Source organism: Danio aesculapii, chromosome 3 (assembly GCF_903798145.1).
Source record: "Danio aesculapii chromosome 3, fDanAes4.1, whole genome shotgun sequence".
Classification (NCBI taxonomy): Eukaryota; Metazoa; Chordata; class Actinopteri; order Cypriniformes; family Danionidae; genus Danio; species Danio aesculapii.
Window position 1 is genome coordinate 16,573,024 of NC_079437.1, and position 139,942 is coordinate 16,712,965.

Consider the following 139,942-nt stretch of genomic DNA (forward strand, 5'->3'; position numbering starts at 1 on the left):
GCCGTTTTTATCATTACTAATCAAACAACAAAAGACAAGGACCAAGTCCCTCATTTGACTGAAGGACTTTTGTAGCTATTCCTTTCAAATCAAGTTTTTTTTCTTACAGGGAAGATGCTTTAAGCAGTTTGTTTCATATGTTTATTCTATTGTATTTTTTTCACTTTCCATAATTGAGAACTTTTGTTAGTTCGTTTTTTTTACTCCTGTTTTGCTTCAGTATTAACATTCGCGAACTTTAACGATCTTTGAAAGTGTAATAGCAAACTTATTTACTAGGCGGAAAAACTTTATATTTACTTCATATGCATATGAAGAATATTAGGATCTGATTTTTTCTGAGGCAAGAAATTCGTCCAGATGTTACCCTAATAACACAATGATGGCACACAGCACTCTACCATGCATAAAGTTTGTCATCATCTTGTGACAAACAGCCACATGCCATAAAACAGGAATCTGCTGTATGTCCTCCATTGTTGTTTATAGGCCTGTTCACATGTTGTGTGTAAACTTCTGAATATTAAATGAAATTTAAATGCTTCCCCTCTCTTTTCTTTATTGCAAACATGCACTGTTTTAAACTTGTAAAAGTCATTCTTGAGCTGCAGCTGATCGCAGAGAGTTGAAACAGATCTTTTAATCCAAGTTTCAAAATCCTGTTCACTTCCTGCACATCTGCATTAAAAAAAAAGTCGAGATATGTGAACGACTTGTATGGTTTTCTCTTAGCTAGAATGGCTCTGATCGGAGCTTTGTAGCGTATGCCATGCCTACTAAGTAAGGGTCATGTGTTTTTTTTTTTTTCACAGACCGACACAGTGGTGCAAGCGCTGAGGTGCAGAAAGAGGAAGAGAAGAAGTTTAAGGAGGTCGGCGAGGCCTTCACTGTGCTCTCCGACCCCAAAAAGAAGACCCGTTATGACAGCGGCCACGACCTGGAGGACGATGACATGAACATGGGTCTGTCCCCTTCACACATCCATTCTCACACGCTTTCTTTTTCTGTCTGCACCATTTCAGTCTGGAAGATGATTTTCACTCAGTGTTTCATGTTTAAAGGGATGGTTCACCCAAAAATGAAAATGGTCCCATTTACTCAGCATCAGGTTGTTCCAGTCATGTATATATATTTTTTCCTGCTAAAAAACAGATTTTTTAATACTATTTGAAGATATTTAGAAGAATTTTAGAGACAAAACGGATCTTCTCACCCATTTACCCCAGTACTATTCATTTTTCCAGCTATGGCAGTAAATGGGTTAATAAATTAGTTTGATTACTGATTTTTATTTATAAAATATCTTCATTTGTGTTCAGGGTGAGTAAATAATGAGAGAATTTTTATTTTTGGGTGAACTGTCCCTTTGATACTACATACAATAGAAGTTGACCAATAAATTTTTGTTTTTATAACTGATACTGAAAGATTAGTTGCATGTTTTTTTTCCAAATAAGTAGTAAGCCGGTGTACTTAGGTTTTTTTATGTTGGTTTAATAATAAAACATTTGTTAATACTTTTTCACTTTGATCATTTTAGTCATTTGAAATTGTTTGCTAAATTTTACCTTTTAAATTGCAATAATAAAATCTTAGCGTATGTGTGTGTGTGTATGTATATATATATGTATGTATGTATGTATATATATATGTGTATATATATATATATATATATATATATGTATGTATGTATGTATGTATGTGTGTGTATATATATATATATATATATATATATATATATATATATATATATATATATATATATATATATATATATATATATATATATATATATATATATATATATATATAGCAACACCAATATTAACATACCAATAAATTAAGACTAATGTATTTAAACAGACAACAATGGCAGCTCATTTTGCTTGACAAATTTATTTATTTGCATATTGCTAATTTAAAAAAAGATATATTTATGCATCGTTGGATTGTCACTATACTGGAATTCGGTACCAATCGATAATGACATTTTAAAAACGTCCTTTTCCCACTAACATTTGGGCACTGTGGACCACGTTCTTAAACAGCGCTGATTTACCACTGTGTTTTTGTGCTCAACAGAAATTACTGTGAACTCGCCGCTGTTTACTGTGTGTAATCACAGATACAGGGACACTGGAGTGTTTTAAAGCTGCGATTCATCAGCGAATTGCTCGTATGTCAGCTTATAGACAAACCAGCTAATATGACTTTGAAATGGTCCAGTGTCCCTGTATCCTGTAGTTACACTCAGTAAACAGCAGTGAGTTTGGTGAACTGATGACCTTCACGGCCAATCACTTAATTTCTGTTGAGCATGTGAACACAATGGCAAATCAGCGGTGTTTAAGAACGTGCTCAACAGCGCTTAAATGTTTTCGGGAAATGGGTGTTTTTAAAATTTCAGTATCAATTAATACTGAATTCCAGTAACGCAACAACTCTAATGCGTTGTTTACTTTGCTGTAATTTACTTTTGTTATAGAGATATATGTAGTCACTGTTTTGTTTGGTATTTTCCGAATAGGCATGTCATCAGAAGTATTATTTGTTTTTGGACTCTCATTATAGTCACTTGCAGAGATAAAATAATCAGTTCCCCTCAGAATTGTCTTTTTTATGCTTATTAGTGCAGAAATTATGTTTCTATTGAAAGCGAATGTCATTTATGTTCTTTTAAAAGCCTAGATCTTCTTGAAAGTGTCATGCTATGGCTGTGCTGAATAATCCAAGTGTCAGCTCTTGAGTAAACAGAACTTTAAAAGACTAATGCTGAGTGCAGACAACAGAGGGAATTAAATTAAGCAGTTTCATTTCCAGCATTGACTCAATCAGGGCTGTTTTATTGAATTCACTTAAAGTTGCTCTTCAGGGCATGACTTGACTGATTTCTTGACTCCGTCAGTTTGTCTTCATTTCTGCGCACCAGGCTTTGGGGAAGTTTACTCAAAGTTAACTGTTTTTGGCTGAAAATGTGAAGTGTTTTGTTTTGAGATATGTATCGGACGTATAGATTATGGGGTAATATGGGTGAAAAATGGGGGGGGGGGGGGGGGGGGGTTCTCTGATAAATGAATGAATGAATAAGTAAGTTAAATCAGATTACAATATGCAATAAAGTGTTTACAGAAGCATTTCACCACAAAAAGTAAATAAGTATTGCAAACCAAATGTGTTAAACCAATTATCCTCAATCTAGACCTAGGAAATGTCTTCTAAGCATGTTAAATGATCACGATTAATTGTTTTATGTCGTTATTTTCTTCTCTTTCAGACTTTGATGCCAACAACATCTTCAAAGCATTCTTTGGTGGCCCTGGTGGGTTTAGTTTTGAAGGTAGTATTTCATGTACTTTGTCTTCATCGTCCATAATTCACTGGTTTAGACTGTAAACCACTGAACGCTAACAAGCAAAGGTTTGGGATCAGTATGCTTTCAAAATATTTCAGAAATACCAAAAAGTAATAATATTAAGAATCATTTACTCTTGTCTTCAGTGTTCCAGTATACTTCAGAAATCAGGCTAATACATTGATTTTATGTCCGTTATCAATGTTGTTTATTATTGTGTGAAAATAATTTTTTTTTAATGAATGAAAGATTACTTGTATTTACTTTATTTTTTTGTCAGTATAAATATCTTTACTGTTATTTAATACAACTAATTTTTATTGGAAAAACAATCTGAACCCAAACTTTTATTTGGACGGAAATATGTTTGAAGACTCTACAAGGGATGTGCGATATTGATCATCCACGATAGCACTGTTATGGGATGTTTGTGCTGATATTATCAAGTTTATTCTCACTTTTGCAAAATTAAAAAGTGTGTGTTGAGAGCACAAAAGCTTTACTGTAAGAATTTAGAATGGCCATATCATTTGAGTAAATTACTTGAAATTATCTAAAAAAAAATTCTTTGCGTCTTTTCCGTGACCGTGACTTTTCCAAACTACGGTAAACCTTGAAATTGCTTATCGTTCCATGCCTAGTCTGAATACTTTCGATACCCACTGTATATAATGTTATTATAAATTTTAATGGTCAATGCAGGACTGCAATAAAGCCATGCAGTTAAACACCAGCATGTTACTCTACCCTTAACTCTAAGCCCAAGTAAAAACAACAACACATACATCCACTTTTAATCCACACAGTGGCAAAAGTTTTGAAAATTGACCGTGCCACACGTCTGAGGAACAGCTGATGGTGGCCATGGCAGAGACAAATGGTAGAGGATCGTGAGTTCTGAAATGCATTTAAATCAGTAAAGGAAGAAGCACTCGTCACGTTTTCAACATGGTTTTGGAGGCACATACGTACAGATTTAACCTGAGAGATACTGTACAAACACTGATCTATAATAGATACGTGATTACAAGCCGCGCGGAGCGATTTACAAGATCCCTGTCAAAGTCTGACAAAGTCCCATACATAATAGTCTCTGCTGCTCCTTTAATAGCAAATGTCCAGCGAATCCCGCGTTGCAGCATAGATTATTGTATCAAATCAGAAAAATGACAGGAACAAACAAAACACACGGTTGGCTATACTGTGGTGTTGTTAGAAAAATGAACTTTAACCCTTTATTTCCCACAGCCGAATCTCCATCTGTCAATGATTGTCATCTTCGTGTCATGATCAGTCCCATGATCCCCTGCACTCCGCTAGTGTCTGAAGGGAAAGGCGCGTTCACGTTTTACAGGAATCAGTACTTCATATTTGGTGATGTACCTTGTCGACGCGTTCAAGCAAAAGATCCTAACCCAACTCGGTTCATTTATTCGACTGTGAGTCTAATTTTTTGTTAAAGAATCAATAGTTTTAAACACGGTGCACTTTCGGATTTAACCCTCAGCTGGATGTTTTCATTCACTTAGTGCTGTTACACACTGCATAGAAGGCCATTTTCAAAAACCCATGATAGGGGCACTTTAAATAATTTATTTTTTAATCAAACTCCCTTACAGTCTCTCTCTACAGTTACGAACTTTATTTTTTGTAATTTTTATTTATATTATTAGTTAGTCAGTTAATGATCAAAATCTTCCAAAAAAACAACACTGCTTTCTTTGGTCAATATAGCACACCCCGGCTGCTTTTAGTAGTTTTGTGTGAGGTTCACACATTCAATTCTTCACATAGTCACTTTTTTTTCCCCCTCATTATCTCCTTTTTTCTGCAGCATCTGGACCTGGAAACTTCTTTTTCCAGTTCGGTTAGCTTGGGCACCGTCCAGCACGTATGCAGTAGTTCCACAACCTCTGAATTCCCCCGAAACCGGACTGCTCTTCTCCATCCCTGCTCTCTTGACGAACGACACTCTGGTGAATCAGGCCTTCGGGCGCCACAGTTGGACCTGCATCTGTGCCATTGGCTTGTTTTTTTTCCTGCTCGCACACAAAAGACAACAACGGCAGGGGCAGACCATACTCTACCACCTCACACTACTCTCTCTCTCTCTCTCTCTCTCTCTCACTCCGATTCTCATAATCAAGCTCTACTTTTATCGTTTTGTTTTCTTAATCCACAGTATCGAATGTACCCCAGTGCATCATTTCCACATTTATTATTTTGAGAAAAAAAAAAATCAATTAACAGCTGATGTTTGGGGGGAACTTAAGAAGGTGCTACTTGCAAATCTCCTGTTTCTCCTTGACCAATCGCAGAATATCCACATCCAAAACAAGAAAGATTTAATCGAAAAAGCAAGGTTTATCACAGCAGTTCATTACTACAAGTGATGTATAGATTGTCTAAACCTGTACAAAGCCAGAATCCACACAGATTATATACATGCAGCATTGCAACCCATTTTAAAGACCTCAGCAAATGTGAATGCAGCGCCTCATGCCAAATCTCATCATATATATATATATATATATATATATATATATATATATATATATATATATATATATATATACAAACAAACAAATAAAACGCTAGTCGATTCCTGGATTGTTCGAATACTGCATACAGAGGTTAAGAGAGAGAGAGCTTGAGTCTGTCTTTCAGCACCTGTTGGCCACGTTCCCTCTCTGTAATGTTCATTTTTTTCGTCATACGTTGCCATTCAAGCCCTTGCTGCATTGTACATTTTACTGGAATGTAAAGTGTTTTTTTTTTTTTGTGTTGATAGTTTATGACTGTTTAATTTTTTTTTAACTCTGAAAGACACTCACATTTTTGATATGTATATTTATTGTAAATTCGCTGGACGTGAGCTTCGGACGGATGGATGGATGATCTTTGGATACACTAGGATCTGTATAGGTTAAACTGTATAGGGGAGAGAGTATTTTTAGCCAACACTCATAATAATAATAACAACTTCTGATTTAAAGAGGAAAAATGGAGATTATTGATCTGGTTATTTGTGGATTTGATTCCATTCACTCTGCTGTGTGTGCGTGCGCGCGTCTGTCTGTGTGTGTGGATGTAAGTAAACTGCAGGCATGATCAGTGAGCCATGTTTGGTGATCTCTACTGTTTTAACTAAGTGTTCCTCCACGTTGGATTTCTGCAGATTTGTCGCGCTCCAGCATTCTTTTGCTGTATTTGACCTGGCCGTGTAGTTCGTTCAGAAAACGTATATTCGTCTGGAATGTGTTCACGTTGCTCATCTTGAAAGATCTTCAGTGTATTCAAAAGATAATGTCCATGCTGACTTTGCTCACGCCGCTGGAACAGTCTCGACTATGGACCGTTTTTAAAGAAAAAAAAAAAAAGCCATGTAAATAAAGTAAGCCTCTTTCTGTTTTCCCCTTCACCACATGCTCAACTTTTATGTCTTCAATACATTTTTAAAAAGATATATAAATATTTTTTGTCTTCAATTTTGCTAGCTATAGCATAATTGCTATAGCATTGTTATCTGTACACATTTTAGCAAATAAATGTGCAGCTTGAGTTTTTTTATTGAATGTAGTTTCAAATTTAATGTATTCCTGTGGTTTAATGCTGAATTTTCATTATCATTACTTCAGAAATCATTATTTGCAGTTCTATTAGGATCAGATATTAGTACAAAATTACTCATTAAAGTATGTAATTGTAAAAAGAGAAAGACTTACTGTATGGGAGTTTTATAATCACAGATTAAAGTTTTTTTTTTTTTTTTTTAAATGGTAATTACACCATGTGTTTTTATTAATGTCTATTATATAAATTTATGTTTGTGCTAATACTTGTTTTAAACATCACGAATTAACATAATATGACCCTAAAACTGTCAGCCGTCTTATTAATTGATTCATTTAACCATTCAAATGATTCATACTAAAAGGCTGGTTCATTTAATAGAGACTGGCTGTGTGCTGAAAAACATTCATCTTGACACTGAAGACTTCTTACCATGCTTACACTTCAGCTTTTAAACCACAAGAATTTATTAAATCTTGAACTACATTTAATAAAATAACTTAATACAATTGAATTTTGCTGTATTTTTAAATAAATGCAGCCTTTTGTGAGCAGAATAAGCTCATTATAACACTTTTTAAAATATCGCTGACGCCAAATTGTTTTGTTGGTAGTGTATATTTGGGAAAATGTCCAAGACAAAGTGTGTGTGTGAAGAAACGTTGACATAACGAATGTCAATCATTTTGAAGATATTTTAAACAAAAAAACATCCTTCATAGTGATATTACATTGTAAAACCCAACAGTCAACTTCATCAAATGAAATGAGTGTAGTTAACTTAAAATTGACTGTTTATTCTACTCATTTGAAAAGTTTTGACTCCGTGTTGAAGGTAATGAGTTAAATACCTCATTACTTTAACTTAAATGGAGTAAGTTCACAGTTCTCATATAGATTCGTTTTTTTTTTTTTATTATTCAAATTATTTGTAGCAATCGGTTTCTTCAAACAGTTTGAGTTGGCTTCACTAATTGGGTTTTGCAGTACTCCATTGGTTTGAGTTCTCCATTTATTTATTTTTACTGGGCTCAAATTGCTTCGTTTACTCAAATGGATTAAGTTCACAGTACTCATTAGGATTAGTGTTTGAACTAAAATGGTTTGTTGCAATTGGTTTCCTCAAATGCTTTGAGTTATCCTAAAATAACAGTATATATGATTTGAAACAAGAGTAAGGTGAAAAAAATGGTCTAAAACAGTATTTAAAAAGTATAAATGAAACGTTTTCTGATGTAAATTTGCACATTTAGGATGAAATGGCGCAGAATGTGTTGGCATGTCAATCAAAGTTCCCCTCACAGTTCATTGGTCCCGGGGGGTTTTGTTAGTCGCGTTGCTAGGATACAGCTGGACAGTCCGGACTGCAGCTTCACGTTTTGATGTGTACTGAAACGTTTTGACATAAGTTTTCCTAAAATACGATTAAAATGTCCGATAACGAGGAAGCACAAGGGCCGAAAAGCACCTTCACCACCTACATGGCTGAAGGAGACCAGCTGTTTCAGAGGGGAGAGTATGTCAAAGCCGTCGAGAGCTTTACTACGGTAAGCCAACTTATGCAGCGTTTATACGAAACACGGTTCTGACAATATGGTGTAATTTAAATTTGTTTTAATCCACAATAAATACGTGCTCTCTGTTGTCCACCAGGCTTTAACTTTGCAGCCGGGGGATAAGAACTGTTTAGTTTCCAGATCCAGGTGTTATGTAAAACTCGGAGACGCAGAAAACGCGCTGAAAGACGCTGAGAGCTCCCTTAAAGACAACAAAAACTACTTCAAGGTGTGTTCATTTGCAGTACTGACTTATTTTCTTCTCGTTTTGCTCTAAAATGTCCTAGAAGTTGCAGTTTTCAGTTACCGGTAATGTGTATCTCTGCCAATAGTAAGACACTTGCCCTGAAGAGGGCGTACTTATATAATCTGATTCTGTCATTCTCTGGATCTCTGATAAACCCCTGGTAATCTGAGAGCCCCCAAATAAATATCTAGAAGTATGAATGATACCTATAAATTATTTATAACATTGTTTTCTGTCATATTTTGTAAGATGACGGTCCCCCACCTTCGGTCATTGAGCTTGATTCCCCCCCTGAAGGACATCAAAACAAGATGTGTGGGGGTCAGTAAAAAAGTAACTAGTTGCATTACTTAGCTACTTTATATGATAATGCGTTGCGTTACTTTTGAGTTACATTTAGAGGAGTTCTGCAAATAAAAACACATGGTATAACCTACACCTATATTTACCTTTAAAAAACACTATAGTTTTATCTTTACATTTCTTACCCTTAATACATTGAAGAGAGTCCAAATATATATGAAAATCAACTATAAAAACTTTCAAACAAGGTTTAGAATGTATTCCTTCAACAGTTATGAATATGAAATTTGCCAAACAAAATCATAAGATTCGATATACACTACCGGTCAAACGTTTGGGGTCAGTAGGATTTTTAAACGTTTTAAAATAAGCTTATTCTGCTCACCAAGGCTGCATTTCTTTAATCAAAAATACAGTACACATTGTACAATTGTGAAATGCTAATGCAGTATAAAACAACTGTTCAAAAGTAGTTTATCATTTCCTTTAATCATTTATTCCAGTGAATTTTTTTTTTTAAAGATGAATTTTCAGCTTCATTACTCCAGCCTTTAGAGTCACATGATCCTTCAGAAATCACTCTAATATTAATTATTGTTGTTATTATTATTATTATTATTATTATTATTATTATTATTATTATTATTAATGGTAATAGTAACAAAAGCAATAATGACTGGAGTAAGAATTTAATTTGAAACTACATACAATAAGTAATAAATATTTAATAAATAAAAAAGTATTCAACAATTTAATAATTTTATTTTACATTTAATAAATGCCGCCTTGATGAACAGAATAATTTTACTTAAATTATTAAATAAAATTAAAAATTAAAAAGTTTTTTGACCGGTAGTGTAAATTCCACAGACACAGTTTTTTTTTCTTTTGAGGTCAAAATACTATAGCCATTTTTTTAGACATACAAAGATAAATCTCCCCAAAACCTCTTTGAATGTTAACATATGAATGCATGTCAATGTCTCTGAATTATATTCAAAAAGAAATAGCATTTTCATCAATACATTTTGATAGTGTAATTATTAACATAAATATTATGAAGTATTTTAAAATGTTTTTCTTTAAGATTATTAGATATACAGAATAAAAAAAGGAAGAAGCCAAGCTTTTTTACACATATTATCAACAAAACAAGCATTCCAGAAAAAAAATGTCTTTACACTCAAAAAAAAAACTGTTTAGGTGTAAGTTAATTTAATTATGATACACGATTCAACACATTTGAATGGCATAATTACAACTCATATCAAATAACTTTGATTTGAATTACCCTTTGAAGATAGCTTACTCTTCAGAAGCCAATTCGTTTCAGTCAATTATTTTATTAAGTTATTTGTTGCAGTTCTGAATGCAGCTGCTTTAATAATGTATACAGTGACCTGATACTGATTTCAGAATTAGCTGTTTAGTTTTAGCTCAGTAACGGGTCACTGAGCAAAGCAACAAACAATACAATTGTCATTTAAGCACCCAAAGCGTGAGTGCTGCTCTTCTTCAAGGCGCTAACCTCTAAACTCAAAACATTACATGAAACTCTTCTAAATGTTCAAATGAATTGAAGATTAAACTCTTAACAAGTCTTTTCTTTCATTTAAAACAGGATTACTTTTATTGTTAACATTTCTTGCTTTTAATTCAATCCCACACAAAGCATGCTGGGAACTCCATATACACTAGACAGATAGTTGCACCAACACAATTCCTTCATGTTGTTCCAACACAAAACGGTGAATGATTTACAAACATAAGTGGATTGAACATCCTCAAATAAGTTGTCTAAAGAAATTACAAGAATTGTGTTTCGGCTCATTTTAAACAAGTCGTTTCAAGGAGCAGTAATATTGACCTTAAAATGACCTTTAAAAATTAAAAACTGCTTTTATTCTAGCCGAAATAAAACAAATATGATTTTTTACAGAAAAAAATATTATAGAAAATAATGTAAAAGATTCCTTGCTCTGTTAAACATAATTTGGGAAATATTAGATAATATTAGTTAATATTAGAATAATTACTGGAGGGCTAATCATTTTGAAACTGTATATATGCTCCATTTTTATATATAATCATTCTTTCAATAAAATTCTCAATACATCCACTTGTGATTCCATTTGGTACTTATATTTCTTGTATTATGTAAAGACTACAAGTGTGTGTAGAACTTTTGATTAACAGTGCGACAAACCTACAACTTATTAGTTTTATTTAGTGTGCATTAAGGGCACTCTGCCACCTTTTAGTCGCAGTCTTGCACATTTTCTGTCAAAGGATGCACCAGCTCTTGACCAAGTGGCCAAAACGGCAAGTTTGGTCTTAGATGTGGAAACTTGTAGCACACTGAAAACTCAATGAATGTCATTACATTAGATTTACAATATTAAACCAGTTGACATTTATTTTTGAATATAGTTAGGGACCACTATATATACCAATGTCTAGTCGCATCGCTAAAAGTACACTTGAATTATCAGTTGTTTAGTTCGCGAATTGAAGCTAAGCACTTTTTTTTTATTTACAGTATACGTTTTCAGCAATGATGCGTTCATTGATCAAAAATAGCAGTGAAGAGTTTACATTTGTAACAGACAATGAATAAATTATAAAAATTATGTTCTTTAAACTCTCAATTCCTCAAAGGCATCCGGTTTTTAGCAAAATATTAAGAGGGTTGTCATTAAAGCATAATTTATAATAATAAAAAGAGGAAGTGTTTCTTGAGCAACGAATCTAAATAATGATTTCTGAAGCATCATGTGACTATAGACTGGTGTGTTGATTCTGAAAATTCAGCTTTGAATGCTGTTTCAATGAGCCAATATATGTTAGCCGTCATTCATATTGAAATGATTAAAGCTGCTCTGTGTGTCTACAACTGTTGTTAAACCCATATCTGAAAATCTACACCAGTTGGAGTCAAAATGATTAGCTCTCCTGTGAAAATGTAATTCTTTTAAAAATATTTTCCAAGCGAAAGGCCTTTTTAAACATAATAGTTTTAATAAATAATTCAGAAAAAGCTCATTTCTTTTGTCTTTGTCAGTTCATAATGTTTTACTTGTTATTTTTTAACATCAGTATTCCTCTTAAAGTGCAATTTAAAGGCTTAACTAGGTACAAATATGTTACATAGGCAAGTTAGGATAATTAAGAATAATAGAAAAACACTGATTTGTTCTGTAGCCAATCGAAAGAAAGAAATCATTTTTTAAAGAATTATCAGATTTTTATGACAGTTAAACAAAAGTAAAAGAGAAGATAACAGTACAAATACACACACACACACAAATATATATATAAATTGTACACAATTGAAGTCAGAATTATTACCCCCCTGAATTATTACCCAACACCCCCCCCCCCCCCTCCCCCCAATTTCTTTTTAACGGAGGGAAGATTTCTTCAACACATTTCTAAACACAATAGTTTTAATAACTCTTTTCTAATAACTGATTTATTTTATCTTTGCCATGATGACAGAAAATAATATTTGACTAGATATTTTTCAAGACACTTCTATACAGCTTAAAGTGACATTTAAAGGCTTAACTAGGCTGGTTAGGGTAATTAGGCAATTAATTGTATAACGGTGGTTTGTTCTGTAGACTAAAAAAGTTAGCTCAAAGGGGGCTAATAATTTTGGTAAAATGGTTTTTAACAACTTTTTATTCTAGCCAAAATAAAACAAATAAGACTTTCTCCAGAGGAAAAAATATTATCAGACATACTGTGAAAATTTCCTTGCTCAAACATCATTTGAGAAATAAGGAATTAAAAAAAGGAATAAAAAGGAATAAAAAATTCAAAGGAGGGGACGGGGGTGGGGCTAATAATTCTGACTTCAACTGTATATTTGTGTTTATATATATATATATATATATATATATATATATATATATATATATATATATATATATATATACATACATACATACATACATACATACAGTACAAAATTAATTAAAAGAATAAAAATAAACCACACTATAACCCATTGCATTCATTTTACAAATTAAGCATATAAACAGGTCAGTACCGATAGTTGAGGTTGGCAGCATGATGTATTAGGTAAAATAAATAATGATAATAAAAGAAAAAAATAGATAAAAAGATAAAATGATATGAAATAATAAAAAAAAGAAAAAAGAGAGGGAAAAAGGAAAATATATTAACCGTCTATGGCATGAATTTTGTTTTAGGAGGAAAAAATAGTTCACCCTAATTTGTGGGTGCTTGGGGGTCGCTTAAAATAATCAATCATAAAATGTGTTCAAAAGTGTGTTGCTTCAGGGCAAAAATGTACAGTAAGGGCACTAAATCACCAAGGTTTTCTGTATATTATTATTTGTGAAATGAGGTACAAACAAGCCATAAATACATTGGAAAAAGTGTTAATTTAACATAAACAATATCAACAAGTAATATTTTATTAATAACTAGCCGTGTGACCATATGACCATTAAGTGGGCTGAATCCAGATGCACATCAACTCCACAGCAGCCCTGCAGAGTGTAGCTCCTACCCTGCTTCAACACACTTACCTGTAGGTTTCAAACAAGCCTACTGAATTAGTTTTTATCAGGTTTGTTTAATCGGGGTTAAAGATGCATTGTGCAGAACTGTGATTTATTTATTTTATTTTTTTTTGCAAGTTTAATTCGCATCTTTAAATGGAAACATAGCTAATGTGACTCTCCAAGCTCACTGTCAGAAGAAATTAGCCTAACTGCTCAATCTTGTTCTTTACCTCCATTAAATGTTTCAATATCCATTTCCTGTGAATAATAGTTTACTGTAATAAATAAATGTTACAGTAATAACTATACATTTCTGGACTTTTCCATCCGTAGGATGTTATTGTTTTTACATAAGTGGTCTAACTGCACAATGTTGCCCTGAGGCAAAAAATGAAAAACTACCATTTTAGTAAATAATAACAAAAGTGTCTTTTCTCAATCAAATATGCTTCTTCACATATCCCTGCACATCACACATATTTTTAAGATATTTAAATTTAACATGTTAAAAAGGTAAATCTATCTTACATTCTGCTAGCAGAGTGCTCAAGCAGGCTATGGTCCCCTAAATGGCTCTTTTGCCCCTAGTGGACACGTCAAGTCCACACCCACCTAAAATTTAATTGGTCACCAACTTATTATTAGCCTTTTTTTGTGATATTTTATTTGTAAAAATTAAAGGGGGGGGGGGGATGGGGGTGGATAAACTGGTTTGTTGCCTGAGGGCAACACCATGCCATAGAGGGTTAAACTAAATAGGCTGGGGGATGGCACGTTCTTGTGGTTTTATGTTAAGAAGAATTGTATGCTAGTGCTATATCAGCACTAGTATTCATCTGGAAGATACAGACTAAATATGCAAGATGGGCAACCATTCATTCTACAGTAACTGCTTGAAGTTTCAGAGATTTGACAGATTTTAAACCAAATGTTAGAAAATTTGATCACTGAACCTCGAAGACTATCTTCAATCCATTAATCTATTCTTTTGTAAAATTGTTGATCAAATATCTTCCATGTCCATGTTAAGATCCCTAGCCTAAATAAAGTGCAAACTTGCAGAGGTAGAGGGATGGGACATGAGCAAGGAGTTGTAAATCTTAGAGATGCTCTATTTTGACCTGGATTGATACTAGGGATGGTATCCATCAGGGTAGAGGGTGGTTTAGGAGGATATCCTGGAAAGTGTTTACGGACAAAATCACAAATTTGAAAATATCTGAAAAGTTGTGACTTCGGTAGACTAAACACTTGAGTTAGTTGTCCAAATGGGTTAAGTTAGTTGTTACTTTCATTCCAGATAAACTTGAAATCAGACTTTCTCTCAGATATTTGAAAAAGATTGTATGTAATATAAACTTAATTGTATATAAACACTAACCAGCATATTCTCATGTGTGATATTTTATTTCATTTTTGTGGGAGTTTAAATCTATGCAGTTTTTACAAGCAAAAGGTTTGCAGTGTTGTGGCATCTTGGGAAACATGTATATTTTTTCTTGTGTGACTGTGAGATGACACAGTAACTGTTCCAATATGGCAAACACACAAAACATGTCTGGAGCAGTTGAGTGTAGCATCGCATATAAATCTATGATCAGACCAAGAGATACTCTGCTAAGTGAGCATCATTTGATAGCGATAACACCTGGCTTGTTTTCAGCAGGCATGTGTTGTCATGCAGGAATTATGAAAGAACAATCAAGAATCAGAAACCTGTTTTGTGGCTTTGGGGGATCACCCTAGAATTTTGTCCCCTCTGTTAATGCAAACTGACACAAATATCTTCATAATGTATTGCAGGGTCTCTATCAGAAAGCTGAAGCCCTGTACACTATGGGCGATTTTGAGTTTGCATTGGTCTACTATCACAGAGGCCATAAGCTACGTCCAGAGCTACAGGAGTTCAGGCTGGGCATCCAGAAAGCTCAAGAGGCTATCGACAATTCAGTTGGCAGTAAGTCCTTAAAGGGTTTTTTCACCCAAAAACGAAAATTCTGTATTCACCCTCATGTCGTTCCAAACCTCTGAGACCTTTAGTCTTCTTCAGATCACAAATTAAGATATTTTAGATGAAATCCTGGAGCTCTTTCTTTCTTCATTGACAGCAGTATTCCAGAATCGTACAAAGTCCAAAATATATATATCATTTTAAAAAAATCTCCAAAACAGACCAGTAGTTCAATCGTAATATTTCCAAGCTTAGTAGATACAATAGATGCCTGTGCACATAAATCAAAAATAACAACTTTATTTGTTTCTTCTCCTCAGTGTCAATATAGGGTGCACATTCACAAGAGTCACGCTTCTGACGTATACCTTAGTTTCAAACAGAGGAAGTCGCACAGGACATCTGGGGTATACCAAGGACTCTAAAATACACAAGACATGTCACTCATAAAGTTTTGAATGGAGAAAAGTGTTACGGTCAATGTGGCGAATGAAGCCCCACCTACTAGTACAGGAGCAAATTATCGATCACTATAGACTGACGATTCTATGGGGGAGAAGCTCAGACCAGACGTGGGCTTTTACGACAGTTTATGTGGTCAACAAACACACTGGAATCTCAGCGAATACTTGCTTCACAGACGTAAGAAATATATCTACATAAAGCTAAAATCTCTACTTTTAAATGAATCGACAAACAAAAGTTTTCTAGTTTTATAATCTGTATGAAATGCACACAAGGAACGGTTTGTCCTGTCAAACACACATCACATGACAGCAGCAACTACCCAACGCCCACAAACTTGTCATTTGCCATTAAGACCAAGTTGTAAAGTACTTCAGAGGAGCAGCGCGGTCAGACGATCCTTATCCAGAGGATGATCATCTGTAGAACAGTCATAAATGAGGTTGGTGTCGTGAGCTCATTCCTTTGGAGTGCGCATTAGCTCAGGCAACCTGAAAAAATGTCGATTTTGTTTGATTCGAACGTTTAGAAAAGAAACTTATGAGACAGTTGTTGTTTAATTTTCTTGGTGATTCCAAATATGTAATCGTAAGCTTGGCAAACAGTGAATTTGATGTTTACCCATTCAGACAGAATGCCCGAGCATACTGCCCGAGAGTCGTTTCAAAGATGGCCAGCGAGTGAAATGACTTGCCTTAAAGGGACTTTGGTTATACATTGGAAAAAATCTTACTTTGCAATATTTAGATTTTCTGTGATTTTTATTGCAATATTTCACCACTTGAATAGCTCTGTTTGGAAAGAACTAATAATTTTAGATTGATTGGGTTGATTTTGTTGGGGAGTGCATCTGCATAAAATGTAAGAAACAAATTAGTATAGATGAATACGACAGAGCAAGAAATTAGAAGTAAAGATGAATGCGATTGAGCAAAGATACAAATGAGTCGAACAGTATTTAGAAACAGACTTAAAATAATCAAATGGTACAATAAAGCTGTATATATATATATATATATATATATATATATATATTTTTTTTTTTTTTTTTTTTTTGTAAAAACAATTAAATACATTTATTCTTTGTTAAAGCTACATACAAAATAATACTTTGTGCCCAAATGCTTTGAACTTGCTTAAAATACTCACACAGTCACAGGCCTTAAAAACACATGCAATTGAGAAACTTTCACTTTATTATGGTTAAACTGCAATAACTCCACAAATCTCACGTGTTCTGAACTTGTATCTGGTCAACTATATTGACTATTGCAGATTCACACATTGTGATATCGATGCTGAAACAATATATCGTGCAGCCCTACATCAGTGCACAGTGCTCATGAATGTGCACCCTATACTGACACTAAGAAGAAAAAGTTGTTATTCTTAAGTTGCCATCAAATCAAAATGTACTCTTCTTGTTATAAACGCTGTATCTGTGCACTTCATTAATTTGTAAAAAGTTCATTTGCCCTCATAAACTTTAATCAAATACCATGACCTTCCCTCCCCCTCGAAACAACTTGTCTTCATTTCCAGGTCACATGGAATTCCTTTAGGGCAGGCATGTCAGTGAGTGTGTTTTTTGCTCTGAATTTGTCCATTCATCAATCTTCCTTCATTTTGTTAGCAACTTCCTTTTTTCAATTGTTCTTGTAGCTTGATAATACTCTTAATTTCACGTTTTGAGAATGATTTTTTTTATTTCTGCCGTTGGAGTCCGCTCCATTGCTCAGAGGATGAGAGAGCTCTCGGATTTCATCCAAAATATCTTAATTTGTGTTCTGAAGATGAACAAAAAGACTCAGGGGATTGGAACGAACATGAGGGTGAGTAATCAGTAAGAGAATTTTGACCTAACCATTTAAACACAACCCGATAAGAAAGATGGAACTCATATTTTGGTCATATTTTAAAAGACATCTCAAAACCCACAGCAATATCTCTCCCTAAAGGTCCCTCCTCTGTGAAGCTGGTAAATAAAGGAGACCTGTCTTTCTTCCATAATGGGGTGAGGTTTTAATATTATCTCTTCTCACTTTCTTACATGGTTTTTTGAGTTTTTTGGCTTCTTTCTAGTAGAATATCTAAAAATTCTTAAATCAAGAAGCATTTTCTAGACAAAAAAATATTGTGTTGTTTTAAGAGATAATATGCCAAAATTAAGTGAGTTTTTCCTTAAAACAAGCAAAATAATCTGCCAATGGGGTATGCAAAATAGTTTTGTCAAATAGAAAAACAAGATTATTTTGTATTATATTTCCCACTGGCAGATTATTTTGCTTGTTTTAAAGCAAAACTTAATTTTGGCATATTATCTCTTAAAAAAAACACAATATTTTTTTGCTTGTCTAGAAAATGCTTCTTGATTTAACAATTTTAGCTATTTGGAGCATTTTTTGCAGTGTATGAATGCATATGTTTTTGTTTTATATATCATCCTGAAGGTTGTTCCCCGGAATTTAAATCCTTCTCATAAGAAAGAATCCAAAAAGCACAGCCAGACAACGCACAAAGGTGAAAAAACAGCCAAGCAGCTTCTAGGAGAGCTGTACAGTGATAGAGAATACTTGGAGAAACTTCTACAAGATGAAGGTGTTTTTTTGTTTCATTTCATAGACGATGTTTAATGTTAGTTTGTATCTGCGCCAATGCAAATTCTATATAAGGTACAATCTGTTCCCATGCAGATCTTGTCAAATGTAAGATACGAAGTGGAGAGCGTGTGCAGGATCTGATCGTAGGCTCTATCTCATATCTGGACACACGGATGGCATTCTGGCAGCAGCAGAAACCCATTTATGCTCGTCAGAGAGACAGAAAGCTAATGCAGCAGCAGTGGAGCAAAGTTCTGCACAAGCCTCCCTCAGATCCCACACGATACGTGCTCAGCAGTCTGGAGGAGATCGACACAGGTGAACATCTGCAGAGGCTTTAGGTTGCTAACAAGAAATCTAAAGGCTTAATTAGATTAATTAGGAAAGTTAGGGTAATTAGGAAAGTGATTTTATAACAATGGTTTGATCTGTTGACAATCGAAAAAATATATATTGCTAAAGGGGGCTAATAATTCTGACCTTAAAGTGGTTTTGAAAACATTAAAGACTGCTTTTATTCTTGCCTAAATAAAACAACTTTCTCCAGAAGAAAAAATATAATAGGAAATACTGTGAAAAATTCCTTGATCTGTTAAACATACTTTGGGAAATATTTGAAAAAGAAAAAAAATCATGAGGGCTAATAATTTTAACTTCAACTGTATATTTTTAATTCATGGGCTCGACAAGACTGCCTATTTTATGAAAAAAGACTCAAAAAAGAAAGTAAAAGTCTATTATTGTGAAAAAGGTTACAGTTTAAAATACAAGTTTTTATATGCTGTTTATTCCTGGGATCGCTGAATGTTTAGTGTTACAAGAAACATCTGTGGAAAAATGATGTGTTTATAATGTTATAAATGTTTTGAGGTACTTTTAAGTCATTTAATGTGCCCTTGCTGATTAAAAATATTTAATTGCTTTTAAAAAAGACTTATTGACCCCATAATATTGAATGGTGACTTGCATCACCATGCATATAGCACCATGTTTTATCAGCATTTTTGTGTAAAATCTAGTGATTTCAAATGTAATTAGCCAATTTTGAAATTTCACATGATTTCTCCAAAATTGTAAGTCTTAATCCTGCAATTTAAATCTTAATCTTGCAATTTAGTCACCTTGATTCACTGTTGATTACCAATGACATAATTTGTACATCATCTCCAGGCCCAGTTCCAGCTAAATATACAATATACAGTAAATGTTTTTCTAACTGGAGTATCTGTTTTATTATTTTGTAATAGGACTTACATTCAAAGAACTTTATACATATTAAGAATTCTGTATTTATTTGTCATGTTACTTGATTTTTTTCGTCCTTGTTATTTTTCTATAATAATTTTAAAAACTAAAGATGCAGAGTTTAATTAAATGTTCATATTATATAGTTGCATTTGTGAGTTAATAAATATGTTTCTATAAATTAGGCACATAAAATCGATATAGAGTTGAATCGAAATCACATCACTTGCTAAGAGTATCATATCGTATCGTACCACCATGATGACAAAAACACCCCTACTAAAAACACTGAATCAAATACTGGTTGCATTTACATGCACTCAAATAATCCATTTGAAATCATTAGGCTTCTTAATGAAGCACTTCGTTTCTTAAATGCATTTAGAAATAAATATAAATTATACCTATAAATAATATAATTAGAATAAAATAAATACAGTGGAAGTAAGATATTATAAATTATATCATAGAAAATAAATGAAACAAATAATATCTGGGAAGACATTATACTTTTCTTAGGCCAAAAAGAGACCGTGGATATCATGAAAACTTTATTTAATGAAAATGTTTTTCACACACTATAATGTGCAAAAATATAACATATTATCATAAATATAAATAAATATAATCGGAAATATGAATAAATATAATCATAAATAGAAAATACAATCATAAATATAAATAAAATCAGAAATATTAATAAATATAGTCATGAATATAAAATATAAACATAAATAATCATAAATATAATCATGAATATAAAAATAATCATAAATATAATCATAAATATGATTAAAAATTATTATAAATATAAAAGATAATCATAAATATAATCATAAATATAAAATATAATCATAAATATAAATAAATAAAATCAGAAATATTAATAAATATAGTCATGAATATAAAATATAAACATAAATAATCATAAATATAATCATGAATATAAAAAATAATCATAAATATTATCATAAATATGATTAAAAATTATTATAAATATAAAAGATAATCATAAATATAATCATAAATATAAAATATAATCATAAATATAAATAAATAAAATCAGAAATATGAATAAATATAGTCATGAATATAAAATATAAACATAAATAATCATAAATATAATCATGAATATAAAAAATAATCAGAAATATAATCATAAATATAATTAGAAAAATAAAAGATAATCATAAATATAAAATATAATCATAGATATAATCATAAATATGAATGCATATAATCATAAATATAAATAAGCATAAATATAATCATGAATATAAAAATAATCATAAATATAATCATAAATATAATCATAAATATGAATACATATAATCATAAATATAAATAAGCATAAATATAATCATGAATATAAAAATAATCATAAATATAATCATAAATATAATCATAAATATGAATACATATAATCATAAATATAAATAATCATAAATATAATCATGAATATAAAAAATAATCATAAATATAATCATAAATATGATTAATTATAAATATAAAAGATAATCATAAATATAATCATAAATATAAAATATAATCATAGATTTAATCATTAATATGAATAAGTATAATCATGAACATAAATAAGCATAAATATAATCATACAAAAATTATAATTAAAAACATCTGTGTTGAACCTAAACATTCTTAAGTGCAAAAGTTTTAATCGTAATGTATGTAAATCACATATAAACAGATTTCTGAATCAGATTACAATGTTTAGAGTACATGTAAACAGATTTACGATTGGATTAAATTAATTCAGATTGACGAAAATCAGTGCATGTAGTAAACTATTATGGCATCACATGAGTTGTTGATACATTTTGTATGTTATTGTATATTTGATTATTATTTGTTTAAATGACAGCTTTGAGTGCAGGCTATACAGAAAGTGGCCTGAACAAGGCCCGAGAGCTCATGAAGGTGGTGAAGGATTGGTCTGAGGATGTGCTGCCCAATAAAAATGAAGTGCTTGGGAACCTGCACAGCTACATTGGTAAAGTCTGATCTGTCTGTTATCAATAACAAAAGATTTAAACATACAAAACCCTTCATGCAAACAGTCGCTGTCCTCTATGCAGGTAATGCACTAATGGATCTCGGGAATATGGACAGAGCATTACATCATCATGAGAAAGATCTGGAGCTGGCCAAGAAATGGTGAGCAGGAAAATAATCTTTTAGTTTTTCCTGGTTGTTTAACAAACTGCAGTTCATCATCAGGTGTGTTTGGTTTGTGCTTTGTTTCATAGCGACCTGACAGACAGTAAATCCAGGGCTCTGGACAACATTGGCCGTGTTTACGCACGGATTGGCAAATTTCAGCAAGCTATAGAAGTGTAAGTGTGTTTGTCTTTCATTCATGTTTACTTTGGAAGAAACTGTTGTAATAGTCATTTACTTTGTGTGTTCATGAATGTGTTTGTGTAGTTGGGAGAAGAAGCTGCCTTTAGCATGTGGCGGGTTAGAGAAAGCCTGGTTGTTCCATGAAATCGGCCGCTGTTACCTTGAGCTGAAGCGCTACATCGAAGCTCGAGACTACGGCTCCCGCTCGCTCATGGCCGCTGATGACATCAGTGATGAGAAATGGCAGCTCAATGCCAGCGTTCTCATGGCGCAGGCAGAATGTGAGTCCAACTACACTCAGTAAATGATTATTGCTGCTTGTTCAAACTATTTATTTAAAATGAGCTGAAATAAAACAATTAAGTTGTCCCGAAAAATATCTTAAGAATTGTGTTATGTTCAATCTACTTAAATATGTAAAAACTAATAAGCTAACTTAATTATTCCGTGTTGTCCCAACACAAATTGATTTTGTGGAACCCCACATTTTTTACAGTGTACGCTCAAAATATCATTGGTGCTTGTTCAAACTACTTATTTAAAATGAGCTGAAATAACACAATTCTTAAGATTTTTGGGGGACAACTTAATTTTTTTATGTTCAATCCACTTAAATTTGTTAGTTAACTTAATCCATTTGTGTTGTAATAACAGGAATTGTGTGGAACCCTGTATTTTTTTTTTAACATTTTACATTACCCAAAATCCCAAGGAGACCGATTTCTTATTAGAGACAGTAATCTTATTGTTGTTTACACACGACTTGTTTACTGTGGAAGATAAAAGAGCTAAAGTGGTTTCCTTGATTGGATAAATTATCATTTCTATTATTCATACACTCAAAAAAATTTGTTTTTTTTTTTACTTGTTCAAATTACTTAATTAAAATGAGCTGAAACAACACAATTCTTGAGATTTCATTGGGACAACCTAATTTTTTTATGTTCAATCCACATAAGTTTGTTACAAGTGTTAAGTTAACTTAATCAAATTGTGTTGGGACAACATGAATGAATTGTGTGGAACCCTGCATCAAAAATGAAAACATCTTGTAATCACACCTTTACTGTTATTTAGCAGATTTTTTAGGTGGTAAATGCGAAGTGAGCCTTGTCAAGTATGCTTTTACCCATAGTCAAAATGGTTCCTCTGCTTTCGACCTATCCAAGTGCACACACACATTTTGCATAAACACATGCTAGCGCGGTTCATTCACTCCCCCTAACTTCAATTCCTGCTGGGACCAGGAATTGAAAAAAGCAACCTTTAGGTCTCAAGTCCAACTCACTAACTATTAGGCCACAACTGCCCGAGTAAAATTAAATGGAGTTAATTCAACAGGAAGCCATCTTACTGGTAAGAAAGAAAGAAATGAAATCCTCACACAGATTTTTGCATCATTCAATCATATAGTGTGATTAAATGTTAAACAGCTTTACTAAAATGATGCACAGTACTCCTCTTCTAGTTATTAATGCAGAAAAATGGCAGTTTAACCCTTTGACTGACAACTCTACTCTAATGGTTGACCAGGTTTTGACTGTTTTAAATGATGACTGTTAAAGTCATTTAAAGAATGACTGTTGTAAATCATTCTTTACACACACAGCATTGTTGGTATAAAAACAGTTGATGGAAATGTCAGAATGTACATAAATTTTGAAAATGCACTCAAAAACCGTATGCTCATAACTGAGTAGGATAAACTTTTTTTTTTAGTCGATAAAACGAGCATAAACTTCAATGGAAACACTTTTACTGAACAAATTCCAGTGTACGCATTAAAAAAAGTCTTGTGATTTTGTTATAAGTGATCATGTGATGATTAAAATGTGTGTGAATGGACAAACCTGCAAACCACCAGATTTTAAAACATCTGAAATGTGGTTTTGGTCATCCTTAAACACCCTAACCGTTTCAGTATTAGTGTTATTATATTATTAATTGCCTTCAGAACTGTTAAGAGCATCTGTGCTCCGCTGCTCATGCCACCACATATTCATTGTGTGTCGCCATTTGTTTTCTGAGGCGCAAGTGATTTATTAAATAAACAAAAGTTTCACTCAGCTTCTCCTTCCGCAGCAAATTCCATTTTTACTATTGATATTTGACGCCAATTAATCAGGAAGTGACGATTTTGTTCTCTTTGACTCATTAGATGGAAACACTGCTTTATTCGCACTTCGTTTATGGGATATTACAGTTTTGCGCGTAAATTTAATTTGCATCTTTGAATACAAACATAGCTAGTGTTTTATCTTTTGTTAATCAGTTAGAAAAAAATGTAAATCTAATAGGTTTTGGGGGTAACACATTACAAGTAACATGAGTTATCTAATCAGATTACTTTTTCATGTAACTAGTAAAGCAACAGATTACTTTAAGAGTTACTTTTTCAAAAAAAGTATCGGCAGTTACTTTTTGCTTTCCCATTTGTTGACTGTCAGCTCTCCTGTTGAGAGAAGAGTTTCAAACCTGTATGAGTTTCTTTCTTCTGTTAAACACAAAGGAAGATATTTCGAAAAATGTTGGAAACCTCTAACCATCGACCTATATTAGCATAGTATTTGTTATTTTGTTATACAAGTATTCAGTTACATCAGTTTATCAGTAAGAAACTCATAAAGGTTTGGAAGCACTTAAGGCAGAGTAAATAGTGAGTACATTTTCATTTTTGGATGAACTATCCCTTTAAATGTAAATGGCGCAGTGCGAACTACATTGCCCAGAATCCCGGTAAAACAGAGATTTAATGCAATTTGAGAGCATGAGTAATCTAATCACACACACTGCTCAGAATCAATAGGAGTTAATGTGGGTGTTATGTGTATTTGAGCTACCCCACGTTCTATGATTAGATCTTTTTTTTTTACATCCTCTTTCTCTCCTGCACAGTGAAGCTGGGCAACTACAAGGCCAGTGTGTTACACTTTGAGAGGGCACTGGAGCGGGCAAAACTGCTGCAGGACGACTCTGCCAGCGAAGCCATCCAGAAGGTCAACACAGACATTCCTGTCCCGCTGTCTCACTCTATCCCTCCAACCATTCATCTCACTTCTGGCCTTTTTTAGTGCCACTCAAACTACATTAAAACAAGTGGGATTCTGTGTCACGCTGAATACATAATATTGTTCCTGTATATGTCACAAAGGCCCAGTATGGGATTGTGTGGTAAAGGCATGGTCACAATTACACGGCACAACTGAAAGATACATTTACATGAGCATTTTGTGTTTTTATCTCCATCTTATTATCTCACTTTCACAGATCCATTTGAACATTGATCATTTTGTTATGCTGTCATCCTTAGCTAGATTAACCAGCGGGCTGATATCATCTCACAGCATCTTAAATGTTGTTTTAATAATCCTGCAAGCACCTGAGTGAAAGTCCATCTTTAAATGATTCAGTATAGAACTATTTTTCACAAACATCAGATAATTACCCGCCTCTAAATGTGAGATACCATTACTGAGTTCATTGTGTCATCTTCCACTCGCAACGCACAACTTACTTGCTATTGAGGAAAAAAGAGCTAATGTGGTTTCCTCGCTTCCATACGTTTTAATTTGCATTATTCATAAAATGGGGGAAATAAGTATTCAACACATCACCATTTTTCTCAGAAATCATGTTTCTAAAGGTGCTGTTGACTTGAAATTTCCACCAGATGTTGATAACAACCGAAGAAATACATATATGAAATGAAAACAAATCTAATTAGTTTACAAATGAAGTTGTGTGTAGAAAAATGACACAGGAAAAAAGTATTGAACACATGAAGAAAGGAGGGTGCAGAAAGTCATGGAAAGCCCAGACAGAAACTGAAATCTCTCAGTAGTTCTTCAGCAAACCTCTGCCCTTCCTCAGTGTAAATGAATATTAGCTGCTTCAATTCAACTTCTACGTTAGCAGGATGATGAAGATGAAACCATGGTGAATGTTTCAGCAAGACAATGATCCAAAACACAGCCAAGGAAACTCTCAAATGCTTTCAAAGAAAGAAAATCAAGCTGTGGAATGGCCTAGCCAATCACCTGACTTGAATTCAATATAAAGTAAACAATAGAGATCAGATTTGATAGACGAGACCCACAGAACAATCAATATTTTTACGCACTGTTGACGTCTGTGAAAAACGCACACCTGAGCAATTCATGTGACTTCATTTTCCATATGAGTGCCGTCTTTAACCTGCCATCACCAAAAAGGCCTAAACTTAGTCAAATACTCAACTTTACCTTTTTTCCTTAGCTATTAAAAATATATCGTGCTAATTTCTGATATGATTTTCCTTTCAATGAAAATATTCTAGTGTCCGTTTTGTGTGGCAAATAGAGTTAATTCAATAGGGATTTTGTTTGAGGATGAATAATTTTGCATCAAGTTTGTTAAGAAAATTTGCCACACCGAGTTTTGCCACATGAGAGAGTTTAACCCCTCTCATTTAAAATTATGCTAAATAATTAAAACATGCGCTAGCAAAATGAACACTGTAAATATAGATTTTACGTGAACAAATATGTAGCAACCAGTAACATTCAAAGAAATCTCCATCAGGCAACACTTCATTTACCTTTTATTTCTATGAAATCATCACACCAGGTAGCTTATGTATATGTAATATCTGACAGAAAAAAATAGATATACACTGCCTAATTTGTACAAATTATTACAATATTTGTCAAACGCTAGATAGAATTCACCCATCAGTTGCCCTGACTCTCCTATTCCTCTGATGTCATATTATTCACATTACTCTGGTGTTATTTCTTTCGTTTTGATCAATTCCTCGTTCTTTTTCACATCGCAGGCTCTTCGAGAAGCAAGACACAAAGTGACTCAATGAAACCAGAAATAAAGCCTTTAATAAAATGGCTGCAGTCGGCTTCATCATTCTCCAAGACAAGTCAGAACTAATGCATCCTTCCTAGTGGAATAAAGTCCGCCTGAGGAGCGCTGTGTTGGACTGCAGTCAGGTGTCTTTGGTTAAGGTTTACTTTATGACTGCCTTCTCTGTGCTGGTTTCCATATGGGCAAAAAGATGTTTCACATACTTTAACATAAATAAACTGTCACTGTTTCATAGATATAACAAATCATGTTTGATATTTGTGATGCAGTGTCCAAGCGATGTTGCCCAGATACTCCTGAATGTTTCATAATATACACACACACATGCCGTGACTTTGTGTTGAGTACTTTTTAGTTCATAGTCCAAACTTGTAGATTTGAATTGAAAATCAGAGTTTAGGTGGTTCATTCCGCTGTGGCGACCCCGGATTAATAAAGGGACTAAGCTGAAAATAAAATAAAAGAATGAATAAAATGAGTTTAGCATGGAGCTCTAATTAACTTTATACTCCTTTACAAGTCAATATAAACTATATGCTTAACAAAAATATCCCCAAATTATATATGGATATATATATACATACACACACACACGCACACTACCTGACAAATTACTTGTTGTTGATCCCAATTGTAAGAGCAACAAATAATAACTTCATGTTGATAATTTGGAAAAGTGTCAGAAGGTAGATTTTTCCAATAAATCATCTGTTGAACTGCATCACGATCACCACAAATACTTTAGAAAATGGACCCAAGATTCTCAGAGAAATCAGTCAAGTTTGGTGAAGGAAAAATCATGGTTTGGGGTTACATTCAGTATGGGGTGTGTAAGAGATCTGCAGAGTGGATGGCAACATCGACAGCCTGAGGACTTAAGACATTTGTGTTGCCCATTACATTACAAACCACAGGAGAGGGCAAATTCTTCAGCAGGATAGTGCTCCTACTCATACTTTAGCCTCTGCGTCAAAGTTCGTGAAAGCATATAAGGTCAAGGTCCTCCAGGATTGGCCAGCCCAGTCACCAAGCATGAACATTATTGAGCATGTCTGGGGTAAAATTAAGGAGGGGGGCATTGAAGATGAATCCAAAGAATCTTGATGAACTCTGGGAGTCCTGCAAGAACAGTTTCTTTGCTGTTCCAGATGACTTTATTAATAAGTTATTTGAGTCATTGCAGAGATGTATGGATGCAGTCCTCCAAGTTCATGGGAGTCATACACTATATTAAGTTTCCACTGCACCATGACTTTATATTCTATACTCTACATTATTTCGGTTAGTGACAAGACTTTTGTCTACGCAAAGTCAGACCTTAATGTCCTAATTAAAAATCAAGGCATGATCATATTTTATTTTCGTAAAAAAAGCGTAATCTAGAGGCCTTTCATACAAGCCACTACTGATACTAGAATAACTAGAATTCAAGTTATTATTTGCTGCTCCTAAAACTTGGATAGGCAGCAAGACTTTTATCAGGTAGTGTGTATATATATATATATATATAAGTGAAGTTGCGTTTTCACTGTCACACATGACAAAAATTTATGTCATTTAAAATGCAGTAAATTGTTGAACATGTCCATCTTCCATGGACCTCATCTTATAAAAACTGCTGTGTAATAAATTGTGAGATAAATCTCCAAACTGTCCTATGTTGTGACTTTCTCAAGCATAGTTCAATAAATTACAATCGAAAGTTGTACAATCATGAATGAATAACTCAGTTCTAATTTTTCAGGTGGTTATTTTAGCAAATGGCATATTTCTAAAAACTTAAAAGTTATACATTTTGTTCCTTAAAACCATGATCTTTGGTGTAACCTGCTAATTTTACCTTGGCAATTCCAAAAATATTAATTAAATTGGAATTTTTCACATTTAACTATTTTGGAACCACTATAAAAATAATAAAATATTACTCGTGTCCAACAACGGAGATAAATTGTGCTCAGTCATAGTATTTGTACATTATTAGGAGTGTTTTTCTTAATTGTCACACTATAGGACATTTTAACAGTACATTTCAGAATTTATTTTTTAAAGAAAGGACTGACCTCTTACATTTTCTCATACATCAGGCTTACAACTACTTAAATACAGTTGCAATCAGAACTAAACCCCCTGAAAACTTAGCCCTCGGTTTATTTTTCCCCCAATTTCTGTTTAACGGAGAGCAGATTATTTCAACACATTTCTAAACATAATAGTTTTAATAACTCATTTCTAATAGCTGATTTATTTTATCTTTGCCATGATGACAGTAAATAAATAAATAAATTTGTCTAGATATTTTTGAAGACAATCTATACAGCTAAAAGTGACCTTAAAATGGATTTAAAAAAAATTAAAACTTATATATATATATATATATATATATATATATATATATATATATATATATTAGCTGAAATAAAACAAATAAGACTTTCTCCGGAGGACAAAATATTATCAGGCATACTGTGAAAATTTCCTTGCTCTGTTAAACATCATTTGGGAGCTATTTAAAAAAAAAGAAAAAATAATTCAATGGGGGGCTAATAATTCTCACTTCAACTGTACATTTTAAAAATGCCGTATTTTTAATGCTTATTTGTCAACTACGGATATATATGCATATATGTGTGTGTGTGTGAGAATATATGTGTGTGGGTGTCATCTTTCTAATTTTGTGAACACACCACAGATACTTGTGAGAAAGCGGTAGAAAACCTATGGTAGTGCTGGACTCGGGTGATAAGCTGAAGCAGCGTTTCTATTACTCGCAAATCCTGTCAGAGCGATGTCAAAACGCATAACCATTCAGCAATCCTGCAGACACTTCACACAGATATCAACAAGACACGACACGCACAGTCCAGCTATTTGAATGTTTGCTAGGTGTTCTCCTGACTGTACAACAGGCCTGTAAAGCATGCGTTCAGAGAGTGCGGCTGCTTACAGTGCTGTTTATAATCTTTCCATTTCCTCTTTTTTTAAACACATACAATGGAAGTGAATGCTTTGAGGATTTTATTAGCATGCACTCATTATAATATGATCTAACAGTCTCAATGTTTACAGGGACCTCCACACAGTCTGATGGAAACAAGACCATACTGTTGCAAGGCCCAAAAAGACGCTTGTTGCTATATGTGTTTGTGTGTGTGTATATACATAGTTGTATACATGCACACACACACCCATCCATCTATCTATCTATCTATCTATCTATCTATCTATCTATCTATCTATCTATCTATCTATCTATCTATCTATCTATCTATCTATCTATCTATCTATCTATCTATCTATCTATCTATCTATCTATCTATCTATCTATCTATCTATCTATCTATCTGTCTGTCTATCTATCTATCTATCTATCTATCTATCTATCTATCTGTATCAAAAGGATCGCTTTAGGCAAGTAGCCTATTTCTTTAAAATATTCTGTATATTTTTCTCAAGTGACTGTTTGAAAATGAAAACACAGGATTACACTGATATATACAGTGAGTTTTAGGGAATTATTTCAAAGAAATGTTAAACATTACTTTTTAAAGTAATGTTTAACTCCTGACTAGTTTATTTAAATAAAATTAAATTCAATTAAATTAAAAAACTAAAGTGACAAATCTGTGACAGGCTCGTAGCCAGAGAAGGGGGTTCTGGTGGTTCGAAAGACGAAGGTCTAGAATATGTCCCATACATGAGCCAATACTATATGCCATCATAAATGGTGTAAATAACCCATCAACTTTAAGGCCAAGCGAAATCCTCTGTTGGCTGTCGCTTTGGCGTGACTTCAGCTAATCAGTTTTGGCCAGTGCAAACTATTATTTGTCAAGAGTCCAACATTTAGCTGTCCAAGAAAACATACAACATACATGTTTTTATTATGCAAATGGTCAAATTCTGTCTAGGAAAGGCAATGAGGTGCTGGCCAGTTTATTTGCCTAATAAACGATAATAGGCTACAGTTTTGCAGCTAATTTATTTATTTTTATTCTAATGATACATGATATAATACATTTGTATTTTAAAAACATGCATTTTTTCATATTTCTTTATTCTAAGTCATTAGGAAATGCTTTTGGTACATTAAAAAGTGTGGTTATGATGACCATTTGACAAGCTAAAAAAATAATGCTTAAATGTTACTTTGAAGGCAGCATTTAAACCTCATAACTCAATAGAAAATGAGGTGAATAACTGCACAAACGTCTAGTTTTTGAGACAAAAGAACCACTACTTTCACCCGGTTGGCTATGGGCCTGTGTGATATGTAAAATCTTTGATAATGAAAAATACAATGATAAAAGATTAGCAGTGTTAAGTTCAGATTAATTACTAACACATATAAACGTGTGACTAATTTATTAAATCTAAATAAATGCAATCAGGGACACAAACAAAGGTAGTCAAGTAGGCCATACTGTTAGCAATTAAAATGTATATTTTGACAAAAATAAAATGCTGTGATAAAGTTAGTCAATATCAGTAGCCTACTATGTTTGTCGACATTTTTACTGTGTAATCTAACTTTTATTACTGCATTGTCCATGTTATATTTTTACGTATATAATTGTATGACAAAAAGCCACTAAGACCCCGTATTGCCATCCTTTGTATCCCTTGTGTCTCCCGCCCAATAAATCACACTTAGAGTTCAGATTAGTTTACGTGAATTAAGCTGAATATAAAGCACTAACTGAAAATTGAACCCATCCGGAATGAGGCTCACGGGAGCGCGCTTAAAATTAGCCTCTGTTGAGAGCGTGTGTGTGTGATCTGCCTCTCCCTTCCGCGTCCGCGCTCTCGTGCACGCAGCAGCAGCTCAAGTGCCAGTTTCCGTTTTGTTTCCTGATTATTGCTAGTCCTCGGACCGGGCAGGCGGGGGTTTCTGCAGCGGAGAAACGTGGAATTTGGCCGAACGGCGCTTTTTGAGTCTTCAGCTCCGGGTAACAGTGACAGCTTTACTACATCTGCCAGCGTTATAATCCAGTGAGTAGCGTTTACGATGTTTTTAATCACATTTCGCAACCAAGTAACGTTAAGTTTGATTATATACATTTATATTGGTGTTTTGAAACAACGTTTTTAGGTGTAACACGCAAAATGGCCTGTGCTTTTTCTTTTTCCAGATGCGCGGGCACTGCCACGCTGATTTGTTTTGTCTGCATGCAGCGTGGTCTGGCACTGCCACTCCCCGAAACGCCTGGCTTTGCATTGTTACAGCTAATTAACGGAGTTCTCGTTTAAAACGTGTTCATTGTAGATTTAGACATTGAATTGTATTAAGTGCCGTGTGTGCTTATTTTGTAAACCCGCGCACAAATATTCCCTGAAGTTGTCTAATAATTGCGTTTTTGGATGGTTCAGTCCCGTTATATCCCGCGTGTAAGTGCTTGACCTCTGCTGAGTTTGGATGGTCACCACTGTGAGTCCGTCTGCTGGGCGTTCGGGCTTTTCTTTGTCTTCCACAGATTAGGTGGCGTGTCCGAATCTAATTTGCTCACACAAAGGGTGCTTATCAAAGCCCTACAAGCTGCCTACATAGACAGCATTTGGACTTCACGTTTGCTTTTCTGAAAGTGCTTAGCAGGCAGCACACTTAAAGGGATAGTTCACGCGCAAATGAAATTTTACTCTCCCTCGAGTGCTTGGAAAACCGTTTAGGGGTTTCGTTGTGAATATATCCTGAAGAAAGATGAAAACCTGTAACCATTGACTCATAGTAGGGAAAACGAATACTGTGGAAGTCAATGGTTACAGGCTTCCTGCTTTCTTCAGAATATCTTTTGTGTTTAACAGATGAAAGTCAGTCACGCAAGTTTGGACAAAACATTGGATGAGTAAAAGGGACAGTTCACCCAAAAATTAACTTTTATAGTAGCGTTTTTTTAAAATATGAAAGTCAATGGTTAACAGTTTGTAGCATTCTTCTAAATATTGTGCTCAACAGAATAAACTCAAACAGATTTGGAACAAATAAAGGGTGAGTGAGTGATGACAACTTTCAGTTTTGTGTGAATTATCACTTTAATGTTGGGCAAAATTCACTTATTTTTCTTTACCCTTGTTTCAAATGATTTTAGTTATGTTAGACACAAAAGATGATATTCTGAAGTAATGATGGAAGTCTGTAACTATTGACTTTCACACTGTTTGTTTTTCCTACTGTGGAAGTCAATGGTTACAGGATTCCGGCTTTCTTCAGATTATCTTCTGTGCCATAGGTTTGGAAGAAGTAATGAATGAGTTGATGTTAAAGGGACAATTGGGCCAAAAATGTACTTCTATAGTAGCCTGTTTGTTTTTACTAACAATGAAGTCGACGGTTACCGGCTTTAGCATTATTTATAATATCGTTTGTGTTCAACAGAGCAAAGTCAAACAGATTTGGAACTAGGATGAGTAAATAATGACAATTTATTTCATTTTTGGGTGAACTATCCTTTTAAAGGCAAAGTTTACTCAAAATTAATTTGATTTACTTGCCCTTAAAAACCTAACGCGTTTCGTTCTTCTGTTGAACACAAAAGAAGATATTCTGAAAATAAAAATGATGGAAATTTGTAACCATCAACTTCCATAGTGTTTGTTTTTCCTACTATGGAGGTCAGTGGTTACCGGTTTCCAACATTCTGCAGAGTATCTTTTTTTGTATTCAACCGAGGAAAGAAAATCTTAAAGGTTGGGTCCACTTGAATGAGAGTAAATAGGGGGTACACTTTCATTTTTGGGGGAAATATCCCTTTGATGTTAAAGGCACCCAAATGTATGTTCACCCAAAATTAATTTTATTTACTCGCCCTTCAAACCTTAATGTCTTTCGTTCTTCTGTTGAACATAAGATATCGTGACCAATTTTTTTTACGGAAATCTGTAACCCTTGACTTCCATGGTGTTTGTTTTTCCTACTACGGAGGCCAATGGTTACCGGTTTCCAACATTCTTCAGAGTATCTTTTGTATTCAACAGCATGTAGAAACACCTTAAGCTCTGGAAACACTTAAGGGAGAGTAAATAGTGAGTACACTTATTTTTGGGTGAACTATCCCTTTAAATGTTAAAGGCAAAGTTCACCCAAAATTAATTTGATTTACTCGCCCTTAAAACCCTAACGTGTTTCGTTCCTCTGAACACAAAAGAAGATATTCTGAAAATATTATGGAAATCTCTAACCATTGACTTCCATAGTGTTTGTTTCCTACTATGGAGGTTAATGGTTACCGGTTTCCAACATTCTTCAAAGTATCATCTTTTGTGTTCAACAGAGGAAAGAAACTCTTAAAGGTTTGGATCCACTTGAGGGAGAATAACTAGTGAGTACACTTTCATTTTTGGGTGAACTATCTCTTTAAGATAGTCACAAAGAAGTGTCCCAAATGATGTGCAGGTGTTGGAGTCTCACGCCTCTCTGCTGGACTCTTGTAAAACAGAGGCCCACTTCTGCTTTTCGCGCACTTTCATCACAATCTGGGCTGTGTCCAAGGTGAAATTTAAAAGCTTTGCTTGTCTTTGCAACTGCGTAGACGCGTTTTCTCATTTAGTAGCAGTAAGAGAGGTGACTTTGCAGCCTGTGAATGGTCTCGTCTGGCTGATATGAAGGTTTGTCATTTGATTAAGCTTTAATGATTTGCATAGTTCCATAAAAATGGGGAACAATTGCATTTTGGCCAGAAGGTGATTACAAGCGGTTTCACAACGCAAGCATGTCATTTGACATCTGATGACTTGAAAATGTAACGTAATATTTAGGCCTCGGCTGTACTTCTGCTTATTTCTCTGAAATCTAACAGTTAATATATTAGAAGGCGTTAAAGGGGTAGTTCACACAGCAATCAGTTTATGTCTGCCTTATTTGGCTTCAGCCCTTTTCCTGTTGAACAAAAATGAAAATATTCAGAAAAATGTTGGATACTATAACCATTGACTTCCATATCTGGAAAAACAAGCATAAGCATAAGATAATTCTGTTCATAAGACGTAAGAAACTGAAGTTTTGAGGTTTGTAAGTGACTGAACTTAGACTTTTCTGTGAACTATGCCTTCAAAATCTTAAAGTAACTTAAGACTTTCATAAGTTATGAGAAAAATGCATGAAAGGTAATGTGAAGGCCAGATAAAAAGCTGCTCTTGCATTGACAGTCTGATGGCTTCTCAGATTTCACTTGAAAAGCACAATAGTTTTTATTTCATGCGAGTTTGAATTGGTCTAAATGGAGCTTTGGTTTTCAGATTTGCTCAGAAGGGTGAGAGCTGGATGTTTTGCAGGACTGAAATATGCAATTGTAAAATGAAGAGGCTGCTTGCTGTACCTAAAAAAAAAGTGGTTATAACTGCCATAGTCAGGTGCATATTGGTTTGCATTTCAGGGGGAATTACTGAGAGATAGACTTGCAGTGAGATTCTGTTAATCTTTTACTAAGTGTTCCTGGATCTGCCTGTCATTTAACCCCATGCAAACTTTTGCATGTAGCTTTGATCATGCAATTCTTATTTGTGATTAACATGCTGCAATTTCCTGTGAAAATGCATTCACACTCTGTGTGTTTACTCCTTACATAATATATTAGAAATAGAGAAGCTTTTACATGGGTCTTATTTTAACAGAGTTGTGCATAGAGGCCACGCTGTTGAAATCTAGTAGTGCTGTATTGTGTATGCCGGCCAGTAGGTGGCGATCAATTTGTAAAAAAAAAAAAAACACTGCATGCCTGTGCATATACAGTACTTATACATTAGTGGTGTAACAAGCTCAAGGTTTGGATCTCTCTTTTTTTTTTTTTTTTTTTTTTTTTTTTTTTTTTTTTTTTTTTTTTTTTTTTGATCAGCCAAAAAAGGGAGGAGACAAATTTAATTTCCTTTCTATTATTTTCAAAAACAGTGCTTTAAGACACTTTTGCTTTTAACAAACAGAACTAAGAACCTGTAATTCAGTAAATGATTCAGCTATTCACACCTAAAACTAGTTTCATTGCTAGATGGATATTTTTTTTAATTTTTCAGTGCCATATTTTTGATTGCTGGTTGTCGCCACCTGTTGGTTAAATGTAATTGCTGCCTACAATTTTCATTTGAACGTCAAGTTAAATGCGTATGACGGTGATTTTAGTCTTTACCATAAACATCAGTGGTTTTATCTAAACCATAAACTGTTATCCCAGTACTTCTGTGTTGTTTGACTGTTTGTAACTTCATAACTCAAAAGACCAAAGACTGAATCTCTTTCTTGTTTTTTGCATTTTTCAAACACAATAAGAATGCAGCGATTCGAAGGATTGATAAACGTGCAAATCACCATCATAATTTGTTGTGGTGTTGCAATCCCGATCTTTTAATGATTAATGGTGCAGCTTACACTGAATGCTTTAATGCGTGCTAAACAAATAGTGACAGAAAACACCTTTTAATGACCTAAGAAACCCACCACATTTCGAATGACTTGTCATTATGTTTTACAGGAAAGCCTAAATGCTTTCATGTGATTTTAAATGACGCGAGAGTCTCTCTCTCTCTCTCTCTCTCTCTCTCTCTCTCTCTCTCTCTCTCTCTCTCTCTCTCTCTCTCTCTCTCTCTCTCTCTCTCTCTCTCTGTCTCTGTCTCTGTCTCTGTCTCTGTCTCTGTCTCTCTCTCTCTCTCTCTCTGTGTGTGTGTGATTGTTACAAATTTAAGATTAATCTACAAGCAAAAAAAGAAAAGTATTAATCTGCGGGTCACTTGTCTTCCGTACCATGGGTTGTGATCTGTGCGAATCATAACTCAACCGTGATCCGTTACACCCCTATTATGCATGTCTATAAATTATATATGTAATGCGCAAAACATCAGCACATATTCCTATTTTCTATAGCTTACACTAGTGATAATGGTATTTTTTTAAAAATGTGCACTTTGAAGTAGGTGTTTGCAATTAATCAGTTCCTTTTCAATTTTGGCCTCCAATAGTTGGAAAAAAAACAATCCAATCAAGATGTATGTATTATTGCACCTAATCCTATTGCACCTTCTTGAGCTGAGCATTTACTTTTCTGTCAGTGGAAGTGCCATCATGGATTTTTATGCTTCGTTGTGAGCGCTTTTATTATTATTATTATTATTATTATTATTATTATTATTATTATTATTATTTTTATTTATTTTTTTTTTTTTTTGAAGATTGGTGAGTTGGAAAATGAGCATAAGCATTTTGTTTTTGGTTATCTCTGGCATTTTCAGCACTTAAGACTAGTGCTCAAGCATACACAACTATATTCAGATCAATGAGGGTGGATCACTTCATTATGGGAGTAAGCTAAAAGAAATGAAGACTGGTCCTTTTTGCATGCAATCTGTTCTGCACTTTTTCTGATCATATTTCACTCCCAGGAGACCTAGAAGTCCCATAACTCATTCAGCACATGCGCTAGGGATACTCTTATGGTAATATACCCAAACTATGGATTGCTCTAAACTCGTCAATGGAGGGGCAGTGTTGTCTCTTTTAAATGATGAGATATCTTTTCAATGGTGAGTAAAGAGTTAAAGCGTTAAAGTGAACTTGTTCTGTACATTCCTTTAGGGAAAAGAACAAAGTCATCGTTTAGGTTAAAGTGTGCACCGAATTGGTCTAAAACGGTGTTTCTCAACCACATTCATGGAGGACCACCAGCTCTGCATGATTTGAATGTTTCCTTTGTCTGACACAGCCATTACAGGCGTTTCAGTCTCTGCTAATAAGCTGATGATCTGCGCTGCGTCATCACGGCGTGACGAAGGCTGTCTCATTTCAAAACAATTCGAAGGCTCCTTCAAACGCAGCCTAAATGCGTCCTTCCTTTCCCAGGTAATGAAGGATACAACAGGTGGATCCTAAGCGGCCTTGAACGTCCCAAGATTCGTTATGCGCTGATAAAAGAAAGGACGCTTTTAAAAAAAACTCTGGGTTAAATGTGTGAATTAGGTTTATTTAACTTGGGAAATCTAAACATGTTTAAAAAAAAATAAAGAGTATGACATGTCTGACTAAAGATTGATTTTATAGACTGTACATGTATGGATCAAAAGAAATATATTTTCAGCTTCTGTATAGCTTGTTTTGCCTTCAGATCACTCAATAGAAGTTTTAAAATCACTTTAAAAAAAAAAAAGATCATTACAAATTTTTCAGCCCCTATTAACAGCAGCTGTTACGGTTGTCTGGGGACGAGATCTGTCCTCTGTAGGCTAGATCGTCTTATTTCAAGACGCTCTGTTCAGCCTGTGTGGACTTCAAAGGATTTACCTTTGAAGTCTACATCCTTCGGAGGATGCAGCCTCTGAAATGAGACACAGCTATGGAAAATGTGGAGAACTGGTGGTCCACCAGGAACGTGGTTTGAGAAACGCTGGAAAAAGTACTTCAAAATAGGGCTGTTGGACTTTTTAAACCACAGTAAACATTTCCAAGCTCCCTCAATGCCATTGATAATGTATAAGAAGTTTTAGTTGAAAACAACGCCTGTTCCTTCATACTCTCTCAAATGTGTCTTGTTTGTCAGAAGCAGTGTAGCAATGGAAGCTGAACAGAATCAGGAAGTTCCAGAGACCGTTGCTGAGACGCAGGAAGTGGCAGCACAGCAAGAGGAGAAATCAGAGCCCAAGTCCGAAGAGGCGCCTCAGGCTCCTTCAGAAGCGGCAGCAGATCCTCCAGCAGCGACCCCCGAACCGGAGAAGCCCCAAGAGACGGCGCCTTCTGCTGAGGAACAGCAGAAAGCAACAGAATCTGAAGCGCCTCCAGCCAAACCCTCTGAACCCGAGGTAAAATCTCCCGAGGATTCCGCTGAAAAAAACCCTGAGCCTGAACAGCAGCAGAAGTCGTCCGAGGAGCCATCGCTTCAAGTCAATTCTGAGCCCGAGAAGCAGGAGGAGGAAGCTGTGAAAGAGGTGGAGTCTAAGAAAGAGGAGGAGCCTGTCAAAGAGGCGGAGTCCAAACCTGCTGCTGTGAATGAAGCAAAGCCAGAGGAGTCTGAGAAAAGTGAGGAGACGAAAACAGAAGGAGAAAAGGTACAAGCACCTGAGGCTGATGGAGTTCAAGCTGGGCCTCCAAAAGAGGCCGAACCTGAGGAGAAAAAGCCGGAGCTGCCACTCTTTTATGGCTGGTTCCTGCTTAAAGAGGAAGAGGAGCGAATTAAGTGTGCAACCATGGACTTCCTAAAGACGCTGGATACTTTGGAGGCCTTCAAAGAACACATAAGTGAATGTGAGTGACTCTGTAAAGGCATACTCAAAATGATCCCTTTTTTGTAGATATTATTTAATGATATTTATTTATATGGGCTGAACAATATATTGTTTGAGCATCGATTTCGCAATGTGTGTATTCACAATAGTCGCATCGCAGGAATAGATTATTTACTGAAGATTAAGATACTATTGCAATACAATGATGACCATGCTAGTTTACCTTTTGATGACTGTTCTATTCTGTATTTTAATACGGTTAGGTTCCCCAGAATGTCATAAAGCATTTGCTTTGGCTCTGTCATATATATGCTTCTAATTTATTATATTTATGCAGTAATTTTTTTTTTTTATCAACCCAGTCAATGTAAATTAATGAACTCTCCAAATAGGTTTATTCAAATCATCTGGTCAAATTATATTCATATTGCTATATCTTACAGCAAAACAAATTATATTGTTGTTTTTTCTCCCTCAGTTACCGGTGAGGCAAATAAAGAGGTGGATCTTGAGCAGTATTTCCAGAACTTGCTGCCGCTCCACTGCACTACAAAGTTCTGTGACTACGGCAAAGCAGAAGGGGCTAAAGAGTACGCAGAGTTGCAGGTTGGTTTCCCCCTTTTTTTTTTTTTTTTTTTTTTAAATACAAACATGTGTTTGTGGAAGAATTGCCTTCACCTGCTAAGTGATGTTTTATAAACAAATTTCGGTAGGAGCACCGAAAGTTTCAGTATCAAATACGTCATTGACAATTATTCTATTATCCAATCAGTTCTTGACCAAACCCCTATATATACACCAAAGCTGTTTTACCTGCAGCATCTCACGACTTTAGCATCCCTCCACCACCCCGTCACCTCACCTGTTAAGCATTACAATCCCAGGGGGAGCGTTCTGGGGCCGGGCTAGATCCCAATTCCTCTCTGTTTCCTGATAAGGGGAATAACTCGAGTTGGGGTGTCTCCCCGAGCTCAGAGCCCTCTCCCCGGACAGCACGCCAAATACACTTTATTCTGAAACGATTGCAAGTGTGAACTTGTGAAATAAAAAATGATTCCTTATTACTGTTGTTGCCATTAAACTAATATTCAAAACAAGTACATGCTACAAATATTTGGTCAACATATTACTTAAAGGCTGTATTTAATCTAGCTGTAACCTATAAGAAAAACGAGGTTATTGGATGTGCTGAGGGTGCAAAACCCCTTTAGGCAAGACACCTTTATATATAACACATTTCATATGCAAAGATGATTCCAAGTGCTTTGCATAGATTCCTAACTGGAATATTCGAAATAATAAAATGTTTATATGAAATGCTTATAAGAATGTTGCATTAAGAACTGTAATCAGATTTATATTATTGGCTTTGATTTAAGACACATGCTGGAAAATGATTACTAATATCTACCAGTATGAAATTTGATTTGCAGCATGGATTTGATTTAATTTGATATGTTTATAGAACTTTAATTAAACTCTTGAATTAACCAAAAGAATTTGACAAAATTGAACTAAAAAGGCGGCAAAATTAAATGACTGTCCGTTTCGATAGATAGTTGTTGGTTCACACAGCCTAAATCCTCATTCACAAAACAGGCAATGTTGTAGCTGGCTGTCACCCTGGGTGGTGACTGAAGTCACTGAGCATTCCCACCTTGAGGTTGCTTGGAAGATGTTTGCAAACATAGGTCTACAACATGGAGAACTGTCTCCAACCAACTTGAACAGGAGCTGGGAGCGCTACTGATGCTCATTGGCTGTCGCTCCCAAAAGTTGCTCTTCAACTTTGCGTCTGCCCACATCTGTCACCAATGGTCACTGTTGCTCACATAGCTAGTAGTTACTGGAAGTTGCTAGCTCTCCATGGAAATGTACAATCACTTGCTGCTGCTCATAGTGTGAAGTGGGACTTAATCCATTTAAAGGAACAGTTCAATCAACAATGTAATTTGTCATCATTAATTCACCCTTGTAATAAAACATAAGTTTCTTTATTCTCTTGAAAACAACACGTACATTCCGTCCCAAGTGGCGCACTAGTTTATGAATTGTCATCCCAAATGGAACACTGAAGTTTTTTACTATCTTGACTTTAATTCAAGCTGTTTCCCCAGATGTTTGATGGTTGCCAAATTAGTGAAATAAATGACCAAACTACCAAATGGTACCTGCCATAAGTAAAACCGATGTGGCATAATCACTTTTGTAGGAAAATTTGGCTTGCACAAAAAAAAAATCCAACATGAAAGCCATGACCAATGAGTGCGTGAAGTGTCTGACATTCCATTCTGATTTTTAATGGTTTAATAAGTGCATCATCTGGGTATTTAAAGTGTACTTATTTTTTTTTTTTTTGAGTAAATAGAATATTTCAGTGTGAATGCACTACTTGCAGTATACAGGGGTCCCTTGCTATAACGTGGTTCACATTTCGCGGCCTCACAGTTTCACGAATTTTTGATTTTGTGCGATTATTTTTATATACACAGTGCATTGTGTTCTTCGTTCTGATTGGCTGTAGACCATTGTAAATCAATCTCTTCCATATCTCCTGTACAGTACAGAATACATTCAGCCTGTCAAATTAACATAAATATTCAATTGCTAGCAGTGAGTTTCAACAAGGATGCAAAAAGTGTTGTAATTGTCCGCAGCAAGACCATCGTAAAGGAGCTATGCAGTCATAGGTTTACATCAGGGTACGCACCCCAGCGAGTCTGCAGTGGCCAGCTAGGACACTGAATAATTGATGATAATCTAAATAATTTCATTTTTAAATAATATACAAATGTGCACGTCCACTGTGCGTTACTTCCAACTGTCATGCGTGTGCCGCATCTACTGCTTTCTCTTTGTGGATCAGGGACTGCAGGATAAAGAACATTACGCTGGATGCCAACATTATCCACACAAAAGCTATAAAGCTTTATTTAACTCTTTGCTGACAGCGATGAATGTTTTGTGCCGACAACAGGTTTTGATCTTTGATTTCATTCTGTAATACTGGACTTGTTTTTCTACAAAAGTTTGAACTTTGAGTGTTTAAATAAGACAAAAGTGTGTAGTGAGGGGTTTTACAGCCTTAAAACATCTATAATAATTGCAAAAGATAAAGCGGACTACTTTGTGAATTTTGCCTATTGCAGGGTATTTTTTAGAACGTAACTCCTGCGATTTTTTTTTAAACGAGGGACCACTGTACTAAATGGTGTAGAAATGCCCCCCTCCCCCTCACACACACAATCCTGCGACCCCCGCCGAGAGGTCCCGAATAGTGCACAAGTATGCAGTTTGAGACACCCATATAAGTAGAAAGCTGTACGCATTTATTTCTATAATGTTGCTCCTGTTTTTTAAGCTTTCTCCAAAATATCTCGTTCATCAGAATAAAATCAAAGGTTTGGAACCACTTGAGGATGTGTACATGAGAGCTTTTGGATGAACTATCCATTTAACATGCAGTAAAGGTGAACTGGTTTGTTCATTTGTTCACAGGTGGTCAAGGAAGCGACTGGCAAGTCTGATGAGCTCTCGGTCACCGCTCTCATTGTGACCCCTCGTACATTCGGGGCGCGTGTGGCTCTGACCGAAACCCAGCTGAATCTGTGGCCTGAGGGAGAGGATAAAGTTGGGGTTCCTCCAACCCTCTTACCCGGTGTAGAGTCTCTACCGGCAGGCAATCGTGCCCACGTCACGTTAGGCTGCTCTGCTGGCGTGGAGGCGGTTCAGACCGGTCTGGATCTGCTGGAGATCCTGGTTCTTCAGAAGGAGGGTAAGGAGGGCACTCAGGTGGAGATGGAGATGGGCACTTTGTCCTACCTGAGCGAGGGCCGCTGGTACCTTACCTTGAGGGAAGCCATTACCGCAGACACCACCTTCTCTAGCTTCTCTGAAGACAAGCCCGTCAGCGACCAGGGCAAAAAGGATGGAGAGAAGAAAAAGAAAAAGTGTACCATTCTGTGAGCTGAAAGCACGAGGAGAAGAGAGGGTGAAGGAGACATTTTTTCCTAAGGGCTCCGGCCTGCGGTTGTCTGAGGCTGATGTTGTGTTTTTGCATGTGTGTAGGTGGATTTGCGTGTTTCGCAGCTTTAATGTGTGCACAGGGATGGATGGGGATGATTTGGCTGGCAGTGTGAAACCAAAGCGGCCTGCTGGCTTTCTCTTTAGCTGGTGCCTTTTTTTTTTTTTGGTTTGTTTTCTCCCCTTTTTGCCTGGCAACACAAGCCCAGAGGCCTTTGTATCTGCCTTAAGGTCATGGATCACTTTGCTGGAAAGTTCACTCTGCTATAGGTGCTAGTTCACACACACCACCATCCCTGTTCCCTTTACACAGGTGCGTTCACTGTCAGTCTTCCTCATTCATGTACAACACTTTTTAGCACAACTTTAACTGATTTGTACTCCGTGCCTGTTCGCTGCTTGTTGATGCAGGCTTTAAAGGGATAGTTCACCCAAAATTGAGAATTCTGCCATTTACTCATCCTTCAGTTAATTGACTTTTTTTTTTTTTTGTATGCAAAATCTTTCCAAAAAATGTTGAAAAACTCTAACCATCGCCTTTCATAGCATGTTTTTTCTGCACTGCTATAAAAGTGGATGGTTACAGGTTTCTAACATTTGTGTTTAACAGAAAAAGGAAATACGCAAAGGTTTGGAGCCATTCGATGGTGAGTAAATGTACGTTTTTTTGGCTGAACTTTTCATTTAACTTGCCACTGAGGGGAAAAATAAGCATTGGCAAGGCGGTTTGGTATGGAGTATGAATCTGTTAGACTAGTATGTGATTCTTCAGTGTCCCTCTCTTTCTCCAGCCATTGTGGAGCTGGTATTTTCCATGAATTTATGCTGCACCTTTGTTCAAGTCTCACCAATAGTGATCTGTTTAGTGTGTATGTGTGCATGACTGTTGGCAAAAAGAGAAAAATTCCAAAAAACAATTCTTACAATCACTCAATAGGTTTTCTTTTTTATTATTAAGACTACATAGCTACTCTGTGACATGTTTTTAGGCTGAAGCGTGTGTTTGTGTATGAAAGAGAATGATCTCTCGTCTGTCTTACCGTTTACAGTGTTGCTCAAACCATCTACAGTTCATTATCATATTAGCATAAAACATGCCTATTCTGCTCTTCATTACGTGTACGATCTGCTCTTTCAGAAATCCAGTATATTCACATGTGATAGTACATTTACTCTCTCTCCATGTCTGTCTCAATCATATCAGTTTTGAGAAAATGTGCACTCTAAATACTGTGACAAGCATCTGTCTGGTGCCTTCCTCTTCTGTAGGTTTCTAGATGGCCGAAGCCATGCTTCTCGTAGCTCTGACATCAAGGCACTAATTTTTTTGCACTTACCTTGTTTTTCATTTTGTTTTTGTACACTTAATAAAGAATGTGCTTGGCTCTGACGAACCCCTGGCCTTCTGGTTCTGAATCTATTCGTTAGCGCGTTCTAATTAAGAACGTGCGCGCGCTCATTTAATTCGAACGTGTTCTTGCATGTCACACGTCATAGCTTCAAAGGAATGTTCTCAATTGAGTAACTGCAGCAAACATCTGCGTCCTAACTCTCACCAAATTAATATAAAATGTAATTATCTCAAAATTCTAAGCATTTATGTGTAGTTTAATTACAGCAGAAGTGCGTCTTTCTGTTCTTGGTTCACTCAAAGTTGAGTCAGTGTTGTGTTTTTGCCAGCAGATGGCGGTTTGTCGCCATTAAAAGCTTTTAAAGCTGCTGAAGCTCACCAGTGACTAGACAAAACCAGAGGTGTGAATGAGCAGCTTTATATGGTGTAACTATATCTAACTTGCTATAAATACTTTACCTCAAGATGTTGTTGATCAGCTTGCTCCGTTTCACACATGCAATAATTTCCTATGCCTTGTCTGTAACTATGCATGATGTGAATAACAAAAAGCTGAATTTATATTTTTACCCCAAAATTTATTTTGTAATCATTTACCCAGACTTGATTTGTTTCAAACCAGTTTCTTTTTGTTTCTCTTAAAGTGCTAGATAATGACTTCCGTAGTAATAGTTTTTTCCAACAATGGTGGACATTCTACCAGAAATGTACATTTTCACTTCTAAAAATGTGACCTATAAGCTTGTCCTCCTTAATGGAAAATCATACAAAAACAACCATAATATTATACAATTCAATGATCAAACCTATTATTGATCACTGTCAGCTTTTTCTCCGTTAAATATCACTTCCTCAGAGTCAGCCTTAAAGGTGTATCGCACACATTTTATATTAATGCAAAAGTGACGGGACTGACTGAAACATGGGGACAATTGAAAAATAGTATTTATTTGTAGAATATGTTTATAATTTTGTTTTTAATCTATTGATGCGAAAGGTAACAACTTAAACTAGCTATTTCTGAAGCGAGTTTTTAGCATAAGAAGACTATTAAAGCTGTAGGTTCAATTGGACTGAGGATAAGAATATTGACAGGGTTTGTACATTTTGTGAAATGTTTTTAATGAAAGAAAGAACATTTCCTTTACAGAAATCAACCATCAGTCCATTTTGGACATGTTTGGGATGAATTACTTTGGCCACACTTTATTTTGATGGTCTGTTTGTTGAATTTAAGGTACATTGCAGCTAATACTCATTAGATAAGTAGACATGACATGTACTTGCAAAGTTTCTTAGTCAGTTAAATGTCTGTTGAAGAAACAGTATCAACTCTACTAATGGACCATCAAAATAAAGTGTTCCCAATACTTTTTATTCACTGTATTTAGGTTTTTATTTTAGGGACACACAATGTACGTTCTGGTAGAATGTCCCATGGGTTTCCAACATATTTAAAATTGTATTTTTATTTTATTATTTACAGAACAAATGGCTTTTTCTTACTATTGGTGTCAAAGAGTTTCCAGCATCTTTTATGTTCTATTATTTTTGTTATTTGCATATTTTAACAACACATTTCTAAAAACAAATTATATTTTTTACAGAACAAACAATAACTTGCACTGCTAAAATGAAGACTGAAGTTTCATTTTTGTGTGAACTATCTTTTTAAAGGCATATTAATCATTCATTTGTGGAAAACTACAATGTATCATTTTTCAATATATAACTTAATATTAAAAATTATACATTGTACAGTTTGTTTATATATATATATATATATATATATATATATATATATATATATATTTAATCATTCAAACACAATGACATACAAATTTGGTCCAACAAACATATACACAACAATTGGCAATACAAGATACAATACTCATAAAAGTAAAATAATAATAATAGATAAATACAATAAAATGAATACAAAAGTACACAAAAGAATAAATAAAAACAAAAATCTGACAGTCAGTTTTAATCTAAATTAGTCTAATCCTCTTCAATTTAAATATCTCCTGTAGAATTTGTCTTTAATTTATGAAAGGTTGCCAGATTTTATCGAATTTATTATCTTTCTTTTAGGGAGAATCCTATTTTCTCCAGTTCCTAATTGTATGCCCCATTAGATGTGTAGACTAAAGAATTATATGATAAATTAGTCAAGACAACACTTGTTTTTAGTTCATTGCAGTTTATTAAACTTAGTTAATCATGTTCTAACAAAATTTTATGATGTTAATATAATATGTTCAAATCACTCAAAGTTCATTTGATTCCGCTTAAAATTTTAAGGCAACTAGTGTTTTTTTATTTACAGTGTAGGAGCTGTTTTTTTTATTTCTAGTTTAAATATTAACCTTCATGCTAAAGTATACCGATATATGGAATTATATTTTGTTCTGTGCTGGTTTTAGCGATCTCAAAATCAGTAATGCACTGCAGTAAAGGGATCGGAATCTATTGGCTTGACTTTTGACATGTTCTTGAAAATGTTACAAAGATATTTTCCTAATACAATGATATTAACATGTTACTTTTATTATAGAGCCTGATCAGTATCAAAATGGACAAAATATTATTCATACATCCACAACACAAGTCACATTTACAAAAATCCAATTCATAAGTTTTAAACACAATTCGTAAATCCAAAACACGACTTTAAAAAAAACACATTCGATTTGTGAATTCAAAACATGATTCATAAATAAACAAATTCAATTCGTAGATTGAAAACACGATTCAAAAATGTTTAAATTCAATTCATAAGTTCAAAACACAATTCAAAAATACACAAATTAAATTCAAAACACGATTCGCAAATACACTAATTAAATAAAAAAAACACTATTTAAAAATACACATTCAATTCGTAAATTAAAAACACGATTCATAAATACACACACACACACACACACACACACACACACACACACACACACACACACACACATATATATATATATATATATTGCAAATTCAAAACATGATTCGTAAATACACAAATTCAATTTGTAAATTCAAAACACGATTTAAAAATATAAAAATACACAAATTCAATTCATAAATTGAATATACAATTCATAAATACACCGATATAATTAGCAAATTCAATACACGATTCATAATATACACAAATTCAATTTATTTGGTTAAAATATTTATGATTTTTACTTGTGAATTCTCAAATTGTGTGCTGTATTTATGAATTGTGTTTTGAATTTACAAATTGGATTTTGTAAAAGTGAATTGTGCTGTGCATCTATGAATTCAATTTTGTGAGTGTATTATTTTGAGACTGATCTGACTCCATATTTATTCATTAAGTACACATCAAGTTGATCTCAAGATATTGGACTTCATTATTTAATTCCAAAGCAGATTGATCATGACTGCAAAATCAAATCAAACTACATTTATAAGAACACTTAGTGATATTGATTGAGCATCATTTGTAACTGATCATAATAAAGCAAATCATCATAAAGTTAACCCTTATGTACTGTTGGGGATGATTTTGTCTTAATTTTGCCCTAACTCTTTCTGTGTTTCAGCTAGCAGAATGATTTTTGTGACAAATCTTATTATTATTATTATTATTATTTTATAATTATTAGAGGTTTTTCACCTTTAATTTGGATCAGATGGTGGAGGTTACAGACAGGAAAGTATTAGGAGGAGAGAGAGGGGAAGGGTCTGCAAAGGACCTCGAGCCAATAATCGAACTCGGGTCGCCGCGAGCATGATGGTGCTATATGTCGCCACACTTAACCACTAGGCAATTGGCGCAGACAACAAATCTTATTTTGACATGTATTTTGAGAAAATGCTTTTTTTTTTTAAAGCTCAGCGATACACTCATGGGGAAATTTACTACCGTTTTGTTAGGGATGAAAACCTAACCTGCTGTAAAAATGCATCAGATAAATATTTGATCTTTTTTTGCATAAGTCTGTTAATCCATCCTGATCAAAACTACTAAGTTGTTTAAAAAATGACAGGATTTTAACTCTTTAATTGCCAGATTCTTAAATGATGTCACTGATTTGGTGATGAACGCACAAAACGATGTATTTTTCAATATAAAAAGTAGTTGTGGACTGGATTTTCTTTTACCTTTTTATCACAGTCTTGGACATGTTATAGAATAGTAACACTGATGCCATTAATGCGTTTTTACAGCATGCAGTTACATTTAGTGGATGTTTTCATCCCTAACATAACAAAAGGTAGCACATTTGAACAGTGCACAAGGGTTAATTCTGAACAATCATTAAACGCAAGACTAGAAAACAGTGCTAGAAATTCAGTTTTGAATGATTAAGTATACATTCACCTCATTTTTATTTTAATTAGTTTAAAAGATCTGCTCTTAATGCAATCCTGATTAAATAGACATGCACATTAACAAACCTTAACATTTCCAAACTTTTGGCCAATATACCGAATAACATGTTTTCCTTGCAGCTCGGCACTGACCCCATGCCACGCTGTCAAACCGACTGGTCAGAGCGTTGCTTCTACAAACACTGTTGACGTCCAGTGATCAATGGCAGACTTTCTATTTAAAGTGTGTTTTGTAAATTCAGCTTGAGTCATGTCTCTTGGCTGGAGCGCTTAAAGCCCATTAACTGATGCTGCTGGGGACAGAGGAGCCAAACGGTGCATTAGCCACAGCCTGTGCTGCAATGCCCTTTCTAAAGGCCAATTCATTCACCTGAGTAGCTGCATTTTAATTATATCTGACGTCCAGCATCAGATATGAGGATAATTGAATTTTCAATGACTCTTGTGTAAAAGAAAGAACCTGGTTTTTAAAGACTTTAGAGATTTGTATATTGATAAATGAGTCAGGATTTGTTTAGCAAAGGTAAATATTATGTTGTAAAAAAAGAAAAAGAATAATGGTTGCCATTTTGGTTAATACAGCGATATAGATCACCTATAATGAAGATTCTGCCATCATTTACTGACCTTTTGAGTTCTTTTTTTCTAATGGAATGTATTTTGGTTACTCTATGGATGTCCGTGGTAACCAGTTTCCAACATTCTACAAAATATCTTCTTTAGTTTTAGGCGGAAAATGTATCTTATTACACTTTGGAACCATTTGAAAGTCAATAAATGGTCATTTGAGCAAAAAAAAAAAAAGAGAGAAAAGTGTGTCATTTATTAATGCTGCATTTTGTTGTACAAAAAAGAAGATATTTTGAAGAATGTTGGAAACTTGTAGCCACTGACTTCTATAGTATTTTTTCTAGTATGGAGGTACTATAAAAGTAATATACTAGAAATAATAAAAAATAGAAATAATTAAAAGTTCAGCACCACTTGAAGTTCAATAAAGGGTGAACAAATGTCAATTTTTTTGTGAATTATTCCTTGATATATCCCAGGATAGATATATATATATATATATATATATATATATATATATATATATATATATATATATATATATATATATATATATATAAATATATATATATATATATATATATATATATATATATATATATATATATATATATAGATAGATAGATATAAACACACACACACACACAATCACCGGCCACTTTATTAGGTACACCTGTCCAATTGCTTGTTAACTCAAATTTCTAATCAGCCAATCACATGGCAGCAACTCAACAAATGTAGACATGGTCAAGACGATCTGCTGCAGTTCAAACCGGTCGTCAGAATGGGGATGAAAGGTGATTTAAATGACTTTGAACATGGCATGATTGTTGGGGCCAGACGGGCTGGTCTGAGTATTTCAGAAACTGCTGATCCACTGGGATTATCTCAGAGAATGGTCCAAAAAAAGAGAAAATATCCAGTGAGCGGCAGTTCTGTGGGCGCAAACACTTTGTTGATGCCAGAGGTCAGAGGAGAATGGCCAGGCTGGTTCCAGCTGATAGAAAGACAACAGTAACTCACATATTCACTCGATACAACTGAGGTATGTGGAAGAGCATCTCTGAACACACAACATGCTTAACCTTGAGGCGGATGGGCTACAGCAGCAGAAGACCACACAGAATGCCACTGCTGTCAGCTAAGAACAGGAAACTGAGGCTACAATTCGCACAGGCTCACCAAAATTGGACAATAGAAGATTGGAAAAACGTTGCCTGGTCTGAGGAGTCTCGATTTCTGCTGCGACAATCGGATGGTAGGGTCAGAATTTGGAGTCAACAACATGAAAGCATTGATCCATCCTGCCTTGTATACGGTTAGGTTCAGGTTCATGGTAGGTTCAAGCTAGTGGTGGTGGTGTAATGGTGTGGGGGATATTTTCTTGGCACACTTTGGGCCCATTAGTACCAATTGAGCATTGTGTCAACGCCACAGCCTACCTGAGTACTGTTGCTGACCATGTTCATCTCTTTATGACCACGGTGTACCCATCTTCTGATGGCCACTTCCAGCAGGATAACATGCCAGATCTCAATCCAATAGAGCACCTTTGAGATATGGAGATTCGCATTATGGATGTGCTATTCCAATACCTTGATCCGATATCTATGCCATGAAGGATTAAGACTGTTTTAAGGCAAAAGGGGGTCCAACCCGGTACTAGTAAGGTGTATGTATGTATATATGTATATATATATATATATATATATATATATATATATATATATATATATATATATATATATATATATATATATATATATATATATATATATATATTGACTTCTGCCTAATTTCTCAGCTATGGATGTCAGTGGCTACAAGTTTCCCTTAATATTCTTCAAAATATTTGTGTATGTGTGTGTAATAAACAAATAATAATTTTATAAAGCTTTGAAACCCCTTAAAATTTTAATTTCTCTGTTAGTTTGATGCAATTCTAGCATTAAAAGTAAATGAAGTAAATATCTGGCCTACATGTTTGATGTGTACACATTATGACGCAATGTCTAGCAATATTTGTTTACTTGTCTGCCAAAACAGAAAGGATTGTGTCAGTCAATGTTAGAAATCGTCACTTTCAAAACTCGGTCCATATTGCGCTCAATCGGTTCATTTTCATCCGTCTTTCATCGAAGCGCCTTGCTAAACGCCCGACTGTGCGATTTGATTGGTCGCATGGTGCAGAATTAGCCAATCATACCCTGGTCCGATGAGTCGTTCACTATTCCGGAGGGCGTGGCCTCGAATCACAGCGGATGGCGAGAGCCAATCAGAAACGCTAAAAATCAGCCAAGGCCATCGTCAGATGTCGGCGCAGAGAAAACAGGAACGGCCGAGCGCGCAGTGAGGGAGGGAGAAGCCACGCTGTCTGGAGGAGGAAAAAGTGTCTCCTGCAACCCTATCTCGACTGTCAACACACTCACACACAACACTCCATACTGCGGGAACACCCTACAAGAAGGAAACCTGCTTTCTTAAATCGCACACACACCGGTAAGTGGCTTAAACCTTCTAGTATAAACAGCGAATAGTGAACGCGCTCTCTGGTTTGCGTGTAAATATAACAAACAAAGCGTGTAACGTTAAATGCTACAGTGACACAGCTCTTTTTGCTCAAAACACTGTAGAAACTAGGGCTGACTGTTCTGAGTGTACATATTTGTAGCTGATTTATCCGTGGTTATCAGTTACCCATGACAGACCCGTATGGGGACTGGTTTTACTGGTCCTTATACGTTACCTGTGATTTAAATGAATGAACGTCTCCTTTAACACCTTTCACGTATGCGGAAGTGTAAGGTGCATGTTATGTTGTGGAAATAAACCAAAATAAAGCGAAACACACTTCTGTAGCTTTATGCAAAGCAGTTGGATTCATTACATTTGCTGTAGGTAATCAAAACATGATATTGATCAAGTAAAACATGTCTGGTTATGGCAAGCTAGTTGAATTTACTTATTTTGCGTTGTTGTGTCTGTTTTTTTTATTATTAGCATGTAAGTAAATATTACTAACAAAAAAACATTTTACCTGAGAAATTAGATAAAATATTCTAGCTTCATTTAAAAATTACAAAAATTGTAAAGCTGTAAAGACCTTCAACCTGTTTGAAAAATATTCGATGTATTATATGTATATATTTTTCTAGTATTATACTTGTATATGCGCCTTATACTTTTATTTTCATGTTTTTGTTGTTGTTTTTTTATTATTATTTATGCCCCCAAACTTTCATTCATTTATTTTCATTTGGCTTAGTCTCTTTATTCATCTGGGGTTGCCTCAGCGGAATGAACCGCCAACTTACCCAGCATATGTTTTACACAGCAGGTGCCCTTCCAGCTGCAACCCAGTACTGGGAACACCTCCAAACATTACTTTGTAATTATTTATGAGCAATTCCATGCAAATGTCAACCTTGCCATGAAAAAAAAATCAAGTTTTCGCCAAAATATCAAAACCGTTTCTGCGTTTTTTGTGTGTGTGTGTGTGTGTGTGTGTGTGTGTAAGCAAGTATTTTACAGTGATTTTAAAAATACTCAAAAATGTCTCTGTCAATGTTTTCACGCTATTAAATTTGATTTCAAGAGTTCACATTTAATAATCAATAGAGCGTAATTGGCATGCTGTACCGGGAGAGAGCCCTGAGCTCGTATTATCCTCGAGCCCGGGGCTCCCTCCCGAAAGAAGGGCAAGAGGGGAGTTTGAGCTCAGGTAGGTCTCAAGAACTACCCTGCTTGTTGCCATGAGAGAAGTGTAAACTAAGGTTGTCTTGAGTAATAATTTGGTTTAGTCGATTGGCTATAGGTGTATGTTTTTGGATGGTGGGAGGTAACCAGGGAAAACCCAGGTGAACACTGGGAGAACATAGAAACGCCAACCGGCCGGATAGGAGGTTGGACCGGTGGTGTTCTTGCTGTGAGGCAACAGTGCTAGCCACTGGGCCGCCGTGTCGCCTTATCGGAAAAAAAAAGGTGGAAGTAGGGGTGGAAGGGGGGAAACTTCAAGACGACGATAACTGGAGTGAAAAACTCTGGTTATTTATAATGCTTCCGTAATCATCTAATAGAGCAGATTACAGAGCTAATGAGATGCCAGCCGTGCTGATCATAAGTTCGTGATCCCCTCGAAATTAGTTTATAAATAAACCCCACTTATCAAAGTCGCACAAGTGTCAATTTCACATAACGGAGAGATGTCACATCCATAACGCTAAATTGTCACATCCATAACGAAGCTTTTTCCTCATAAATGCAAAAAATGTCAAATCAAATAAAATCAACCATGTTTGTTCTTTAGTGAGCCAACTCTTATGCTTTTGATTAGCGTTATTTCATTAGGGTTGTGCAGTTTAATTGACTGAATTTCTACAAAGTATACTGTAAACTTGCAGACTTTTTTCGTCACCTCAATGACAAATGTTTATTTTCTCATTTAAAATATTAAAAAATGTTTACAGATTGATATTTTTCTGCTCCCACAACTCTGTGGTTGGTAGTTTTGAAGATATAAACCGATGTTTCAGTATAACCTTAAGATATACTTTCTCTGGGAATTTGTGTTGTGAGATTTTACTGCAAATATCACATCCATAACGCTGGAATTGCTCAGATGTATTCCCATTTAGAAAAGAGGGATGTAATTAAATGGAGACCAGAATGATTTTCCTCATTCTTCACTAGTTGCTATTAGATTTTGGTTCTCGTCTTTGCCACTAATCCCATTAGTGACGGGAATCTATTCACATCTGCCGTGATATGCATTTGTGACTAATCAATTAGTTACTAGTACTGGTTCCCTTGCTGCTAGTCATTTTCCCCGTAGTAACTGCATCATAATAGGACTAATTATTTCTGTTTATTGAATTGAAAATGGCCATTTGTATAACATTAAACTAGAAATACTAGATATACAGTAATACTAGAAAATGATAATAATAAATAAATACTTATTATATTATTAAAAATAAATAATAATAAGACGTCCATTTTCAAATTTAGGTGTAGATAGTTTTATGGATGTCAGTGGCTGCTGTTTTCCAACATTTTTCTAAAAAACTTCTTTTGTGTTCAGCAGAACCACTTTAGGCTGAGTAAATTTACATTTTTATTGAATCATCATATTGCATGAAGCATTATATAAGCTTGAGCTTAATTTATTTAAATAGATCCACAGACTACCGTTGCTTCTGATAATACTTGCTACAGTTACTCAAAACCTTCATATGTTGATGTGAGATATGTGGCTAGTCATTGTAAACTCAATCCTGGTGATTTGATGATAACTGTTGAGGAAATTAGGCCGTGTTAGGGTCAGAAATCAGTGTTTAGAGTCAATTTCACCATTATTTACTTCATTTTTTCCAAGTGCTGTTTTTCAGCACGTTTTTTTTCTAATAATCCTAATAATTTGTTAATAATAGGACTAATTATTTTTGTTTATTGAAAAGTTTCTAGATCAGGGGTGCCCATGCTTTTTCATATGAAGGACCAAAAGCCAAATATCACTGATAGCCGTGGGTCAAAGATATATATATATATACACCAAACTATTTTACATTAAAATTGCCATGGATAATTTCCTAATTCATTTCATAATATAAAAAAATAAATAGAAAGCATTACTTTAAATCATATTAACTAATGCAGTATAACTTTTATAACGTAACTTATTGCAATATAAACATAAACAACCACATAACACAGAGGAGTTCAATGCTGAATACACTAGTCAAGCAGAAGCTGCCTTTTACCTTGATTCACTCACCAAAGTCTCTGCATTGTCCTTTCTTCATTGTATGTACATTTTAAATCTGATTAATTTACACTATTTACATTAAAACATTAAATTTCTGAAAGCCTTTTTGTAGCTTAACAATAAAACATACAAATATAAGGTTACATTAAATTTGAAATGACAATCTCTAAACCATTCTCAGATGGCATGGTGGGCCAAATCAAAGGTTACCATGGGCCAACTTTGCCCTAGTTTGGGCTTCTCTGGGCTAGATAAACTAGTTATGATTGCATTTTCTGTAATAAATCCAATAAGGATGTAGTAACATGCCTAACATAAGATTAAATAATTGCTTTAGTCAGGCATTGGATTTAATAAATAGTTTGACGTTATTTTATCATTTTCTCCACTGGTTCCAAAATATTTTTCGTTTCTTTTCTACATTGAACACAAAAGAAGATATTTTGAAGAATGTTGGAATTAGGCATATTATTATTATTATTATTATTATTATTATTATTATTGTTATTGTTATTATTATTTATATTATTATTATTATTATTATTTTATTTGATTTATTTTTTATTAATTTTTATAACAGTAAAGACATGTCCATTTTCAAATTTAGGTGTAGATAGTTTTCCCCATATAATAGACGTCAGTGGCTGCTGCTTTCCAACATTCTTCGAAATATCATCTTTTGTGTTCAACACTTTCAACACTGTCCATTTAAATTGAAATATCAAGCTGAAATTGATCTATTAAATCTACACACGCGCGCACAAAACACATCTTTGCTATTCCATCTTCTAAAAATGAACCACAGATCACCGTTGCTTCTGATAATACTTGCTAGAGTTATTTTACTTTATCAAACCTTCATAAATTGATGCGAGATGTGTGGCTAGTCATTGTAAACTCTATTATTATTATTATTATTATTATTATTATTATTATTTTCTTCCTTTTATTTTCTTCCTTCGTTTATGTTTTAAAATCGCAATTTGTATAACAGTAAATGCGGAAATGATACCAGAAAATGATAATACTAATAATAATAATTACAATATTAATAAGACATGCCCATTTTCAAATTTAGGTGTAGTTTTCCCCATATAATGAATGTCAGTGGCTGCTGGTTTCCAACATTTTTCTAAAAATCTTCTCTTTTTCAACAGAACCACTTTTTGTGTGTCCCTTTATATTGAATCATCATATTGCATGAAGCATTATATAAGCTTAAGCTTAAATTATTTAAATAGATCCATGGAGGCTAATGAAGATAGAAATCTGATGTGATGTTGCAGTTTAAGCATCTTTAGTGCTGATCAGGTCTAATTCAGTCGTTGTTTTCAAATGTATGTGTAGTATGATCAACATCTTAATTTAAACCCTCCTCCCCGCATCCTTCCTATGTGATAAATGATACTGCTGCTGTTTTGTGAGTGAAGGGAAACGCAGTTATAATTCAGTTGCATCACTTCTGGTGTGATGCACAAGCTTGTAGCCAGTTTGAGCTTGGCTTGCACTTATAGTACACAAAAAGACCACAGCATCACCGTATGATGCCATCAATGTGGCTGGTGTAAGATCAGATCAGGGCAAATTTCTGCATGCAATAAGATCGGTATTACTAGAGGACTCTGCAGTGCTCTGGATAATGTAAGGAAGAAGTGTACATAGCAGATCAGCCGCTGGAGCTGAAATTGATCTACTGACTCTATACACACACACACACACAAACACATCTTAGCTACTCCATCTTACAAAAATGAACCACAGACCACCGTTGCTTCTGATAATACTTGCTATAGTTATTTTACCATATCAAAACCTTCATAAATTGATGTGAGATATAGGCATGGGACGATAACTGTTTTCAAGGTATATCACGGTTTAAAAAAAGTCAAGGTATTAATACCGTCAATTTTCTGCTATACCGTTTCTACTGTATTTTATAAGTTGTTGTTTTTTTTTCTGCAGCAGAAAACATATCCTAGATGCCATTTTAAATTGTAATGAAATCTGTGTTTTTTACGATGGGCGAGAGAGCTTAAAGTGCTGCGTTTAAGAAAACACATGCAATTACAAAAACACCTGCAAATTAAGAAACGCTCTTTATCTGTTCAACAGCAGGCGTGTTGCAAATTCTCACAACACAAACAACTGAAGCTTTTATTAAACACTCTTCATACTATTTAAACAACGTTTCACATTTAATCATCTGTTTATTTAGGCTAATAATTTACAAAAGACAATGGAATCGTGTAATCAGGATATTAAAATAAATAAACAAACAAAAAAACTCACCTTTAAAAGACCACCAACAACTTTACTGAGCAACAGTTATGGCATGATAACACATCCATATCTCAGCAGGGTCCGTCATGTTTTTTTGGTCCCCTTTTTTAATTTGCTGGTGTTTTTTGCAATTGCTTGTGTTTTCTTAAATTGCAGCACGTTAAGCTCTCTTGGCCACCGTAGGTTTTAGACCTAACGAAGACCGCAGAAGTCAATGATTAATTGAATTATTTAACCGGACATGTTTACTGCTCCAAAATATTATGAAAGTTTCTCGAAACAAAATATATAGTGTTAAAAGGGGACTGTGTTTTACTCCAAATATATTTTAGAGCAGTAATCACAATACTGTAAAACCGTGAAATCGGGATATTTTTATCCAAGGTTATCATACCGTCTGAATCTTACACCGGCCCATGCCTAGTGATATATGTGGCTAGTCATTGTATTATTATTATTATTATTATTATTATTATTATTATTATTATTATTATTATTATTATTATTATTTAATTTTTTTTCTTCATTTATTTTTTAAAATGATGTATAAATGTTATCCAATTTTTATGACTGTAAACATACCAGAAATTGATAATAATTAAAAAATATGTTAATTATACTATTGATAGATGGATAAATAAATAAATAAATCAAACCATTATCAAACATTACCACAGTGTTGATTTCTGTCTGGTTTTCTTGACTTATGGTCAAGTCATCTTCTTGTGACTACACTTCCTTTGGCTAATGTTTGCAGTGCTGCTGGATCACAAATCTAAATGTAAATCTAGTATGTTGACACAGCGACGTGTGTTTGTGCTAATATATGTGAATCAGAAGTAAGGTGTGGTTTTATTTTATGCTTTAGCCATTTTTTAATTCAATCAGACCATCTGACTACTGAGGTGTTTAGTTTTCTTCTCAGTCTGTCAGTGCATAATGTAGTGTTGGGGGTTGACCGCTTTGCCCTCTTCATTAGTTAATTGCTTGGGTCAAGGAGCGGACAGTCTGCTAACTGAACGCGCTCTGTTCTCCTCTCGACATTCATCCACATCCCTGCTCAATACTGAGAGGGACAGGCAGAAAACTGGAAGTATTTTTATGCAAGGTGCAGTAATGAAGAAAAAATCTCTTCATATTTATAAACATTTGTCATTTCTGATGGGGTTATCCACGGACACCTTTTTTTTGGGATGTTGGTAAAAAGTAACAACTTCCTCAATTTATTTTTTTAAATAAAGTTTTATTTTGTCTTACAGAAAAAGTGTAGGATTTTTAGCAAAGTGCTTTTTTTTTTTTTTTTTTTTTTTAAATTCAATGTTTGACATAATCAAGACTGAAACAGGAAGACAGCTCATGACATACAGTAGTTTTTATATCACAATTGTAGCTGTTGTTTAGCTGAAGCGCATCAGACTAACATATTGATGCTTGCACTAGGGCTTTTTTTTGCCAGATGTTGTTAGTTTTTTTTTTTTTGTTTTTTTTTTATATATATATTTTTTTTATTTTGTAGTCAAGCTTCAGCTCAATAATCTGTATCATAGCTTCTTACTGCTAAAATGCAGTGAGTGTTCAAATTTGTTTTAAAATATTCAGAAATGAAACACTAATTTTTCTAGAGCAAACAGAACACATAAATTGACCATACCTATTTGCATCTCTATAAAATGTTGGGGTCCCTTGACACATTTTCATTGTGGTCTGTGTTATTTGCAGTGCATTTCTGTATTTGCATGTGTTGTGAGGATTTTTATGCATAACAATAAATACAATCAAGACAAAGATATAATTGAAATAGTGTTTTATCATTTCGTGAGTCTAACAGTATGCAAGTGCAGTAACTGAATGATAACATAAAAATAATTCAATAAAGTTAGTTGTAGTTAAAGTCACAAATGGTACAATTTCTTCTACCTGAATGCTTTTAAAATCATTGCACAATCACAGACATCAAAAACACATGCAAATGATGAAGTGTGATAACTCAGCATTGCATATCCTGCGATTGTGAATATTGTGAAGGATCACATTGCAATATCGATGCTGAAACAATATATTGTGCAGCCCTGTTGTCTTGTGTTTTCAGTATTCTTTAATGAGTAAAAATTCAAATGACAGTATTAATTGATGTAGAAAACGTTTGCAACAATCCAAATATTTTTATCAACACTTTCATAATGGATAATATATAAATGCAAATTTCCTCTTCATTTACTCGCACTGAAGTTGTTCTAATTTAAGATATTCTGAAGAATGTTGGAAAAAGAAGACATTGACACTCATAGTAGAAACAAAAAAATACAATAGATGTCAACGGTTGTTGTTTTTTTTTCTTCTTCTGTGTCTCCAACAGGTTTGGATCAAGTGAAGGGTGTGAATTGACAATGATTGAAATGACAGCTTTTAAGGGTGAACTAACATTTCTACTGAATTAAAGTAGTACTTTCTAGAAGTATTAGTTCTCACTTGCATGCAGTGCAATGAATGCAGATGGAGATAATGTAGCTGGCACTTCTGGTTCTCTGCCGACTGGTTTATCTAGTCTTTTTTCTTTCTTTTTTTTTTTTAAACAAAGATGGTTGTGTTGACCCCACTGACAGCTTGACGCTCTCGTTCTGACAGGGTTCAGACAGGCGGCTGTGATGATGTCATCTGAATGCACACTCAGCCTGCCAATCACTTAAGCACTCGTGTGTGAGAGTTTACACTGTGGCACTGCAGATGGAGAGAGTGCCAATGGGAACTTCTATAGCTCAGCCTTCTATTACTATTATGTTAGATGAAATTGGTTGTAAAGTCTGAGTTATGTTTTGGTTTAAGTCCATGGTAACCGTAAGTTGCTGAGAGCTTTTATTTCAGTATGTTGATGTAATTTCAAGTGAAATGGGTTATTAAGTTTGGGGCGGGGCTTAGTTTTTGCTCATCGTTCCCTCAGAACAAACTAATGTTGAAAGGGGCGTGGCTAAGAATGTTGTAGGTGAAGCTGTCAAACTGGCATCATTTGAGAAGGACTGCCACACCAAACACTAAAGCAAATGATAAGAATTTGATTGAAGATTACCAAAACAAAATGGATTAACTTTCAGAAATTAATTGTTCACTCAAACAATGTTCTCTAACATTGTACATTTTTTGATTTTACACAAAGTTTAAGGTGAGATATTACAGAAAAAAAGGTGGTTAGCACTGTCGCCTTGCAGCAAGAAGGTCGCTGGTTCGGCTCCCGGCTTGGCCAGTTGGCATTTCCCTGCGGAGGTTGCACATTCTCCCCGTGTTTGCAAGGGTTTTCTTCCGGATGCTCCAGTTTCCCCCACAGTCCAAAGACATGCAGTATTGGGTAAACTAAATTAGCCGTTGTGTTTGTGTGAGAATGAGAGAGTATATGGGTGTTTCCCAGTACTGGGTTGCTGCTGGAAGGGCATCTGCTATGTAAAACATTTGCCAGAATAGCTGGCGGTGCATTCCGCTGTGGCGACACCTGATAAATAAGGGACTAAGCTGAAGGAAAATGAATGAATGAAAAAGTTGAACAAATTTTGAAGCTTCATTCAGTGTTTTGATATTTGAGAAGTGCTTTCAAAGTGCATATTTAACACTAAAGCTTAATTTGCATATTTAAACATCATGTTATAGGACTTGTAATACAAAAACTGGAAAAGTATGGTGATAAACATTACATTTAATATTATTTTATCTATTCATTTATTTGGATACATTTTTTTTAAACCTTTCACCTGTAGTGTCTTGCCTTAAAGGCATAGTTCACCCAAAAAAGATTAAATCACTATCAGTGTTGTGCTAGTTACTGAAAAATAGTAACTAGTTACAGTTACCAGTTACTTCATTAAAAAAGTTACTCAATTACTTTAATGCATTACTTTTTGGTGTAAGTAATTGATACTGTTAAAAGCAACATTTGGGTTACTTTTCCAAATAACATTTGTAATGCTCCCAATAATGTCCTTATAATGTCACTTCAGTGCTGCATGGAGAATACACTTCACAGAATACATTTCAGCTTCACAGTTTTAATTAACTTGCATTCTCACAACTAAAACAAAAGACTGACTTAAAATTATTTTTTAAACCGTTAAGTAAGACCAGCAGCACAAAAATCAAAATCTCACAAGGTGATAAACCAGATGAATAATATATTCAGACACAAAAAAACAAAAATGAAAGTTGCTTCAGTGTCATAAACGTTTGTATTTAACCCTTAACATGTCTTTCACAGCTTGAGTATGAAAACTAGCGACAATATACATTTATTCATTTCATTTTCAGCTTGGTATGTTATTAATCAGGGGTCGTCACAGCGGAATGAACTGCCAATTTATCCAGCACATGTTTTACACAGCGGATGCCCTTCCAGCTCCAACCCATCACTAGGAAACATCCATACACACTCACTCACACACATGCACTACGAACAATTTTTGCTTACCCAATTCACCTCTACCACATGTTTTTTGACTTGTGGGGGAAACCGGAGCACCCGGAGGAAACCCACGCCAACACGGGGAGAACATGCAAACTCCAAACGGAAATGCCAACTGACCCAGCCAAGGCTCGAACCAGCGACTTTCTTGCTGTGAGGTGATTGTGCTACTCACTGCGCAACCATGCTGCCCACGACAATATACAACTAACATAAAAAAAATTATGAAATAAATAAATGAAAGAAATCTGAATTATCATTCAGAATCAATGTGGTGAAACTCAGCACCACAAAACTGCTATTAGACAACCCTAATTTTTATGCATTTTAAACAGAACAAAACAAAACAGCTGCTCAAAAATTAAATCTATTAGCAATTTTTAAACTAACCACAAATTAAACGTGGTATGTCAGCAACTCGTGGAAAGTAAGCGGTGCAATATACACAGCTTACTTTTCATAAATTGCTGATATACCACATTTAATTTGTGGTTAATTTGAAAATTCAATGCCTTGCAGTATTAGTTACGGTCAAAAGTAATGCCGTTACAGTAACACACTACAAGTGACGCATTATTGCCCAACATTGCTCACTATATACTCTCCCTCCATTAGTTGTAGATCTTTGAGTTTCTTCTGTTAAACACAAAAGAAGATATTTTGAAGAAAGCTGAAAACCTGTAGCCACTGACATGCAAAAGTCTTATGCTACAGGTTTTTAGCTTTCTTCAAAATATCGTCTTTTGTGTTCAACAGAAGAAAGAAATGTCAGAGGTTTGAAACAAATGAAGGGTGAGTAAATGATGACAGAATGTGCGTTTTAAACTATCGCGCCTAAAACTATCCTTTTAAGAAAGCTGATTAATGTTGTTGGCGATGTATGATTGTGTTTCAGTCAGACTGTAGTTCAGTTGTTGTTCTTGTTCACAGCACGAAGTCCAGACCTAATCAAATCAGTTTGAGCATCAGGACTATTTTTAGCTGCATTTCCTGATTCAAGGAAAGGTGAAGACTGAGAGAACAGCAGATGAACTGCCAAAACACGACGGAGATTTACATCTGGGTTAGCAGGATGCGGTTTAAATGTTTGTTAGTGTTCTATTTATTTATTTTTTTAAGTTCGCCACTAAACTTGGTCAGTGTCCTGGTTAATGCTATACAGAAAAAAAAAAGTGTTTTCAGAGTGTTCATTTTTCAGTATTATATAATAAAACATGCTGCATTTATAGATCTGTTATATCACATGTGTGACACTCAGTTTCTGGAGGGCCAAAACTCTGCATAGTATTTCCAACCCTAATGAATCACATTTGATCAAAATAATTGAGTCATTCAGGCTTGTTTGGAACCTACAGGTCAAGCCATGGTCACACTCCCCATAGACTTCCATTCATACGCATGCGAATACGTCAATCCGGAAACGCAAGCTCGTGCAACAAGTGTCGCAGTTTGCTGCGACACAAAGTGCTTGTTGCTAGATCGGATATGGTTGCGGCTGGAATTGAATGAGAGTTTTCATATTATTTTTTAAATTTCTCATTTATTGTATTTAATTAACATTTACCCACTAAACCCAACAGTCACAGTATTGTAAAAACAGTAGTTGTACCGAGTATTATTTATGTTATCTATTAAATTACCCAAAAAAATGTATTGTTTTTTAACACCTACCCCCACCCCAACCCTAAACCCGACAGTCACAATACTGTAAAAATATGAATTATTGTTATAGTGTCATTAAAAAATGCTGCTATATTGATGTGCATATTACACTTCCTGCCAGCCACGTATCCGAACAATTCTGACCTGCGAAATCGCATCACGTGACTGCGCAAGACCAACCGAAGATCAAAACATGACCTCTCTGGGCAGAAATGTAATATATGGAGCAATCGCTCGCTTTTTTCAAAATGTATATTAATCTTGTTTAATCCCACCCCTTTTCACAGCGGCATACGACAGAATTTCGCATGCTCAAGCTCGAGTGTGACCACAGCTTAATGCTTAAAATATATGGGGCTTTTGAGTTAATTAAACGTAAGTTATGCACAGACCTAACAAAGCTTTGTTTGTTTGTTTTTCTCATTATTTTGTCTTATTTATTAATCTTTTTTTTTTTTGTCTTTTTAGCATTTTTTTTATATTGCCTATTTTTTTTTTTATGAATGTATTTGTTTGTTTTAGTTTTCTTTTCTCTTTTTACATTCGTGGTTATCTTTGTTTGTTTACATATTTATTATTTGCTCTCTTTTTTGCATTTTTGTTTAACTTTAATAGTTTTTTTCTTGTTTATTCATTAATTAGTCTTTAGTTAATATGTTTGATGTTTACAACTGTATTAGCTTTTTTATGGTGTTATTGCTTTCAGTTATTTCATTTGGTTATTATTTTGTTAATTTAATTTAATCTTTAGTTAATCATGTTTGATATTAGATTTGTTTCTTTCGTTTTTATATATGTACATTTATTTACACTCAAAAAATAACTTTTGCTGCTTTTTCAAACTAATTTAAAATAAGTTGTTAACCCAATTCTTAAGTTGTTTTTGAGACAAACTAATTGTTTTATGTTGAATCCACTTAAACTTGTAAAAAAATTGCTTAATTTGTGTTGGGGTAACATGAAGGACTATTTTTACAGTGTTCTTTGTAATTTATTGGCTTTTTTTTTTTAATATTAGCATCTTGATTTATTTATTAATCATTCCATCAGGTCGTCGATATTCACAGATGTTTAAGAAATGGGACAAAATGATCATTTATACCTCAAGCAATGAAGTTTTTTAAATACTTCTCTCTCAGTAGCAGTAGATGGCCAGTAGCCTGGATATTTATATAGAGTAGGGGTTCCATGGTACTTTAGTTTTTTTTTAAAGTGATTTATTTATAGAAATGCCAAATGTGAAGTGTCAGATGTGTCTGTGAGCAGTGGCAAATTTAGGCATGGGCAATATGGGCGATCGCCCAGGGCAGCACGGGTAGACGTGAAAAAAATATGCAAATGTATAAATTTAAGTGGTATTCCCAGAAAAAAAGACGTTAGGGGCCTTTTGCACACGCAAGTTTGCTTATCTCTATGTGCAACCGACATCGATATATACATTAGATGTCGCCTACCCTCTTGTTGTCTATTGGAAGGAATGTGTCAATAGAGCCGCCTTTTTAGTACAGGGTAGTGCTCGTTTGAGATGAATGCGGGACCAAGCTGCAGTGGAGGACTGGGGCCATCCAGAGCCAGAGAAATACACATATACACGTATATCTTTGATTGGGAGTTTTCCTGGAGGTCCGTATGCAATTTTATTTTTTTTGAATTACGAAACTTATAATTTTACATCACTTTTCTTCATCGATGGATAAGTGATAGCTCAGGCATTCCTGACAAAAAGCTTGCATTTGTGTATGGAGAGTATAATCCTCCCTTCCTGTTAAATTTGATCTAATCCGTGTCCTGAAGCACACCCCCTCTCCCACTTTCACTTCTCATTCTAACGGAAGGAGCGATTCGTTTGTGAATGAATCTTCGTTATGAACGACTGCTTCACTTAGCCAACAATAATACAAGTTTCCGGCAACGCAGCATCTCGTTGTCATATTTCTTTTGCATTGCTTACTGATTTTATTTAACAAAACTAGCATAAGCCCAGTGTTTAGTGTGAGTTGGTGCTTTTTTGCCTTATAGTGAATGAAGTAGGTGACTGTATTATCATCAATAACGTTACCTGTTTAGCACAAAAGTTCATAACATACAAACACGTAAACCTTTAATCTTACCTATGAAATGCCTTTGTGCTTTTTCTTTGTTTGCTCGTTACTACACCTGTACACAGTGCTAAAGTCCAGCATCTTCACGTAGTAACACTGTCTTGACTAGTGCGGTTGAATGACTTTTGTCCTGGGAGCACTGTACAAATATGGCGGCGCTATTGACGCATGCTCAGGGTCCGTAAGCGATATCTAGTGTACATATTTATGTGCAACCGAAACAACACTGGTGAAAGCAAACTGACGCATATGTGCCATTCATGTGCTGTGAAACCGGCGTAAAGGCCTTCTCTGTTACTTTTGTGACATGAGGTGTCAACACGCAGCGAGTTTTGCAAGTTAACAAAACTGAAGCTTATAATATGATGATGATCTTATTTTGACTAAGCATGGCTATGAAGCAGAAATGAGGGATAGAGTCAGGGAGGTAAGACTTGATAACATTAATTCTTGGCCTTGAGTTGGGTCTAAGATGAACAGATAATTCTATAAAACAGTTTTGTATTCTATAGAATAGCCATAAGAAATATTAGCATGAATATTGAGCAAATCACTCCAGTTTGTCTTTACATTGTTTTCCAGTTACATTTAGGATTGTTTTCTGTTATTAATAAGAATAATCAATGAATAATATTAATAATTTTATTTATTATAAATATACATATTAGGCAGCACGATGGTGCAGTGGGTAGCACAATCGCCCTCACAGCAAAAAGGTCGCTGGTTTGAGCCCTGGCTGGGTCAGTTGGCATTTCTGTGTGGAGTTTGCATGTTCTCCCTGTGTTGGTGTGGGTTCCCTCTGGTTTCCCCCACAAGTCCAAAGACATGTTATATTGGGTAAGATAATTTGCCCATTTTGTGTGTGTGTGAATGTTTGTATGGATGTTTCCCAGTGATGGGTTGCAGCTGGAAGGGCATCTGTTGCGTAAAACATGCTGAATAAGTTGGTGGTTCATTCCGCTGTGATGACCCTGGATTAATAAAGGGACTAAGCTGAAAAGAAAATGAATGAATGAATGAAATATACATATTTTTAATAATCCCAATTCTGGTTTTGTCCATGAGGTTTCTGTGAGCGTATGATATGCAAAATTGTTTTCGATGGGGACAAAGTTAACCAACTAACTAACTGCAAGTTTGTGAAGCCTTTTAAAAGCTGATGAAGAAGTTTTAGTTTTATTGTGTGTATGTGTGTGTTTCTTTGCAGTGCTTTAGTTATCCAGCTCTATCATGTCAGCCAAAGCTATCTCCGAGCAGACAGGGAAGGAGTTCCTGTACAAACACATCTGCACTTCAGCCAGTGTTCAGAACCGATTTCGATATGCTAACGTGACTGCAGAAACCGACTGGGAACGACTGGTTCAGGATCACCCCTGGCTCTTGACGGAGGTACAGTAAGATGACTGAAATATTCATTTAAAGTACACATCAAAACTAACTATATGATTTTGTTCGCTCACATTGCTGGTTTTTTACGGAGAACAATTCACCTGTGCATGTCATTAAAAAAATAACCACACCCCTCCAACTACCAGTTATGATAACAAACAGAAATGGTGAGGAGGAGGTGTCTGTTAGGTTGTAATAACTCTCCCCAAACCCTTTTCCTGATCTTTCAGAATGAAATGCCTACTTTCCTAGATTCAATTAGCTTGCAATAGAAAAAACAAGCCACGCCCACTGTTTTCTCATTTAATATACTGTTTCTTTAGGTACTGCGTCACAATACAAAAAAAAAAACAGTCACCGCTGCCAGTTCATGTGGACTTTAAGCTTGATATGAACTTGTGAAGTGATGCTACTTGATGAAGCACTTGCACATGGGCCAAAAAAGGACACCTTCTTCTGTTCAACTTTCTCAGACAGATTTACAGGCTGTACTAAGATGGATTATTATAAACTTTTGGCCAGTAATTGATGACGCTTGGTTTTAATCTTTATTCAATGATTCACTAGCTTGTTGCAAAAATGCCTTCCAGTATGAGAAGATAATTTAGGCTATATATTTTTCATTAAAGGCAAAATCTTATTTATTTGAATGTTTTGCTACCACTGTGCCACAAATAATTCAATTTATTATTATTATTATTTTTATTATTATTACAGTTTAGGATAAGTCAATAATCAGAAAGGACATTAATTCTGATACATTATCATTTAATGCACATTCACACATGCAAAGTAAATCTAAGCAACATACTCTGAGATCCATACCAATACATCCAGATAAGTAGAATTATTAAAAAAAAAAAAATGTATATATAATATTGTAAATGTTAAAAAGCCATCTGGAAGGCTGGCAACAAAACTGCATGATGTTTTACTTCAAATGGCACAAGGAGGAAATGTTACTGTTTTAATGGGTTTTAATGTGAACCTTTTGTCTCCCTGAAGATCCTGAGAGGGCAATGATTGTACCTGATGCAAAATAGATTTAAGAAAGGAAATGAGGGTTAAAAATATCTATTTTGCCAAAATGGATACTTTGCATAAAAAAAAATATATAATAAAATAATAACTAAAATAAAATGACTAAAAATATCCATTGGGATACATGAGGGATCTATTGTAACAACCAAGTAATTTCTCCATATGATGAATCCATTGCAATTATATTATTACTAGCAATTCCATCTGATTAGACTTTTCAGTATAAAACTGTATAGCAGTTCTGCATGGGGGTAAATGAGGAGAAGAGACGCTCCGTGTCAGACGGTGGTCATTATTGTGCTGCTTCACTAGTGGTTCAATTAAAACGGCTAAAGTGAGTGTAGCACAATTCCTCAAATGTCAGTCTAGGGTCAGTTTCTGCTGAAAAAGCACTCTTAATCACCTTTATGGAGGAGCCCAGAGACTATAATGATATTAGATATGAGTCACGTCTCTCTGTCCTCTCTCTTTATCCTCAGCCAGCCACCGAGACGCTATTAGGAAAACACTTACAGATTAGGAATTTCATTTGAGCAGCCCCCTGCCTTTTGTTTCTGTCTTTAGAAAAATAAATAAAGACCTTTAATACTTTATTTAACGCACAGCAGGCTCTAAAACCCTGAGGCAATATTGTAAATCCAAAGCCTTTTGGATTTTTAACCTGAAGTATATTTTTTACATGCGCATACACACAAACTATTTTATACATTTATTCAGTTTATTATTTCATATTATATAAAATTTCATTATTTCATATACATTTATTTTATTATTATGTTAAATTATATTATTTTATATTTATATACAGTTGAAGTCAGAATTATTAGCCCCTTGTTTAATTTTTCTGTTTAACAGAAAGAAGATTTCTTCAACACATTTCTAAACATAATAGTTTTAATAACTCATTTCTAATAACTGATTTATTTTATCTTTGCCATGATGACAGTAAATAATATTTTTCAAGACACTTCTATACAGCTTAAAGTGACAATTTTAAAGGCTTCTCTAGGTTAACTAGGCAGATTAGGGTAATTAAGTTATTGTATAAGGATGGGAAATTGTATCATTTGGGAAATATTTAAAAAAGGAAAAAAAAATTCAAAGGGGGCTAATAATTCTGACTTCAAGTGTGTGTGTGTGTGTGTGTTTGTGTGTGTATGTATATGTACATTTATACACAAATATGTATGTGTATATGTTTGTTTTATTATATGAAATTATTATTTTGTAATATTAAATTATATTATTTTATATTTAATTATTTTATTTATAAATATTTGATATTAAATTATATTTTGTTATTGTTTTTCATTATTTTTCGTTTTTTTATTTTATAATTAAATTTTTATTATTTCAATTTTGTGTTGTTGTTTTATTTATTTATTTTTATTTATTTGCTTTTAATATATTTGTCAGAGCGTTACATTCTTAAGTTTACAGGTTGCTGTTTTTATCACAACTACCAAAATAAGCCATTCTGATTGTTCATGTTAGACTGTAATGAATTAATGTTTATGAAATCATATTTACATTTCAGGTTTCTGTTGAGGTTTTAGAATTTGAATGTCTGTCGTCATATTTTACAGTCTTTTTTTATAATGTTTATAACCTTGAATGAGCTACTGGGTGGCCGTGAAGGTATGCCTGTGTGTGCCTTGCTTTTTTACAATGCTGTAAATGTTTTTGGAAACAATCCTATGCAGCCACCACTGGAATCAAATTAATACATAGATCGGTTATGCTAGGATGGTTAATGAACATCAGTAATACTAATGATTGAATATTTTTATCATTATTTTATTTTACTTCATTTGCAGCTACAGGACTTATTCAATCTATTTACTCTATTTTTAATATCATGCCAGCAATAAGGCCTTGATATTGATGTCAGAATCAATTAACTAGTCATAAAAGACATTTTAAATTAATGCAAGACAATCAGTTTCTTGGGCTATAGCTGGTAAAACATCACTAATATACATTTCAAGTCAAAGTAATACCAGTTATGCATGCGTATGAAAAAAATAGTAGGCTATTTATAGTTCATGTGGTCAATTTAACTATTTAGGTTATACAAAGTAGAAATGAGTGCCATAGTAGTTAGTTCTAGTGTTCATTAATTCAATGCATGAGTTTTTATAATGAGTGTTTGATGGGTTGTGTCGTGTTTCTGTCCAGCGATTGGTGGTTAAACCAGATCAGCTGATCAAGCGCAGAGGAAAGCTAGGATTGGTGGGCGTGAACCTGGATCTGAATGGTGTGAAGGAATGGCTCAAATCCCGCCTTATGCAGGAGACCATGGTGAGGACAGATACCCAAAACCACTCTGTTACCCCTTTGAAAATGCTGTGTGTGAATTTTCTGTTCTGTCTGCGTGGTCAATGACATGAAGCTATGTATTTCTTTAATGTCAGTATGGTTTAATACAATTTTAAATAGTTTAAAATGTATATATAAATTTGCCAGTTACTTGCATGCATTTTCTTCCCACATTTTTTTTGTTTTAAGATGATTACACAAATGTCAAAGTGGTGTAACTGTAAGAACGTGAAATGAAATTTATATTGTTTAAAAAAATGTTGGATTTGTTGTTGTTATTATTATTATTATTATTACTTTTATTATTAGTAGTAGTCGTAGTATTATTATAGTATAGAAATTGTATTTTAATGAATATTATTACATGGCCTCTTGGTGGATACAATATTTAATTAATTAATTTAATTGTTTTATTTATTTTTGGATTATTTTTTTTTTATTTATTAATTTTTTAAAATTATTATTATAATGTTTTTATGATGATTATAATGATGGGGTGATGATAAAAATGTTTTTTTATTAATGAATATTCTTACATGCCCTCTTGGTGGAGACTATATTAAATTAATTGTTTGATATAATAATAATAATAGTTGTTGTTGTTGTTGTTGTTGTTATTATTATTACTATAAATGTTTAGTTGATGATGATTATGATGATTTATTTATTTATTTATTTATTTATGAGTATTCATGCCCTCTTCGTGGATGCAGTATTAAATTAATTATTTAATTATTATTAGTATTATTATTTATTTGTTTTTTATTAATATTATTATTGCTATAAATGTTTGTGATGATTTATGATGTGATATTTAATTAATTGCTTCATTATTATTTCTTTTTTGTTTATTATAATTAATAATGATAATAATAATAATAACAACGATGATGATTGTAATGATAATGATGGTGGTGATAAAAGAGTATTTATTTTTATGAGAATTCTTACATGTCATCTCGGTGGATAAAATATTTTAATATTTCTCATTCTTGGGCAGTTTCACTGTCTGACATTTATTTTCATGTACGTTCAGCCTTACATGTCATAAAGAATGTTGCAAATGCAATTATTTAACAGCATAAAATCAACATTAATTCACTGTGCTTTTTTAATTACCTCATGCATACATTTAAAAGATCTCTGAAATTCCCGTCTTGCCATTTCACAATTGTCACCTCAATATGTTGTACGTCACACCTTCTGCATAGAGTAAATTCTTGCTGGAGGGTCAAAAACCTTCATTATGCCTTTATTTTTATGTAGATTTTTTTTCTGCAGTCTAATAGACCGTTCTCTTTTTCCTGTGGACGTTCTCATTTCATAGTTGTTTTTCCATCCTGTCATTGCTGTGTTCCTCCCCATCTCTTTAAAATGTCACCTCGCCTTCCTGTTCCTCTCTCTGGCTGATTTATATCAACTGGCCTTTTACACTTTTGTGACCGACCGCAGCATAAATGACATTGTTGTTGTGTTTTTGTCTCGAGGCTCGGCTTGTCAAATCTTTCTCTTTCCTCCTGAACACTGAAGTCAAGTCACTTTAGATGCTCTGAACACTCGCTCTTCTTCGGCCTCTTACATAATACTCTTTTCATTGTGTGCTTTTCATTAGGGGAAGCTTTTAGATTGACTCTGAAGGCAGTTTCTGAGGTTTAAGCCTGAAGGAGAGCCTGATATATGAGCATTAGGCTTTCAAAAATAACCTCTCTCTCTCTCTCTCTCTCTCTCTCTCTCTCTCAGGTGGGGAAGGCGAAAGGCATTCTCAAAAACTTCCTGATCGAGCCCTTTGTAGCGCACAAACAGGTGAGCCTATACAGTGAATGTGATGAACCAAGGGTATTATTAGCTAAAGGTTTATACAAAGAGAACCGAAACAAAAATAAAACAATATATCAAATCTGTTGACTTTAGAAGAAATCTATTGACAAATATTTCAAATGACTCTTTAATTGTGGCTCATGATAATAATTAACTGGAGAATATTTGTTATTAATTAAAGATAGCATTAATTAGGTCTGCATATGATATACATGTTTAATATACTTTTAAAATTTTATCCGTTTAATTAGTTTGACATAATATTTTATTATTAATAGTACATAAACATATTATTAAAGTACATAATGTACATAAATATTATGTATAATAATAATAACCGTCAAATACACTCTACTAATATTAATGTTGTTGTTGTTATTATTATTTCTTTTTTGTTTTTGTTGTTAACTCTTATTTATTAATATTAATGATAAATGATGATAATAATAATACATTTTATTTTAATTTAAATATACTTAATTCAAGTGAATTAATTATTAAAGTGTTTAATTAGTGTATATAATATAATTTTAAATTTAGGTGATGGTAATAGTACCATTAAATGCTGCAGTTGCTACTACTTAATATCATTACTTTATTTAATAATAGTGATGTTATTGTTAAATAACATTATTAACAATAAGAATTTCATCTAATAGACATTTTTATTGTACCTAATACCAATAAAAAGCAGGTGTGAGTTGGATGTGGTTGGAGCTTAACTATGCAGAGCTGTGACCCTCCAGGAAATGAGTTTGAGACCACTGATTTAAATCATCTGGACACAAGACATTATCAAGTTTTTTTGTTTTGAAAAGAGCAGATCTGATTAATTGGGTTTATATATTTATACAATAAATACACTGTTATTTTACATTTGATTATTGAAATTTCTATGTTACGACTCTACTGAAAACCATAGTGTTGTTTATTTCATTTGTATCTTTATTCTATTGTTTTCATCTGTGCTTTAAATTATATTGTTTTGTGTATTTATGTATAATTTTGCATGTTTTATGCAGATGCACCCCCCCAAAAAAATCACAATCAATGTAAAATTGTAAAAATTGTTTTTTTTTTTCCAAATAGTCTTGTGTAATTATACAGAAAACAAAATATCGCAATGTCATTTGTTTTCCAATATCATTCAGCCCTAGCATGAATTTAATTAGTGCGGGAACGTTATTATTGATCTGTGCCATTTCCTCAGGAGGAGGAGTTTTACGTCTGCATATACGCCACTCGTGAAGGCGACTACATGCTCTTCCATCATGAGGGTGGTGTGGATGTGGGGGACGTAGACTCTAAAGCCCTCAAACTGCTGGTGGGAGTGGATGAGAAGATCAGCGCAGACACAGTCAAGAGTCAGCTGCTCACACACGCACCTGCAGATAAGAAAGAGTAAGTCCATCAGCATAACCCAAACAAGAAGTAGCATGGAAGTGTCTCCATCCACCTATTTGTATGCAAATGTTAAGATATTGCATAAAGAAAACGCGAAGATGTGCATAAAGATATTTGCTCAGATTTTTAGTCTAATGAAAGGATTTGTGCACAAACTATCAACATGGAAACACAATTAACAATTGTTGTCGTTGATGTGCATAAAGCGATCTCACTGCATCTCTAATGTTTCTTTAGCCTATGTGTGCTGTTGGAGATGTTTACATCAACTCTGTGGTGACTTTGTGTCTTATTTTGGCCACTGCTTTCTCTGTGTTTCAGCAAATAGAATAATTTTGGGTGGGATCTTATTTTGACGCATATTTTAAGAAAATGCTTTGAAAATATTAAACTCAACAGTACACTCTGGGCAAATTGACTAGTGTTTCGTTATGTTTGTGGCTGTTTTTGCCCCTTGACTTCCATTTATAATGACTTTTTTGATTGTTAAGCCATGACACAAATAATCATGCATTCTTGATTGTTGAAGGTTTTTCCTGTTGGGAAGAGATAAAATGTGTCAATGTACTGTTGATCATCAGTTGCAGTGTAAAGGCATAGTTTCAGACTTTTATATAGAGTTGTTTGGAGTGTAGTGTGTGTGAGAGGGAGACATTTGCCGCCTTACCTTGATTTGTCTGAGAAAAATCAAAATAGGCAGCTCAGCTTTTAGAACATAGTAAATATAGTAAGTGTATTTACGTACACACACTATAATTTGCTGTTATAGGACTGCATATAAATCCAGAAACTTGCTGTACAGGCCTATCTAAAGCTTTAATGCTCCCAACCAGGGCTTGATATTAACTTTTTTGATCACCAGCCACTGTGGCTAGTAGCTCTCCTACGTTACTTGCCACTTGCCATTTTCACTAGCCTAACATGCCGAAATTACTTGATTTTAGATGTTGTGTCATGTCCAAATGCATCCTTATTCATTTCACTTTTTGTGTGTGTTGTGTATGAGCTTTCTTACTGTGCATAAGCAAATGGGTTGTCGCATTGCAGTTAGTTTTTATTTCACATGACTTTTTTTAGGGCTCAAAAGTAAGCATTTACCAAATTTATCTCTGATCACACCAATATATAAATAATTATTATATAAATAATTATTTCTTAGCCACACATTTAAAATTTTATGAAAACAAGCAAAATATAGCTGCATACATGTACCTTTTTTATTAAAAAATCTTTTCTTTTTCAAAAATTGACATTTTTAAAAAGATCTATTGTCATGTATCTAAACTATGCACAGTAATCTGTCCTGGCTAAAGGTCCCAGATCACCAGTTAACTACATATAAATGTGGAGTTAATCTCTTATTGTAATGGATGATAATTAAACCATATTAAAAACATACCGTGTGATAATGAAAGGATGATCGCGTGCGCACGGTTAATGTTAGGCCTGTTAATAATCTGTTCAAAGAATAATTAAAATGAAAGCAGTGACTACTGCTGCTTACAAAAGGATATATATATATATATATATATATATATATATATAAATAAATTTCCAATAATGAGGTCTTGAAAGCAGCAGGGCTGTGGGTGCACGAGCATCGTTCTTTTTTTTACAAATTTAAAAAAAAATTTGTCTAATCCATTTCAAAGAGAATCGATCACACTAGTTGCTTTTCCTATACACACGGTTGCTTCGCAAGTAAACGGGAGCACACGCGCTTTTAACAGTCGCGTGCATCACCTCACCTCTGCGCACGAGTAATTATCCTCTCATTCCGTATTCACCTGCTTTCCTGTGCTCGCGTGAACACCGTTATTTTTGTCAGTTGTGCTGCTTCTCGATTCTAAGATCAAATTTCTAAGATAACACACTTATTGTCGAACCCTGCTTTTAAGAAAACTACAATTTAAAAAATATTTCAAACCAGCCGAAGTGGCTTGTGGGAGCGGCTGTCTTACCTGCCAGGTATTTGGTGGGTTGGCGGGTGTTAATGTAAAGCCCTGCTCCCATCTATGATCAACAGTAAAATTACACACTTTAACTCCTCCCAACAGGGAAAACTACCAACAATCAAGAAAGTATGATTATGTGCTGTCATGGCTTTGCAATCAAAAATTATAATTATAATGGACGTCAATGGAGGCAAAAAATGCCACTAACATAATAAAAACATAGTCAATTTGAGCAGTACACAAGGGTTAATAATTCTGCAAACACTTCATTTGGCATGTAGAAAAAAAAACAGTCTAGAAGAAATAAAAAAATAAACCCTAAAAGAGTTGCCCAAAAAACCCTTGAGGTCTTCTATGTCCCTGTACACAAGAGTCTGCAGGCAGTGGTGCAGTTCGGGACAGGAGAACCGAATGGTGAGGAAGAAATGAGCATGAGAGGAAAGAGGACAAACAAGCAGACGAGCCGCTCTCAGCTGTGCTGCCAGTAGTTTGATCCATTACACTAATTAAATATTTCCTCTTTCCCCGTCTCCGTCCAGCCCCCAGTATTATTCAATTCACGTCTATAAACCCCGTCCGTCATTTTGATAACCCGCACACACACTTTGACATTTCGTTCTGGCTGGCTTCTCCGTCTTGGCTGACATTGAGATGGTCAGGGAGATTGTTTGGCAGCACTGGCCACTTTCCGCACCTCTTTTTATTCCTCCGTCTCTTTTGTTCTCCATCTCTTTTTCAGACACACACCAGTCTAATGTTGCACATGTACATTTTCACCAATGGCGATAAAGATGTATATATTTTCACATTTTTTCTACTGTAAATCTATCAAACACAATTTTATATTTAGTAATGTGGCTAACATTTTACTTGAAGGGGGTGTTCATGAAACCTTTATAATCATCGTATACACGAATGAGTTTTTATGCATGCTTATGACAACTGTCGTTAAGTGTCATTTGCTCTCATGTCATGTTAAATGCAAAGATAACATTGTTTATGACAGCTTAACATAAACAAATGCATCACAACCAGCCTTTATCTCTGTCATGACAACTTGACATTACCAAGACAACTTAACTTAAATCTTAAGTCATAAATCTGTCATAAACATGGTTGTCATAAGAAGGCCCACACGGAATCTGCGTTCGCAGAATTTCGCAGAATTCCGCAGATTTTTAGTCCATCATTAGTTCTGTTTATTTACTTGAGTAAATGTGTGTAAATCTATATTTATTCCCTTTTTTTTTATTAATTACAGTAATATTATTGACTAATATGAAAACGTTCATCTGATCTATGTACAATGCAGTTTGTACAGTAATATTTTGTGTCTTTTAGTAGAGATATTAATTTGTTTTGAACTTGCTTTGTTTACCGAATAAAGTGAATCTAATTGGATTTGCATTTTAAACATTAAATAAAAGTTAAAAAGATATTATTTTTTATTTCACATATTAAGGTTTTAGTTATGAGACCCCCAAAATAATTCCGCAGAAATCTGCATTTTTTATTTTATTTATTTATTTATTTATTTTTAACCAAAATTCTCTGTAGAAATGGCAAAAAACGTTCGCAGATTCTGTCTGGCCCTAGTCATAAGCTCATCATAAGTGTCATGCATATTTTTCTGATCACTTTTTCAGTGGTACAAGCTGTATTTGTCATTTAAATGTTCAATTTAAAATGTTATAACTCAAATGTCATAATTTCTAAATATTTAATAATAATAATTGTCATGCATTTTTATGTATTTTTTTTACATGTATTTTTTTTATGTAAAACAAGCTGTATTTGTCATTAAAATGTTTATTAAAAGAGTAATGACTCTGTCAAATAATTTTTATGAAGGGTGTCATTTAATATCTAATGACATTTTAATGACAAATATAGCTTGTACCACTGTAGTTGAGGTCAGGAAAAATATTAATGACACAATTTATAAAATTCAAGACGTTATTATAACACAACCTATTTTTGAGAAGCTATGACAAACAAAGCCATCTTTGCATTTGAAATGTCAATGAGTAAATGACTATTTATGCCAGTTGTCATAAGCAAGTCTTATGAAGCCCCCTTCAAGTAAAATGTAACCTCTCTGGCAGTATGCTCGGGCATTCTGTCTGTATGGGAAAACATCAAATTCTCAAACTGTTAGCCAAGCTCACGATTACATTACATATTTGGAATCATCAATAAAATTAAACAACAATCATCTCGTAAGTTTCATTTCTAAACGTTCAAATCAAACTAAATCTACTTATTTTCAGGTTGCCCGAGCTAATGCGAAAGGTACGAGATCACGACACCAACCTCATTTATGGCCGTTCTACACATGACCATTCTCTGAATAATGCTTCGTCTGATCGTGCTGCTCAGGACGAACTGTACCTCGCGTACAAAACCAGAAGGAACTGTTTGAAGTGTAGTGGGTTTATTTCAAACTTTATCTGGATACGTTTTTTATGTCTGTGAAGCAAATATTCACTGAGATTCCAGTGTGTTTGTTGACCACCAAACTGTCGTAAAAGCACACGTCTGGTCTGAGCTTCTCCCCCAGAGAAACGGCAGTCTATAGCGATCAATGATTGGCTCCTGTACTAGTAGGCGGGACTTTATTCACCAGATTGACCTTTACACTTTTCTCCATTCAAAACTATACAAGTGACATGTCTTGTGTGTTCTAAAGTCTTTGTCCTAACATAATAAATCAATGATGTTATCAATAGATGATGTATAAATCTCACTTATGACTGGTCCAGGGTCTCACACACACAGAAACGTATGTCTTTTTTAAGAGATGTACAGCTTGAAAATCTACATGCAACTCCCTATCACAAATATTGTGTTGTAAAAGACGCACACATTTTCCCCATAAAGCTTTCACAGAGCACATTTGCTGTCATCCCGTTAGTTCCTCCCTCTTCTGCCAGTGATTCAGTCTCTCCATCATTTTTCGTGGATAATTTGTGGTCACTGGACTGTGGAGCGTCAGGTTGTATTTTTATGAGGGTGATGACGGATGTTTCTCTCTCGCGCGCTCTCTCTCTCCGCCCTCAGTTTTCCCTTGTTACTTCCAACACCAGCTGTTCTGGCTCAGATCAATAACCCATTCTGTCATTACTGTTCCCAGTCTGGCTCTTTTTAGTCTTCGTTTTCAATTTGTTTTATATACAGTTTTGCTGAAGCATCACAAAAAAAAAAGAAAGTGTGCTGTTCTTTTTGTCCTTCATTTTCATTGAAGAATGCTAGTAGATGTTAAATTGCTTCAAATTATTAATGAGCAACGTGGCATCAATGGTTTCTAAAGGATCGTGTCAAATTAGCTTTTAATGTCACAGGAATGCATTAAAATTGAAAGGAAAAAAAACCCTAATATTTCATAATACTTTTACTACCATATTGTTGATCTTGCCTTAATATTGTTAGTCTTACCCTAAGGTCTCCCCAGTCTATTTAATTTCAGATTTTAATTTCTGTTACATACAATATTGTGGAAGCATCATATATCCTTGGTATATCTATTATATAGCACATCTTTGTATTTCTTGTATAGAGTGAAAAACGTATCTTAAATTTGTTGCATTTTACATGCATTTGTTTCATTGATTCATGTTACTCATACACTGGAAAAAAAAAAGTCTACAAAATTGTTGCAACCAATTTATATGTTGAATTTAAACAAATTAAATTTAGTAATTTTTAACTTAATTTATTTGTTCAAATTCAGCCCAAATAAATTGTTTGCAGCCACTTAACAAAAAAAAAAAGTGTGAATCAAAGAAATCATATTTGAATAATTTTTTTCACTGTATAGCGGGGAAAACAAGTATTGAACACGTCACTGTTTTTCTCAGAAAACATATTTCTAAAGGTGCTGTTGTCTTGAAATTTTCATCAGATGTTAACAACCAAAGAAATCCATATCTGCAAAGAAAACTAAACTAATTAGTTTACAAATGAAGATATGTGTGATAATACTTTTCCCTGCGTCATTTCATTTTAAGTCATCAAGAAAATCAAGCTGTAGAATGGCCTAGCCAATCACCTGACTTGAATCCAATAGAAAATACAAAATAAAGATCAGTTTGGTTAGACAGACAAAACAGAACTATCAATATTTTTACACACTGTTGAGGTTTGTGAAAAAAAAAAAATCACTCCTGAGCAGTACATGTGGCTTCATTCTCCATATGAGAGGCATCTTTAAGCTGCCGTCATTAAAAAAATGTTTTTTATATAAAGTATTAAATAAGTTTCAGTAGTTCAGTGTTTTCACCTTGTGTCATTTCATTGTTATTACACAACTCTTTTTCCAGATTTATTTTTTGTTTTATTTTTAGGTTTGTATTGTTTGGGTTTTTACCAAAATCTGGTTCAATCCCATATTAACAGCTCTTTTAGAAATATTATTCGCTGGAAAAAACATGACGTGTTCAATCCCCCACTGTATTTGTTACACATGTTGTTACAATTTAATCATTTGCTTTTAATTTCCAATGATTGTTCATTAAACTACCAAACGCAAATTCACTTTGGGTGTGTGATGTTGGTTGTAGGATTTTATGGTTGCCTTAATTGTGGTAATAAATAACTTGATAGTTTATCATGTTCGCAACATTTAAATGTAGCAATATTTTATTATTGAATAGAACACAGATGTTTGTTTGTTTTTGTCTCTGCAGGATCTTGTCTAGTTTTCTGGTGGGCTTGTTCAACCTGTATGAAGATTTATACTTCACATACTTGGAGATCAACCCTCTAGGTAAGCTGCCAAATGTATTTTCACTGTTTAAAAAAGCACTTTATCTATGAAGCCTGTTCTATTTGATTGTGTCTGTGTTAATTCTTCAGTAAATTCCTCACAGAATTAAACCAAATGCTGGTTTAGTTAAGGTTTTCTTTAGCTAAAGTAAAGTGTACAAACTTTATATAATCTAACTGTACTATGCATTTTCTAGCCTTGAAAATAGCTATAAAAGCTGTCATGGAGTTAAACACAAGCAAGCAAACAAACAGACAAACGTATCACTGTTGATTCATTGTAGGGAGACCAAAAACTAACTACTTCCAGTTCTTTTCAAGGCCGTAAGAGTCCAATATTTCCCAAATGATTTTTGACAGAGCAAGGATTTTTTTACATTATTTCCTATTCTATTTTATCTTCCAGAGAAAGTCTTGTGTGTTTTATTTTGGCTTTAATTAAAGCATTTTTTAACCATTTTAAGGTCAATATTATTAGCCCCTTTAAGCAATATATATTTTTAAATTGCCTACAGAACAAACCATTTTTCAGTGACTTGCCTAATAACCCTAGCCTGCCAATTAACCAAGTTAAGCCTTTAAATGTCATCTTTAAGCTGAATACTAGCATCTAGTAAAATATTATTTACTGTCATCATGGCAAAGATAAAAGAAATCAGTTATTATTATTATTATTATTATTATTATTAGGAATGAGTTATTAAAACTATTATGTGTTGAAAAAAACCTGCTCTCTGTTAAACAAAAATTGAGAAAATATACAAGGGGCTAATAATTCTGTCTTCAACTATGTATGGATGACTAAACAACAAATCATGTGTGAAAAATATTTGACTTGATTAGCTACTTGTTTTTACTGAAGAAGGAACTGACTTGTCCAACTTGGTTTCAATGAAACCTCACTGAATGTTTTGAGGACATGTTTAATTTGAGAAAATGAATGCGCTGGATTGCTAATTAATTAACATGGGATGCTGTTTGATGGTGACTCGGATGTTTTACAGGACATAAATTAATAATCCCCGTGTGCCCTACGGCATCTGTTCCTGTGTTGTGAACTCCGCTTCTAACTTCCTTTGATGTTCCTGTTTATTTTTGCTCCGTATGAAATCACATTTAGAATTAGAATCACTATTAGAAAGTTTTGTGTGCGCTCCATTCTCATAGAATTTCACATTTCAATGAAACAAAAAAAGTGCATCGTCATCCAGTGCAATGCATTACTCGGGAATCATATGCATCAAAAATTTTAATAACATGCCATCAACTCTGCAACAGTTCTAAATAAAGCACCGGTTAACTTTTAAATGAAGACTTCAGTGGAAAGTGCCTAAGGCAGGCAGAGAAAAAATGCAAAGTGAAATCAATTTGTGGCATTAAAACAAACCCTCTGTTCTCTCTATCAGTGGTCACGAAGGATGGTGTGTATGTTCTGGACATGGCTGCAAAAATCGATGCCACAGCAGATTATTTGTGCAAAGCCAAGTGGGGTGATGTGGAGTTTCCCCCTCCCTTCGGCAGAGAAGCTTATCCGGAGGTAAGAAATCCTGTCACGGTCTTTCCATACATTTCGACTAATGAATACTGCTTGATTCTGACCGTCTGAAGTATACTCTGTAGTATGCAATTTTTTTTTCTCAGTTAAAGTAGTTCCATGCAGGTTTTGCCCTGTGTTAACTTAATTTATATCACAGTTATTTCAAGGGCCTGTTGCACAAAACAAGTTGAACAAGCTCTGGTTTTGTCAACCCAAAGCTTACTCTGAGTTACCTAACCTAGTCTAAGGTGTTCTCTAATAACTGGTTTTAAATCAGAGATGTGATTAACTCTGGACTGTATCCGGCTGACACGTGCAGCAAACAGCCAATCACATGACACATGAGAGAGTCAGTTTATCGCGAAAGAGTCAGCAACTCGCTTCTCTGTTAAAAAAATGTCTTTATTATAATTAAATGCATTTACAAGGCAGAAGCACTTCTGATGCAGCAAAGGCATCTAAAAGGAAATGCTGTTATATCAGTGCAAACCAATCAACTTGTTTTATTAATGTAGGTTAACAAAAGGTTTATATATTAAAGCAAATGTGTATGTATGAATATTTAAATCTCAATTTTATTTTAAAGCTTAACTGAAAATTTGAAACTATTTGAATCTATAATATTGAAATATAAATAATTATAATTCATTTGCCGGCAGCTAGCTCTCTGCAACTCTCACATGGTTGCCCACTGAAGCTAAGCAGGGCTGCGCCCGGTCAGTACCGGGATGCGGCACCACATGGGAAAGCTAGGTTGCTGTTGGAAGTGGTGTTAGTGAGGTCAGCAGGGGGCGCTCGACCTGCTGTCTGTGTGGGACTTAATGCCCCAGTATATTGATGGGGACTCTATAGTGAATTGGTTCAGTTTGGGTGTGCGATTTCTAACCCAGAATAAAGTCAGCCCCAGAGCAGATTAACCATGTAGCATCAGCAGGGTATTCATGGGGTCTTAAAAAGGCTTAAAATGTCTTAAATTTCAAAAACAAAATTAGTATCAGTATTGTTAGTTTTTAAGATATTGATAATCTTGTGTGCTCCAAAACACTTCTGCCTAAATGGATCAACTGCTTTAAGTCTACCCATACTAGTTTCTCATCAAATCATAACCAATCAAATGCTCGTTAGTATCTGACATGCCCCACCCCCTTCAAGACATTCGTCATATGATGTGCTTGAGCTGAACCACTCTCACTGGCAGAGCTGTGATGTTTTTTTTTTTTTTTAAAGGTGAGGAGCTACACTGTTCCATTCTCCCTTCATGTTTTGGTTAAGATTGTCAAACATTGAATAAAAATGCACATTTCAAGGCTCTTCAAGTGACCTTTAAAAAGTCTTGAATTCACTGAAATGTTGTGTTGTAGGTCTTAAATCACTTTAAACAGGTCCTAAGTTTTCAATTGGGCCAATCACCGACATTCCATCTCAATAAAAGTTTATTTATTAACTTATTTACCGATATGGTTTAATTATCTTATTAACTTACAATAACATTTGTTTCATTGTTTTAACTAGGCCATTAGAAAAAATCCTTAGCGTTTAGCCTTGTGTAAGTCTGAAATTTGATTCATAATGGTCTTAAATGGTGACCACAACCTTCTTGAGCCTGAAAACTCTGTTTACTCAAGAAGTTGCATGCAAATTTACCTGGGTAAAAACCCATTCTGACATTGTGCAACAGAGGTCTTTCAAACCTACAACAATAAAGGAACAAAACACAAAAGCACTGACTACGAAAGTAAGCAGTTGAATGCAAATGTGTTTCCTTTTTTTAGTTGTGTATGCAAACACATTCTGTTTATGGCACTCGCTCTCCCATACAAACACAAACCCAAAGAGATCTACACACAGACATAGGGAAGTGTTGCCAGTGCTGCCCTAATCTTTCTAAATAAAACGTTGGAAGATGTCATTACAGTGAGGTAGCAGCATTACTGTTCTTGAAGCAGTTTAACTTAGGCCCTTCCCCTTACCCCTACCCAGAGTGTTTACGTGAAGTGCTAGGGGTGTCCCACTGGGGTGTATGCACAGCTAGCATTTTTCAGACAATGATAAACTTCCAGTGAAAAGTTTCTGTGACCATTTAAAATTTTATAAGACTCCTTTTACAGCATCGACGTTGTAATGTAGTTACAATACATTCAGGTAAATAAACTTCGGCTTAGATTTATTTATTTAAGCATAAAACGAGATAATAGACCGTGTAACTGCTAGCGCCATCTGTACCTGCAGGCTGAAGCCGTCGGGTGGGCTGGTTGAAAAGTCTGTGTGCATATAGCCCATTCGCTTTAGCTTGAAGGCGTAGGGCCAAGGAGAAGGCCTAGATAGCCCTTGAAACTGAGATTTTTTTTTTTCACTTTGACACTCGCCGCTTTCGGTGTGAACACACAGTTAGAAAGAAGTGCATAAATAGTTTTCATACAACACAAGAATGAACCCTACAAATGTCTTAAAATAAAAATGTAGCGTTGGTAGACATAATATAATAAGAATAATTGACTCCAGGTGATGCAGTGGTGCAGTAGGTAGTGCCGTCGCCTCACAGCAAGAAGGTCGCTGGTTCGAGCCTCAGCTGGGTCAGTTGGCGTTTCTGTGTGGAGTTGGCATTTTCTCCCTGCATTCGCGTGGGTTTCCTCCAGGCGTTCTGGTTTCCCCTCACAGTCCAAAGGCTTGCAGTACAGGTTAGAGGCTAAATTGTCCGTAGTGTATGAGTGTGTATGGATGTTTCCCAGAGATGGGTTGCAGCTGGAAGGACATCCGCTGCGTGAAACATGTGCTGGATAAGTTGGCGGTTCATTCCGCTGTAGCGACCCCGGAATAATAAAGGGACTAAGCCGAAAAGAAAATAAATGAATGAATGAATGAATGAATGATTAATTGACTCCAACCTGTTGGATTATTAGGAAAAGAAAAACACTGTTTCCCCTTCTCACACCTCGTGCGTGTGTGTGTGTGTGTGTATTATTTGCAAATTATTCCTTGGCCTGTTGTCAATTATTCCTTATGTGGGTTGTGATTCAATGACAGATGCCATCTAAATATTAATTTATAGTTAATCTACAAGCCCAACATATAATAAAGAAATCTCTTGCCTTTGTCTCAGTTTTTGTCGATTCATCAGAGGAAGCTCGGGCTGTTCTGATTCCGCCGTGTTTGCTTACTTTCACTTCTCCTAAAGAATATGATTTAATAATTAATTATCAGTCATAAATCATTCATGGTGTTCAATCTCTCCACACAGAGGCAGCATTACAGTGTTCAGAATGAAAGAGAGTGTTTTAGAGCCTCTACAGTGTGTGTTTAGCCAGTATTTATCTGACAGAAAACTGGTTTAATTGGTCTAGCACACCGAAATACTATAGCTGTTATAACAGACTGGTTTAAGCTGGAATCAAATCAGAGTTGGTTTATTAATAAGCAACTTTAGGTCCAATGTTGTGCTTTCTGTCAGATGTGCTGCCGTAATTGGTTGTTGATCCATATGGGTTGGACGGGCAAGAGTGCTGGGTTCATTAAATAATTGGCCACCGCGCGGCCCACAAGCCATTTTATGATGATACTGTTTACTGCGTATGCACCGCAGAAGCTAATGAGTTTCTGCTTTGAAGAGTATTTGATTTGCCATTTGCCTGGTAGATCCAGTTTTGCTGAACTGATAGTTTCATATTTTAAGGTCCTGTGAAGTGCCTTGACATTTTTATTTGACATAATCTCAACTGAAACATGAAGAGAGGGTGGGACATAATGTAGCTCCTCCCCTTTTAAAACAGCCAATAGCATTTTGTTTTTATCATAGATTTGCCAGTGAGAGTGGTTGAGCTCAAGCACGTAATAAAAAGCAGATGTGAAGCATCTTGAAGGGGCGGGGGATACTAGAGAGCATTTGATTGGTCACGATTTAATGGGAAACTAAAATATTAGGTGACATGAAAAAAAAATTGATCCGTTGAGGCGGGAGTGACAAATGCAAGCTTTAGATGTTTATATCAGTATTATATTTTCTAAACAGGAATTTTGTCATGGTTTTGGATCACGCAAGCTTATAGATGTCCTAAAAATTCTATGAAATGTTTATACTAAAAGGCAGATTTCCTTTTTTTTTTTTTTTTTTTTTTTTTTTTTTTTTTTTTTTTACACAATCTTTCTGTAGGAGGCATACATAGCAGATCTGGATGCTAAAAGTGGCGCCAGTCTCAAGCTAACACTCCTGAACCCTCGCGGACGCATCTGGACTATGGTGGCAGGAGGCGGAGCTTCTGTTGTCTACAGGTACAGTTAGTCTAGTTTGCACATGATGCATGGATGAATCCTAATGTTAACAATTTTTAAAAAATCTTTGATCATCCTTAACTTACAGAAAAAAGTTGACTGAAATAAATTTTATTATTATAAATAAGCAAAAATAGATCATTTTGAAGACCCGTTAACAGGAGTTTCTAAAATGAAATCACAAATCTATCAATCTTTTACTCACCCTTCACTTTTTCCAAACTTGATTGAGTTTTTTACCATATTATTTTTATTTCTGTGAATGCTGGTCTGCAACAATAAAAAAAAAAATAGATAAAAATAATAAATATAATATTTTTCCGTTAAACAGGAAGAAACTCCAAAAGGTTTTAAAGTATTTGAGGTTCAAAGAAGCACTTTTATTTTTTATTTTTTATTTATTTATTTATTTTTTAAATGTAGGCACATTTTACAATTCCCGTAGAGATAAACAGTTGAGTGGTTTTTTTTTTTTGTTTTGTTGTTTTTTCCTTCATTTTTGAGTCCATTCAGCCGATCTCTGGGTCTGGCGGGAGCACTTTTAGCTTAGCATTAATCATTGAATCGGATTAGACCATTAGCATCTCGCTCAATAATAACTATATATGTAATATGATTGTAATATAAATTTTCAATGTCTAGTTATTTTTCATTCAGCCTGTAAAGGACATCTAATTATATGTAGGGTGCTTTATATATGTTTATATGGATCTAGGCGTACATGATTAGTTGTGGTATTAGTTGTTCTTGATTTTTTTTTTAATACATTTAGAATAAATTGTGGTATTAAAGTTTTGATGAATCATGATTTTTTTTTTGTGTGTGTGTGCGTGTATGTAAAAAAGTCTGCGCATTTCACACACAAGTTTGTGCATATGCTTGAGACCCATCCTCTTCTCTCTGTCAGTAAATTTTGTTGATCCAAACCTGAATTTCTTTTTTCTTCTGCAAAACACAAGAGATACCTGGAGAATTACTTTGTCTATGAGATACAAAATAATGCAGTCCAAAACTTTGGATTATGGAGCCAGATCGGTCTCAAAAATAATATTTACAAAATAAAGTTCATAAATGGACAGCACAATTCACATTTACAAAATCTAATTCATAAATACAGCACGCAATTTGTGGATTCAGAAGCAAAAATTATGAATATTTTCGGCAACTGGATTTGTGTATATTATAATTCATGTTTTGAATTTAGGAATTGGATTTGTGTATTTTTGAATTGTTTTGAATTTACAAAATGGATTTGTGCATTTATGAATCGTGTTTTGTACTTTATTAATTGGTTTTGTGTATTAAAGTATTGTCTTGAACTTACAAGTTGGATTTTGTAAATGTGACTTGTGTTGCAGATGTATGAATAATGTTTTGTAGTTGTATTTTTCTGAGAATGATCTGACTCCATATTAAACTTTATTGGTTTAAAAAAATAATAAATAAAAAACTAAACTGTCTCCACAAATCATCTTTTGTGGTCCAAAAGTGAAATCATATAGACTTGGAATTGCATGAGTTTTCATTTCGAAAGAGTAGCTTTTAAAGAGTCTGAAGGAAAATGCTGGTATAATAAGCTGAATTCTTGTGCCTCATGTGCTGAGAGATGAAGCAGATACCTGTATGAGCCTTCCGAGAGCTAAATAACATTACCCATCCATGCTTGATTTATCTGGAGGTTTATCTCTCTCCCCTGCATCTGTCCTTCTGTCTGGATGGAGGAATGAGATGGAGCGAGAGACAGCGCTGGGAGACTAATTAGGATGCGCATGTGCTTTTCCTCTGAGAGAAAAGCAGACCATTAAGAAACCAAATGCGCTCTTCTCTAATGCACACAAACAAACAAACAAATAATTTTTTTTAGATTCGCTGAATAACTTATTTGGGCCTGTTTCAGCTCTAATGTTGGAAATAGGATCTGAGTCAGTGTCATGCGTTTATATTGCTTGTCTGTCTACTTGCAGGTATTTTAAAACATTGATTTATTTATTTTTTTCTCTCATAGTGACACAATCTGTGATCTGGGTGGAGTTAATGAACTGGCCAATTACGGCGAGTATTCAGGAGCTCCAAGTGAGCAACAAACATATGATTACGCCAAGACCATCCTCTCCCTGATGACCCGCGAGAAACACCCTGATGGTACGTAAGGTTATTTTAGTGAATGGCAACTATTGGTCAAAAAACATTTTCTTTGACATAAAAGAAACTATTCACAGTAAATGGAAAACTAAATGAAACAGTCACAGAAAAACTGACTGAAATAAAATAATATTATTATAAATAATAATAAACAAAATTAATATAATATTGAAGACACATAAACAGTAGTTCTTAAAATTAAATCACAAATCAGTCATCATTTACTCACCCTCCACTGGTTCCAAACATGAGCTTTTTTTTTTAATTTCTTCTATAATGTTTTTATTTCTGGGAATACGCTCTTAAATAATTTAGATGTATTTCAGGTTCAAAGAATGCTTCACTTTTTTTTCTTTTTTTTAATATTTATTTATTATTATTATTTTTAAGTAGGCACATTTTACAATTAAAACAGTTGTTTACCCATTTTTTTTTTTTTATTCTTTTTTTTTTTTTTTTTTTTTTATCAATTCAGCCAATCTCCATGTCTGACAAGAGCACTTATAGCTTAGCTTAGATCATTGAATCAGATTGGACTATTAGCATCATCGAAACCCAAAGAGTTTCATAATTTGGTAACACTTTACAATAAGGTTCGTTAGTTAATGCATTTATTATTATGAACTAATCATGAACAACACTTGTACAGCATTTAGTAATCATAATTGGATGTTAATAATGCATTAGTAAATGTTCAAGTCCATGCTTGTTAACATTAGTTAATGCACCGTGAATTAACATGAACTAACTATGAACAACTGTATTTTCATTAACTAATGTTAACTAACATGAACAAATACTGTAGTAAATGTATTGCTCATTGTATGTTAATGTTAGTAAATGCATTAATTAACATTAACTAATGAACCTTATTGTAAAATGTGACCCATAATTTTCCTGTAGTTACACTGTGTATGACTAAACTAATGGGATTTGTGTATTTTTAAATTGTGTTTTGAACTCACTCATGGAATTTGTGTATTTTTGAAAATTTATTAATTGGATTTGTGTATTTTTGAATCGTGTTTTGAATTGGATTTGTGTATTTTTGAAAAAAAAAATTTATTTATTTTTTCTTTTTTTTTCTTTTTTGAAATTTTTAATTGGATTTGTGTATTTTCTTATTTTTATCATTGTTTTGAGTTTTTATTTATTTTTTTTTATTTTTATTTTTTTATTTTTTTTATCGTATTTTGAATTATTTAATTACAAAATCTAACTGTCACAGGACAAACTGATTGAAATAAAATAATAAAAAGCAAAAATAAATAAAGATTTTTGAAGATATGCTAATGGTAGTTTTATAAAATTAAATCGCACATGAACGTTTTACTGGACAATTCTTGACAAATCTAGAGAACCAATAATAACTTTAAAGTTGTCTTTTTTTTTTTTGTAGAGCTGAAGGTTAAAGGAGGCCATGATCATTTTGTCTAGCATGTGCTAAATGTTAGCTAAAACATACCTGATTTTCATGTAGAATAATGAGCCCCTAAATGAACCATCCTGCATATACTGTATGTTGTATCTGCAGTTTCCTAATCCACCACTGTTGATCTTTTACAGGTAAAGTCCTGATCATTGGAGGCAGCATCGCCAACTTCACTAACGTTGCAGCAACATTCAAGGTTTGTACAGTAAATACACACTCATTTGTGCTTTTCTGTTAGCATTAGCTGTATTGCGACATGCATCCATTATGTGTTTGTTTGATCATTTTTGTGTGTATCAGGGTATCGTCAGGGCTTTCAAAGATTATCAGGACCCTCTGAAAGAGCATGAAGTCACTATATTTGTTCGTCGTGGTGGACCAAACTACCAGGAAGGTTTACGAGTGATGGGTGAAGTTGGTATGTTTGTTCATATGCACAAATAAAAAGGGTCAATACTTGATCTTATTTTAATGGTGTGCGTGCGCGCGTGTGTGTGTAGGAAAGACCACCGGTATCCCTATTCATGTTTTTGGCACTGAGACGCACATGACTGCTATTGTCGGGATGGCACTGGGTCATCGTCCAATCGCCACACAGCCTCGTGGCGCTGCCCACACCGCTAACTTCCTTCTCAATGCTAGCGGTGGGACCACGGTGAGTGATTGTGCGTGCGTGCGCGTGCGCTGTCTTCTTTTTCTGTGAATACGCTTTCAGTCTTGATAATCTGAAGGATTCTTTAATAATGTTTTTAATAGAGGACCTATTTTGCTCTGATTTTGTCAAAAATACCAGACAAATTGGAAATATTATTGAAATATAAATGACAATTTAAAATATGGAATATAGTTTTTATTTTTTTATTTTTATTAAATAGTTAATTAATAAATGCATTTTTAAATAAATTTTTATTTATGTATTACTGTAATTGAATTTTCAGCATCATTATTCAGTCTTCAGTGTCATATAATCCTTCAAAAGACATTATTATATGCAGATTAGTTGTTCTGAGTAATAGTTATTGATACTCAATCATAAATGATAAGTGTTGAAAACTGTTTTTTTGCTTCATAAATGTGTGGAAATGGTGCAAGATTTTATTTTGTAGGATTTTTTGATGAAGAGAAAGTTCAAAATTATAGAATTTAGTTTAAATATCTTGTAATCACTCTTGAATAATTTAATGTGTACTTGATAAATAAAATTGAGTACCATTTAGTACCATGGGTACTTTAGAAGGTACTGAATTCAGGGGTGGATTTAGTGATTTGGGGGCCCTTAGCAATTCCAAAAGTTCCAAAATTCCAAAGCTCCAAAAGTTCTAAAATGCACCTTTTGTACTTTAATTTATTTTTGTTTATTTTGCTGTTTTTTTTTTTGTTGTTTTTTTTCTTACACCACTCGGCCTCCTTTTCTAATCCATCTTAATTTTAATGCAAAATAATAATCACAACATATAAAGCATCGTGTGACATCTAAAACTTTTAAAATGATTTTTCTTAAAATGAACTCACAACTAACAATAATAAATTAACTATTACATTTTAAAACTAATCTTTACTTATTTGACTGCTGGACTGGTCCATGATTGAGGGTGGGGGACACATTTGTGCAGATTTGCAAATTTTTAGACCCTCACCTCACAAAATACCATAGAAAACAATATTAATTATCATTTATAGGTATACTTCTAGTAGGGTTGGGTCGATAGACGATGTCATCGTCCATCGTCAATGGCTGATAAACATCACGATGCTGAGCCGGCATCGCGATCCTCTGCCCCGCCCCCCGTCGCAGCAGCAACCAAATCATGAAAAACACACACAGCTCTGTTTACACTAATGTCTTCATTTTAAAATGGCGTTTTAGAACGAAAACAATCCACGTCCACACTGGTGTTTCACCTAGCAATTCTAAAAAGCCATCCGTCCACACTACAAGGCTGTAAACGCACATCACGTGACCACACACACACACAAACACTCATGTCATGCGCTACAGTGTAGGCTATGTGCGCATCTGACTCTGAGCTCCAGCAGTCAGCCCAGAGAGCAGTGCACGTCAAACAGTTTATCAAGGATGTACCGCTAGATCGAGTCTCACTATAGTTGTTAAAGGTGATATTTAATCAATCTTGTCTCTATCAAATGACTCTTGTCTTTTTGAATCTATCAGGTAACGTGTCACAGCGTCAGTACACTGCTTCAATCTTTCGCTTTCACGCATGTACCAAGTTTGTTGACGCCATTATAACGACACAGATCACTCTGCCTGTTCATGCCAGACTCCCGCGGAAAAAGTGATTGACCGGTAGTAATTTGTGTGTAACTTATCTTTATTTATTTATGATTTGGTTATGGGTAAAACAAAGACCATGCGGGTCAGGTACAGTTAAAACTGTAGGCTACAAATAATTAATTCGTTAATAGTTCATAAATTATTCATAAATAATGAATTCACATTAAACCTTGTACAATGCCAAATTGGTCGACATCGTCCAACCATAACTTCTAGGTATTTATTTGGGGGTCCTCAGATTTAATGGGGCCCTAAACGGCTGCATAACTTGCTTATTGGTTAAATCTGCCCCTAACTGCATTAGTTACAGCACTTTTATAAATAATACAACAGTTTATCATTGAGAATACTAATAATGGGGTTACACTTTACAATAAGATTTCATTAGTTCATGGTAGTTAAAGGTGCTCTATGTACGTTTTTGATTCTTCTAAAGCATAAAAACACCATAATAAGTTTGCAGATATTTAAGAAACATTCTAAATGAACATTCTTGTTTATCTGAAAAACAATGCTAGTCAACAATACATTTAGTCAGCAAGGCTCTGAGTATGAGTCCGCGACCAAAATGCAACCTCCGGTGGACAGTAGCAGACTCCGAAATGAGACGCAGATTCAGAGTTCCACATGAGGTGATTAATTAACAAACAATATAAATAATATGAACATAAACTTTAAGTGAGCAGGTTATTCTGAATAAAGCACATGAGGTGTACCTGAGGTGAACATTGTCATTTTATACTGTTGTTCAGCTGCAAGAAAAAAAGCCGTTTTTGAAATATAAATTTCTTGTCATGGTTATTTAGAACTCGACTTAAATCAGCCTTTAGGCTCGACAGTCAGGCTCGCTCCTGTTGATGTCAATCTGGCAACCTGCGCTTGCCTATGTTTTGAACCAGGGGTACTATACCTAGTTCAAGCAGTATGTGTCAAACTTGCATACTGCACCTTTAATGTATTTACTAACATGAACTCATTATGATCAATACTTGTGCAACATTAACATAATGCGTTAGTAAATGTTTAACTAACATCCAAAATCATTAGTTAATGCATGGCGAGTTAACATAAAATTAATGATGTTATTTCCATTAGCTAACATTAACGAATATGAATAAATACTGTAATGTATTGTTTGTTCATGTCAGTAAATACATTATCTAATGCAACCTTATTGTAAAGTGTTACCAATAATGACTTTTTCAGCATCAGATCATTAAATCAGAATGATTTATGAAGGATCCTGTGACACCTAAAGACTGAAAAATCATTCAACTTTTGACCAGTAGTGTATATTTGAAACCATCTCATAGCATGCATTTAGTTGATTCAGGCTTGTTTAGTTGAAACAAGTTGTGTTTCTTATTGTTGAGTCTTCACTGTTTTAGGAGCTGATCTGCCGCTTTTGCCAATCTATAAAGAGTGAAAGTCATATCCTGATTAATAAACAATACACTTGACATCTCTTTCTCACTACTCCCCTGCTCACAGACTCCTGCCTCCTCCAGATCAGCCTCTTTCTCTGAGGTCCGAACTGGAGCAGAATCTTCATCAGGCAAAAAGAGTCGTGCTGGACTTCCTCCAGGTTACTGACACTATACACACTCGCAACCAAACACACAGTGATGATAATCACAGGAAACAAGCTAATCTCTAGTGTTTTTGCGCCCCCTACAGGCTGATGGTAGATTATATTGACTCAAATATTATTAAAAGATTAACTGGGGTTTTTTTGTCAATATTTTTTGTGTGTTTATACTTCCCTCTGATACTTGGGGCCGAACAATCAAAGTTGAAAATGAAGTGCTAATTATGTTTTATTATAATGCAATTAATAATAAAATATTATAAATGTATAAAATATACTGTTAAGAAAGTTTAAAAATATAATTGGGAAAACAGTAACAAATGCATAAAGATAATGCTATAGAGCACAACAGGGTAGACACTTCATAATGTATATAGAAGAATTTCATTTCTTCATTTAAACTATCAACATTTTTTCATATGACACATTCTCAATCATCAATTCAGTCCATAATTTAGGTGTAGGGCATTGAATGTCTTTCCAAAACTTAAGTATTATACGTGCTGCTGTAGTTATACCAACGATAAGGGAGAACTCCTCATTCATAGTATGTGGAACCTCAGTTTTATCACCTAAAAGACATATCCTTTGTGAGAGAGGAATATTAAATCCCTGGCATTCAACTTATTGTCTTTTCATTTTTGGTGTTAGTACCACACACAGGCTATCATTATTTTATCAGTAAGTTTTGCATCATGTATGCACAGTATGCATCTCACTTTAATTTAAAGTTCAATTTTTGCTATTAACAAACCATTAACTATGACTGACTTTTAGCTCAAACTCTTAATTCGCTGCCTCTTAGTAGTTATTAAGGTAGCAGTTATGTTTAGGTATTGGGTAGGAGTATGATTGTTACTTCAGAAGTACTAATAAAAAGCCAATATCTTAATAATAGGCAGGCAATTAGCCACTAGTTAATAGTGAGAATTGGTCCCTCCCTATGCTAAAGTGTTACCATATATCCCAGCATGCACATAAAAGCTGAAACAATCTGTCCTAATAAACGCTCAGACAATGTGATGTAATATTTTATTTCTTTTTATTTACCTTCTTTACAGCCAAAAGCACCACTTTGTTCAGTAACCACACCAAGTCTATAGTGTGGGGAATGCAGACGCGTGCAGTGCAGGGCATGCTGGACTTCGATTATGTTTGCTCACGCCAGGAGCCATCAGTAGCGGCCATGGTTTACCCCTTCACGTGAGTCTTGCACTTGCATTTAAAACTATTTGCTTAGGCTATGTTTATGCTCTTGCATTTAAGTCTTAAAGGTTTAGTTCAACAACAACAACAACAAAAAATAATTCTGTCATCCTTCGTTCATCTTCAGAAAACAAATTAAGATATTTTAGATGAAATCCTGGAGCTCTCTGATTTTCCATAAACAGCAAGAGTCCCAAGACTCAGTGGTTCTACTGTAAACATACGAAGCTCCAAGAATACTTGTGCCGCGAAAAAACGAATAAAAATGACACTGTTTGCTTAAATCTTCTGCCTGTTGCTCTATATAGTATGGATGTATGCGGTTTTTGGATGCAACTCAATTTTTTTTTTTTTTTCAAATACTATTTAGGGCAGATAGTTTATGAGTTGGGAAGCAGCATCGGTCACAGTATGTGAGCTGAGTAGTATGTTTAATTTCATAGTATTCAAAAAACAGTATATACAGTAGTATATGAAAAACATCCACGCGCATCCAGTAGATAATTTACCATACCATGATGCCACAGGAGAGAATTACTGAATGGTGTGAATCAACGCAACTGACGCGGGTCGGTCATGTGATTTAATGACAGCCTGGCAAATGTAGTACGTTAGAAGCCCATTCATGCTACTCATTGAGACCATTTAAATAAAAATTTATTTAATTTACTTTATAAGTAGTACCTGCATGAGTAGAATGCAATTTTACACACCGCTTATGTGTCCATGTACACTGAAACACAGTAGGGACGTCCCAAATTGCATACTTGTGCACTATTCATGCCATTTTTTACTATAAATAGAAAAGCGTAGTGCATTCACACTGAAATATTCTGGCTTTGCGTGGATGTCAGCAAAAGTTGTGAGATCTAAAATGAAAACGCACAAGTACAAACAGCCTGAAAAATATTTCTCCCCTGACTGACTGGATATGTTCAAAACTTGCATACTTTCATACTATGTGAAAAACAGTATGTGAGCCAAATAGTATGTGCAAATTCATAGTATTTGAAATGCGTCTAGAATCTGAGAAGTACAGAATAAACTTTTCCGACTTGTGCATCCAGTGAAGCTTTTAATATTCGTACTTAATTGCAGGGGTTCCCAAACTTTTTTAACCCACGACCCCCAAAATAACAATCCCGGTAACTCGCGGCCCCCACTATTTTCGAAGATGATCATAAACATACAAATGTTGCAGGCAGTGGCTCACACACACCAATAGGCCGATGTAAACGAGCATATTGACAACACAAAAGTTTATTTATTGATTTGTTTAATTAATATGAACCACATCTAATGAGACTGGTGGGCACAATGTTATCATCACAAGTCTTTTCTTGGTTTCATTTTGGAGATCGCCACTTGGAGATCCTCGTCGTGGCCTGTAATTATTTTGAATGTAATGTAGTGCCGTTTTGGAAAGTTTAGGCTGGTGACTAACGTAAACACCCAAGGGGTAGCAATCCAGTGAGAAAATAATAACTAAAAGGCTAATGGCTTTTTATTTGCATGTTGTATTTTTAATGTAACTATTTTTTTATCTTTTGTAGGTTATGGAAAAATATGGCAATTTTAATAGCTAATTAAAATATATTCGATTTTTGGAAATCACCATTGTCCTGCGACCACCCCACTTTGGGAACCACTAATAGGGCAGTGTATCTCAACCACATTCATGAAGGACCACCAGCACTGCATGGTTTGGATGTCTCCTTTGTCTGTCACACCCATTACAGGTCTTTCAGTCTCTGCTAATGAGCTTATAGTCTGAATCAGATGTGTTTAAGGAGACACGGATAATGTGCAGAGCTGATGGACATGGTTGAGAAACACTGAGGATACTTATCTAACAGTCTTGAAGAAAATTCAAATGTTGTACATGATTTCTGACGCAGCTACAGTCTGTCCAGAAGACATCCATTGCTTTGATTTTTAAGAGCTTTTCTCTTTGTGTGTGTTTGAATCAGTGGAGATCACAAGCAGAAGTTTTACTGGGGTCATAAGGAGATCCTGCTCCCTGTCTATAAGAACATGGCTGACGCAATGAAGAAGCATCCAGAAGTGGACGTGCTCATCAGTTTCGCCTCTCTCCGCTCTGCCTACGACAGCACCATAGAGACCATGCAGTACCCGCAGGTCTGAGATCAGCTGCAGATCATGCTGAATATTCATTTAACTGCACAGTGCAGGGAGTTTGACTTTATAAGCTCAATATGATTGATTGTTTTGATGTACAGATCCACACCATAGCCATCATAGCTGAGGGAATCCCGGAGGCTCTGACCCGCAAGATCATCAAAATGGCAGATGAGAAGGGAGTCACTATTATCGGTCCTGCAACGGTATGAGTCCACACTGCATTTCTGTTAGACAGGAACTGTTAGGTGATTTAATGGTAGATTTGGGCGCCCTCTACTGGCCCATGAGTGAGTGGTGAGACAGGAATGTCTTCAACCCATTAAAAAAATATGTTGTAGTTATTTTAAAATAATATAATACAATAACAGCAATGAGTAATGAGTAATTTCCTATAAATTTTAATATAATAAAAAAGATTTTAATAATAATAATTATTATTATCATTATTGATGTTGTTGTTGATATCATTATTATTATTATTATTATTATTATTTTATTTTTTATTTTTTTTAATTATTATTATCATTATCATCATGCATATAACATATAAGTAATAGTAGTAATTAATACAATACCTGAACATTTATTAGGTTTATAAAACCAATTTATTTGTAATTCTAGTTTTAAATATAAGTTTAAAACTTTTTAAAAAAAGTTTTAAATATAAAATATGAATTTATTGAAAAAACTGTATTCTACAGATTTTATTTATGAATATTTTTATACTGTGCTATTACTGCAGTGGTAGTAATAGAATTAGTAGTAATAAAATGATATTTATGTAACAATAGTATTATTATTATTATTATTATTATTATTATTATTGTTGTTGTTTGTGTTATTTGTAAAATTATTGTCATGCATATAAAATATTTGTAGTAATTAATGAAAATGCATTGTTTTTAAATACATTTTTTGTAATTATAGCATTTATGAATTATTATAGAATGTGTTATTCTTTTTTTAAAATGTAAAATATGGAACTATTGCAGAAACTTTATTCTGCAGTTTTATTATAAGTATTTTTTGTATTCTCGTACTATTATTGCAGTGGTAGTAATGGATCTAGAGTAATAATAAAATTATATTTCTTATTAATAATAATAACAATATTGTTATCATTATTTGTACTATTGTTATGCAAATATAAGTAATATTTGTAGTAATCAAGGAAAATGCATTACGTTTTAAAATAACATTTTATTTGTAATTATAGCATTTATGAATTATTATAAAATGTGTTTTATTAATTTAAAAATGTAAAATATGGAATTATTGAACTTAATTCTGCAGTTTTATTATAAGCATTTTATTTTTGTATTGTTGTACTGTTATTGCAGTGGTAGTAATGGATCAGAAGTAGTAATAAAATGATATTTGCTAATATTAATGATGATCATAATAATGAAAATAATAATAATATTATTATTAATATTTATTATTATTGTTAATTACTATTATTATTATTATTATTTGTTTACATTTTATTTGTAGTTATAGTTAAGTTATTATTTATTATTGTTAATTATTATTTTTATTATTGATATTAATATTGTTATGCATATAAAATATGTAATATAGCAAATAATGAAAATGCATTACGTCTTTAAATAATTTTATTTGTAATTATAGCATTATTAAATTATTATAAAATGTGCGTTTTATTGATTTTAAAATGTAATATAAGGAACTGTTGCAGAAACTTTATTCTACTGGTTCATTATACGTATTATTATTATTTTTTTTTTTGTATTTTAGTATTTACTATTATTGCAGTGGTAGTAATAAATCAGAAGTAGTAATAATAAAATTATATTTAATAATAATTATAATATTATTTGTATTATTATTATTTTTTATTGTTGTTGTTGTTATGCATATAAAATACTAAAAGTAACATTAGTAGTAATAATTAATGAAAACATTAGGTTTTTAAATTTTATTTTATTTGTATTATAGCATTTAAGTGTTTTTTTAAATATTTTTAAAATATAAAAATAGGAATTATTGCAGAAACTTTATTCTACACTTTTATTAAGAGTATTATTTTTGTTTTGTACTATTATTGTAGTGGTAGTAATAGAATCAGTAATACAATTATATTTATTAGTTATAACAATATTATGTTTTAGGCTAATAATATTTTAGTAACAAAATATTTATTTAAAATGTTTATAAATTCTCAAATTTGAACCTTTTAGATTTGAATTTAATGCAAATTTTATAATCAATTTATAAAATCAAATTTAATATTTAATATTCTTTCACTGGTTATTTTTATTTATAATTTATGATAGTAGTTGCAGTGGCAGTAAAAGTAACTTATTATTATTATTATTATTATTATTATTATTATTGCTACTACTAAAACAACAGCAATAATAGTAATAATAACAACAACAACAATAATAATAATAATAATAATAATAATAATAATACCAAATAGAATCTGTAACATCAATGTATATTTGTGTGCTATAGGTCGGCGGCATCAAGCCCGGCTGCTTTAAGATTGGCAATACGGGTGGGATGCTGGACAACATCCTGGCGTCAAAGCTGTACAGGCCGGGCAGCGTGGCCTACGTGTCCCGTTCTGGAGGAATGTCCAATGAGCTCAACAACATCATCTCTCGTACCACAGACGGAGTTTATGAAGGAGTGGCCATTGGAGGAGACCGGTGTGTGTTCAACTCATTGTTTCTTTAATAATGCCAAACAAAATCTGATCCATCTGTGTGAGTTTACACCAGTGGCGTTTTATCTACTCCAGATATCCAGGCTCTGTGTTCATTGACCACGTCTTGAGGTATCAGGACACGCCAGGAGTCAAGATGATTGTTGTGCTTGGAGAGGTCAGAGAGACACTGCATTTATATTGGGGATGCTGGGAAAATATGTAATATTATTGTTGAATATTGCTATACCAATATTTCTTACTATATAGCATTTCCCTAGAAAAATGCTAGTTTTATTAGCTATGTTTTTAAGGTCCCGTGAAGTGCTTTGAAATGTGCATTTTTATTCAATATTTGACCTAATCTTAACCGAAACATGAAGAGAGGGTGGGACAGCGTAGCTCCTCCCCTTTTTAGGAAAAAACAGCCAATTGCATTTTTTCATCACTGCTCTGCCAGGGAGAGTGGTTGAGCTCAAGCACATCAAAAGAGAAGTGTCTTGAAGGGGCGGGACATGTCAGATACAAGAGAGCATTTGATTGGTCAAGATTTGACGAGAAACAGTATGACGTAAATAAAACCATTGATCCATTTAGGCAGAGGTGACACACTACAAGCTTTACATGCTTATATCAGTTTTATATCTTCTAAACGTGAATTTTGGAGCACACTAGTTTATAGATTTCATATACTAACAATATTGATACTGACATCTAAAAAAACTTTATTTTAATTTCATGGGACTTTTTAAATTGTTTTTTTTAATGATATTAAAATAAAGGTAATAGGTAAAATGTTTTTTTTTTTCAGATCTAATTATTTGTAATTTAGACTAGAAAACTGTGTCAGGGTGCAAACATTTACTCTTTAAAACACAATGAATAAGTGAAAACCTCAGCAGATATTCTGACTCTGATTGGCTAATTAGATAAACAGGAAATGCATAAAATAATTGTCATTTATCACACATTATCAAGAGACTGATCATTTTTATACATCTTGTGCAGCTCTATTGTTTACCATTCTTCATTTTTAAAAGATTACTTCACTTGTGGAATTAAAAATCCTGATCATTTCTTCACCTCATTGTTATCAAAGATGTTAATTTCTTTATTTTTAGTAAAATAGTGCTCTAATATTTTTAGTGCTCAATGGCTTGAACTTCGCAACTGCAGCTTCAGTGTAGCTTCGAATGGCTTTGTTACCCAAGCTGAGAAATAAAAGTCAGAACTTGCGAAGCAAATGAATAATTATTTTTTAGTCTCAATTTGAGTCTCAAATTAGTCATTTTCTGCACTTAAAATAAAAAGTATGTACATTTTAACCACAAATCTCATCTTGGACTGGACATGTGATGTAAGTTTTGTGGTTAAAGTATGTAAATGTTGTTGTTTTTTAAAAAAAATCGTTTCTGTAGTCAAGACTTTTATTCATTTTCTGGGATCACTTAAAGCCATTTAAAGCTGCTCTGAAACTCAATTTGGAAGATCAAAGTACTGAGCACCATTAGGAGTCCACACCATATGAAGAAATATTCTGCATTGTTTTCTTCGAAAAAACCTTTCCTTCACAGCTTAAGAAAAAAACCATATGAATATATTTGATGACAAGAAGGCAAGTAAATGTGACCCTGGATCACAAAACCAGTCATAAATGCCAATTTTGTAAATATCAACTTGAATAAAGCTTTCCATGGGTGTATACATTTTTAGGTTAGGGCAATAGATATGACTATTTGAAAATCTGCAATATGAGGGTTCATAATCTAAATACTGAGAAAATCACAAAGTTTTGAGCAAAGTATATTACTAATCAAATTATGTTTTGATAGATTTATGACAGGAAATTTACAAAGTGTCTTCATGAAACTTGTTTTTTTTGTCTTTACTTAATATCCTAATGATTTTGGTCCTAAAAGATAAATAATAAAAGATCATTTTGACCCATACAATGTATTTTTGACTATTGCAGCTTAATGTGTTAACATTAAGTGTGCAACCCAAGACTGCCTTTGTGGTTCAGGATCACATTATCAGGACAATTTCGTTGTGAATGTTAACTGATCTTATATAGTAGTATACTAATCTTATAGAGTTCACTGTTACTGTTGTCTTTGCTTCATGAATCTTCTGTTCTCTTCTCAGATTGGTGGAAATGAAGAGTACAAGATTTGCAATGCCATCAAAGAAGGCAGGATCACCAAACCTGTGGTGTGCTGGTGTATCGGGACCTGCGCCACTCTCTTCTCCTCTGAGGTGTGTCACCGTCAGCAGTTTCACATGCAACTCACAAAATTCTGTTTACTTCAATAACCTGTTGTCCAGATGTACATGCAAACCAATGTAATTAAAGCCCATTTACAAGATCATTAATAATTCAGTTTATTTGCTGGTTGTGTATATCAATAAATTATGGACTAACTTTGAGTATTTAATATTTCTGATGTCATGTTAAATAAATCACTAACAACTGAATAGCTCATGCATATTTTTAGATGTATCACAGGGTGAGAAGGCATTTTTATCATTCATTGGGTCAGGAAAGATAGGATTGCAGTCTTTGATTGCATTTATATCCATATTTACATCCGCAAAGTCACACATGCGCATTTCAACAAACCGAAAGCAGATTCATAGAGGCCAAAAATCTAGCTTTGATTGATAAAACCAGTTAACCATTGTTTAGAATGTGTCTAAAAGGCTTCTTTATGCAACTATTGTGAGTTTAACATCAAATGTTACTAGTTAAATTCCTGAACTGACTGTAACCTGTTTTTTATTTATTTTTGTTTTGCTTTTCAGGTCCAGTTTGGCCATGCTGGAGCTTGTGCTAACCAGGCGTCTGAGACAGCGGTGGCCAAGAATAAAGCTCTGGAAGAGGCAGGAGCCTTCGTTCCCAAGAGCTTCGATGAGCTGGGAGACGTCATCAAGTATGTCACTTTAGTCTACTAAAGACTATTAGATCAGATCGTCTCCACTTCAGATAAAACATTGAATGTAGTCTGCAACAGTAGCCTTGTGGGGTAAATGTATAGCACAGGGATGCCCAAACTCCATCCTGGAGGGCCGGTGTCCTGCAGAGTTTAGCTCCATCCCCAGTTAGACACACTTGAACAAGCTAATCAAGCTCTTAGGTATATTAGAAACCTCCTGGCAGGATTAATTTGAACCAAGTTGGAGCTAAACTCTTCAGGACCGAGTTTAGGCACCCCTGGTATAGCACCAGTTCTTGCATGAAACCAAAGGCAGTTCGTTTTGCAGATCCAATGTCCCTTTCTCTGCCCCCCATGCTTTCCAGACTACACTCTGACTGCACTGTCTTGACCAATTATAGGCGTAAAAACCCTAAAAATGTATATTTTTGAAAAAATAAGTTCAAAGATTAATAAATAAAACACCATAAACATATAGATGGTTTCTTAAAGCAATTCACACAGACTTTAATCTGATCATAGATTTCCTACCTCTCTATCTCCTACCTCTTTGCTCATAGTGTATGGAATGTTTAATTTAAGGATAACCAATGTTTGTTTCCTATAGATCAGTGTACGATAATCTGGTAGCTAAGGGTGTGATTGTACCTGCCAAAGAGCTTCCTCCACCAACAGTACCAATGGATTATTCCTGGGCACGTGTGAGTATGAACATCACGCTTTTGGATGATAAATGCTTGTTTATATTAAGTCTGGTCTGGTGGTTCAGATTTAGCTGCATGTTCTTTTTTTTGATGTTCTGCAGGAGCTGGGTCTGATCCGTAAGCCGGCGTCCTTCATGACCAGCATCTGTGACGAGAGAGGACAGGAGCTCATCTACGCTGGCATGCCCATCACGGAGGTCTTCAAGTCTGAGATAGGGCTTGGCGGGACCCTCGGCCTGCTCTGGTTCCAGAGGAGGTGCGCTTCACTCTTTGGGATTTGAGCACTTGCACATTTATTTTCACTCGTTACCACCCGTACCTAAATATTGATTCAGGAAATTTTAGTTAGTTTAATCCATCTCAGGCCATCCAAGATGTAGGCAAATTATTATTATTATTATTATTTCATTCCCCAGTGGAAGATTTAAAGGTTATTTTAGCTGAAACTGGATTTTAAGTGTGGTCTTAAAATGCAAGACAATGGGTAGGGGAAAAAGCAAAATTAATACTCCTTGCTTCTGATATAAACGTTTATCTTAATAGAAGCATAAAAAAATTAAGCATAAATTAATATAAATCAAATTAATAAATCTGAAAAATCTGCTTATAATTACTCATGGTCTCAATTTAATGCAAGCCAATAATCCTGCAATGCAAGAAAAACAAGTTTTCAAGACTTAATAATAATAATAATAATAATAATAATAATAATAATAATAATAATAAATGTAATCATTGAAATGAAATGTTTTGTTTGACACTTCTAAGCAGTGTTTGGTAACTTACTCAAGTAATTCTATTTTTGAGGATTTGAATAAGCATATTTTTCTAAATTGTCAGCATTTTTGTTCATAGTTTAATTCATAGTTAAAATTAACTTTTGTGGTTAAAAAAAATACAAAAACAAATTAATTTAAAATATTTTGAGAACATATCAAGCCTAAATAAACTCTTAGTACCGTAAATTGTTGTTAGATTGCTTTGAGTTTCATGATTTTACATAATTTAGTATGTTTGTTTTTATGAAAAATAAAATATAATACGCTGATCAATCTTTAAATGTTAAACATTCTCTGTTTAATTTCAAACCAACAACTAAACCAATAATGTATTAACAAATCAGTTTAGTTCCTGGTGAAGGCGTAAAAATGAAATAATTTGTGTATGTAACTTCAGAGCAGGTTTGTACAAGTTGTTTACAAATGACTGAATAATACTATAAAAAAATAAACAATTTGATTACTGCATGTAAAAAGTAATCAGATTACTAATTACTTTAAAGTTACTTTGAAAGCATATAGCCTTAAAAATATACAGTACACAGCTCTGAAAACAGCCTTTTTCATTAACTAATGCCCTCATGCATAATATGATTTTAAAAGCCATGTAAATATTTATTTTTCTTAACACTTCATTTGTAACACAAGAAGTGACGTTTTACAAACTAGTTTGCAGAGGAGCACATGATATGATTGATTGCGGGTGGTCTCTCACCTTTAATCAGCAATAATCCATTAAGGGGTGTGTTTCCCAAACAATGATGTAACTCGCGGCTGAACTGTCATAGTACGATGCATCATTTGGGAAAAGAACGATGTAGTGAGGAGTGTTTCTCAAAACCCCTAGTTTCTCTGTTGCAGATCCATTGTTTGAGCGACATTAGTTATAAGGTAAAATGCCCATGATGATGCTCTAAACGGCGTGGTAAAGACTTCTTTAGAAAAGAACCCCATAATTTCTTTGTGCAAATTATATTGTTTTACACGCACACTCATTTAAAAATGAGTTTGGTAAAAACATGTCCTCGCTTTCCATATTAACTGAAATATTTGTAAATGGCACATATAGGACCAGTGTTTCCAAATATTAATAAGAACATTATTCCATTCTAAAACATAAAATCACTTACAAAAGCGAACACGTATTCTAAAATCATATATAAATCATATAAATAAATAAATGATGAGGCTTTTTATTAAGAAATGAAATTTAATATTTATTATTTATTAGGAAATGAAAATATTATTATTATTATTATTATTATAATTATTATTATTATTAAGTAGGATATTGTTTATTTATTTTGTATTTTTTGAAAAGTCTACTTTTACAATTTGACACGTGCAAATGACTGCAGAAATGTTCTAACCAACAGGCCCATGTCATATACAGTACAAATACTTAATAAATAACCTACAATACATTAAAAGCATTAACGTATGCTATGTTTTTTTTGCTTTCACAAGCTTTGGAGACGTAGCATAAATTCTGCTTTTAAATAATAGGTCACCTATAGCTTTCGTTATGAGACACGGCTGTGTTCAAAATGTGCAATTGTGCATCAATGTTTTCAAAGTGCACTGCGAAGAGAGTGTATCTGTCAATATAAAGATTACTGAAACTGAACTTTAAAAATGCTTTGAAAGCAAATTACACCTAAGAGAGAGGACTTTAATGCTTCTTTATTTTTTAAATAATTCCAAGTTTAAATGTGGGAATGTTCTAAACGAATAGGGCATAGGGGGGATACCTGGAAATAGAACACGGCCTGAAACTATGGTTTTAGCTACAGCTTCAGAGGTGTAGTTACAAGCATAAGTTTGTGATGCAGTTTGCGAAAGTTCATTGGAACGATGGATTCGGGAAACGCCAAATCAACTAACTATGTTTGCAACAACGGAACTTGCGACCTTAGATGGCTAACGATGGTTTTCAGAAACACACCCCAGATTGATTCAAGTCTACAATAAATAGACCGATTTTACCCTGCTGCCTTATCTACATTTTGGAAGAATCCCCCTTCCACCCCATCTCCTCCTTTTCCTTCTTTTACCAGGGGAATCTCTCAATATCTACCTGATCTCGGACACCCTTATATGCTTATTGACCAAACGGGAGCCTTGGGCTCAATTATCTCCGAGCTCCGGGTTCTCTCCCAGGACAGCATGCCAAACCTGCTAATAACGTCAAGCAATATCGAAGTGTAAACTCTTAAAACATAATTATAATGAGTTAAATCATTATAATCAAATTGCCAAATTTCCTAGAATCCCAGAAAATGTCAATGGAATACGATAACACATACTGTGATCAGTTTTATCCTACTCTGCTTTTTAGTATTTAATTTATATTGGTTATCATAAAATAATCTAAAACTGTGCATTTCTTTTGTTTTTCATGTCTTTAATACACAGCCTCAGTGGATTTTTAAAAAGTATATTTGAAATGATTTTCATGTCTGTGTTGCAGGCTGCCCCGCTACGCTTGTCAGTTCATTGAGATGTGTCTGATGGTGACGGCCGATCACGGCCCTGCGGTGTCTGGAGCTCATAACACCATCGTGTGTGCTCGTGCTGGCAAAGACCTGATCTCCAGCCTCACGTCCGGACTGCTGACCATTGTACGACCACTACAGGCTTTCTCACATACAGTATCATCTGTTTAACATGTCTAACTGATCTAACATGTGTTAACTGATCTCGCTCTCTGTTTTGCTTTTAGGGGGACCGCTTTGGTGGAGCCCTGGATGCTGCTGCTAAGCAGTTCAGTAAGGCGTTCGACAGTGGCATGCTGCCTATGGAGTTTGTCAACAAAATGAAGAAAGATGGCAAACTCATTATGGGCATCGGGCACAGGGTGAAATCGGTGAGTGTGGAATCAGTGTAAGTTTAATGCAAATTGAAAAACATGCTCAATTAGGGCAGAATCCAGTCATAAAAATAGAATCAGCTGTGAGTGTGCAGAATGTCACAGTTTGTATCATTTAGGACAAATAAATCAAAACGAGTGCTTTTTACAACTAGTTAAAGGGATAGTTTAGATCCAAAAATAAGAATTTGATTGTCATTTACTCCTCGCCTCTTTCTTTCTTCTGTTAAACACAAAACAAGATCTACTGAAGAATGTTAGAAATAAACATCACAGTATTGTTTGTTTCTAGTATGGATGTGGATGGCTGCTTTTTTGCAGAATAACTTGTTTTGTGGTCGCCAGGAGGACAAAATGCATAAAAGATTAAACCACTTGAGTTTGAGTAGATGAGGAAAATGTTCATTTCTTAGGTTTTGTTGAGCTATCAATTTATCAAAAACCTGTTGTTAGAAACCTTGGCTTTCATTTCGATAGTGATCTGAAATTTAACAAACAAGTAAATTCAGTTGTTAAATCACTTTTGCCACAAGTCGTAAATGGAAAAACTAAAGTCATTCCTCTCTTTTAGTGACTTTGAGAAGGTGATCCATGCTTTTATTTTGGGAAGACTTGATTACTGCAACTCTCTATATGTGGGTATTAGTCAAAATGCGCTGAATAGATTGCAATTAGTACAAAATGCGGCTGTGAGACTTCTGACAGGCACTCGCAAGTATGAGCACATATCCCCAGTTCTTTCCTCTCTGGGCTGGCTGCCTGTTAAACTAACTAATTAAACTATTAATTTTTGTTTTTAAATCCTTAAATGATCTGGCACCACCTTACTTAACAGAATTCCTACATGTATATAATCCTGGTAGGGCACTAAGGTCTTCTGATCAGTTTATTCTTTCGGTACCAAGGTCCCAGTGTAAGAGAAGTGGGGATCTGGCTTTTGCTGTAATCACCCCAAAACTCTGGAACAGGCTTCCACCCCACATCAGACATGCTCTAACTCTATCTGTTTTTAAAAAGCGTCTGAAACTCCATCTTTGTTCTTTAGCATTTGAGCCTTTTTAATGTTGAGGGGTTTGCCTTGTGTGTTAATAAAATAAAACCTACATCACATACATAACAATTAAGTATTGATTGTGTTCAGCACTTTGTGCAAAGTGCTATTTAAATAAACTAACTAACTATTTTTGGGTGAACTATCGCTTTAAATTGAGATATGGAACACTTTTTGTTTGCTTGCTTTATTGATGAATGACTGATTTTATTTTTTTTCTTCAGATTAATAATCCTGATATGCGAGTGCAGATCCTCAAAGACTTTGTGAAGCAGCATTTCCCTGCCACCCAACTGCTGGATTACGCTCTGGAAGTGGAGAAGATCACCACATCAAAGGTACAAACATTAATGTGGGTCTGGGTTTCTGTTTATATACATCTCAGGCGATGCAATCACAAGCAGAGAGCGGTACAGAACATAGAGCAGGGATGTGATTGTTTTGTTAAAATGTGGATTTCCGTATTTTCCAAGCTTTTTTTTTTTTTTTTTTTTTTTTTTTTTTTGAGGGGGGTCTCAGTGAGGTTTATCGTAATGAAAGCAGAAGACCCGAGTTATGGTTTGCACCTTCATTGTTCATCATTGCATAAGGAGGAGCATTAAATGCTACATTCTGGACGTCATTCATATAATCGTATAATGTTAGTGTGTAGTGCTATAATGTGCGCGTAAGGCGAAGCTGCTGACAATATGCAAGATTATGAAATCGCTTTGAATGCATTCGCGGCTGTGCACTTTTTCCCAGCTCACATTTGCATCAAAACCACGTGCGCTCTATGCACATTATAAATAAAGCCAGGATGCACTTTTGTTGTTATCCGCTGCAAGTCATCTGTCCTTATGTCTTCATTTATTCAGTGCTACAGCCTAGCACCTGAAATCGAATACCTGAAATTGTCATGAAATTGTTTAGATGATGTTTATAAAAATATATATTTTATAATTAATTTAACCTATTAAAAAGCAGGGACTAAACCGAAGGAAAAGGAAAGTGATCATCTCTTTTCAGCAATGCATGATATATTTTTCAGGGTGGAATGTGAAAGCATATTAGGCTGCTCAATTCAACTGGTCTTAATCTTTTTACAGTTTGAGTTGTTGACTGACTAGTAGTTTATTTATCACGTGGAATAACGATTTGAAAGATTTTTTTTCTTTGGACACAAAATCTGCTAAACGTTTAAACTGATAAAACAAAACAAATGAAACTTAAATTGAGTAGCCAATATCAAATATTTATATAAAGAATATTATTTATATATTTCTGAATTATTGAACAGCCACATCACAGGTGCAGTGTAAACTATAATGTGTCCTGATGATCGGTCCTGGACTACAGTAGAGGACTGTCACTCTTCAACTTTGCTTTTCACACAAGAAGAAAAATCCTTGTAGAAATGCAAAGAATAACCGATGAGTAACGTGTAACCTATATATGTATACACATCATAAAATCTAAAAATATGTGTTGAGCGCAATGATAGACTGCAGCAGAGCTTTTATTATGTCACAACCCACCACTTCCTGTTCTTTTGCTCTTAATCACATGGAAATAAAGCAGAACTGTTTTATCAGACTAAATGCATATTAGGCTTCAGTTATAATGCTGCTCTGTTCTGTCTAATAACACACGCATATTAAAGCTTTTTTTAGTGTTTCCCTCTTTTCTTTAAAACCAAACAGGAAATCCAGAGTGTCTGACATCATTAGCATGAACACACAGGACACGGTCTGTCATTATAGTTAAAATTATTTCTCCGGATTGTAACATTTGGCATAATGTTAGTACATAAGTCAGCGAAATATATTTATACTTTATACTTTATTTTTAATATTTTAAATATACTTTAGTGTGGGTTTCTTTTCTTTTTTTTTTACTAATTGAAATCATAACAAATCTTACACATTGTGCCTTTCTCACATCATAAGATGGTTCTTGTTCTTTGTGCGTGAAAAGATGTTCAGGTATATAATAATTTCTTATATTGAATGACATTTTAGTAAAATAATAAGTCATGGTAAACATGGATTAGTCCTTTTTTTGTTTATAAACAATCAAAAATGAAGCACATTCTAATGCACCCAATCAATCTTTCTCTATCAGAAACCAAACCTGATTCTGAATGTTGATGGTTTCATTGGAGTGGCGTTTGTGGATCTGCTGAGGACCTGCGGTGGCTTCACTCGGTCAGTAAAACACCAGTAAACTGTGCAAGGACAGTTTATTGTTACTATTATTTACAGTGCCTTTGGATAATTATTATATCCTGTGAAATTGTACACTTTCAATATGCCCTGCTTTCAAAAGGGCTTCGGGATAAAGTAGTAGAAAGGCACAGGTTACCAGAAGGCTACTAAAACATATCAAAAGCTGGAAAAGTTATTTGAATGTGATTTTGTATTTTCTAAAGGTTTTCTATAATGTTTTCTATTCTATATATTCACTGTATTTGCTCTATTATACCGAGAATGAACTGAAATGCCATTTATTTGTATTGTTCAGTGATGAAGCGGATGAGTTTGTGGAGATCGGAGCACTGAATGGCATCTTCGTGTTGGGACGCAGCATGGGATTCATAGGTGCGTGTGTCTGTCTGTGTGTGTGCGCGTGTGTGCGTGTCTGTGTGCGTGCATGTCTGCGCGTGCGTGCATGTTTTCGTGCACGAGTGTTCATGAGGATTCTTGCGCAAGTGTGCATGCATGAGCGTGCGTGAGTGAGCGAGCCATGTTCATGTGCGAGTGTTCGTGCATGAGAACATGCAAGAATGGTCAGGAGCACTAATGCACATACACTTGCGCAGGCACATGCGAGTTCGTAGACGAGTGTTCGTGCGTGAGTGTTCGTGAGGATTCTTGCATAAGCGTGCATGTGAGCGTGCGTGCGTGCGTGAGCGAGCATGTTTGTGTTCGAGTGTTCTTGCGTGAGAACATGCAAGAACGGTCAGGAGCACTAATGCGTGAACACTTGCTCAGGCACACGCATGTTCGTGTGTGAGTGTTCGTGCCCAAGTGTTCGTGAGGATTCTTGCGTAAGCGTGCATGTGTGTGCGTGCGTGAGCGAGCATGTTTGTGTGCGAGTGTTCGTGCGTGAGAACATGCAAGAACGGTCAGGAGCACTAATGCGCAAACTTGCGCAGGCACACGCATGTTCGTGAGGATTCTTGTGCAAGTGTTTGTGCATGCGTGAGCGAGCATGTTCATGCTTGAGTGAGCGAACGAGCGTTTAAGCGTGCACGATTGTCCATGCGTGAGTGTTCGCGAGTGTTCTTGCGTGTGCGTGCGAGAACAAACGAGTGTGCGTGAGGGTGCGCGAGTGTTCGTGTATGCGTGATTGTGAGTTTTTGCTTGTGTGCTTGAGCGAACGAGCGCACGTGAGTGTGTGCGAGTGTTCGTGCATGAGCATTTGTGCATGTGTGAGTGAGCGAAACAAGTGTGCATACGCCAGTGTTTGTGTGCGAGTGTTCGTGAGTAAGCGCGCATGTGTGAGCATGCCAGTATTCATGCTTGCGTGCACGAGTGTTTGTGAGGATTGTTGTGTGCATGCGTGTGCGAGTGGTTGTGCATGTGTGAGCAGGCATGTTCGTGTGCGAGTGGTCGTTCGTGCGTGAGTGAGCGAACAAGCGTGTGTGAGCGTGCACGATTGTTCGTGCGTGAGTTTCTGTCAGCGTTCTTGCGTGCGTGAGCGAACAAGTGTGCGTGAGTGTTCGAGAGTATTTTTGCAGGTGTGTGCGAGCGAACAAGCGTGCGTGAGTGTGTGCGAGTGTTCGTGCATGAGCATTTGTGCACACGTGAGTGAGCGAACGAGCGTGCATGTTCATGCGTACGTGAGTGTGCATACGCCAGTGTTTATGCGCGAGTGTTCTTGTGTGAGCATGCGTGGGTGAGTGAGCATTCTTGTGCAAACTTATGTGCGTGTGTGTTTATCTGAGTGTGTAAGTAAGTGATCAGTATCTTATGAAATCTTGTTATATAAACAGGCTTGTCTTTAATTTTATGCAAACAGGTCATTATCTGGACCAGAAGCGCCTGAAGCAGGGTTTGTATCGCCATCCTTGGGATGACATCTCCTATGTGCTTCCTGAACACATGACCATGTAACGACAGAATCCAGATCTCACTGAACCCATGAAGTCGAAACACCTTTTTTTCTTTTACGTGTGTGTGTGTAAATGTGGATCTGCACTTCTCCAGGTGTGAGTGTGTTTGTGTGTGTCCTTTTTGCTTTTGTTTTTTCTCTCTTTTTAGTGTTTGTGTTGTGTAAAACAAACCTGAGTTACTGTCCCAATATAAACTGTAAATGTAACCCAACTGCCTGATGTTGATTGTGTTGCAATGGCATTTTAAAACTGTGAAATCATCCTAACACATTCCATATCTCCCTAGTACACATCATCTCATATAAATATCACTGCAAAATGTACATCTGCTTATGTCTGTGTGCCTACAAAAGGGAAACTATATTAGAAACCAAAATGCCTGGTTGCTGGAATCTCCCCAGTGTTGTTGTATTATTGCTTTGTTTGAAACAGCCGTGACTGCAAACTGAACTTTTGAAAATCCCCTAAAGATAACTAAAGTTTTCCCATAGATATGTTTGTAACGTTTTATTTTAATGTTATTTTAAGTAATATTTTGTCAACTCTAATTAACACCGTGCAATATTCCAGTGCACTAGCGAGCAATAGCTTCATGTGTGTGTTTGTAAGGCTTAAAAAATGCCAGGTCACCTAATTTGCAGGGGGAGGGGAGAGAATGTTGCTATTTTTAATAACTAATATATATATATATATATATATACACACACAAATGAAACCAGTATTTTGGCCAATGGTGGTGTTTGTAAATGTGCAGCGTTGCCATAAATTCACAATGTTTACGGTTCATATGCCAGTGCAGCTGTATGAAGATCACATTTACGCAAGTTAAAGTTCATCACCAAATTGAATATAAAAGCAGGCTCATTAGCTATGTACTTTTTCTTTGTAGTAATAATAATAAATAAAGCTATGAATTGTATCACTCTTAACATTGGTGAGCATGACTCGATGATTTAATTACAAATGCCGCTAGATGGCAGTGTGCAATGCCTTGAACAAACACCAATGTTCATTAAGTTGGTGCTAGTGTACTTGTTAAAGTGTTTTAGTTAAATGTGGAGCTGTTTTATTGATGTCTTTATATGACCACCTACTAAAGTGAAACGTAAACGATGTCCGTCATACATTCAATCAGTCAGATATTAGTTTCTTCTTCTTCTACTACTTCTCCTCAGTTTGATTTAAATGTCATAACTGAATATAACTACAATATTACGATGAATTATCTGGAATAGATGAGTGCCATGAAAGATATCCCTGTCAGTTTAATACATTAAGTTACTTCTTAACGGTTTCTGCAACGATTGGATGCGAGGAGACCATTTCCGGTTTGTTCAACAGATTCCAGACCTGACTTCTCTACTAACCTACAGTATATCTTACAGGTAATGTCTTTTAATTTGACCTATTTGATTAATACAGCATCTAGAAGTGTTAGAGGTGTATTTAGATGCATTAACGATTATAAATATGGAGTGGTTGCGATAGGGATAGTGCTATGAACACTGTTTATAGTAGGTTAGAAAAAATTTACATAATGATGAGAGTACATATAGAGTATTATAGTACAATATTTACATGGTAAATATTCCTATTTCATAGTAGGCTACACTTTTATTTATTTGAGTTTTACACATAACGCTGGGTTATTGTTATGTATATAAGGGACTGTTCACCCAAATGGTTACATTTCTTCTCCATTTAACGTTGTTACTCTCTCAAGTGGTCACTTAACATTTGTCTTTTTTTTCTGATAGACACAAAAATGGCTGCTTGTTTTCAACAGTCTTCAATTTATCTTCCTTTGTGTTCAACAGAAATGGAAACTCTAATCTGATTTCTGAAAGATTTTGAAAAGAAAGATTTCGAACTAGTGGAATTAAATCTTTTGAATTAACTTCCCGTTTAACACTTTTTTATTTTTTTTATTATAATTTTTTTTTAACTATCATTTATTCTAAAACAGATTTTAGACTTAAATAGGCCTATGCTAACTTAGTAATTTTTAATTTTAATGTATACTCTTAAAAGTAAACATTCCCAAAGTACCCCCACCCCTTTTTCCCACAGAACGTGTTTTCGCTCCCTAAATATAGTTTTAAAAAGCATGTCTTGGTGTTAAAACCATTATAAAATCAAACAAAACAATCCAACAATACAACAGGGGTCTGTTCTTCGTATGTGTATTATTCAATTAGCTGGATTTGGTTATTGACAATTTGACACGATCGAAGATTGCTTCGTTCTTCAAAACTCATCCGAGAGTTGTTGTCACAACATTCCTGGTAGCTCAAACCTGCTCGGGAGCAGGCTTATTTCATATAAACAGGATTAGATCAGATTAGTTCAAGCAAAGATAATACTGAAAGTATGTACCAAATTCTGATATTTTCTTAGAGTAGTAGTATACGCTTGGGAAAATAGTAAATATATATTTTTTACTTTTTATATATATATATATATATATATATATATATATATATATATATATATATATATATATATATATATATATATATATATATATATATATATATATATATATATATATATATATATATACACACACACACACATGCAAGTTAAAATTTATTTATATATTTATTAATAAAACTCATGCAATCTGCACTCCGAAATAAAAGTACAAAGACTGTCACCTGGTGGTTCAAAGAGAATTTATTGATTAACATTTTAGATACAAATGCATACAATCGCTTTAGTACAATTTGTGTATAATAGACATGCACAATATGAGACTTTTTAAAAAAGAATAATACATTTATGCAGACATGAACATGTTTTGACAGCTAATATGACGGTGATTTGATGCTTCACAATAGTTGTCGACACCTTTAACAATATCAAAATGCTTTTGTGATGCAAAGTTAATTTAAACATCCAGTTATTCTTTACACTGATTAAGAAACCAGCTACTATAATACTATATGACTACTATAATAAAGAAATTCCGCTCTAACTGTAAAACTAAATAAATTGCTAAAACTCTTGACACATGAAAGTGTAAAGCCTGCAGCCCAAAATAAATGTGGAAAGTTATTGCGTATCATATTTAACAAACTGTTTACTACGTATCTTATGCTCACACGCATAATTGAATATTAATCAGATGATGTCATTACCCTGCTGTGCCAATCTTTGCATTGCTGATCATAATTTTGAGAATTGATAGATTTGTCCTTCACAACACACACAGTGATCTCAGATCAGTTCATCCAGACATTTTAATCTGATTCGCGAACTTGTTTGAAGAACCAAATTAGCCAAAGATCAGTTATCAAGATTAAAAGATCCAGGATTTGTCAAATTATCTTAGATCATTTAAGTGAGGTATGAAGAACTGGACCCCAGGTTGCTATTGGAAGTATTGTTAGTGAGGCCAGCAGGGCATGCTCAACCTGCGCTCTGTGTGGGTCCTAGTGCCCCATTATAGTGACCGAGACTATATTGTCAGTGAACACCGTCTGGTCATTAAAAATTCCATGGCACTTGGGTGTCTTGGCCAACATCTATCCCTTGGCCCTTACCCAATCATCCCCATCCACCAAATTGGCTGTATCTCTGTCACTCCTTTCCACTGGGAGCTGGTGTGTACAAGCGCACTGGCTCCATTTTCCTGTGGCTGCCACCACATCATCCAGGTGGAGCTTCACAGTGGTGATAGTGGTGTGGAGAGACCCCTTCACACAATTGTAAAGCGAAATAAATACATCAATCCTAATAAAGGGTTAATAAAGTAAGTTTGTGTGCTCTTATACTCCTACTATACTTATTTGTAAATGTCTCTTTATGCAATCATGCTTAAATATTTTTCATCTGATTGCTTTCACAGGAACCATAATTTCATCCAGTCATCTGAACTACTAACAATTCAGGTACTTTTTATGCCCTTTCTTTCTAAATCTTCACGAGTCACACGATGATTGTCCCTTTAAGTGAACATCGTCATGAAGATGTCATCTTCAGTCCTTTTAGACTCATTAGAAGGCATTAAAGTGGCTGCTGTAGGCTGTAAAAGTGTTTGAGGGGTTGTTGAGCAGGTTATGGCTGCTGATTCAGAGGAAGGACATCGTCAGTGCCAGAGTTTACTTGGATTTCAAAATAAGCTCCTACTACAGTACAGTCCATAGCAACAGGATCAGATATATTGTGGCATGCAATATTATTTATGCAATATTCACTTGTAGTATATTGTAGGCTCTTATTTTGTAATATTTCCAGCCTAAATGATGATTTTGTGACCGCTTTTCTCAAAACTTGCTTTAATTGTAGTGCTTTGCTGTGAAAATACACAGTCTTCTACAAACAAATTCTTCTTTTTTTGATCTTAAGAACCAATGAGAACAAGTTGGACTCGCAAAATCCAGGAGGGAATGAATATTTTGCCCACTTTTTTTCTGTTATTACTTGTTTAAAGGTTTCAAGTTGTGAATATGGAGCAGAATATGTTAAAGGAACTTGGAAAAAATGCTTGTTTTACAACACCTCTAAAGTTAAACAGTCGAGTTTTACCATTTTTTTTATCCATTTAGCCTATTTCTGGGTCTGTCGGGAGCACTTTTAGCTTAGCTTAGCATAAATCATTGAATTGTATTAGACCATTAGCATCAAACTGTTTCAGTATTTTTCATTTAAAGCTGGACTCTTCTGTAGTTACATTGTGCACTAAAAATCTATGTTGTTATTTTCTAGGCTGATTTCGCTTGGACTTATACTTTTATTCTGCGTAATGATCAAGAATCTTTGCTGTCAAACCACAGATATTTACACTAGATATCGCATACGGACCCTGAGCGTGCATCAATAGCACATTTGTACTCCCAGGACAAATGTCATTCAACTGCACTAGTCAAGACCAAAGCCAATGTGAAGATGCTGGACTTTAGCGCTGTGTACGGGTGTAGTAACGAGCAAACAAAGAAAACAAAGCACAAAGCTCCCTCTGTTAGAATGAGAAGTGAAAGCAGGAGAGGCGGAGTGTTTCAGGACATGGATTAGATCAAATTTAACAGGGAGGAAGGATGATACGTCTCCATGCACACAAACACTCGCTCTTTTTTTTTTTTTCAGGAATGCCTGTGCGGTCACTTATCTATTGATATAGAAATGTGATGTAAAATGATAATTTTCAGTATTAAAAAAATTGCATACTGACCACCAGGAAAACTCCCGATCATAGATATATGTATATATGTGTATATCTCTGGCTCTAGATAGCCAGTCCTCCACTGCAGCTTGATCCCACATTCATTTCAAAGGAGCGCTACCCTTTACTAAAATGGCGGCTCTATTGACGCACTCCTTCCAATAGACAACAATGATGTAGGCAACATCTAATGTAAATATCTATGGTCATACCATAGCTGCAGCATGTGCAATGATATTACGCAGCAACTGAAAATAGCTATTAATTTTTCATACACAATGTAATACAGAAGAATCGAGCTATAAATAGGAAAATCATCACATTTTTCTACTTTTCCTATTTAGTTTTGGCCATTTTTGAGTGAGATGCTAATGGTCTAATCTGATTCAATGCCTTATGCTAAGCTAAGCTAAAAGTGCTCCTGCCAGACCCGGAAATCAGCTAAATAGATTTTTAAAAAGGTAAAACTCAAATGTTTAACTCTAGGTGAGTGTTTCTTTAATGCAAATAAGCAAAATACTATTTCAAAAGCCAGAAATATATACAGTTGAAATCTGAATTTTTAGCCCTCCTGTTTATTTTTTCCCCAATTTCTGTTTAACGGAGAGATTTTTTTCAACACATTTATGAACATATTAGTTTTAATAACTCATTTTTAATAACTGATTTATTTTATCTTTGTCATGATGACAGTAAATAATATTAGACTAGATGTTTACTGGACTCTTCTATACAGCTTAAAGTGACATTTAAAGGCTTAACTAGGTTAATTAGGTTAACTAGGCAGGTTAGGGTAATTAGACAAGTTATTGTGTAATGATGGTTTGTTCTGTAGACTAAAAATTTGCTTAAAGGGGCTAATAATATTTACCTTAAAATGGTTTTTTAAAAAAAATTAAAACTGCTTTTATTCTAGCTGAAATAAAACAAATAAGACTTTCTCCAGAAGAAATAATATTATCAGGTATACTGTGAAAATTTCCTTGCTCTGTTAAACATCATATGGGAAATAAAAATTGTAAAAAATTCCAGGGGGGGGGGCTAATAATTCTGACTTCAACTGTATATTTTTTAATAATCGAACATAGATTTAGCAGTAAAAGCTAACTGCTTTTATTTCTATTGTACAATATGCGCTCTACTACTACTCTGAAACAGGATAACAGGGAAGGTTTGTGTGCTCATGTATATCATACGAGGTCATGAGGGGGGAGTATGTGTCCAGAGGGAGACGTGCAGTCGCCGCATCTGTCCTTGCATGTCACACTATCAGGGTACACTGCTGACTATCTAAGGCTACCAGAGTGATGAGCACCCCCAATCTGCCCCGTGCAGGACAAGCCCAAAATTAGAGCCAATGCTGGCTGAGGATGGAATTCATGAACCCTTGGGATTGTACTGAGACATCTAGCTTGCAAACTGAGCTGCTTGTAGGATGTAATGTGTCAAGTGTACACAAGAGGGAAAAAAGTAATGCCATATAGTTGTTCAAATTCTCTATTTTGAAATCAATGCACAGGTATTTCTCATATGCTTTTCTTAAAGGGATAGTTCACCAAAAAATTGACATGAAAATGAACATTTGCTTTCAATTTACTCACCCTCAGGTGCTTTTAAACCCTTGAGTTTATTTTTTCTCTTGAACCAAAATGACGAACATCAGAAAGTTGTTATTATGGTGGCTTGAGAACATACTGTTATACTACATAAACCTAATATTCTTCCGTCTTCATCCTCTTCTTCTGAGGCTAATTTCTACATGCATCTCCTCATAGACTGTTCAAACTACAACCACTAAACTAACACCAAACCTCCAAACTGGTCTTTCTGGGATTGCTATATCTTTTCCAACTGATCCGACTTACGGTTTTCTGAAAACTGACCCGGAAAATTCCCATTGACTTAACATTGGACCAAACTTTATGACCTCATAACTTTGCGCCAGACTGTCATACAGACTTAAGTTTGTGCTCGTTTAACTCAGACTACCAATCTGCCAATCACTGATGACCTTTCAACTTACTAGCCACACCCTAGCAACCACTTACGGCACCCTAGCAACTGTCCCATAGACTTCCATTAAAAAAAAACTGCCGTTGACTTTACATTGGACATACTAACAACATACCAATTCAGGCTAACAATATATTAAACATTCTAGAAACATACTAACGACACACCAATCCATAATAACAAACATACTAATCATACTAGCAACATGCTAATTCATACTATGAACATACTAGCAACATGCTAGATCATACTAAATTCATGCTAACAACATGCTAGTTATACTAGAAACATGCTAGCAACATGCTAATTCATACTAGAACCATGCTAACAACATGCTAATCTATGCTAGAAACATGCTAGCAGCATGCTAATTCATACTAGAACCATGGTAGTTTATGTTAGCAATTGCTTAGCAACCACTCAGAACACCTTAGCACTGACCTAGCAATGCCTTAGCAACCACCTAGAACACCCTAGCAACCGCCTTGCAAAGCCTTAATAACCCCTCAGAACTTTGTAGATGCATCTCTCTCCCCCTGGACTCAACTAATGGCCACCATTATAAAATTATTTCTTGTTCTATTTGTCCTGCAAATAGGAACTCTAAAATGACGTCCTGATGGCAGCAGCTGAAACACAGAGTACAAAAGGTGATCCAGGGTGCATAAGATACCCTGAGCTCTCTTTAAAACATAATTACAGTAAATTACCATTGGACCAGTTTGGTTCAAACCGATGATCTTGCCTGCCACCTTCACCAGGCTACTCAACCTGTTCTTATTTGACACAGTCAGATTACCATACCAAGCTAATGCAGAAAGATAAAACAGATTCAATAAATTGTTTATAAAACAGTGTCATCATAGAGTTACAAACCCGAAATGATCTGTTTTGAACTTCTGAGCTTTGATCTTTATAGAAATCATGTCAAAGTTGAAGCTTTGACGTTATTGCATGACACAATGATAATATGGTTTGGATATTGTAAGCTGTGAATATCACACTTATATAGTACAAATTTACCATATAAAAATCCGAAACTGCACCAAATATCTTATAACTATAACTTCTAGAATGAAATTGAAGTGCTTTTGAGTATAACCTAATGTTCTATACTAAACTATAAAAGTCTGAGCTTGGCCAGTAGAAAAAAAAGCACCTACGCATATTTTGCTTATGTTGTCATGCATTTCTTTTTGGGTTTTTTCCTTCAGTTCAGTATGTTCAGTAAACATATTTTTTTTAAAAGGTCAAGGTTAAAAGGTCAGGTCAGGGTTAAATCTTGCACATACCATAACTGTGGGTGCCTAATTGCCAGACCTTTTGAAGACAGATGTGTCATTTCTTTGAGAGAGAGAGAGAGAGAGAGAGAGAGAGAGAGAGAGAGAGAGAGAGGGGTCTGGAGTAAACCAAACCATGGCTGCGTCCAGAAGCGTTAAAGAAACACTTCACTTTTCTGGGAAATAGGCTCATTTTAAAAGTCCTCTAGAGTTGTACAGTTAAGTTTTAGCACTTTTGAATCCATTCAGCTGAGTCTGGCAGGAGCACTTGTAGCTTCGCTTATAAATTATTGAATTGTATTAGACCATTAGCATCTCACTCAAAAAATTGAAAGATTCCTAAACTGTTTACTTCTTTCCTAAACATATTAATCATTTTTCGAACCCTTCAACACATATAGCGATCAAGTGACACTGACCACTATTAAAATGTAGCAAAAAATGTTTTAAATCGGAAAACAGTTATTTTAAAGCGCAATAGTATGCCACTATATTAGAGTTTTAAACAAATAAATGTAGCAAAAACATTTTTAAAAGTCTCACAGACAGGGGACTTGAATTGTGTATAAGATCCTATTAGATTTCAATGTGGGAAAAGGAATATATTTTTTATTATTTTTGTCTCAGTCTTTTCATTAAACAATTGTATTTGTATTGACCTAATTCTTCAATGCGGAAGTGCGTGCGTTTTTGCGATTGTTTTAGAACTTCCGATTCAGCTGCCTATGGAAGAAATGACTAGGAATAATAAACGGCAAAAAACGGTCAAACTACTTACTCTACAAACAAGTGTTTGCATTACAATACAGACAAAGTAAAATTATATAATAATAAAATATCAGTTTGCAACACCAAGCAGCAAAACGAGCTGTTTTTAACGTTTAAAAATGAATGGAAGTGAATGAGACCAGAAGTTTCGAGCCAAAATGATTCAAATGGCTGCGCCCACACATATGCGGAGAATAAGGTGAACTGCTTAAAGGTGATATATTAACTAGACTTCTACTGTTGAGTGTAATATGCCCTGAATACTAATAAAGCATTTTTGCAGAAGTAGATGAAGCTGATAGAAATGCAAAGGTCTGATTGTCTAAAATTAACTTCCTGTCAGCAGAAATGTGTTGAAACTCAATACAGAAGATGTGCAGTTGAGAAGTCTTATGGTTTTAATGTTGTGCAGAGAATTTGTAGAAAAGAGGACGTATGTATGGGTGCGGCCAATGGAGGACTGGAGAATGATTGACATGTTGACAAGAAACGAATTTCACAAAACTCCACCCGTTAATATCAGCTACCTATATAAGTCAGGAAATGAAAACTGTGAGCACCTCCTGAATGTAAATCTTGCATTGAGGATAACCGAATTGTGTAAAACAAATTATCCATGTGTATCCAATAAATTACTACAATTTTTGACATTGAAGAAAAACCTCTCCTGAACTTTTTTATTGAACATATGGAATTGATTAGATATTCCAACAATGTGTATCAGATCCTGTCAAAGATCGCTCCACAGTGTTGCTCCACAGTGGCTCTTCTGTAGTTAAATCATGTACTAAGACAGACGGGAAATGTAAAGTTGTTATTTTAGGCTGAAATTTGCTAGGAACTCCCCTCATTCTGGTGTAATAATCAAGAAACGTTTGTGTAGTACCATGGCTGCAACTAATAATATTACATGGTGCCTAAAAATAGTCCCCAGCTAGATAACTTACAGTAACAGTGCTGTGTAATATCATTGTTGCAACTCATTGTACAGCAGCAAAGATATGAAATTATATTTGCACATAAATTCATTGTTCATTGAGGCTGCCTGGAATAGACAATATAGAGAGATGGCCTTTCCTGAATAACCCATGAGCTATAAATGACTCTGCAGTTTGTGGCGGACAGCATCTAGAGGTCCTGCATTATATCGAAAACCCCTCTGGATCAAACAGCAAAAGTAATATTGACCTTATTCTGCAATGTGGAAGTGCGCTCGTACACTGACCGGCCACTTTTTTAGGTACACCTGTCCGCTAATTTCTAATCAGCCAATCACATGGCAGCAACTGAATGCATGTAGACATGGTCAACACAATCTGCTTTAGTTCAAACTGAGCATCAGAATGGGGAAGAAAGGTGATTTAAGTGACTTCGAACGTGGCATGGTTGTTGGTGCTAGACGGGCTGGTCTGACTATTTCAGAAACTGCTGATCTATTGGGATTTTCACACACAACCATCTCTAGGGGATACAGAGAATAGTCTGAAAAAGAGAAAATATCCAGTGAGCGGCAGTTCTGTGGGCGAAAACGCCTGGTTGATGCTTGAGGTCAGAGAATGGCCAGACTGGTTCCAGCTGATAGAAAGGCAACAGTAACTTAAATAACCCCTCGTTACAACCGAGATATACAGAAGAGCATCTCTGAACACACAACACATCCAACCTTGAGGCAGATGGGCTACAGCAGCAGAAGACCACACCGGGTGCCACTCCTGTCAGCTAAGAACAGGAAACTGAGGCTACAATTCAGACAGGCTCACCAAAATTGGACAATAGAAGACTGGAAAAACGTTAACTGGTCTGATGAGTCTCGATTTCTGCTACGACATTCAGATGGTAGGGTCAGAATTAGGCGTCAACAAAGCATGGATCCATCCTACCTTGTATCAACAGTTCAGGGTGGTGGTGTAATGGTGTGGGGGATATTTTCTTGGCACGCTTTGGGCTCAGTAGTACCAATTGAGCATCGTGTCAACACCACAGCCTACCTGAGTATTGTTGCTGACCATGTCCATCCCTTTATGACCACAGTGTACCCCTTTTCTGATGGCTAACAGAACAACGCACCATGTCTTAAAGCACGAATCAACTCAGACTGGTTTCTTGAACATGACAATGAGTTCACTGTACTCAAATGGCCTTCACAGTCACCAATCCAATAGAGCACCTTTAGGATGTGGTGGAATGGGAGATTTGCATCATGGATGTGCAGCCGACAAATCTGCAGCAACTGCGTGATGCTATCATGTCAATATGGAGCAAAATCTCTAGTAAAAATATTTCTAGTACCTTGTTGAATCTATGCCACGAAGGATTAAGGCAGTTCTGAAGGCAAAATGGGGTCCAACCCGGTACTAGTGAGACGTACCTAATAAAGTGGCTGGTGAGTGTATGTATTTATACACATAGATGCACACATACACATTCAAATTACATATCTAAAAAAAATTTAAATAAATAAAAATAAAATTTTATAAAAAATATATATTTTTAATTTAATAAAGAAAATAAATGGATGATAAAAATAACAAATTATTATAAAATAAATAATGATAAAATAACATAAACAACAATAATACTAATAATACAGTAAAAAAAAAATTAAAATAATACATCTTTACAAACACAAAATTTGCATAATTTTCACAGATGGTTCCCAAAGATGGTCAAAGTCTTTCTGGTCAAATTTTGAGGGAACGTAATGAGCAGTCATAATCATGAAGCTTGTAATGCTTCGTCATTGTAAATTGCATGTAGAAGTTGATCTATACCTAAACTTTGATCTTTTTGAACACACTTGAGCATAACAAAGCAAAACATGTTATCACTACTGCTGTCTGTGATGGAATGATTCGTCCTGCAAACTCAAACTGAGTTTGGGGAAAGCATAATACTTGAAATGCTTCATCGGGGTGAGTTGCATATAGAAATGCATGCAGAAAACCGGCTAACTGGCTGGATCTTGTTGGACTCACTTTGCGTCAGGGTGAAGGGAAAACCCTGCACATATTTTCACTGGTGTCTTAGAGATGTGCTCTCAGCTCAAATTGGACTGGTCAGTATGCTGAAGAAATGGGAGATGATTGGCTGTTTAGACAGAAAGGGGTGTGTTCACAGCTGGCGGTCGGCCTTTATGTAAGCAATCCTTGAAATCATGTGAGTTTCTTGGCACGTCTTCTAGACTTCACGATGAAAGAGCATTCTGAATGTGATACTGTGAGGCTCAAGCACAAAATGCCAATATAATGTGTGAGGTATTTGCAGACTTTAGGGAGTTGAGATGCAGTCAGTACAATTTATTGTAGAATACATTAGTGGTGGTTGCCAGAGCTTTATATCGAATTATTACTATTATATATATATCGTTTTAGGTTTTAAAGCTTTACATTAACAAAGGTGGCACGGTGGCTTAGTGGTTAGCACTGTCACCTCACAGCAAGAAGATCACTGGTTTGAGTCCCGGCTGGGCCAGTTAGCATTTCTGTGTGGAGTTTGCATGTTCTCCCTGCGCCCACAGACATGCGGTTACGGTGAATTGGATGAATCTATGAATGGGTGTGTGTGTATTGGTTGGTTATGGGTATAAAGGCATACGCTGCGTAAAACATAGTTGGTGGTTCATTGCACTGTGGGGATCCCTGATAAATAAGGGACTAAAGGTAGATTTATAGCCCTGACGCGCACCTCTTAAAAAATGTAACTACACGTCGCAACGACGCGTAGCACAAGCTCTGTGATTGGTCGGCTTGGAAGCGCTGACGAGTGTGGGCGGGACCGAGAGCTGCGCGAGCCCGATGGAGCGATTGTTTACAAGTGTGGAGTCCCGTATGGACCTCCGGATGGAAAGTTTTGTTTTGTGTTTACTTAATCGTTAAAGTTGTTGCATGTCCGCCGGTTCCTGCCTCAAAATGAGCGAGTTTGAACCACTTGTACATTAAGGAAGTGTTCAGAAATACAAAAACACCAGCGCAGAAACTCGACACAGAGGAACATAAACACCCCACTGCCAACTAGCGTTTCAGAAGTGTTATTGCAGAGCAACAGAAACGGTGCGCAGAAGTATGAATGCACAGCTACATGCGCCGTGGGTCACGCCGATCACTTGACGCAGAAGTATAAACCAGGCTTTAGCCAAAGGGAAGTGAATTAAGTTTTCAGTAAAAACCTTGTAGATGTTAACTGATAGAAAGTTAATATACCACTAATTTTCTAGTACTGTTTTGAATATTTTTCTACTACCATATAGTGCTGAGAATAACCGAAAACACTAATGTAAAACTTGATGTAAAATAAAATCATATTAAATATGTATCTCATTTTTCTTTTACTGTAAACTATAAAAGTGTTTTTTGTCAGTCCAAAACTGTTCATTTAACATTATTTTACAGTAAAATGATCATCAATTTTAATGTTGAAAGTTTTTGTATACAAGTAATAAAACTCGTGACTTATATATGCACGTTTTTTACTGCAGCATTTTTACACCATGAAAATAAAATAAATTGGCATTTTGCATTGCCACATTATGTCCAAGTAAGCCTGTTCACTATAATTAAGAATAACAATTATAGCATCAAAACCAATGGGTGATAAATGTTTTAACAACTCTTATCTCCATTACATAATGTTGGGGTTTTTAGTTTATTTTGTTTATATACATTTTTATTCACTAAGATCTATTTAACTATATCTATTTTAGTGCTTTTCTGGCTAATTCTGGTGCATTTGCAGCACTGTCCCTGCCAAATAAACAGATAAATAAGTAATGTTTTATTTATTATAAGCATGCACTGCAGTTTTGTTAAAAGCTGTCAGTTTTAAGACTCAACAGCTGAATGAAATAATATAATTACTTTGCGCCATTATTGTTATTATCGTGTTGAGATTGAGACCTTTTTTTAGAATGACATCTTTATCATCATTATACAGTAGTTATTGTCTTGGGTGTGGTGGCATGTTTTGTGAATGTGGATTATATTTTAGTGACGTCACCAAAATGAAAGTTGGAACGCATTTTATACAGGAACAGGAGGCGTAGGAACACATGAAAACATTATGTCCTCAAGTGTTGCAACGTTTTAAAATCCGACTGTGAATTGATATTGGACAAGAACATTCACTTCACGAAAACAACTGTGCTTCCCAAGTTGAATTAAATTAAACTCCCCTTGCAGCTTTTTTATTATTCATTCATTTTCCTTTGGCGTAGTCCCTTTATTCATGAGGGGTCGCCACAGCGGAATGAACCCCCAACTTATCTAGCATATGTTTTACACAGCAAATGCTCTTCCAGCTGCAACCCAGTACTGGAAGACACCCATACACACACACACACACACACACTCATACATTACAGCCAATTTAGTTTACCCAATTCACTGAGTCAGCCTGTATGGATGACTGTAGAAGTTCTGACATATTATAAACACAATTAAAGCAAACAAACAAACAAAGAATTAAGAAAATATATCATTTTTATTACAAGTCTGGAAAAAGTGCATTCATTTAGAGGTGAATTTTTGTTTTCTCCCTTTGGTCAACCGTGTGAACAGAACAATCATAAATATGAAAAAGCATTCTTCCGCAACACTTTCTACTGCAATCATCTTCATCTTTCACTCCACAGATATATCATTTATTCACACACACACTCTCTCACACATCTCAATAAATTATATATTATATGGTTTTGAAATAAATAGGCTTTCCAAACATGTCCAGCAAAGATCTATGCTGGCATTCGCAGTCCAAAATCCAACAAACTGGATTAAATAAGAGTGTCTGTTCCTCTCCGGAACTGATGCATTGTAAAAGGTGATCTGTTTTCCCTCAGATTGCTCTTCTGAGTGAAGTCTGCTGTCGATGGACTCCAGTGCCGTACAGTTTCTTTGCTCGCGTCTCAAAAGCGTTGACCATCTGTTTGACCCACCTCGTCGAAAAACATTGTGGCCAGTTGCGAGTGGAGTAGAGATTTGAACTCAAACGTCACCTAGAGAGCAGGACAGAACGATACAGGTAACATTAGCACACTTTTAGAAAACACTGACATATTTAATCAACAATGTATGGGGTTATATTGACGTTTTGAATGGGGTGTATTTTCAGATCCTCCACTTTGTTTTGTTAAGTTTCAGTGGTTTTGTTGCATATTTTTTATAGCATTCATTTTCTCTCGGCTTAGTCCCTTTATTAATCAGGGGTCGCCACAGCGGAATTAACCGCCAGCTTAGCCAGAATATGTTTTACACAGCGGATGCCCTTCCAGCTGCAACCCAGTACTAGGAAACATCCATACACTCATTCACAAATCATTCGGCTTTCTTGCTGTGATGTGACAGTGCTAACCACTGAGCCACAATGTTGCCCAATTTTTATTTTTTATATCAATTAACCATAAAAAAACGAACAAATTGAAAAAACAATTTTGTTGAATGAAATGAACTTGTCTATTCCTCTCAACTTACAACAATGAAACTGATTTAAAATATTAAGCTAAACTTAGTATAAATAAAACTAAACAGCTTAATAATAACTACATTACTCTAACCCAGGGGTCACCAAACTTGTTCCTGGAGGGCCGGTGTCCTGCAGATTTTAGCTCCAACCCTAATCAAACACACCTGAACAAGCTAATCAAGGTCTTACTAGGTATATTTGAAACATCCAGGCAGCTGTGTTGAGTCAAGTTGGAGCTAAACCCTGCAGGGACACCGGCCCTCCTGGACCGAGATTGGTGACCCCTGCTCTAACCAAATAAAACAATAACTAAATTGTATAAATAAAACTAAAACTAAATACCCCAAAAAAACTTTATTAAAATAAGTTAAAGTATCATAAAATCATTTGTTGTCGTGACATTTTGTCATATTTTTAGTGTGTGTATAATTTTTTTTTATCAGTGTTGGCATTTTAAAAAATCTAAAGACATAAAATGTTTCCTCAACTAGGGTTTGGCGATATCAACCGATTTGGCATCATACGATGCCTAAGATGAAACATTGCGATGGACAATGTCATCGTCGTCGTAGGTGGCTAATTGATTCATAACGAATTAATTATTTGTAGCCTACCGTTTCACCTACCTGACCCGCATGGTCTTCGTTTATATAACCAAATATATATAAATAAAGAGTTGTTACACACATAATTACCACCTGTCAATCACTTTTTCTGCAGGACTCTGGTATGAATAGGCAGAGTGATCTATGTCGTTATAATGGCGTCAACAAACTTGGTTGGCACAAAGGTGCACAACCAACAGTATCTGAGGTTTTCACTTATATTACTAAGTACAAGCATGAAAGCGAAAAATTGATGCAGTATACTGACGCTGTGACGCGTTACCTGATAGATTCAAAAGACCGAAGAGCCGTTAGATAGAAACATGCACTGCTCTCTAGGGTTTTGTGCTCAAAGCACTCGTTGACTGCCTGGAGCTCATATGTGTGCGTATGCTGCAGCGCATGCCTGTGTGTGTGTTTGTGGTCATGTGATGTGCGTTTTCAGCGGTATAGTGTGGAAGGAGGGCTTTTCAGAAATTCTAGATGACACGCCTGCATGAACGTGGATCATTTTCATTCTAAAATGCCTTTATAAAACTAAGACGTATTCGTGTAAACGAGGCCTGAGTGTGTATTATGCTTGAGTGGGTTGCTGCTGCGACTGGGGCGGGGCGTAGGATTGCGACGCCGACTCGGCATCGTGATGTCTATTGGCCATGAGTGATAGACAATGGCATTGTCTATCGACCCAGCCCTAGCCTCAACCCTTTATTATTAGATATTACTAATTACCCTTTATTACTATTATACGAAGAACTATATATGATTAAACTCTGCATGTACACTGATTAAAATGTCATTTTCATGAAAGCCTAAAGAGTAACCTCTTCACTCAACAAATATATTTTGCTGCTTGTTCAAACTACTTATATAAAATGAGCTGAATCAGCACAATTCTGGAGTGTTTTTTTTGAGGGGACAACTTAATTATTTTATGTTTAATCCACTTAAATTTGTAAAAACAATTTAATGTAAACTTAATCAATTTGTGTTAAGACAACATGAATAATTGTGTGGAACCCAGCCTTTATTTACAGTGTGGTAACACTCCAATGAGTGTCCTATAAAGGGTCAATGAGTAGATAAAAATGTTTTAGTTTGAGTTATATCTTATATAGTTTATATTTTACTTGAATTCAAATATTTATCAAGTGATATTTAATGGAGCAAAGAAATTTTAACAGTAATTCTGATAATAAGTCCAATAATTTTTTCTTCTGGAGAAAGTCTTATTTGTTTTATTTCGGCTAGAATAAAAGCAGTTTTTCATGTTTTTTTTTTTTTTTTTAATTATTTAAAGGTCAATATTATATTAAGCTATTTTTTTTTATAGAACAAACCATCGTTATACAATAACTTGCCTAATTAACCTAACCTGCCTAGTTAACCTAAGTAACCTAGTTAAGCCTTTAAATGTCACTTTAAGCTGAATACCAGTGTCTTGAACAATATCTAGTGAAATATTATTTACTGTCATCATGGCAAAGATAAAATATATCAGTTATTAGAAATGAGTTATTAAAACTTATGTTTAGAAATGTGTTAAAATCTTCTCTCCATTAAACAGAAATTGGGGAAAAATTATACAGGAGAGCTTATAATTCTGACTTCAACTATATATCTTTTTTTACTCCACTCTGAACTGATGCACAAGTTCATTCATGCTTCAGTCAAACTTCATTCTTTTTAATCAATGGGTCCTTTAATCTCCCAAATCCCTGTGGCCCCCCTGTGATGTCCATCGCCCTGTGTCTAATCCCGTGACATTTAGGTCACAGAGTTCCCTTCGTCACTGGGATGGTTCTCATGCCAGTCTTTCTCCCCTAGCTATTTAAGGAGAACCGGAAAGGCAAAGCGCGGATGATAAAAATAGCCCCTAATCCAGTCTGAAACCTCTGCTCACTTTGAACAGGAATTATGGGATTAAACTACCAAAGAGGAGGCACAGGAGTAAAGGAAGTGATAATGTGATGAATGTACAGTAGATGCTAGATGTGTGTGTGTTTTGATCTAGGTGTGTGTTTGTTTCTGTTTCTCAGTACTTACAAAGAACTCCACATTGCAAGACTGTCCTGCAGCTCCAGGAGTGAATCGCCACAGTGTCTCAAGGTGATTGAAGAGAGAACCGTCTGTACACACCGCCTGAAACACACACACAAACTTCAAACAGGTTGCCACTGACAGCTTACAGAGACCATACATATGCTGATATAATGATGCATGAATGTATTGAGTGTTAAAGGGTTAGTTCACCCAAAAATAAATATTCTGTCATTTACTCCAAACCATCATTTGTTCCAAACCTGTATGAGTTTTTTTTTTTTATTTGAACACTGAAGCAGATTTTTTTTTTAAAGTAAAAACTGGTAACCATTGACTTTCTACTGTGGAGGTTAATGGTTACCGGTTTTCAGCTTTACTCAAAATATCTTTTTTTGTGTCCAACAGAAGAAAGAATCTCAGAAAGGTTTGCAACCACTTGAAGCTGAGTAAATAGTGACCAAATGTAATTTTTTGGGTGAAATATATCTTTGAATGACAGTGTTTCCCCCAAGTTTACAGTTTTGGGGGGGGTGGATTGGGGCTGCTGCACGGCATGACGCAGCATGGCTGTTCAGACTGACACTGACACAAGGAGTCATGGTCTTTTAATGACAGCAGTAAATAACTGAGCAACTCTTTGAACTTTACAACCATTTGTAAATTATAATTTAACATTTATATCTTTTGTTTTATTTTCAAACTGTGCAGCTTTTGTCACTGCAAATGTATCTTTATGGGCTTCTGGAAGAACATTTCCTGAGCCTTTCGGTATGGAAAGTCAGAAATGTCTAGCCCATTTATTGAGACATTTATTAAACATGTCTCTTATAAAAATTTAGATGTGAACGTGTCATGGCCAGAAGCAGCTTTACAGAAAATAATTCATCCATTCATTTTACTTCAGCTTAGTGCCTTATTTATCAGTGGTCACCAAAGCAGAATGAACCGCCACAGAAAAATTACAAACGATGCAATCTGGAACCATTGCAAATGATGAAAGATGAATTTTTTTTAAAACTGCACATCTATAAATCAAATACTTGTTTACTAAAAGGAAACGGGCTCATAAACTACGGTTTATAGCAATGAGTGTATTACAAGACGTTATATTATTAAACATTCATGCTATACAAGTTTTATCTAATAATTCCAGCCAGCTTTTAGTGGATTTGCAATATTGTCAAAACAGAACTTTCAGTTCTTATATGTAAACAGGCCTAAATACATGCAGGACCATTCAAATGCTCGTCTCCAATTATTGACAGCAGATCTCTCAATGAGAGAGAAAGAGGGATTTGCACTCGCAATATCGTTACTGCTGTATTGATTTAACTGAAGAAATGTAATGCTTAGACCATAATTGCTCCTCTTGCGATCTGTTCTCTTGCTCATTCACTCTTGTCATGTATTTCAATTAATTTTGGGGGATAACGGAGCCAGTACGAATTTGCGGGAGTGGTCAAAAGATTGGATGAGACACTAGATAGAGGAGATGGCTCCGCTCGCGTCACAGCATGGGATGTCCGCAACGTATTTAAAGAGGGATGCGGGTGTATTTGAGGACCGGGCGGGAGACGCACGACTTCCGGGAGATTATCATTAGTTTGCGGGCATCTGGGAGTCTCCATGCATTTGCAGGAGACTCCCGAACTTCCGGGAGACTTGGGATGTCTGCATCTGTATATATTTTGGCTGCTGTGACGTGAGCGCAGAACAGAAATGACATGCTGTTGTGTAAATAAGATATTACATACGGCTATTAGGATTGTTTATTTAAAAAAATGTTGTGATCTGGCGCTAAATAGATAATACAATTAACATGACTTCAAGGGGGGCGGGTACAGCCGTGGGGAGGGCGGGGCCATCCTAATATAATGGTAGGGGAAACACTGAATGAGTACATTAAAAAGTAGATTTCTTTCAATTTAATCACAAGGCATTGTATATCTTGAGTTGAGATCTCACAAAACATCTGAGTAAACGTATTGCCTCAAAACATTGGAGTTGATATTAATAACTACTTAATCTTATTTTGTACATCAACATGTTTGTGAGGAGTGGTGTGAACAGGTGTCTCGCATTAAAGGGGTAGTTCACGCAATAATAAAAATATCTTTACCATTTACTCAAGTTGTTCTAAACATTTATGAATTGCTTTCTTCTGTTGAACATAAACAAGATATTCTGAAAAATGTTTTGCTCTATAATAGGAACAAAAAAATACTATAGCTGTTTTTTTCCAATATTATTATTATACCGTATTATACCGTTCAACAGTATAAAGAAACTTAACAACAGAACAAGTGGCGGATGAGTAAATGATGACCATATTTCATTTTCAACTATCCCTTTAAGCTCTACTCATCACAATGCTGATTACGATGTATTTGATCAAACAAGCCAATTAGTTCAGTCTGTTTGCAGAAATGTCACACAAACTCCAGTCTATGATTACATGTTAGTTAGCATTTGCATATGTTAGTTTAACTGTCCAAGAGGCTATTTTTAAACACTTGCATGATTATAGTTTTGGTCCTAAAGTTTCAATTATTCAACAAAATTTTAAGAACGGAAACCTCTGTAAATTTAATGATAACACAAAATTACAGACTCTTCATGTCTCCTTATGTCTATCTTGTGTATAAACACTATCAATAATAGTTCAAAATAGTTAAAAACTATTCATTTCAGCACTCATTTTCCTTAAACAATCTGATGCAAAGCATGTTGGGAACTAGAAATCTGCTTCAACTCAGGCAAAGTTCACTTTAACTCAGTAAAAATTGACGTTTGTGTAACTCTTAAAGGCATTACCGAAAAATGAGAAATCAAACCTGAATGAGTCCCTTTCTTATATTAAACACAACAACAGATATTTTGAAGAATGCTGAAAACCTGTAACCTTTGACGTCCGTAGCATTTACTTTTCCTACTATGGAAGTCAATGGTGTTTGTTAATTTAACTATCAAAGATATTTTTAATAGTTTTGGTCCTCAAGTTTCAAGTATTCAACAATATTTCAAAAACAGAAACCTCTGTAAATGTCATCATAACACTACTGCAGACTTTTTGTGTCTCCTTATGTTTATCTTGAGCATGAACACGATTAATAATATTTCAAAATAGTTAGAAAAAAGTGCTGAAATTAATAGTTTTTAACACAATCTGATGCAAAGCATGTTGGGAACTAGAAATCTGCTCCTTCTCGGGCAAAGTCAACTTTAATTCAGTAAAAATGGAAGGGATAGTTCACCCAAAAATGAAAATCCTGCCATCATTTACTCACACTTAACTTTTTTTTAAACCTTTTTGAGATCCTGTCTTATAATAAAAGCAAAAGAAGATGTTTTGAAGAATGCTGAAAACCTGTAAACATTGTCTTCTGTAGTATTGATTTTTCCTACTATGGAAGTCAATGGTTACTGGTGTTCAGCTTTTTCAAAATATCTTTTTGAAGAAAGACACTTAAAACGGTTCCCCCACAAACTTTAATTTGTGGGTGAACTATCCCTTTAAGTAGGCTACAATAAACATATTTGAGTGATATGAACTCATTTTATTTAATTCGATGGTTTGGTTTAAAATCTTTTTTAAAACAAGAACGTTTTGCATTGACAATTGACATTGATTTGCTCTAATTCTTAGTTTTTAGACTCACTCGGACTTGGTGGTTAGGGATGACGGTGACCTCAGAGGTGTATCTTTCCACAATTGGAGGGAACCCGATTTCAAGCTGAGCTCGCATGTCACCATTTCGGCCCCTCGTGACCTTTGACTTCTTGCACCATGGCACAAACTGCTGGTACTGCTCCACATTGGCAACAACATCATACATCTGCTCAGGTGAGTAACTGATAAGGAAAATGAGGCAAAATATTAATAACTTATACTTAATATTGGATTGAAAGTGGTTTTACGCGATGGTTGTGTGTACATACTTAATGCTCCGGCTCTCTGAATACTCCATTCTCTTCATGATGAGGGGCGCTGTTAAATTAATGAAGCTTCGGCTGGGCACCATTTGAGAAGATACTGAGGGAGGAGGTGGTAAACTCACACGCCGCGTTTCTAAGATGCCACAGGAGCTCAAATGTCTGAAAATGAAATATAAAAAGTTATTTACCCAACAGGAACAGAACGCCTACATGCCACAGTTGAGTTCACACTTCTAAAGGGCTGGCAGATTTGTTCACTACAAATACATTGTGACGCAGTGTTTTCAGAAATTTCTGTGTTGACCAGGGTAAAAAGACGTACTTTCTGGTAAACAGTCAACAGCAGGCGATCGATACAGCTACCTCCGTTTCACAGCTGTGTGTCACGCTGCCAGCAAACGGCGCGCGCACACTGGCACTACATTCAAATGATGCTTTTTTTTTCTCCTGGTCATTTTTCTTGGTCGTTATTTCTATAAAAATAACCTTTGCATCTTTGAAAAGCAAAATTAATTTACTAAATCAGAGATGTATGGATGTAGTATCGATAAAGCACAGCGAGTTTTGACCGAAAAAACGATACTTCTGGTGCACTCGGGACTCTCCGCTCTTTGTAGCTTTCAGTTTTTTTTTTTACCGTCTGTCCCGTGACTTTCTCACTCCACTGCGAGTTATTTTACACCAGCACTAGCAGCTCTTTGTCTCTGTTCAACCAAACTCACAACACAGTCGACTATTTCAGTAGGTTTTCACCATGGCAACCACTGCAAATAAACAATTTGCGCGTATTTGTTTACATGCTACGGACATGTTTTAAACCGAAAGTAGCCTGGGCAGTTCTCTGAACTACTTACAGCGCGCATATTTATTTAGTTCATGTGTAATAATAAATGCATTTATTTCGACGAATACACCAAACTAATGTGTTTTAAAGAAACAGATTACATTCCAGTAGGTATAGTACAGGTGCGTTCGCCTTTTTACCTGATAGTGCAACTGGAGTTTCTCCTCATGACATCGAACGACTGTTTCTCCGACATCTCCATAGCCCGGAGGAAAAGCGAAGTGGCCTTCTTTGCCATTTGTGCTTGTAAAATCACCTCTATATCACTAAAGGTATTCCTAAACGCTCCGGGTGGTGATAGTTGTCAGTGCGCGCAATAACCGGTGTCTCGGTTGAAAGTGAAGCGATACCGGAGAAGTGCTTTACTGTTAAAGCGCAGATGTGAGCAGTGACGCACCGAGAGGGAGGAGTCGAAAACCGGCCGCCGCGGGTACAGATGCGCTCTCAGAGTTCCACCCTCAGGGGGTTGGCGAGACATTGACTGTCTGAAATATGCGCTCCAGGCCAGTGGTTCTTGACCTCTTTTTGTTTTTAAACGCCCTCCTCCATTCTTCCCCACCTCCAGTTGTTCATTACAAAAGCCACTTGACTTATTTTAGATGTTTGAAGCTTACTGAATGACGCAACATCACGTGTAATGAATTTAAAAAGACTATTTTTACATGCAATGTCAGCATTTAGTATTTAAGAGCTTAACATACGATTGAAGTCAAACTTATTAGCCTACATGTGAATTTCTTTTATAAAAAAATTCTCAAATTATGTTTAGCAGAGCAAGGAATTTTTCACAGTATTTCCTATGGTTTTTTTTTCTTCTGGAGAAAGTCTTATTTGTTTTATTTCGGCTAGAATAAGAAAAAAAAATTAATAAAAAAAAAAGGTCAATATGATTAGGCCCCTTAAGCATTATGTTTTTTCAATTGTCTATAGAACACACATCATTATACAATAACTTATCCTAATTACCCTAACTTGCCTAAATAACCCAATTAACCCAGTTAAGCCTTTAAACTGCACTTTAAGCTGAATACTAGTATCTTGAAAATGTCTAGTAAAATATTATGCACTGTCATCATTCATTCATTCATTTTCTTTTCGGCTTAGTCTCTTTATTAATCCAGGGTCGCCACAGCGGAAAGAACCGCCAACTTATTCAGCACATGTTTTACGCAGCGGATGCCCTTTCAGCTGCAACCCATCATTGGGAAACATCCATACACACTCATACACTACGAACAATTTAGCCTACTCAATTCACCTATACCGCATGTCTTTGAACTGGGGGAAACCGGAGCACCCGGAGGAAACTGACGTGACCACAGGGAGAACATGCAAACTCCACACAGAAACGCCAACTGACCCAGCTGAGGCTCGAACCAGGGACCTTCTTGCTGTGAGGACACAGGACTACCTACTGCACCACTGCGTCACCCTACTGTCATCATGACAATGGTAAGAGAAATCTGTTATTAGAAATAAGTTATTAAAACTTTTATGTTTAGAAATGTGTACTTGCCGTTAAACATAACTTGGGGTAAATATATAGAAGGGGGCTAATAATTCTGACTTCAACTGTATGTGGTAAAATGCATATTATAAAGATGTATAAAATAATCGTATACATTTTGATTTCTGAGATCTTGAAATCTTTATCTAAAAAATTAAGATTTTGAAAGATATTTGTGCATGAGGGAGTAAATGAAATTTTTTTTCCCTCATTGCAGAAGTCTTTTCTCTGAGGTAGAGGAAAAATATTTTAATAACATTTAACATTTTAATAACAACCTTTCGGAGCAATGCAGAAAAACACTGAGCGTTGATGATAATTCATTAATTAGAGATGTCTGGATGCTGAATTGATTTAATGACTGCGTAAATGTTTGTAATTATCAAGTTAAATTCTATTCTGAATTGTCAGAACATTTTCTATGGGTACTTACGATTTAAACAAATGAGCAATTCCAGCGTTATGGATGTGACATTTACAGTAAAAACTCAAAACATGAATTGACAGAGGAAGTATATGTTAACATTACATTGAAACATCTGTTAATATTTTCCAAAACAACTAGCCACAGAGTTGTGGGATCAGAAAAATACCAATCTGTAAACATTTTTTATACTTTAAATGAGAAAAATAAACATGCATTATGGATGTGACCAAAAAAAGTCTGCAAGTTTACAGTCTTTGTAGAAACATACTTTGTAGAAATTCTGTGAATTAAACTGCACAAGCCAAAAGAAATAATGCTCATCAAATAGATAAGAGTCAGCTCACTATAGAACAAACATGATTGATTTTTTTTATTTAACATTTTTGGATTTATGAGGAAAAAAATACTTTGTTATGGATGTGACACTTTTCCGGTATGGATGTGACAGATGTGAAATTGCCACTTGTGTGACTTTGGTTAATCACATATAATAGTTTGAGAACACTGACAGTGACATTTTTGACTATTTTTACAGTCCTGTAAAATACAAGCCTACACAAAAAACTTTTTTTTTATTTTAAATAAAAAAAAAAGTTTTTTATTTTTTTTTTAAAATTATTTTATTTTTTAATTATTTATTTCAAATTAGTTTTGCTAATTTGGTAAACTTTTTTTTTTTTCATGGAAAAATTGACATTTGCATAGAAATTGCTCATATGTACTTTGAGTTTAAATTAAAAGGGCAATTTGTGTATTTACGTGATTTTAAAATGACCGTAAAACAAGTTTAAGCAAAAAGTACAAAAAAAAAAAAAAACTTTCAGTCAACAGGTCTTATAAGAACATTTATTTATTAGTGTGATTAGCATTGCAGGTATAGATTTTCTGTCTACTAAATAAACCTAGTATTATTTTTCAAAACCAAAAAATGTTAATGAAACCATTTTGAATAATGAGACAAATGATATCTAATGATCTCTCTAAAAAAATTTTATGTATTTGTTTCATTTTGTTTTAACTATACTTTCTGACTGTCTCCACCCCTTAATCATAAATTCAGCTATTCAGTTATGAAACACTTTTCATAATGAGAGAATGTTGCTTTATTGTGAGCCACACTGAGTATGTTGAAACAGACTGAAACTATTCATTAGATGTATAGGGTGGGCCATTTATATGGATGCACCTTAATAAACTTATTGGGAATTTCACAAGAAAAAAAAATGGTGTGCTTGGTTTTAACGCAACTTTATTATTTCATGAGTTATTTACAAGCCCCCTCACATATACTGATGTGCCTCAAACAGGACGTTAATATCACCAGCCATTCCCATTTTGTTAAGGTGTATCCATATAAATGGCCCACCCTGTACATCCAATAAACCGTAGTTTTCTTGATGTACAAAACATTAAAGGTCCCATGAAGTGCTTTGAAATGTGCATTTTTATTCAATGTTTGACGTAATCTCAACCGAAACACCAAGACAAGAGAGGGTTGGTCAGTGTAGCTCCTCCCCCTTTTTTAAAGAAAGCCAATAGTGTTTTGTTTTATCATCGCTCTGCCAGTGAGAGTGGTTGAGCTGAAGTGCATCAAATGAGAAGCGTCTTGAAGGGGGCGGGGCATGTCAGATACTTGAGAGCATTTGATTGGTCACGATTTGATGAAACTTAAGTATAAGATGACGTTAATAAAACTGTTGATCCATTTAGTTTGTGGAAGTGACAAACTACAAGATTTACATGTCTATATTAGTTTAGTATCTTCCAAACTCAAATTTTGTCTCTGTTTTGGTGTGCACTAGCTTATAGATATCATAAAATCTAACAATACTGATACTAACATCTAAAAAACTTTATTTTAATTTCATGGGACCTTTAAATAGTCATTTTAAGTAGATCATCCCTTTTTGTGTGTGTTATGTTCTGCAGAGAATTTTATACATTGTCGTAGACCAGAGGCATCAGCATCAAGAAATCTTTTCAAATGCTAAAGCTCTGTGGGAGAGGAGTCGTGTGCTTCTGTCTGAGCCTGACCCAACATGTCATTAACCCATAAAGAGTAACAGGAATAATCCAGATAAGGCAGAGTCAGTAAGTCAGCACAGCAGGCGTCTCTTTCAATTAAGGTATAGCGTCACAAGCGGGCTCAAATATTAACTTTTCATTCAGTACATGATTGCAAAACGCAACCTACTCGTCTTGTGTAACTAAAGCGTGAGCATTGATGTAGGAAATGCGCAGTCGGATCAGAGTTCAGGTGAGTTGGCGCTGCGCTACACATGGCAAACAACGATGTAAGGTCAATGAGACACCTGTACTTTATACCATCAGCCTAGTGGCGAGAGGAGTGATTGCTGTGAATATTTGGGTCTGATCAGTGCATAAAGGCCTGATTCACATCGGTCTCACATTCAGCCTCATTTATTAAGCATGTAAATTAGCAGTTTTCCACATTCATGTTTATTCAATGTTTATTTATGCTTTTGAATTGCATTATAAGACCCTGATCTTTCTTCTAACATTGCTTAACCTTAAAAAGTTGGAAAAAGTGACTTTTATGAACATTTTTTATATGGTAAAGTGAAATAGTCTGGGTTGTAATAAACTGCCAGTATTTTTACTGTTATTTTACAGAATTATTTCTCTACATTCACTTGCTACTTTATTAGGTACACCTGTCCAACTGGCAGCAACTCAATGCATTTAGG

The 139,942-nt window shown here is 34.8% G+C and overlaps 5 protein-coding genes across 7 annotated transcripts in view; 4 read left to right on the forward strand and 1 right to left on the reverse strand.

The window, feature by feature from the left end:
• dnajc7 (DnaJ (Hsp40) homolog, subfamily C, member 7) overlaps window positions 1-5,876 on the forward strand; it is a 28,126-nt gene extending 22,250 nt beyond the window's left edge. The window contains exons 12-14 of one of the 2 annotated variants that reach the window (XM_056453261.1): window positions 813-962; window positions 3,275-3,337; window positions 5,187-5,876. In XM_056453261.1, the coding sequence (XP_056309236.1) occupies window positions 813-962; window positions 3,275-3,337; window positions 5,187-5,224 (251 nt within the window). In that variant the 3' untranslated portion in view covers window positions 5,225-5,876. The remainder of the gene's footprint in view (window positions 1-812; window positions 963-3,274; window positions 3,338-5,186) is intronic. The other variant, XM_056453262.1, reaches the window with a different exon arrangement.
• Window positions 5,877-8,278: 2,402 nt separating this feature from the next.
• Window positions 8,279-27,469, forward strand: odad4 (outer dynein arm docking complex subunit 4). The gene is made up of 12 exons (XM_056450469.1): window positions 8,279-8,472; window positions 8,579-8,710; window positions 15,370-15,523; window positions 17,941-17,996; window positions 18,433-18,580; window positions 18,676-18,900; window positions 21,710-21,838; window positions 21,924-22,002; window positions 22,095-22,181; window positions 22,273-22,469; window positions 25,084-25,184; window positions 27,002-27,469. The coding sequence occupies exons 1-12, from the start codon at window positions 8,356-8,358 to the stop codon at window positions 27,035-27,037; spliced, it is 1,461 nt and encodes a 486-aa protein (XP_056306444.1). The 5' UTR covers window positions 8,279-8,355; the 3' UTR covers window positions 27,038-27,469.
• Window positions 27,470-31,837: 4,368 nt separating this feature from the next.
• Window positions 31,838-44,651, forward strand: cnp (2',3'-cyclic nucleotide 3' phosphodiesterase). Of its 2 annotated transcripts, none has more exons than XM_056453263.1 (4): window positions 31,838-32,031; window positions 38,553-39,253; window positions 39,713-39,840; window positions 42,733-44,651. In XM_056453263.1, the coding sequence occupies exons 2-4, from the start codon at window positions 38,566-38,568 to the stop codon at window positions 43,198-43,200; spliced, it is 1,284 nt and encodes a 427-aa protein (XP_056309238.1). In that variant the 5' UTR covers window positions 31,838-32,031; window positions 38,553-38,565; the 3' UTR covers window positions 43,201-44,651. The 2 variants fall into 2 exon arrangements, with proteins under 2 accessions (XP_056309238.1, XP_056309239.1); XM_056453264.1 differs by having other exon boundaries at window positions 38,556-39,253.
• Window positions 44,652-51,865: 7,214 nt separating this feature from the next.
• Window positions 51,866-113,120, forward strand: aclya (ATP citrate lyase a). Its single transcript, XM_056453265.1, has 28 exons — window positions 51,866-52,036; window positions 66,994-67,175; window positions 70,395-70,517; window positions 72,276-72,338; window positions 73,564-73,754; window positions 80,398-80,477; window positions 81,883-82,013; window positions 86,161-86,279; window positions 88,285-88,421; window positions 89,988-90,049; window positions 90,154-90,271; window positions 90,354-90,508; window positions 93,641-93,734; window positions 94,799-94,940; window positions 96,914-97,082; window positions 97,184-97,288; window positions 99,567-99,763; window positions 99,856-99,937; window positions 101,905-102,015; window positions 102,562-102,689; window positions 103,300-103,393; window positions 103,498-103,652; window positions 106,646-106,796; window positions 106,898-107,041; window positions 108,320-108,433; window positions 110,199-110,281; window positions 110,598-110,674; window positions 112,098-113,120. The coding sequence occupies exons 2-28, from the start codon at window positions 67,017-67,019 to the stop codon at window positions 112,190-112,192; spliced, it is 3,279 nt and encodes a 1,092-aa protein (XP_056309240.1). The 5' UTR covers window positions 51,866-52,036; window positions 66,994-67,016; the 3' UTR covers window positions 112,193-113,120.
• Window positions 113,121-126,872: 13,752 nt separating this feature from the next.
• On the reverse strand, window positions 126,873-135,660 carry si:ch73-141c7.1 (coenzyme Q-binding protein COQ10 homolog, mitochondrial). Its single transcript, XM_056453267.1, is given in 6 exon segments — window positions 126,873-127,341; window positions 127,343-127,405; window positions 130,524-130,619; window positions 134,180-134,372; window positions 134,460-134,615; window positions 135,441-135,660. Coding segments are annotated over 6 exon segments (702 nt in total). The 5' UTR covers window positions 135,539-135,660; the 3' UTR covers window positions 126,873-127,245.
• Between the last annotated feature and the right edge of the window lie 4,282 nt (window positions 135,661-139,942).

Coding starts and splice junctions, on each gene's coding strand:
- aclya (XM_056453265.1), top strand. CDS start 67,017: ATGTCAGCCAAAGCTATCTCCGAGCAGACAGGGAAGGAGTTCCTGTAC. Junction 102,016..102,561: donor CCACTCTCTTCTCCTCTGAG/GTGTGTCACCGT, acceptor TTTGCTTTTCAG/GTCCAGTTTGGCCATGCTGG. Junction 102,690..103,299: donor GAGCTGGGAGACGTCATCAA/GTATGTCACTTT, acceptor TGTTTCCTATAG/ATCAGTGTACGATAATCTGG.
- cnp (XM_056453263.1), top strand. CDS start 38,566: ATGGAAGCTGAACAGAATCAGGAAGTTCCAGAGACCGTTGCTGAGACG. Junction 39,254..39,712: donor CAAAGAACACATAAGTGAAT/GTGAGTGACTCT, acceptor TTTCTCCCTCAG/TTACCGGTGAGGCAAATAAA. Junction 39,841..42,732: donor AAGAGTACGCAGAGTTGCAG/GTTGGTTTCCCC, acceptor ATTTGTTCACAG/GTGGTCAAGGAAGCGACTGG.
- odad4 (XM_056450469.1), top strand. CDS start 8,356: ATGTCCGATAACGAGGAAGCACAAGGGCCGAAAAGCACCTTCACCACC. Junction 21,839..21,923: donor GAACCTGCACAGCTACATTG/GTAAAGTCTGAT, acceptor TCCTCTATGCAG/GTAATGCACTAATGGATCTC. Junction 22,182..22,272: donor TTTCAGCAAGCTATAGAAGT/GTAAGTGTGTTT, acceptor GTGTTTGTGTAG/TTGGGAGAAGAAGCTGCCTT.